Source organism: Argopecten irradians, chromosome 1, assembly GCF_041381155.1.
Source record: "Argopecten irradians isolate NY chromosome 1, Ai_NY, whole genome shotgun sequence".
Taxonomy (NCBI): Eukaryota; Metazoa; Mollusca; class Bivalvia; order Pectinida; family Pectinidae; genus Argopecten; species Argopecten irradians.
The window spans coordinates 28,698,085-28,817,944 of NC_091134.1; the positions used below are offsets into that span (position 1 = coordinate 28,698,085).

Genomic DNA, 119,860 nt, shown 5'->3' on the forward strand with positions numbered 1-119,860 from the left:
TTGAGCGATTGGTCTCAAAATACAATATGCACAAAAAGGGTCCTAGGGGAACTTACATGTACCTATGAAATTTGAGAACTATCAATTCAGTTCTTTCTGGGAAATAGTGATAACAAATTTTAACTATTAAAATCCACGATGGCTGCCTAGCGGCTGTCTTGTTGACCGATTTGGTCCCAAATCGCAATATGCACAACTAGGGTCTTAGGGGAACCTCCATATGAAATTTGACAATGATCCATTCAGTAATTTGTGCTAAATAGCGATAACAAACTTTAACTATCAAAATCCATGATGGCTGAGTGGTGGCCATCTTCTTGAGCGATCGCTCTCAAAATGAAATGCAGTACTTTCTTAGAAATAGCGATGACATGACTTGTTAACGGACAAATTGATGAACTGGTCGGCCATCTTGTTGACCGATTTGTCCAAAAATGCAATATGCATAACTAGGGACCTTAGGGAGCCTACATATGAAATTTGACAATGGTCCATTCATGACTTTCTGCGAAATAGCGATTACAAACTTAAACTTTCAAAATCCAAAATGGCTGCCTAGGGGCCATCCTGTTGAGCGATCGGTCCCAAAATAAATTATGCACAGCTAGGGCCCTAGGAGAACCTAAATATGAAATTTGGGAATTATCCCTTCAGTACTTTCTGAGAAATAGTGATAACAATTTTTACCATTCAAAATACAAGATGTCTGCCTGGCAGACATCTTGTGGACCGATCGCTCCCAAAACGCATTATGCACAACTAAGTTCCTAGGGAAGCATGACGATGAAATTTTTTGACAAATTTCTTCAGTACTTTATGAGAAATAGTGATAACAAATAACTATCAAAATCCAAGATGGTTGCCTGGCGGCCATTTTGTTGACAGATTGGTACCAAAATGCAATATGCTAAAAAGGGTCCTAGGGGAAGCCTCAAATTAAATTTGAGAAATATATACCTTCATTACTTTCTGAGAAATAGTGATAACAAACTTTACCATTCAAAATACAAGATGGCTGCCTGGCAGACATCTTGTGGACCGATCGCTCCCAAAACGCATTATGCACAACTAAGTTCCTAGGGGAGCATGAAGATGAAATTTTATGACAAATTTCTTCAGTACTTTATGAGAAATAGTGATAACAAATAACTATCAAAATCCAAGATGGTTGCCTGGCGGCCATTTTGTTGACAGATTGGTACCAAAATGCAATATGCTAAAAAGGGTCCTAGGGGAACCTACATATGAAATATGAGAAAGATCCCTTCAGTACTGAGAAATATAGATAACAACATTTAACTATCAAAATCCAAGAGGCTGTCTGGCGGCCATCTTGTTGACCAATTTGTCCAAAAATGCAATATGCATAACAAGGGCCCTAGGGGAGCCTACATTTGAAATTTAAGAATGATCCCTTCAGCAGGTTTTCAGAAATAGTGATAATAACAATTGTTAACGGATGAAAGGACGGACCACGGACGAAAAGCGATTTGAATAGCCCACCATCTGATGATGAAGGGCTAAAAAACAATATGATGTATATGTATTTTGAATCAAATATTTTAATGGTAATGAAAACAATGAGCAAACAACAATATTTTATAATAAAAGCACTGGTAAAATTATACATGATATACAATTTAATTTTATATTGTGAAATCGTATCCTCAACTGACCAGAGCAGTTAGTTCTCCTGAAATCAGTAATTATTTAAGGCTGTATTTGTACCACAAGTTATCTGCTATGCAGAAAGTAACTGTGTGTGAATACAACCTTAAAGTGACAATTCAGTTAACTTAGTTATCACACATAATCGCAAAGCAAATTACTTAACAAGAGGCATTCTTATTACACAATTATATCACATAATTCTGCATCACAAAAATAATTATATATCTTACTTTGAAGAAAAACCTTTTATGATCTGAACATTTGCCGCTGCTATATTGAATAAGCTGTGTTAGTGATATTAATATTAACTGTTATATACAAACCAAAAACTAGAAAATATTCTAGGAAACAAAAACAATCTTTTCTCCCCCTTATCACATATTAAATTTGTTTCATATTGTTATGAAAATAAACAATAAACACAAGAAAACAACCAACAGTAAAAAATTACAAATTTTATAATGCTGTAAGTTCCATCCATCATACATTGTGTAATTATTAATTTTTTTTTAATCCAATACAACAGTTAAAGAGTTCATAACTAATTTAAAATTTACGTCTATGCATAAGAGATTAGATAAATACTTATTTAATACAACATTTAAGAACTTGTCTGTTTTTTTCATGAGTCGGGGCAGACGCATTGTTCACACGACATGTAAGCAGAAAATAGCTTATTGAAATCATAATATAAGAGGGGAGAAATTAGAATAGAGTCGACAACACCCGACAATATCAGTTTGAGACTAAATAATAAGGTACCAGAAAGGCAGGCTACTGCCAGGATTCTGCTGGACGTGTGGTAAGTTGATGCGACATGGCCTCATTACGACGTGCATTATTTTAATCCAATGGTATAGCCTACTTGCATTAATTAAATGATGACATGTTTTATCTTTGATCTACTCTACAGATTTATTAAATGTACCCCTTGCTTTTCATGACCGCTATCATATTAGCATTTTGCGGTTTATCACAGAATTATCACATCATGACTGTCTGTGCATGCACACTTGAGTTTACTAAGGCCAAAAAAATATAGTGGTTACATTGACAAAAAAAAATAGGGACGGTAGGTCACAAATTTTTCTTCTTCTTCTTTTTTTAGTGTCTTTCACTCTAAAGTAATGGCCAAAACCAGGGTCTGAGATCGAAATCCCGACTTGCATTTTATAGAAAAATAAAAAAAAAATGAGGGTCCGGGGTAAAAATTTAAGGTTGATCGGGTAACCCTAAACAGACATATTATTTTTTTGGCCCAATACAAATGTACAGCCTCAATTTGGAACACAAATCAATGTCATTACCCTATATAAAGCTTGACTTTGCGTTATTTTCAGATCAGTGTTTTCCTGGTCAAAAAGCTGTACAACTGACCGTATGATTATGGTGTTCAAAATATGTATCAATAAATATCTGAGGATAACATCCATGCCACGCGTGAATTTGAATTTCATTTTCATAATGTTTTGTTACACGAAACCTACCTTTAATGTATATTTCACAACCTGAATGCCCATTTTCGATTTAGAAATCAAAACATAATAGTTTATCTATATACCGTAAATGGGAGTGCGGCTAATACACCAGTGCGGCTTATCCATGGACGAAAACCAAAATCTGACGGTACTGTAGCAATAATGATTCACGTACTGATGATAAACAAGAAGCAAACTCCAAATGTGATATAGGCACTTTTGTAGATACAAACCTACATTTATCATATGACTTCCATGTTTTCTCATTCATTAATGCCATTTCATAAATTTCATTTATTACCTACATGTAATATAACCTATCTACATTGTGATAGGTTGATTTAGATGAATGGTATGTATCTCTATGTATGGGAATTGATTGAAACAACCTGTTTTTTACTTAAAATGATTACTATGAAACAATAAGTTGAACAGCGAAAAAATTGTCCCACAATAACAATCCAATTACAGAATTTACAGAATTCAACAAGCATATCATACGCTTTATAACTACGAAAAAGAATTATTCATTATCTCTTAAAAAACAGTTGTGAAATGTAAAATCGGCTGTGACATGACAAGACATCAAACTGTAGATTCATAACGGTAAAACCAATATCAACTCTTACCTTCTCATGTCAATTAACATGATAATCGATGAAAACATCTTTCAAATCTCCTAAATCAAGCAGTAAAACTAATACTTTTGTAAAACCCATGAGGTGAAAAAAAAACCGATATCCAACAGTCCTGCATGACAACAACCATATATGATTGTTATGGAAAGTTCAATCACGCCAAACATCAATCTGTGATGTCATGAAAACGTCACAATATCAAATGTTGCTTGTGTAGTCACTTATGCTCTACAAAATACATTTCATTATTCCCTGAAATTTGCTGCTATATTTATAAATCATTTACAGGACTGGTAAAAGTTTGATTATCAAATGCATGATAAAAAATTAGATTGATATTTTAAATTTTTGCACTACTTATTACGGCACATTTTGCAACTGATCGATTGATTGATCGTCTGGCGTAAAACTCTGAACGGGAAGATACAAACTTAAGGGCAAATATTAGTGATATGCCATCCATTGTTTTCTAGTACAATATTCAACACAGACCTCACCTATCGTTGTTCAATACATGTTACCTTTTGCAGTCCATGACTTCCCTGTAACTGTCCAATGCGTTCAAACTTATTGGACAGTTACAGGTTAATAATGGACTGCTAAAGGTAACATATTGGACAACAGGTGAAGGTTTTTAGTAGGCAAGGTATTTAAATAAACGATTAATAATAAATATAGAAATTCAAAATCCATTTACTCCAATATACTGTAAATGTACATATCTTAGCAATAGTTTTATTTTAAGCCTGAACAGCTAATTGATGTACAGCACTAAATTTCTAAATTTCGTAAAAGGGTATTTCCGGTAATGATGCACTGAATTGTGCTAATTTATATCCATGCTAATATATTATTATTTACAGTTTTTACACTTAAATTTGACTGCACTAACATAAGTACATTTACAGTAAGCTATAAAAGTATTCTCTGCATACATGTAAAGAATCCAAAATGATGACAGATTCAAAACATATATCATCTTTACTCATTAATAATAACAGACACATTCCAGCACAAAATATATTTTAACTTCAATAAAGAAATAATGGACATAAGTCTGGGCATGAACAAAAGAGCAGAGCACGCTGGCTGAGCTGTAGCGGCCATGATGCCTAGCGGACGAACAACAAAAGCGTTCGCCAGGGGGAGATAACCAGGATACACCTGTCGAAAGCTAGTATTTTTAATATACATTAAAATTAAATTTATTCTAAATTATCAAATCCATTGGATCAATATAATTTTGGCAATAATTTCTCTTAATTCATCACATTATTTATGCACTAGAAGAACTTGTGATTACTTAGCAGATTGGTGTATAAATATAATTGCTATTAATCCTTTTCACATATTGCACACCATATTGCATACCTACAGTAGTGAAAATCTACTTTTGATTTGTATTATTTCTTTAACTTGATTTCTGATATAAGTAAAGTCCATATTTCCAATACATCAATCATATTTAATTCTGCCATTTTGATGTTGAAAATTTCCATAACTGCTGTGCTGGAAACCCATCCGCACCATCTGACGACTTTTACCTAATGAAAATAATTATAAATGATCATGCTCAGGATATCACACACCCCTAGCACATTCAAAAGCTTCCTCTGTCGTATCAATATATAGACTTCATGGTCGATTGCACAATTACTGTCCAATATTTACAGGAAAGGGGTCTGTGAACTCTCCAATAATAACACAAACAGGACTTGTTTTAAATAGGATATAAGCCTCAAACTGTCTATTATATGACATGCCTCAGACAGTTCAATATATCACATAGTGACATTTTTTCAGTTTATATCCTTTACATATTATATTTCTAGATGAATAAAAAGTTGGCATTCCCTTTCTTGGATTAAGTTAGGTATGAATCCTGTACAATATACCAGACCAATAGTTGTAAGGTTGTAAAGTGACACAAACTATGTACATATAATATTACTGAGCATTCATTTTGTACATCTTAGTTACAACTGGATTAAAACGTCCTTCAAATTCTCTTTTAATACTTTTGTTATGACCTATTTCATATTTTCTTCCTGCCCTACCTTGATGATGGCACAGATTTTCAACATATTCTGTATTTCATAAGGTAAATATATCCAGTCATTGTTAAGTTGAATATCTCAAGTCATTGTTTCTATCCTTTGATGAAATACAAGATTCTTAATAATCTCAATTACCATTGGAAAACAAACAGTTCGTGATCAACTATCAAATGTTTCAACTTAACATGATGTAGAGTGGTCATTCTCCTTTAAATATTTTTTAACTGAATCATGCTCCAACAGGTCAGTGATGACTCTATTGAGATTCTCTTCCTTCAGGCCATCAATCACCATATCCAGTGTACAGCGGCACTTTTTAGTCCAGTCGTAGAGCACATTATATATAACTTCTTTAACATCACGGGGATAGTTATTGCTGTGTTCTACAATCAGGCCTTCACCACCTTTATAGTCGGATTTATCTGAAATCCAATCAAAATGTGGTTTACATAATAATTTATCCAATCAAAGCATACAATGCTCCTGACATTAAATTTAAACAAAAGCATAAACTAGAAATATGACAGGATGATATGAAAGTCAACCCTTATTGCAAAATGATTCCCAATCCAACAATTTTTAGCTCACCTGCCCAAAAGGCAAATGAGCTTATGGCATAGCACAGAGTCCGTTGTCTATCTGTCTGGGCATCAACATGTTGTCTGTCCCTCCATCAAGCAGTGAACTTTTTTCCTAAAGGACTGCCAAAGAGATGATATTACTCGATATGTAGGGCTTTTACGTTTGTTCAAATAAATGACTTTGACCTTCATTCAATGTCTCAAGGGGCCTAGAGAGTTACTATTGGGCCTTTGGCATGCAGGTACATGTATGAAGGGCTACCAAGTTTGTTCAATTTTATAAATGACTTTGAACTTGATTGAAATTGACAGAAGTAAAATAACAAATAACTAAGGCTTCAAGACTGCTGACTTGCATACATACATGTATAATACATAAGGAAACTAGAACTGTCGCCAAAGTGGAGGACGACTAAAAACATCCCCCCCACCCCTTTAACTAACAATTAAATAGCGATAACAAACTTTAACTATCAAAATCCATGATGGCTGCCTGGTGGCCATCTTCTTGAGCGATCGCTCTCAAAATGAAATGCAGTACTTTCTTAGAAATAGCGATGACATGACTTGTTAACGGACAAATTGATGAACTGGTCGGCCATCTTGTTGACCGATTTGTCCAAAAATGCAATATGCATAACTAGGGACCTTAGGAAGCCTATTTATGAAATTTGACAATGGTCCATTCATGACTTTCTGCGAAATAGCGATTACAAACTTAAACTTTCAAAATCCAAGATGGCTGCCTAGGGGCCATCCTGTTGAGCGATCGGTCCCAAAATAAATTATGCACAGCTAGGGCCCTAGGAGAACCTAAATATGAAATTTGGGAATTATCCCTTCAGTACTTTCTGAGAAATAGTGATAACAAACTTTACCATTCAAAATACAAGATGGCTGCCTGGCAGACATCTTGTGGACCGATCGCTCCCAAAACGCATTATGCACAACAAAGTTCCTAGGGAAGCATGACGATGAAATTTTTTGACAAATTTCTTCAGTACTTTATGAGAAATAGTGATAACAAATAACTATCAAAATCCAAGAGGCTGTCTGGCGGCCATCTTGTTGACCAATTTGTCCAAAAATGCAATATGCTAAAAAGGGTCCTAGGGGAAGCCTCAAATTAAATTTGAGAAATATATACCTTCATTACTTTCTGAGAAATAGTGATAACAAACTTTACCATTCAAAATACAAGATGGCTGCCTGGCAGACATCTTGTGGACCGATCGCTCCCAAAAGGCATTATGCACAACTAAGTTCCTATAGGGGAGCATGAAGATGAAATTTTTCGACAAATTCCTTCAGTACTTTATGAGAAATAGCGATAACAAATAACTATCAAAATCCAAGATGGCTGCCTGGCGGCCATCTTGTTGACGGATTTGTCCCAAAATCAAATATGCATAACTAGGACCCTAGGAGAACCTACATATGAAATATGAGAAAGATCCCTTCAGTACTGAGAAATAGTGATAACAAACTTTAATTATCAAAATCCAAGAAGGCTGCCTGGCGGCCATCTTGTTGACCGATTGGTCTCAAAATGCAATATGCACAATAAGGGGAACCGACATATGAATTTGAGAATTATCCCTTCATTACTTTCTGAGAAATGGCAATAACAAACTTTAAAGATGCTCCACCGCTGACAGAGCATAAATGATATTCATCATTTGAACAATAATTGGTGTTCAATCGTGTATATATATATATGTCCAATTAACACAGAAAATGATATAAAGTAATTTATTTCCTCTGTTTGTGCATGCGCAATCAGTACTTCATTCCATATAGTGCCTTTTTTGGGATGCATTTAATTTTTTTCATACTTTTGACTTGAATTAAAATTAGAAGCTCAAACTTTTCAGTGTTGGTAATTGTGTAAGGTAAGTAACTTTTGTAACTGAAGAAAAATCCTAATCGTCTGCTCCTGTTTTAGATAGTGGAAAAATACCATTTGTCGGCGGTGGAGCATCTTTAACTATCAAAATTCAAGATGGCTGCCAGGCGGCTATCTTGTTGAGCGATTGGTCTCAAAATACAATATGCACAAAAAGGGTCCTAGGGGAACTTACATGTACCTATGAAATTTGAGAACTATCAATTCAGTTCTTTCTGGGAAATAGTGATAACAAATTTTAACTATTAAAATCCACGATGGCTGCCTAGCGGCTGTCTTGTTGACCGATTTGGTCCCAAATCGCAATATGCACAACTAGGGTCTTAGGGGAACCTCCATATGAAATTTGACAATGATCCATTCAGTAATTTGTGCTAAATAGCGATAACAAACTTTAACTATCAAAATCCATGATGGCTGAGTGGTGGCCATCTTCTTGAGCGATCGCTCTCAAAATGAAATGCAGTACTTTCTTAGAAATAGCGATGACATGACTTGTTAACGGACAAATTGATGAACTGGTCGGCCATCTTGTTGACCGATTTGTCCAAAAATGCAATATGCATAACTAGGGACCTTAGGGAGCCTACATATGAAATTTGACAATGGTCCATTCATGACTTTCTGCGAAATAGCGATTACAAACTTAAACTTTCAAAATCCAAAATGGCTGCCTAGGGGCCATCCTGTTGAGCGATCGGTCCCAAAATAAATTATGCACAGCTAGGGCCCTAGGAGAACCTAAATATGAAATTTGGGAATTATCCCTTCAGTACTTTCTGAGAAATAGTGATAACAATTTTTACCATTCAAAATACAAGATGTCTGCCTGGCAGACATCTTGTGGACCGATCGCTCCCAAAACGCATTATGCACAACTAAGTTCCTAGGGAAGCATGACGATGAAATTTTTTGACAAATTTCTTCAGTACTTTATGAGAAATAGTGATAACAAATAACTATCAAAATCCAAGATGGTTGCCTGGCGGCCATTTTGTTGACAGATTGGTACCAAAATGCAATATGCTAAAAAGGGTCCTAGGGGAAGCCTCAAATTAAATTTGAGAAATATATACCTTCATTACTTTCTGAGAAATAGTGATAACAAACTTTACCATTCAAAATACAAGATGGCTGCCTGGCAGACATCTTGTGGACCGATCGCTCCCAAAACGCATTATGCACAACTAAGTTCCTAGGGGAGCATGAAGATGAAATTTTATGACAAATTTCTTCAGTACTTTATGAGAAATAGTGATAACAAATAACTATCAAAATCCAAGATGGTTGCCTGGCGGCCATTTTGTTGACAGATTGGTACCAAAATGCAATATGCTAAAAAGGGTCCTAGGGGAACCTACATATGAAATATGAGAAAGATCCCTTCAGTACTGAGAAATATAGATAACAACATTTAACTATCAAAATCCAAGAGGCTGTCTGGCGGCCATCTTGTTGACCAATTTGTCCAAAAATGCAATATGCATAACAAGGGCCCTAGGGGAGCCTACATTTGAAATTTAAGAATGATCCCTTCAGCAGGTTTTCAGAAATAGTGATAATAACAATTGTTAACGGATGAAAGGACGGACCACGGACGAAAAGCGATTTGAATAGCCCACCATCTGATGATGAAGGGCTAAAAAACAATATGATGTATATGTATTTTGAATCAAATATTTTAATGGTAATGAAAACAATGAGCAAACAACAATATTTTATAATAAAAGCACTGGTAAAATTATACATGATATACAATTTAATTTTATATTGTGAAATCGTATCCTCAACTGACCAGAGCAGTTAGTTCTCCTGAAATCAGTAATTATTTAAGGCTGTATTTGTACCACAAGTTATCTGCTATGCAGAAAGTAACTGTGTGTGAATACAACCTTAAAGTGACAATTCAGTTAACTTAGTTATCACACATAATCGCAAAGCAAATTACTTAACAAGAGGCATTCTTATTACACAATTATATCACATAATTCTGCATCACAAAAATAATTATATATCTTACTTTGAAGAAAAACCTTTTATGATCTGAACATTTGCCGCTGCTATATTGAATAAGCTGTGTTAGTGATATTAATATTAACTGTTATATACAAACCAAAAACTAGAAAATATTCTAGGAAACAAAAACAATCTTTTCTCCCCCTTATCACATATTAAATTTGTTTCATATTGTTATGAAAATAAACAATAAACACAAGAAAACAACCAACAGTAAAAAATTACAAATTTTATAATGCTGTAAGTTCCATCCATCATACATTGTGTAATTATTAATTTTTTTTTAATCCAATACAACAGTTAAAGAGTTCATAACTAATTTAAAATTTACGTCTATGCATAAGAGATTAGATAAATACTTATTTAATACAACATTTAAGAACTTGTCTGTTTTTTTCATGAGTCGGGGCAGACGCATTGTTCACACGACATGTAAGCAGAAAATAGCTTATTGAAATCATAATATAAGAGGGGAGAAATTAGAATAGAGTCGACAACACCCGACAATATCAGTTTGAGACTAAATAATAAGGTACCAGAAAGGCAGGCTACTGCCAGGATTCTGCTGGACGTGTGGTAAGTTGATGCGACATGGCCTCATTACGACGTGCATTATTTTAATCCAATGGTATAGCCTACTTGCATTAATTAAATGATGACATGTTTTATCTTTGATCTACTCTACAGATTTATTAAATGTACCCCTTGCTTTTCATGACCGCTATCATATTAGCATTTTGCGGTTTATCACAGAATTATCACATCATGACTGTCTGTGCATGCACACTTGAGTTTACTAAGGCCAAAAAAATATAGTGGTTACATTGACAAAAAAAAATAGGGACGGTAGGTCACAAATTTTTCTTCTTCTTCTTTTTTTAGTGTCTTTCACTCTAAAGTAATGGCCAAAACCAGGGTCTGAGATCGAAATCCCGACTTGCATTTTATAGAAAAATAAAAAAAAAATGAGGGTCCGGGGTAAAAATTTAAGGTTGATCGGGTAACCCTAAACAGACATATTATTTTTTTGGCCCAATACAAATGTACAGCCTCAATTTGGAACACAAATCAATGTCATTACCCTATATAAAGCTTGACTTTGCGTTATTTTCAGATCAGTGTTTTCCTGGTCAAAAAGCTGTACAACTGACCGTATGATTATGGTGTTCAAAATATGTATCAATAAATATCTGAGGATAACATCCATGCCACGCGTGAATTTGAATTTCATTTTCATAATGTTTTGTTACACGAAACCTACCTTTAATGTATATTTCACAACCTGAATGCCCATTTTCGATTTAGAAATCAAAACATAATAGTTTATCTATATACCGTAAATGGGAGTGCGGCTAATACACCAGTGCGGCTTATCCATGGACGAAAACCAAAATCTGACGGTACTGTAGCAATAATGATTCACGTACTGATGATAAACAAGAAGCAAACTCCAAATGTGATATAGGCACTTTTGTAGATACAAACCTACATTTATCATATGACTTCCATGTTTTCTCATTCATTAATGCCATTTCATAAATTTCATTTATTACCTACATGTAATATAACCTATCTACATTGTGATAGGTTGATTTAGATGAATGGTATGTATCTCTATGTATGGGAATTGATTGAAACAACCTGTTTTTTACTTAAAATGATTACTATGAAACAATAAGTTGAACAGCGAAAAAATTGTCCCACAATAACAATCCAATTACAGAATTTACAGAATTCAACAAGCATATCATACGCTTTATAACTACGAAAAAGAATTATTCATTATCTCTTAAAAAACAGTTGTGAAATGTAAAATCGGCTGTGACATGACAAGACATCAAACTGTAGATTCATAACGGTAAAACCAATATCAACTCTTACCTTCTCATGTCAATTAACATGATAATCGATGAAAACATCTTTCAAATCTCCTAAATCAAGCAGTAAAACTAATACTTTTGTAAAACCCATGAGGTGAAAAAAAAACCGATATCCAACAGTCCTGCATGACAACAACCATATATGATTGTTATGGAAAGTTCAATCACGCCAAACATCAATCTGTGATGTCATGAAAACGTCACAATATCAAATGTTGCTTGTGTAGTCACTTATGCTCTACAAAATACATTTCATTATTCCCTGAAATTTGCTGCTATATTTATAAATCATTTACAGGACTGGTAAAAGTTTGATTATCAAATGCATGATAAAAAATTAGATTGATATTTTAAATTTTTGCACTACTTATTACGGCACATTTTGCAACTGATCGATTGATTGATCGTCTGGCGTAAAACTCTGAACGGGAAGATACAAACTTAAGGGCAAATATTAGTGATATGCCATCCATTGTTTTCTAGTACAATATTCAACACAGACCTCACCTATCGTTGTTCAATACATGTTACCTTTTGCAGTCCATGACTTCCCTGTAACTGTCCAATGCGTTCAAACTTATTGGACAGTTACAGGTTAATAATGGACTGCTAAAGGTAACATATTGGACAACAGGTGAAGGTTTTTAGTAGGCAAGGTATTTAAATAAACGATTAATAATAAATATAGAAATTCAAAATCCATTTACTCCAATATACTGTAAATGTACATATCTTAGCAATAGTTTTATTTTAAGCCTGAACAGCTAATTGATGTACAGCACTAAATTTCTAAATTTCGTAAAAGGGTATTTCCGGTAATGATGCACTGAATTGTGCTAATTTATATCCATGCTAATATATTATTATTTACAGTTTTTACACTTAAATTTGACTGCACTAACATAAGTACATTTACAGTAAGCTATAAAAGTATTCTCTGCATACATGTAAAGAATCCAAAATGATGACAGATTCAAAACATATATCATCTTTACTCATTAATAATAACAGACACATTCCAGCACAAAATATATTTTAACTTCAATAAAGAAATAATGGACATAAGTCTGGGCATGAACAAAAGAGCAGAGCACGCTGGCTGAGCTGTAGCGGCCATGATGCCTAGCGGACGAACAACAAAAGCGTTCGCCAGGGGGAGATAACCAGGATACACCTGTCGAAAGCTAGTATTTTTAATATACATTAAAATTAAATTTATTCTAAATTATCAAATCCATTGGATCAATATAATTTTGGCAATAATTTCTCTTAATTCATCACATTATTTATGCACTAGAAGAACTTGTGATTACTTAGCAGATTGGTGTATAAATATAATTGCTATTCATCCTTTTCACATATTGCACACCATATTGCATACCTACAGTAGTGAAAATCTACTTTTGATTTGTATTATTTCTTTAACTTGATTTCTGATATAAGTAAAGTCCATATTTCCAATACATCAATCATATTTAATTCTGCCATTTTGATGTTGAAAATTTCCATAACTGTTGTGCTGGAAACCCATCCGCACCATCTGACGACTTTTACCTAATGAAAATAATTATAAATGATCATGCTCAGGATATCACACACCCCTAGCACATTCAAAAGCTTCCTCTGTCGTATCAATATATAGACTTCATGGTCGATTGCACAATTACTGTCCAATATTTACAGGAAAGGGGTCTGTGAACTCTCCAATAATAACACAAACAGGACTTGTTTTAAATAGGATATAAGCCTCAAACTGTCTATTATATGACATGCCTCAGACAGTTCAATATATCACATAGTGACATTTTTTCAGTTTATATCCTTTACATATTATATTTCTAGATGAATAAAAAGTTGGCATTCCCTTTCTTGGATTAAGTTAGGTATGAATCCTGTACAATATACCAGACCAATAGTTGTAAGGTTGTAAAGTGACACAAACTATGTACATATAATATTACTGAGCATTCATTTTGTACATCTTAGTTACAACTGGATTAAAACGTCCTTCAAATTCTCTTTTAATACTTTTGTTATGACCTATTTCATATTTTCTTCCTGCCCTACCTTGATGATGGCACAGATTTTCAACATATTCTGTATTTCATAAGGTAAATATATCCAGTCATTGTTAAGTTGAATATCTCAAGTCATTGTTTCTATCCTTTGATGAAATACAAGATTCTTAATAATCTCAATTACCATTGGAAAACAAACAGTTCGTGATCAACTATCAAATGTTTCAACTTAACATGATGTAGAGTGGTCATTCTCCTTTAAATATTTTTTAACTGAATCATGCTCCAACAGGTCAGTGATGACTCTATTGAGATTCTCTTCCTTCAGGCCATCAATCACCATATCCAGTGTACAGCGGCACTTTTTAGTCCAGTCGTAGAGCACATTATATATAACTTCTTTAACATCACGGGGATAGTTATTGCTGTGTTCTACAATCAGGCCTTCACCACCTTTATAGTCGGATTTATCTGAAATCCAATCAAAATGTGGTTTACATAATAATTTATCCAATCAAAGCATACAATGCTCCTGACATTAAATTTAAACAAAAGCATAAACTAGAAATATGACAGGATGATATGAAAGTCAACCCTTATTGCAAAATGATTCCCAATCCAACAATTTTTAGCTCACCTGCCCAAAAGGCAAATGAGCTTATGGCATAGCACAGAGTCCGTTGTCTATCTGTCTGGGCATCAACATGTTGTCTGTCCCTCCATCAAGCAGTGAACTTTTTTCCTAAAGGACTGCCAAAGAGATGATATTACTCGATATGTAGGGCTTTTACGTTTGTTCAAATAAATGACTTTGACCTTCATTCAATGTCTCAAGGGGCCTAGAGAGTTACTATTGGGCCTTTGGCATGCAGGTACATGTATGAAGGGCTACCAAGTTTGTTCAATTTTATAAATGACTTTGAACTTGATTGAAATTGACAGAAGTAAAATAACAAATAACTAAGGCTTCAAGACTGCTGACTTGCATACATACATGTATAATACATAAGGAAACTAGAACTGTTGCCAAAGTGGAGGACGACTAAAAACATCCCCCCCACCCCTTTAACTAACAATTAAAGCATTGTCTACTTACTAGTACTTACTAGAAATCCTCTAGTATAATTTTATATACACGTCTCCTATGGTCTTCTTTCTGTTTTGGTTTTATCTTAAACCTTGTATGAATGAGTGAGAGAATGGCACAGTGAGTAAATGAAACATACAATTGAATTACAGAAATGAAAATGTAGTTAGCAGATACAAATACTCACCTTTACTTGTAGCTACAATATTAATCCAGCTAGCAGGTACAAATACTCACCTATAGTTGTAGATAAAATATTAATCCAGCTAGCAGGTACAAATACTCACATATAGTTGTAGCTACAGCATTAATCCAGCTAGCAGGTACATGTACAAATACTCACCTATACTTGTAGCTACACTATTAATCCAGCTAGCAGGTACAAATACTCACCTATAGTTTTAGCTACAGTATTAATCCAGCTAGCAGGTACATGTACAAATACTCACCTATACTTGTAGCTACACTATTAATCCAGCTAGCAGGTACAAATACTCACCTATACTTGTAGCTACAATACTAATCCAGCTAGCAGGTACAAATACTCACCTATACTTGTAGCTACACTATTAATCCAGCTAGCAGGTACAAATCCTCACCTATACTTGTAGCTACAGTACTTATCCAGCTAGCAGGTACAAATCCTCACCTATACTTGTAGCTACACTATTAATCCAGCTAGCAGGTACAAATACTCACCTATACTTGTAGCTACACTACTAATCCAGCTAGCAGGTACAAATACTCACCTATAATAGAACGTAAAGCCATTTTGTAGTTTGTAGTTCCTGAGAGCTCACGGGAAAGAAACCGGCACACATCACCCCATGGCACTTTTTTAGATCTGGGCTCTGAAATATTTCATCGATCAGCCATAAGACAGAAGTGTTACATGTATAACAGTGTGATTACAGGTCTTGAGATAATATCTCCTCTTTACACTATTGATATTTTGCATGCCTACATATCATTTCTTATGTAACATTAAGAAATTGTTCAAATGAATGTACAGTATTTATTCCAATACACACCCACAGAGCGTAATATTTTTCAAAGAGGGGGATGTCTATTAGAACACAAAATTTCAGACTCAAAAGTGTGTCAGAACAAGAGGCCCATGGGCCTTAACGGTCATCTGAAAATCATCTCCACAAAATATAACAAATATTTATACAAAATCTGTTCCACTTCCATTAAGGATGTTGGATGTTTCTGGCCGAATTTGTTCAAAATACAAATTCAAAATACAATGAGAACTTTATATCAAATCATGTTTTGAAGGAATTTTTTTTTATTTCCCCTATAGGGCCCCGCCCCTCAGGCCCCAGGGTGGTCACAGAGTCACCATTAATACAAAATCTGTTCCCCTTCCCATAAAGATATTTTAGACCACATCTGGTTGAAATTCTTTCAAAACATTACATTTTCAACAATGTTACAAGTTCGTTTTTTAAAACATTATATAACAAACAAATTTTTTTTAATTGGGCTGGATGTTTAAAACCACAATCACTTGATTATGAACATTGTATCATTAAGCTTAATTAGCTCAGGTTACTTGCTGACATGTGTGTAGAAAAGACACAAAGTTGATCTTGATCCTAAGATCGTGTTAATTTCTGGCAAGACATTTTCATTAGGTCATGACTGTGAGTTCTCCCATATCACTTGCTTTTTACCACAAAATGTGAAATAGAATAAAATATTTGTCATTTAAATTCCTAATACCCCGTTCACACTGGACGAAAATCACGCTACAATCAAGAAAATCAGTCAGATCATGGCAGATTGTTACAATGTTGTGGCAAGGTCTTTAAGGGCGTATTAGCAACACAGATAGGTCTTCATTGCACACAGTAGAGCATGGTTGTGTTACAACTATTTTGAACATGCTCAAAATTTATGTAGCAAGGTCGTAGTGTTTCTTAACATAACTTTGACAGAAATTGTTGAATGTGCTTCAGCTTTGAAGCATATTAATCCTTCCAGCAATTTTTGCTTCAAAGTCAACAGATATTGAAATGTAACTTTCCATTAAATATCTAAAAGGTCATCTTGACCCGTCGGGTCAGATGGCATGAAAACTATTTATCTACTTATTAGCCTTAAATCAATCAAGAGAAACCTACACGCAGCAATAAGCAGAGTCAAGGAAGGTGCCAACTAAAGCATTAACCAATTCAAACTATAATAGGGTCACATATCACTTATAAAAAACATAAATCATTTACCTTCTCCTGTAGTCCTGGTGTCCAGTCCATTACCAACTACTGGAGGATTGTTTGAATTGACTGGCTCTTCAGGCGGATCTACTAAAACAAAACTTATATTATAACAAGAGGCCTAATGGGCCTTAATGGTCATCTTGTTAATACAATACATAGTACAACTGAAATACACAGTGAGTTGTACTTTTAAAGATTTTAGCCTTTTTGATCCCTGTCACCTTGAATGAAGGTAAAGGTCATTCATTTGAACAAACTTGGATGCTCTTCATTCCAGCATGCTACAGGCTTAATATCTGGTTTCTATGCCTCTTAATTATGGATAAGATGTTGTTTAAAGAGTTCAATGTTTTTGACCACTGTGACCTTGAATGGCGACCAAGGTCATTCATTTGAACAAACTTGGTAGCCCTTCATGCCAGCATGTCACAGGCCAATTATGTGTTTTCTAGGTCTCTTATTTATTCACAAGAAGTTGTTTAAAGGTTTTAACTTTTAGACCCCTGTGACTTTGAATGAAGGTCAAGGTCATTCATTTGAACAAACTTGGTAGCCCTTCATGCCAGCATGGTACAGGTTTAATATCAGGTCTCTAGGCCTCGTAGGTATTCACAAGAAGTCTTTTAAAGATATTAGTATTTTGACCTCTGTGACCTTGAATGAAGGTCAAGGTCATTCATTTGAACAAAATTGGTAGCCTTTCATCCCAGCATGCTACAGCGAAAAATATTATGTCTTTCGACCTCTTAGTTATTGACAAGAAGTTGTTTGAAGATTTAAGCTTTTTTGACCCGTGACCTTGAATGAAAGTCAAAGGTGATTTATTTGAACAAGCTTGGTAGCCCTTCATCCCAACATGCTGTAGGTCATATATCATATATAAACTGTACTAGGGTTTTACCCTGGAACTGCACCACATACTGATGGAAAAATACTGCCAGACATCTCGAAATTTGAAAAAAATGGACGGACATTCGGACCGGCAAGGACTGTGAGTAAGCCAGACCGAACTATATTTTGCCAGACCGGACCGAACTATATTTTGCCAGACCGAACAATTATGTGAATTTTTGAAGTAAACATAGTTTACCTTTTTGCCAAGTTTGACACCTGCATAATACTTCAGAGATGCCATTTTTACCGAATCCCGGTATTCAATTATTGCCGGACGGTCGGTCCAGACCGGATTTTAAAATAGTCAAATTTTGCCGGACATGTCCGCCGAACCTGCAAATTTCGGGATGTCTGACTGCATAAACTTGTGCCTTATCCATCAATACGATCACATAAATTCGTTCCACATCGGATGGAACTTTTTTACTTGACCCCGAACTTTAACCTTCCAGTGAATAAAACGTTATGTAGTCCCACTAAAAAGTGACATCACATTCACCGGAATGAAGTCAATATTTATGACATCGAAAATCTCGTATGGTGGTGTCGTTTTTTTTTCTTCGCACATTGGTAATGGTATGTAAAGTAACTCTTTGATGGGTGATTATTGTTTTTGAGTATTTTCATATTGTTTAAATGATATTGCACTCTGAATAGAATTAATGGTAAGTACTGTTTGCTTATGCGCTTATATATTTCCCATGGTAGTAGAATGGAGTAGACTATCATTCGGTTTAGTCAATGAATCTTTTCCTTCATGCAAAACCAAGTAAATAACTGGCAATTTGCTTTCTTATGAAAGTCATAATGGTTGCAGGATAAACAAAATACATGGTTAGTATCTTACAATACAAGTTTAATTTTGGTGCTCAACAGGGAAAGCTGTGATGACTCGGCAAACCCTCGTCATCATGGCTTTCCAAAGTCTCACACCAAAATAAACCTTGTATTGTAAGATACTAACCATGTAGATCCCTTAGTTGTCTTAAACATGAATCATTTTACCTTGTCGTGTAGTCCTGGTGTCCAGTCCATTACCAACTACTGGAGGATTGTTTGAATTGACTGACTCTTCAGGCGGATCTACTAAAACAAAACTTTATATTATAACAAGAGGCCTAATGGGCCTTAACGGTCATGTGATTGTTAATACAATATATAGTACAACTGAAATACACAGTGAGTTTATGTTACAATCACTTGTCACTTCTACTATATAAACTAACCATACCAAAGAGAAGTCTATGAGAGTATAAATGACACCCAAAAAGTATCCATTATGATATCGCTAATGCTGATATGGTTACATCAAATGATCACCATCTGTTTTATATTGAGGAGAACATCATCGTTGATAAATGGTTTTCCTGGTCTAATTTTGAACAATTTTAATGCAGACCCTTAAATGAGTTGCTGTATAAGTAATTATTTCTACTTTACAGGGGCCTATAGACCTTTACTACTCGCTTGATCCATTATATGTAATTATTGCCCTACAACCACTGTTCTCCCTTAAGAAATTTTTCCTGTTGGTCCTAAGGACCGGCTGACGCTAAAAGTTACCGGTCCTGACTGAAATTTACTAGTCCTTACAAAGTTACAATTCATTCTTGTAGTTTATATAATTACTAGCAAAGTAATAGTTTACAGTGTTTTACTAACAAAATATATATGCATATCCGGATTAGTATCGTAGGCTCTCAACAAAGTCAGTGGCGTAGGATGATGAAACGTAATTGGGAAGAGAGGGGGGGTGGCAAAGGTCCCCCGGGAAAAAAATTTACGATTAAGAATGGCTGAGATGAGTTTTACAATTTGTTGAAATTGCGAGCGCAAAGGCACAAGATTTTGGTGATTGGGAGGTCCAGGGGTCTCCCCCGGGATAAAAAATTATGATTTAGAATGGCTGATACGAGTTTTACGATGTATTTTGATGAATATGCGCGCGAGATTTTGTTGTTTGGGGGGTCCAAGGATATCCCCTGAGAACAAATAGTACAATTTGGAATGGCTGAGATGTGTTTTACAATGTATTTTAATGATTTAAGCGTTCTTGATACTGTAATATTTCGATTTAAAGTTACCTGCATTTAGAAATGATAATATGGGATAATTCTGACAACATTTGACTCATTTCCTATTACAAATGACCAAATCATGCGCAAAAATGTGTTTTCCCAATATAAACTACAGTAAACTAATAACCCCCTCCCCAGGGGGAAACCTGAGACCCCAGGGTCATATAATTCACAATTTTTGTTGAGGGACTTGAGACTTTTCTATCTATGAAGAGTATTTGATTCTATCACATCTGTGAGTGGAGGAGAAGATTTTTGAAATTTTAGTCAATTGTACCCCTTTTGGCCCCTCCCACAGCCCCCTGGGGGGTGGGGGTCATATAATTCACAATTTTGATCGGCCTTATGCCTTAGACGGTTTGTGCAAAATTTCATTGAAATTCCTTCAGCGGTTTTTGAGAAGAAGTCGAAAATGTAAATTGTTTACGAACACACGACGGACGACGCACGAGGACGGACAAAAGCCGATTAGAATAGGTCACTTGAGACTTCGTCTCAGGTGACCTAAAAATAGTGACATCAATGCTTATAATTAATTTTCAGACTACTTTATAAAATAGAATACGTCCAAACGTACGTTTCATTGATTTTCCAATGGATTATTTTTTGTCTCTATTGTGACGTCAGGATAAATTCAGGTTTTTTCACGCCTTTCTCTGGTTTTTTCTTCATATAGGGATTTGATTTCGTTTTTATGTTAACCATGCTTGTATGGAGCAATTCCTCTAAGAATATATTCTATGGGGCGCATTGAACAGTGAATAACAACTCATATTTTAAAACATCAAACTATATATCCTCCTTAACCCGAGCTACTCTATTAATAGACCACTCTCTATTAAGAGACCACTTTTCAATTATCCTTGAGTGGTCGCTTAAGACAGATTCGACTGTAATTGCAAAGGGCAATAACTCCGTAAGTTACGATCTAATCAGGTCGATTTTCTCTTTCCAATTTTAGTCTAAATACAAAGTTTCATAAAGCTCAGTGCATATTATTCAAGTTATAGTATTCACAAGGTTAAATAATAATTATTAGTGCAAAGAAAAATAACTCTGTAAATTATCTTCCGATCAAGCTGATTTTCAAACTCGTCCGAGATATTTCTAATGTTAAACTACATACAAAATTTCATTGAGCTCGGTTCATTTTTAATCAAGTAATCGTGTTCACAAGGTTAAATAATAATTATTGCAAAGGGCAATAACTCCGTAAGTTACAATCGAATCAGGTCGATTTTTGAACTTGTCCAACATCTATCCAATGTTAGTCAACATACAAAGTTTCATTAATCTCCGTTCATATTCAATCAAGTTATCCTGTTCACAAGGTCCAATAATAATTATTAGTGCAAAGGGCAATATCTCAGTAAATTACCATTGAATTATGCTGATTTTCGAACTCTACAGATAAAGTTTCATTAAGCTCGGTTTATATTTACTAAATTTACCGAATTCACAAGGTCCAATAATAATTATTTGTGCACAGGGCAATAACTTCACAAATTACAGTCGAATCAAGGTGATTTTCGAACTCGTCCGAGATCTTTTCAATGTTATTCTATATACAAAGTTTCATTAAGCTTGGTCTATATTTACTAAAATTATTGTGTTCACAAGGAAATGTTAACGGACGTCACATGACGGACGACAGACAAAAGACTATCGCAATAGGTCACCATGATCTATGGTCAGGTGACCTAATAATTTACTAACCTTTAGGTACAAGTATGTAACTATCAGTTGAACCTTGATCTTTTTTGCTAGGGTCTTTATCGCTCTCCCTGAAAATACATTCATGTTCAGTGCATAGAACCCTATTGATTAATTTTCATACATAAAATTTATACAAGAGATCCGAGAGGGATCTTGGTACCCACCAAAGAATGAACTATGTCTGACAATTCAAATAGTGATCTTTCCTCTGCTTTTCAAACTTCAATTATCAAAATCCAAGATGTCTGCCTGTCAGCCATCTTAGGTCCCAAAATGCCATATGCACAATTGCAAGGGCCCTAGTGGAATCTACAAATGAAATACGAGACAGATCCTTTCAGTCCTTTTTGAGAAATAGCGGTATCAAACTTCAACTATCAAAATCCCAGATGGCAGTCGGTCTGCTATCTTGTTGACCGATCAGTCCCAAAATGCTTTATGCACAACAAGCTAGGGCCCTAGGGAAAATGAAATTTGAGACAGACCTTTTCAATACTTTCTGAGAAACAGTGGTAACAAACTTTATCTATCAAAACCCAAATTGGCAGCCCGATGGACATCTTGTTGATCGATTGGTCCGAAAATGCAATGTGCACAACCATGGCCCTAGGGGAACCTACATATGAAATTTGACAAAGTTCCATTCAGTACTTTCTAAGAAATAGTGGTAAAAAATTTCAACTACCAAAATCTAAGATGGCAGTGGGTCAGCCATCTTGTGAATAGATTGGTACCAAAATGCACAACTAGGGCCCTAGGGGAACCTACATATGAAATGTGCAAAAGCTGCTTTTAGTATTTTCTGAGAAATAGCGGTAAAAAAAATTGTTAACAGACGGACTGAAGGACAAATGGACCACAGACCGATGGATGAAAGGCAATTTTGCTGCCCACCATCTAATGATGGTAGGGCTAAAATTCTTGTTTACATCATTATGGTATTATGGTAATCATTATTTAACTTTAGATATATGGACTTTCAATTGTGTATTCAAGTATCCAGAAATACACAGATAAACCTCAACAAGAGGCCCATGGGTCTTAACGGTCACCTGAGTTAGAATATATAATGAAACAAATAATGAAACAAATTAAAGACATATATACACTATATGCTGGGCCTTGAAGTTGGTCAGTGATTTATAAATTTGACTCTTTAGACTATGAAGAGTATTTGCTTCCATTAAACCTGTGAACTTAGAGGTATTTTTTGAAATTTTAATCATTTTGACCCTGTTTGATCCTGCCCCTCTGGTCCCCCAGGGGGTCATCGAGGACAGATATGGATGTTAAAATACTATATCTTAGGCTAATAATTCTAATCAAGTTTGACTAATTTCCTACGAAAATTGGGCAAATAATGTTCACAAATATGTTTTTCCTATATAAACTAAAGTAAACTTGACCCCTCCCCAGGGGGTAACGTGAGACCCCAAGGTCATATAATTCACAATTTTTATAAAACACCTTAAGACCTTTCCATCTGTAATTATTTGATTCTACTATATCTAGAATTTTAGAAGATTTTTGAAGTTTTAGCCTATTTGACCCTTTTTTAGCCCCGTCCCTCTGCCCCCAGGGGGTCGGCCAGGACCAATGTGGATATGATATTAAAATGTTATCTCAGGCTAATAATTCTAACCAAGTTTGACTCATTTCCTACGAAAATTGAGCAAAAAATGCTCATAAATGTGTTTTTCCTATATAAACTATAGTAAATTTGACCCCCTCCCCAGGGGGAAACGTGAGAACCCAGTGTCATATAATTTACAATTTATATAAACAAACTTTAAGACCTTTTCATCTATAAAGTGTATTTGATTACACCATTTCCAGAATTTTAAAAGAATATTTTTGAAGTTTTAGCCTATTTGACCTTTTTTGGCCCCGCACCTCTGCCCCCAGGGGGTCGGCCTGGACCAATACAGATATGATATTAAAATGCTATCTCAGGCTAATAATTCTAACCAAGGTTGACTCGTTTCCAATGAAAATTGAGCAAAACATGCTCATAAATGTGTTTTCCAAATATAAACTATAGTAAACTTGACCCCCTCCCCAGGGGGAAACCTGAGAATCCAGGGTCATATAATTCACAATTTTTGTAAAGGACCTTAAGACCTTTCTATCTATGAAAAGTATTTGATTCTACCATTTCCAGAACTTCAGAAGGAAGATTTTTGAAGTTTTAGCCTATTTGACCCTTTTTGAGCCCCGCTCGAAGGCCCCTGATAATTCTGACAACATTTGACTCATTTCCTATTACAAATGACCAAATCATGCGCAAAAATGTGTTTTCCCAATATAAACTATAGTAAACTTAACCCCCTCCCCAGGGGGAAATTAGAGACCCCAGGGTCATATAATTCACAATTTTTGTAAAGGACCTTAAGACTTTTCTATCTATGAAGAGTATTTGATTCTACCACATCTGTGAGTAGAGAAGAAGATTTTTGAAATTTTACTCAATTTTACCCCTTTTGGCCCCTCCCACAGCCCCCTGGGGGGTGGAGACCACATAATTCACAATTTTGATTGGCCTTATGCCTTAGAAGGTTTGTGCAAAATTCCATTAAAATTGCTTCTGCAGTTTTGGAGAAGAAGTCGAAAATGTAAATTGTTTACGGACATACGACGGACGTCTCAGGTGACATAAAAATTAAAAGAACCATTGGCAATTCTAGAAATAACTAAGAATATTTATCCAAATGTACATACCTGTCAGTTTGCTAAATCTAATTGTATCATATCTCCTAATTGAAAAGAAGGATTTAAGAATTTCTGTCATTTTGACCTTTTTGACCCCGCCCTGAAGCCCCTGGGCCATACATGGCCAATCTAGAAGTGATGTTCCAACTGACATCTCACTATGATAATTCCAATCAGGTGTGACATATTAAATACACAAAATGAACAAAATATTTGTTTTCCTTTTTATCATAACTGAAGTAATTTTCACCCCCTCCCCAGGGGGAAATCGGAGACCCTGGGGCCATGAAATTCACGATTTTTGTCTCAGGTGACCTAAGAATTATTTACAAATTAAAATAAACTTTAAAATTGAACTTTCGTATTAGAATTTTTATTTTTTGTTTTTCATTTTGATAGTTAGTGTATTATGTTACCAAACCTTATGCTTAAAATTCCAATTTGCTTTGCTAACGTTAAACAACAAAACCAAACTAGAAGTCAGTCAGTGTCAGTGATTTTATAAATTTCACTTTTTAATCTATGGAGATTATGTGGTTCCATCAAACCTGTGAATTCAGAAGAAAAATTTTGAAATTTTAGCCATTTTGACCCATTTTGGCCCCGCCCCTCTGGTCCCTGGGGGTCAGCCAGGACCAATATGGATATGGTGTTAAAATGCTATTTCAGGCTAATAATTCTCACCCAGTTTGACTCATTTCCTATGAAAACTAAGCAAATAATGTTCATAAATGTGTTTTTCCTATATAGAATATAGTAAATTTGACCCCCTTCCCAGGGGAAAATCTGAGATCCCAGGGTCATATAATTCACAATTTTTGTAAAGGACCTTAAGACCTTTCCATCTATGAAGAGTATTTGATTCTACCAGTTCCAGAATTTCAGAAGAAGATTTTTGAACTTTTAGCTTATTTGACCCCTTTTGGCCCCACCCCTAAGGCCCCTGGGAGTCAGTCATGGAAAATTTGTTAATAGGATTCAATGGCCATTTCATAGGGATAATTCTGACAACATTTGACTCATTTCCTATTACAAATGACCAAATAATGCTCAAAAATGTGTTTTCCCTATATAAACTTCACCCCCTCCCCAAGGGGAAACCTGAGATCCCAGGGTCATATAATTCACAATTTTTGTAAAGGACCTTTAGACCTTTCTATCTATGAAGAGTATTTGATTCCATCACATCTGTGAGTGGAGAAGAAGATTTTTGAAATTATAGTAAATTTACCCCTTTCAGCCCCTCCCACAGCCCCCAGGGGGGTGGAGACCATAATTCACAATTTTGATTGGCCTTATGCCTTAGAAGGTTTGTGCAAAATTTCATTGAACTAGCTTTAGCGGTTTTTTAGAAGAAGTTGAAAATGTAAATTGTTTACGGACATACGACGCACGACGACGGACAAAAGGCGATTAGAATAGGTCACTTGAGACTTCGTCTCAGATGACCTAAAAAGTTTTTTCTGTTGGGGTTTAATAAAATATTTGACTTTTAATTGTAAAAACATGTCATAATTGCTGTGGTTTCTATATTGCTTTCTGCACATAAACTGAACTGCTATCTTACCTTTCCCCTGTTTCTCTTCTTTTCCGCACACAGTATATCACGCCAATGATTACAAGGATAACAATTATGCCAATTACAGTTGGAACAATAATCACCACCAGATGGTCATTACCAGCTGTGCCTGTGAACAGAAATTGATAAGAGTCATGCATATGATATATATATATATACAGCTAATATTACATTTAATATTATAATTGGACCCGTTTAACCCCAGCTTTCAAGACCCCAAGTAGTTAGCCCATTTACTGTTTGTACAATGTTGGGTTCCCACCATAGATGGATACTACCAATGTAATACAAAATGGCCTTATCACTCACCTGGTTTAATTAAGTAACACAAAACACTTATCTAGCTTAGAATCTGACACAAAACTGTATATGCATTCAATATAACATATTTCATTCCAAATGATTAAAAGCATAATTATCAACACTATGGTATGCAGAAAAGGCTAAAGGATGTTCATTCATATTGTACAGCATGATATCCATTCATATCATTCAGCATGATATCCATTCATATTGTACAGCATGATATCCATTCATATTGTACAGCATGATATCCATTCATATTGTACAGCATGATATCCATTCATATTGTACAGCATGATATCCATTCATATTGTACAGCATGATATCCATTCATATTTTACAGCATGATATCCATTCATATCATTCAGCATGATATCCATTCATATTTTACAGCATGATATCCATTCATATCATTCAGCATGATATCCATTCATATTGTACAGCATGATATCCATTCTATTGTACAGCATGATATCCATTCATATTTTACAGCATGATATCCATTCATATCATTCAGCATGATATCCATTCATATCATTCAGCATGATATCCATTCATATTTTACAGCATGATATCCATTCATATCATTCAGCATGATATCCTTTATATTGTACAGCATGATATCCATTCATATTGTACAGCATGATATCATTTACATATTGTACATGATGAATCATTCATATTTTACAGCATGATATCCATTCATATTTTACAGCATGATATCCATTCATATTGTTTACAGCATGAGTATCCATTCATATTGTACAGCATGATATCCATTCATATTGTACAGCATGATATCCATTCATATTGTACAGCATGATATCCATTCATATTGTACAGCATGATATCCATTCATATTGTACAGCATGATATAACACCTGTACTCTGAGGTACATGATCAGTGTGTAACACCTGTACTATGAGGTACATGATCAGTGTGTAACACCTGTACTATGAGGTACATGATCAGTGTGTAACACCTGTACTATGAGGTACATGATCAGTGTATAACACCTGTACTATGAGGTACATGATCAGTGTGTTACACCTGTACTATGAGGTACATGATCAGTGTGTAACACCTGTACTATGAGGTATACATGATCAGTGTGTAACACCTGTACTATGAGGTACATGATCAGTGTATAACACCTGTACTATGAGGTACATGATCAGTGTGTAACACCTGTACTATGAGGTACATGATCAGTGTGTTACACCTGTACTATGAGGTACATGATCAGTGTGTAACACCTGTACTATGAGGTATACATGATCAGTGTGTAACACCTGTACTATGAGGTATACATGATCAGTGTGTAACACCTGTACTATGAGGTACATGATCAGTGTGTAACACCTGTACTATGAGGTACATGATCAGTGTGTAACACCTGTACTATGAGGTACATGATCAGTGTGTAACACCTGTACTATGAGGTACATGATCAGTGTATAAACACCTGTACTATGAGGTACATGATCAGTGTATAACACCTGTACTATGAGGTACATGATCAGTGTATAACACCTGTACTATGAGGTACATGATCATTGTGTTACACCTGTACTATGAGGTACATGATCAGTGTATAACACCTGTACTATGAGGTACATGATCAGTGTGTAACACCTGTACTATGAGGTACATGATCAGTGTGTAACACCTGTACTATGAGGTACATGATCAGTGTGTAACACCTGTACTATGAGGTATACATGATCAGTGTGTAACACCTGTACTATGAGGTATACATGATCAGTGTGTTACACCTGTACTATGAGGTACATGATCAGTGTGTAACACCTGTACTATGAGGTACATGATCAGTGTGTAACACCTGTACTATGAGGTACATGATCAGTGTGTAACACCTGTACTATGAGGTATACATGATCAGTGTGTAACACCTGTACTATGAGGTATACATGATCAGTGTGTTACACCTGTACTATGAGGTACATGATCAGTGTATAACACCTGTACTATGAGGTACATGATCAGTGTGTAACACCTGTACTATGAGGTACATGATCAGTGTGTAACACCTGTACTATGAGGTACATGATCAGTGTGTAACACCTGTACTATGAGGTATACATGATCAGTGTGTAACACCTGTACTATGAGGTATACATGATCAGTGTGTTAACACCTGTACTATGAGGTATACATGATCAGTGTGTAACACCTGTACTATGAGGTATACATGATCAGTGTGTAACACCTGTACTATGAGGTACATGATCAGTGTATAACACCTGTACTATGAGGTACATGATCAGTGTATAACACCTGTACTATGAGGTACATGATCAGTGTATAACACCTGTACTATGAGGTACATGATCAGTGTGTAACACCTGTACTATGAGGTACATGATCAGTGTGTAACACCTGTACTATGAGGTACATGATCAGTGTGTAACACCTGTACTATGAGGTACATGATCAGTGTGTAACACCTGTACTATGAGGTACATGATCAGTGTGTAACACCTGTACTATGAGGTACATGATCAGTGTATAACACCTGTACTATGAGGTACATGATCAGTGTGTAACACCTGTACTATGAGGTATACATGATCGGTGTATAACACCTGTACTATGAGGTACATGATCAGTGTGTAACACCTGTACTATGAGGTACATGATCAGTGTATAACACCTGTACTATGAGGTACATGATCAGTGTATAACACCTGTACTATGAGGTACATGATCAGTGTATAACACCTGTACTATGAGGTATACATGATCAGTGTGTAACACCTGTACTATGAGGTATACATGATCAGTGTGTAACACCTGTACTATGAGGTACATGATCAGTATATAACACCTGTACTATGAGGTACATGATCAGTGTATAACACCTGTACTATGAGGTACATGATCAGTGTATAACACCTGTACTATGAGGTTCATAATCAGTGTATAACACCTGTACTATGAGGTTCATAATCAGTGTGTAACACCTGTACTATGAGGTATACATGATCAGTGTGTAACACCTGTACTATGAGGTACATGATCTGTGTATAACACCTGTACTATGAGGTACATGATCAGTGTATAACACCTGTACTATGAGGTTCATAATCAGTGTGTAACACCTGTACTATGAGGTATACATGATCAGTGTGTAACACCTGTACTATGAGGTACATGATCAGTGTGTAACACCTGTACTATGAGGTATACATGATCGGTGTATAACACCTGTACTATGAGGTATACATAATCAGTGTGTAACACCTGTACTATGATGTACATATGATCAGTGTTTATTGTAACATTCTTACCAGAAGGTTCACAGGACACATCAGTGCTTTTTGTTCCTCCCTTTGGAAAAGTTCCTGCTGAGCAATTTTTATATGGGCGACATACAGCAGTTGAAGATACAACATCGGAAAACATCCCTTCTGGACAGACCTCACACTTTGTGTTGTTATTTGGTGTACCTGTAATAGGATATAGCCAATCTGATTGAAATACAGATCCTTATAACATCTGACAACATCCCATAAGAGGTCATGTTCTGATGACCTTTATATCATGTGTACTTCAGATCAAATGCATTTTCTGCACATTGCTACATCAATTGACAACGCCATTTCGCCCCAACATAGATATTCAATAAGCTTTGTTGTGCCCTTTGGGCGAGATGACTACGTATACGAAAATAAATATGACAGCTTTTTAAAACAATTTCGTCACCTGAAATTCAACTTCAAGATTTTGCAGGCAGCAATTTGATTGGCCATTTCCAAAAGGTCACCTTGACATGACCCCTAATGGGATGTTGTCAGATCCCCTTATCCAACTTTACCCATGTCATTTTTTCTGACAAATCTTATTTTCTTGCATTTTTCATGCAGATTTCAAATCTGTAAAGTAAAATGGGTGTTCTTGAACTACTTTTTGAGATATTTGAGATTAAAATATACCATCCTTGTAAATTTGCTGGCCCAAAAAAAGAAAAAAATCATAAAATTATTTTTTTCTGTAATATTAAGTTGAATGTAGTCTGGATCCTGTTGAATTAATTGTCCTAAATTTCTAATGATAGAAGAATATACAAAACTATTGTATTTTTACAAATGCTAACTAATTTTCGTTATTTCCCAGGACCGTTTCTATATGCAATTATCATGTTTTGCCATATTTTCGGCGCAAAAAAAAATCAAAATCAATTAATAGGCCAAAAAGGAAATAAAAACCCATGTCAATTTCACAATATTTGTATATATGATATGCCCAGGGGAAATATATATTTCAAATATGATACAAAAACATGGGGTCCTCGATCAAATGTTCATAATTTTGTACGCTTGAAATTTTTATCTCGCAACCCTACCCCCATTTCATCCAGTGCTGATGTGGGACATATTTGACTATTTTTTTAAAATCATGCCACAAAAAACCTTCGACATCAGTTCATATGTTTTTGTGATATTATATCTAGTTTATGACTGTTTGTTTTTATGATTTTCTGCAAATGTGTTTTAAGGAAATCCGTACACCATTATTTTCAGAATTCCAGAATTTTGGTCTGGACGGTTCCCCTCTTATCATTTATTGCAATGAACATTACTTCTGGTGTTTGAAAATTCATTCCCATTTACGACAGGGACCGCAATAACCTCAGAGGTATCTAATTTTCACTTCATTGCTTTTATTTGATTTATTTAATGATTTTAAACATTCAATATCATATGATGACAATTTTCATCTATTGAAAAAATATCCAAGTGGAATATCATAGCGTTGAGGAAACCATTCTGGAATTCAAAACAACCCTCCACAGCTTCCGGTATAGCGTCAAATGAATTGGCGCGGTTTTCAAAAGTATGGAACTACCTTAATCTGACTGAGGATATATATGGCCTTGAGCTCTAGGATCATCAAACAATCATATACTTTTGTATTGACTTTACCAGTCAAAAACTATTTTCACATTACTTTTAATAACACCATCTGTGATTGACTAAGTCAAAACTTAAAATTGTGTTTCATGAACTAATGCTGGCCCTGTTAACCAAGACCCTTGATATTGAATCTCAAAACCATCCCTTCCATCATAATCAAATTAAATCGAAATAAAGTAAAATCAAATCAAATAAAAACAACAAGAGGCTCAGAGGGCCTGCATCACTCACCTGTTTTGTAAACCAAGCAATGTACAGGTTAAATGTTTATTTCCTCAATGATTTTAAGAATTGCCTCTAATTTCCTTCTATTAAATCCTGCCCCTCCCAGATCCTGTCCCAAAGGGAACAGACCCTTATTTGGTACAAATTCTGTTTCCCTTCCCTCCACGATGTTTGGCCCCCAAATCCATAAAAAACAAGAGGCCCATGGGTCTTTACGGTCACCTGAGTGAAACAAACACTAGTATGTTGACCTTTGAAGTCGGTCAGTGATTTTATAAAGTTGACTTTTTAATCTATGAAGAGTATTTGCTTCCATCAAACCTGTGAACTCAGAAGAAGATACTTTGAACTTTTAAGTCATTTTGACCCTGTTAAGCACTGTCCCTCTGGTCCCCTAGGGGTCAGTGAGGACCGATATGGATGTTAAAATGCTATATCTCAGGCTAATAATTTTAATCAAGTTTGACTCATTTCTTATGAAAATTGAGCAAATAATGTTCATAAATGTGCTTTTCCTATATAAACTAAAGTAAACTTTACCCCCTCCCCAGGGGGAAACGTGAGACTTCAGGGTAATATAATTCACAATTTATGCAAAGGACCTTAAAACCTTTCCATCTACATTGTATGAAGAGTATATTTGATTCTACCAATTCCAGATTTTTTATGTTTTATTCTATTTGACCCCTTTTGACCCCACATCTAAGGCCTCTAGGGGTCAGTCATGGAAAATCTGTTCACAGGATTCAATGGCCATCTCTAACTGATAATTCTGACAACATTTGACTCATTTCCTATTACAAATGACCAAATAATGCTCAAAATGTGTTTTCCTTATATATAATTATAGTAATCTTAACCCCCTCCCCAGGGGGAATCGAGAGACCCCAGGGTCATATAATTCACAATTTTTTTGTAAACAACCTTAAGACCTTTCTATCTACGAAAAAGTATTTGATTCTACCACATATGTGAGTAGAGAAGAAGATTTTTGAAATTTTAGTATATATATAATATAGTTTATATATAAAATATATAGATCACCTGAGACTGGCCTACAAAATTTCAGCTAAGTACTCCCCGATGTTTGGACCCCAAATCCATAATTTTTATGGTAATATGGTAACTATCAGAAATATGAATACGTAATTTTGACAAATGAAAATATTGCCATTTCTTACATATTTTAATAGGCACTTAAGAACATCTTCAGGAAAGAAAAAATTTAAAGTTTGTTCAAGGATGCCCTCTATGATTTTTAGCAGAAATTTTTTTTTTAGGTATACACAATCATGTACATGCACGGCCGGCCCGGTTGAGGCGGAGGAATAAGTTCACTTGCCCTTAGGCAGGTGAGCTAATAAACCAGGTTAGTGATACACACCCTCTGTGCCGCTTGTTTGATTAGTAATAGGAAGTCAAAACTGTACTTATCAAATACAAAGACTTAGAAGTCTAACAATATGCAACCTACCACCAACTTTCACTCCTTCTCCAGCTACACATGGTGAATGGAGCTCACAGTTCCCTTCATACTCTGTCATTGGATTCTGAGATTTCGGATGGTAGTAATAACCATCATTGCACAAACAGAAATTGTTTGTGGTAGAATTACATGTGATGACAAGATGAGCATTACGTATGGGACAGCCATTCTCTTTTGTGCGACAGGTCTCACATGACTGAGCCTGATTGTAATTAACTGAGAATTGTCCAGCCGGACATTCCCGACAAGATGAGGTGGTGAGATTGACCTCACAATGACTCTTTAAAAATGTGCCAGGTGAACACTTCAGGCACAGTATTCCTGGAAGGCTGGGATGCTGATATCTAGGTGGTGCTTCTATGTCAGATGGATTTACAGTGGCTGCCTCACTCCACCGGAGAAATGTTATTAACATAACATCATACACCAATATCCACAGTGGTCTCATCCTCCTGAAATGCACAAACAACATTATATTATTATGTATATAATAAGCACTTCTAGTTGTTTGAGTTAATAAAGGATCATTTTATTCTTTATCTTCAATTTCTCTTTAAAGGCCCACTTCCTTTCCAAAACGACTCCTAATTTTTAAAACAGGAATGCAAAACAAAATTGATATTTTTTACAGTTGCTAAAGTTATTAGCTTACCATGAATATGCATTTCATCACCTTCTGACCAATTTAATTAAAACAAATCAAATGTTAATCTTTTAACATAGATAATCATATATTTCCCGTTGTCATCCTAATTACAATACCGCATGATAGTTGATTATTTATCAATTATCACTACACCACACAGTAAAACAGCGAAATGAATCTGCACAGATTACCCAGGAAATCTTGCTTTTTGGTTTGTTGTAACCTCATCTTCTGCCATCAGTATGTTTTTTCGTATCTTATTATTGTTTTTAAGAAACTTTTGATATTCGTTCCGGAGAAGTAATGAGCCTTTTAATTTAAACACAAGACATACCTTAACCAAAACAGCTTTTAATTTTTGAAAATGTTATTATTGTAACTGAGTTGAATAACTTCGATACAGTGGAACTTCAAATTCCCTAACAATTAACCGATTATGGTCGGTGCAAAGGATTTTGGCCAATTTACATAGAGATTCAGTAATGAGAAGTGAACTAAATAAGTGTATCTACAATTACAATCCAGATATATATATTGTAACATGAATGTGCTAGAATGGAAGTAGTACTCGTTATTACTGATTGTTTGTATCATATGTGAATTTTATCACAAAAGAGTGAATTAACTGTTTAAAATGAATGAAACACAACAATCTTTACATTGTTACCACTTATTCTTCCTAATTTTCTTGTCTGCATTGACCTACATTCCGGTAAATGTTGGTTTAAATGTACATGTGGTTACTAATAAATAGTTGGTGCTGGTTTTAAAATGACATGGTCATTTTTAAAAAATAATATATGGCTTAAGTTTCTTCATCAAGAGAATGTACGATATCTGACAACTGAGTAAATAATTTGGTTTGATTAGTTTAACATCCTATTAACAGCCAGGGTCATTTAAGGACGTGCCAGGTTTGTTGGTGGAGGAAAGCCGGAGTACCCGGCGAAAAACCACCGGCCAGTACCTGGCAACTGCCCCACATGGGATTCAAACTCGCGGCCCAGAGGTGGAGGGCATGTGGTAATATGTCAGTATATCTTAACCACTCGGCCCCATATGCCGTGAATAAATAACCCGTATGTCGAGGTCTCAAAGTCAAATTTGAAAACGATGCTTCCTCAGACTTCATGCCATTGATCGATATATGTCAATTACTCAGGTAATTGGGCAGTTTTTAGAAGTGGTTTTAATTATAGTTTGTAGTTAGACTATTCCGATCTCCAAACCAGTCCAGTATTTGGTAATGAGAAGTTTTAATTACTATTAATATACTCACTGGGACCCAACCAGTAGTTGTGACAGAACAGTAGCCGTGATTTAGGTAAAATTTAATTGTTTGCATCTCACGAAACACATTATTTCCACATAAACAAAACAACACCATCATAAAGTATTCATCAACAGCTCCAGACATTCAGAAATCTGGATGTACAGTAGAATATGCACACAATCACGACTACTGTTCAGTCACGACTACTGGTTGGGTCTGAGAAGAGGAATTCATTATTATGTATTCAATAGACAATTGATATGTAAAATGTTTAATGTAATGGAATGCTGTCGTAATAACTGTCTATCTCACGAAACATAAAATAAAATGATAATAAAATAATAGGGATGTAACAATACATCGGACTATCAATATATTGCGATTGTATGCCTCTCAACTCGATCAATCGATGACAATTTCAAAAAGTCGATAACAATCGCTGATAGTATGCCAAGCTAGGCCATGCAAAAAATATTTGTTTCCGGTAACCCGACCAACCCTATAAAATCAGTGCCTACTCAAAAACTTTTTATTAGTTTTGTCCTCAAGCAAACAAATAACAACCTAAATTTTGTTTGGTTTTGCACAAACAGGAATTTTTGTACAAATTCTGTAAATTTAAGATACCTATAAGTATAATCACCTGAGAATCAAATCCATGGTATATATATATATATATAAGGTTGAATAAAGTCTATTTCAGTTGTTAACTGCAAGAAAGTGGGATGAAGAAAAAAAAGAATTAAAAAAAAAAAAATCCTTACCTAAGTATACCGACCCTTCATTTTTAAATGGTGTTACTGGAAACAAGAATATTTTGTTATTTGGCCCTATTGATAGTGTCAATTGATATTATACAATTATCGACCTATTTCCAGGTGGATATGGTGAGTTATCAACCCGAGCAAGTGATATATTCCGAGGTCGGAGGCCGAGGGTTATATCATTTTCGAGGGTTGATAAATCACTGTATCGACCTGAAAATTGGTCGATAACTGTTTTATTATACGAAATTTACAGGATATTAACCCGGCTCTTCAAAAAGACCTTAATTACTACAATAAACAAGATGATATTTAAATGTTCTTTTTACAAAAGTAGTAGTTTATCAATTACATGTACAGTATATGGTAAATATCCAAATGCTTCTTGCTAACGGTGTAGACTGGTAGAACTGGAATATTGTATCAACTGCAGCCCGTCTGGCATTCTTGAACGTTTTCCATAAATTAAAGTTTGTAGTTGATCACCGTTGATCGCAGTAAACTTGCTTCCTTCCGCCATATATGTTGCGGACTATAATAATGACGTCACAATAGATTATTCCAATGTCATTGAATGAGGGAAACTCCTGTTTCGCTACATTTGGGTATGACTCGATGTCAAAAGTGATTATGACGTCGCATCTCAAGGGAGTTTTCCTCGATCTATTTTTGACACAAGTTACTGGACTCGCGAGAGGTATCTGGACAGGGTCCAGTAACCTCGCGTGCTTTTCGCCGCCAATTTTCGGGTTTGATATCGCAGTTGATGAATACTTCTGAGAAACGTTTTGGCCAATCAAAATACAGCAAAAGCACCAGTCATATAATAATTTTCTATAACTTGGACTAAAATCATGTACTCACAGAGAATTGATAAAGAAACTAAGTCACAATAAATTGTTACTTTTTCCATGTTATTTAATCAAAATGCAAACGCTGACAAGGTTCTCAATCACAATCTTCATTGCGTTTCAGTTGGTACACTGACGCTAGCAGATAAACGGGAAGTGACTCAAAACCAATACTGCACTAGATGTACGTCATGGCGGCCAATTCATCCACTGGATTTTAGTATTTATCAGAATGCAATACTTTCACAATACTATTGCAATTGTAGTCTGCAATAGTAAACTGTCGTAATAGTGTTTTCTCCGATAGCAATAGTATTGCAATAGTTAAAATTTTAGGCAATAGTCACCCCCTATAAAATAATAAACATTATATGTAAAAGGAGCGGGTCGGTATGGTTTGTACATAGTGTTAAATACAGTCTCTGTCACTCAGCTGACAGAGCATGCTTCTTTGGCTCTGTCGGGAGATTGGTAGTTTTTCACACCAGCGACATGAGTTCCATCAGAATCAGACACCGCGAAATTTGTTGGTCTGACGGATATGTATGGCAAAATTTGACTCGGACCGCTTATTTCAAAATCCTGTCCTGACAGACCGTCTAGCAATTATAGAGTACTGGAAGTCAGTAGAAATGGCGTCTCTGAAGTATTAAGCAGGCAGCAAACCTGGCAAAAACGTAAACTGCATAAGATAATCATGATTTCAAACAACTGTCTGGATACTAATAGCAGGAAGTTATGTTAATACTTCAAAAATTCGCATTAATGTTTGGGCCGGCGAAATCTTGTTCCATCAAGCTAACTCAGTCCTTGCCGGTCCGAATGTCCAGCCATTTTTTTCAACTTTTGCGATGTCTGGAATCATGTGTGTATTTTCCCTGTTCTTCTACAAATATATGATATCGTGACAGACTATATAGAATATCACTTTTAATTGCAATGTAATCGACATTTACTTTTAATACTGTACTAGCCAAGTACTATTTATGAATCGATGTCATCACCACTATATAATAAGTGTTATCAGGACTTCTCCCCGACCTGTCAGATTATTTCACAACGTCCTAGCCCGAGATACTCTGGCCCTTAAACCCGATACCAAACGGTGTCGGCTTAATTATTCCAGGTTTTCGAGTACTACTGCGCTCTGGCCCTAAACCAGACATCTATCTGTCATAATGTCTAAGTCTGGTGTCAGGGCCAGAGTATCTCGGGCTAACAACGTCCATGAAATTTTGATGACAATTTTACCAGTTACTGTATGCATTGGAAGTGACATGACAATATTTTACATAATGAGGCGTCAACAATCATGTCACTATGTAGCCTAAATGAGGTATACAACAAATTAGCTATGATTAAATTTATAAAATCAAAAGTGAAAAACGAAATTTGACGTACCTGCATTAGGGCTAAAATCGGCCTTGTGACACAGAACTCGCTGAAGTACATTTACGCATCGTTGTAGATCTACCCAATATATCAACCCTCCGAAATAAGCAAATGGTGAGATTGGATAGCACGACACAAGTAAATTCTGTTTCTTGTAATTTTTAAGTTTTCCCCGCACTAGGCCTAGTCTATATCTATCGGTCTAGATCCTATTTTAGTCTCTGGATCATACAGGAAGTAAACTACATATTATAATTTAGGATTCAGATCCGGAACATGGAGTGCGGTTAAAACTGCGGCCCCAGTTGAAACGGCCCCACTAACTATAAAACGGACCCAGTCAAAACGGTCCGTTTAAAAAAAATGTTTACAAAGGGATTTTTTTTTATTTCAACTGTATTCAGCGTTGATTTTTTTTGGAAGAGTTAAAGTCTATTTTCTTGTACATAATAATGATAGAAAAATACGGCACTAGGTTATTCTACAACACTTGTTACACCAGAGATCTCATCAGTATCTCATCAGTCCAACATCATTGGAAAGCCATATTTGGCTTATATAGATATATGGTAATAATATACATAAATGGTTAAAAGTTATACGTGTGATTGCGTTAGCATATGTATATATATATGATAGTATTCCTACTTTCTAGTAAGATATATAAGTGTAGCGTGGAAGTTTATGTCACGCTTAGATTTTATTAGTTGTTCAAGTTAAAGTTTATTTGTATTGTAAAATAACAGTTTTATACTATTCAGTTGATAGTTTTAGTTTATATATGTGCATTATGTATAGTGTATATATACATACATAGAACAGTTAGGGACCAGGTGGCCACGCGCACGTGCCCATCTGGGGTCGTTACGTATAAGGGAGCTAGGGCACCGCATTCCGTTTTCCATATAAGGAGTTGTTTACGACTAGGGCTGTGTATTAGGGTCCAGTTTGATAGACAGGTTGCATAAGGTGTTCGTATTAATAGTAACAGGGAGCTAAATTTAGATAGTGGTCACTCCGGCCAGCCAATTAGAGTTAGGTTGGGAGGGGGGATGGAAGTAGGTAGAAATACGTAATCATATTAAGATTCAGCCAATGAACGTGAGAATGAATATGGAAGGAGCGAGGTTTTAGCCAATTAGATCATAGTATGAAAGTGGTATAAAAGGGGGTGCACGTGAAGAAAAGACAGATTACATGAAATTTTGGGACTTACTCCACGTATCTCAGGATCAGCTATTTTAATTCGGATTACTTTACTACACTTAGTGTGTTTGTGACTATGGAATTTCTACTTGGGATGTACTGTACGGATATTTCCTACATGTATCAGTGATGTGATATATACGGATTACTATATCATTCTTAGTGTGTGTGACTATGGGATTTATACTTGGGATGTACTGAATACTTCGCCATTATGGATATTTACTAGGAGTAAACTTAAGTGAAACAGTGTACCAGTGTGTGCGTTCCTAATGGATTTATGGTGAACTATATTACTTGGATGTTAATGTGAATAAATAGTGTGTGCGTTCCTGATGGATTTATTGTGAACTATATTACGTGGATGTTTATGTGAATAAATTATGTGAATTTTAAAGTGATGTTTTCTAGTTTTCCCTGCCGTAGTCACCTTCCATCACGGACTTACGATATACAATAGCGTCTCGTCATAGCCTAAGTGCTATCATATTTTGGAGAAACGCTACAAATGGTGGCAGCGGTGGGATGGAAGTTACCATGATTACGGTAGGGGAACTTCAACATTCCTGAACATTTTGGATTTTTTATTAGTGACAATTTGTGAATATGGATGTTCCGGAAACATCGAGGATCATTTCAGCGAGGGCTCACTTTTCCGCATGTGCGTCGAAATTTCAATTATAATTTCGACCAGAGTGAAGTGATGAGTGCTGATGTGCTTTATTATTCGCCTCGGATATTCCGTGATTCGGATGTTGAAATATCATCAATGACCTCTACTCCGAGTGTTGGACCTATAGGGACTACAGTGAGTTGTGATATATGTGCTTCGAGTTCACGGACAGCGAATCAACGCAAGTCGGAACATCAATATACGGGATTCATTCTAAGATGGATAATTGTGTTGATGTATTTGGCAAGTTCATTGGGTATAGTGTACTATAGATACCCAAACCACATTATCGCGTGCTTCATAAAAGAGTTTATAGTGTTTGGAACTCTAGTGTTCTGGTTGTGTATCACGTGTTCTGTGATAGTGAATTCGATTCAGAATCCCGTGATGGTAGACATAGTGACAAATATGTCCCAGGGATTAGTGGACGATAGTGAATTAGTGTTATCAAACAGCCAAGATGAAGCGATATTCAGTAGGAGTAACTACACAAGAAGGAATTATGTACACGAAATTCCGTCAAGTGTGTCCCTGCTGGAGCAGTAGGCCGTGCGCGCGCGTCGGCCGCGCGGGAATGGAGGACTAATACAGGCGAGGAACGGAGTTAAGACTGTACCCAGCAATATGTGCTACTAACAGGGATACAGACACAGAGTTTTGTGAAATTATTTCTTCCGCGGGAAAACTGCAAACAGGAAGAAGAGTACGACTTACTCGAAACCAGAGTAATGTGTGATGTAATAATGTGTGATTTAGCTACGGAAGTGCATAATATGGTGGACTGGAAAGTTGACACCGGAGACGTACTTTTATATCCGAAGATCTCTATAGCGGTGCTATGAGGATCGTCCTGTATTGGAGCCTGACCTTTCCATGTGTGAGACAGCCGATGTAAACACGTTGTTTGTGATAGTGATTTTATCAAAATTTATCATTCGGGAACTATCGTTATTAAAACAGTCTATCAAGCCAATGGATCACGTGCTGTTTAAGGAAGCACTATGGAGAGAATACCTCGACAAGTGTGAAGTATTGGACGAGGGATTATAGCCATGCAAGAAACCACAATGATTGATAGAGGGAATCGGGGAGTCCATAAAGTTTATATTGTATTTTAATTGGGACAGTTGCCGGACAGTGTTGTCGACTTAAAAACGACGTTGTGAGGAAACCCCATTTTGTGTATATTATTCGTACAGACGTCAAGTAGGTGTGTGATATTAAAGTTGTGTTGTGTTTATCTGTGGATCTACAAATGGATTATCATCAAGTGCCTTTCAGTGAAGACGATTAATTGAAGATCGCCTTCGTTATTCCACTAGGTGGATTGTACCAATGTTATAGTGATGGTGTTTGGTTTGGTCAACGCCTGGATCACTTTCTCCAGAATTATTGAGAAAACGCTGAGTGGATTACAGTGGAACATTGCAGTGTTTTATCTGGACTGTGTTATTGTGTACGGGAAGAATTTCAGTCAGAAGATGGACAACTTGTATTGATGGCAGTCATGCATGAAGATACCTGACGGTGCCGATATGAAGTTGAAGGCCTATAAGGTGTCACTTGTTCTGCAGACAAGTGACGTTCCTGTGACATGTGGTGTCCAGGATGGCGTCCGGACTGATTCTTCAAGAACAGGGCAACGTTGAAGATGTAATCACCAGAGACCGATCCAGAACCATATGTCAGGAAGTTGGTTAAAACTTCGCATTAATAGCGAAGTGTCTACATGGCCATATCAAGCAATGTAAAGTTTGGTGGTAGACAACAGAAACTTTTGGTGACGTGAAGAAATGGTTAACTTCAACTTTTAGAAATCCAGACGTCCACACGGGGGATTTATGCTGAACACTGAAGCAAGAAACTACATGCTGTAGGAGCTGTGATGTCCCAAGTGTGACCTGGAACCTGTTACAACCAGTACCCAGGAGACACATGAACATGGGCTTATTCCAAAGATAATGTTGTGGTGGTGATCCATCCAGAGCGCTAGCCTTAGTAACCCATTTTTGTTGTGAAAAGAAAATGGACGAACCGGAAGATGTACCTGTCGTTGTGTGTGTACTTGTACGTATACCATGCCTGTCGCAGTACCGGAACAAGGCTGGGCTACGATGAACAAGTTTTGAAATTACCTGTTTTGCTGATGATGATCTATTGTGTGGTGGCCGTTCCAGATGACTATGAAGAACTGTGAAATGGACATTTCTGAAATATTATGTGACTTTCGCGCAAAGTTTCGTGTGATACCTATACGTAACGCATATAAGTGATGAACTTTACAATCCGGTGAATTATTATGTGACACATTCCTTTACGTGGATTTATATATGTGACACTAGGATATCAGTGATGAACAATTCTGTGAATTATTATGTGACACATTCCTTTACGTGGATTTATATATGTGACACTAAGATATCAGTGATGAACTTTACCAATCCGGTGGATTATTATGTGACACATTCCTTTACGTGGATTTATATATGTGACACTATAAGATATCAGTGATGAACTTTACCAATCCGGTGGATTATTATGTGACACATTCCTTTACGTGGATTTATATATGTGACACTAAGATATCAGTGATGAACAATTCTGTGAATTATTATGTGACACATTCCTTTACGTGGATTTATATATGTGACACTAGGATATCAGTGATGAACAATTCTGTGAATTATTATGTGACACATTCCTTTACGTGGATTTATATATGTGACACTAGGATATCAGTGATGAACAATTCTGTGAATTATTATGTGACACATTCCTTTACGTGTATGGATACCTATATGTGACACTTAATTTTAAAGCGATGCTAATACGTGGTTTTACAGTTTTATAATGAGCACAAAGTTCATTTCGTTAACATTACAATGGATTATTATATCTCCAATATGACATTTTCTTGTTAGATTTATTATGTTGATTATATGTTGTTGAAATAATTATGTGAATGAGAGTTGATTGTATGACATGTTTCTTTCATCATAAATATTAATAGTTCAGTGACTGTGAACGTGGATATATTGGAGCGTGTTTGATTTCGTGGTAAACGTGTTAAATTGTCGCGAAGCTGTTATTTTCTCAAAAAATGTTCCATTTCTAGATAATTACGCGTATTAACGTCTATTAAGTATAACGGAATGTACATCGGATTTTGCGCGCGGAAGTGGCTTCTAATATTTATGTACACCGGATATAGCGCGCGATATATATACTTTGTGTAGTTGGGGTGGTTTCCTCTTCGCGTAAATTTCCATGTTTGCAGTACCTGATTTTATCATTTTATACCATTGTTTAAATGTAATTCAGTTATAGATGTAGTATACCTTAACTTTTGTCGGAGACAAAACTTGAAAAGTTGGGGGTAGTGTAGCGTGGAAATTTATGTCACGCTTAGATTTTATTAGTTGTTCAAGTTAAAGTTTATTTGTATTGTAAAATAACAGTTTTATACTATTTAGTTGATAGTTTTAGTTTATATATATGCAGTATGTATAGTGTATATATACATACATAGGACAGTTAGGGGCCAGGTGGCCACGCGCACGTGCCCATCTGGGGTCGTTACGTATAAGGGAGCTAGGGCACCGCATTCCGTTTTCCATATAAGGAGTTGTTTACGACTAGGGCTGTGTATTAGGGTCCAGTTTGATAGACAGGTTGCATAAGGTGTTCGTATTAATAGTAACAGGGAGCTAAATTTAGATAGTGGTCACTCCGGCCAGCCAATTAGAGTTAGGTTGGGAGGGGGGATGGAAGTAGGTAGAAATACGTAATCATATTAAGATTCAGCCAATGAACGTGAGAATGAATATGGAAGGAGCGAGGTTTTAGCCAATTAGATCATAGTATGAAAGTGGTATAAAAGGGGGTGCACGTGAAGAAAAGACAGAGTACATGAAATTTTGGGACTTACTCCACGTATCTCAGGATCAGCTATTTTAATTCGGATTACTTTACTACACTTAGTGTGTTTGTGACTATGGAATTTCTACTTGGGATGTACTGTACGGATATTTCCTACATGTATCAGTGATGTGATATATACGGATTACTCTATCATTCTTAGTGTTTGTGACTATGGGATTTATACTTGGGATGTACTGAATACTTCGCCATTATGGATATTTACTAGGAGTAAACTTAAGTGAAACAGTGTACCAGTGTGTGCGTTCCTAATGGATTTATGGTGAACTATATTACATGGATGTTAATGTGAATAAATAGTGTGTGCGTTCCTGATGGATTTATTGTGAACTATATTACGTGGATGTTTATGTGAATAAATTATGTGAATTTTAAAGTGATGTTTTCTAGTTTTCCCTGCCGTAGTCACCTTCCATCACGGACTTACGATATACAATAGCGTCTCGTCATAGCCTAAGTGCTATCATATTTTGGAGAAACGCTACATATATATATAACTGTTTTATAGTTGTGTTTTTTTTATGTATATGGAAACCATCACATGGACATTGTTCTTTTATATATATATATATATATATATATATATATATATATATATATAATATATATATATCAGTAGTTGCACTAGGTTGATGGTTGAAATTTCAGGACGTGGTTCTTCCAGTGGTTGTTCAGTCTGTGCTTAAAGATGTTAATGTTTTCTGCGTTGACCACCTCTCTGGGAAGGGAATTCCAGAACTCAATTATTCTGTTACTAAAAACATACTTTGATGTGTTAAGACGGAAAGGTTTCTTTTAACAGCTTTTTGTCGTGTCCCCTTGTTCTGGCGTTTCTCGTTGGGGTGAACATATTTTCACTGTTGACAATGTCTATTTTATTGAGGACTTTATAGGTTTCCACCATATCCGCCCTTAATCGTCTGTATTCCAGTGTTGGAAATCCCAAGGTTCTGATCCTTTCAGGATATGGAAGGTTTTTGAGTTTAGTTAGCCTTTTGGTTCCACTTCTCTGGACATTTTCTAGTGCTTTGATGTCTTTCTTTAGCCATGGAGACCATATCACAGAACAATATTCTAAATGAGGTCTGACAAGAGTTTTGTAGAGTGTGGTTAAAGTTTGGTTTTCAAAATACACAAAGGTTCTGAAGATAGTTCCCAATATGCTGTTGGCTTTTGCTATATAGATTTGTTGACGTGGTTGGTGAACTTTAGTTTGTTGTCAACTAAAACTTCAAGATCCTTTTCAGTAGCCGTTTTCTCCAAGGGTATCCTTATATTACCATTTTTATACAGTATTGGTTGATTATGGGAAGGTTTCCTATTTCCATATGTTTGCATTTATCTTTATTCAATTTCATGAGCCATACTTTGTCTGTCCAGTCTGTGATCTTGTCAATGTTCAGTTGGAGCAAAGAGTTTAACCACACAGTTCACAATTTCAGGTATATCGTTGACATAATCAGGAAAAGAATAGGTCCGAGGACACTCCCTTGTGGTACTTCGCTCTTGACTTTCCTGCTTGTAGAACTTTCCCCGTTAATGATTACTGTTTGGTTGGATTGGAAAGGAATTTGCGTATCCATATGAGGATTTTCCCTCTGATCCCATGTGCCTCTAGTTTGTGCAGAAGTAGCCTTTGTGACACTTTATCGAAGGCTTTGCTGAAGTCTAACTATATTACATCCACATTACTACCATTATCCAATGTTTGTGTCCAATTTTCCATAACCTCCAGGAGTTGAGTAGTGCATGATTTACCAGACATGAATCCGTGTTGATCAGGCGAGAAAAGATTATTTGCTGTCATATATATGTTCGACAATTTTGTCACGGATGATGTTGTGCAGGATTTTACATGGCACTGATGATAAGCTAATTGGTCGATAGTTGTTAGGGTTTTTTGGTTGATCCCTTTTTGTGGATTGGACAAACATTAGCAGATGTCCATTGAGATGGTACTATTCCTTCGTCCATTGATTTCTTAAAGATGATAGTTAGCGTGTTTAACTAGGGTGTTTTTTGTTTCCACTATCAGTTTCCGATAGATTCCGCCTGGTCCTGGTGCTTTGTTTGATTTCTGTTTCGAAACTGCCTTTAACACCAACTCTTCTGTAATTTCGATGTTTTTTTAAAGGGAATGTAAAATTTCGGCTGGGAAATGGAGGCAATTCTATAGATCTAATATATTTAAATCTATGGTTATTACTCTAATGATTTTATGAGTTCAATAAAATTGTTTGATTTCTTTGATAGTTTTTCTTGTTGTATTTTGTTCTTTCATCTGTATTTTTTTTCAAATTTGAAACTGTGTGTTGTAACACTAAATTATATACCTCTTTAAAACGTTTCTTTGGCAGGATTAAGATATTGAGATAATCAGAAAATTATGTTGAATTATGTATACTTCCGGATAGGACACGAGTCAATGAATTGTCATGCTTTGATAAATTGTGTTTCTTTGATAAACACAATGTAGGTCATATACACTATTGTTGATCCAAAGATCTAATTTGACAATTTCCACAGTGATCATGTCAGCATGCCGAACCGACTATCACTTCATCATAGATGCTTTAACATGCTTCGTTAAATTGTATTACTTTAATATTTAATGTTTTACTTTTATTTCTGATATACATGTATTATTATTATTATTACATCAAGGAATGATCAAATTGAAGGCAAATTGCTGTGGAATTGGTCACATTTCTAGCGTACATTTAGCCATATATAAATATTGTAAATGAAATGCTATAATTAATAGCATTATACTTGTATATATATGTGTTTATAACGGAGACTATAGGAACGGACATGAGACAAAAATCGTTCCAACAGAATAATATTTCATTCGGAAGCTACAATTTTGTTTAAATGTCTATTTTCCAACCACCGTAAATAAAAACTTAATCTGAACCTCGAACAAGTTCTGATTGACAGGTGCCACCGCAAGATTGATTTGAGCAACAAAAATAGTGAGACAATTAAAACATCTACCTTATCCAGAACGTCTCAAATAATTAGGAATCCCATCTTTACAATATAGGAGATTAAGAGCAGACATGATCCAAACATTCCGGATACTGAAGGGATTCGAAAAACTAGAAAAAGGGGATTTCTTTGAAATTGAAACTAACAGAAGAACTAGAGGACACAAACTCAAAATTAGGAAACCCGAAACAAGATTATCTTAAGAGTAAACTCCTTTAACATCAGAGTGATTAATGATTGGAATAACCTATCGGAGGATGTGGTGGACAGTGTAACCATTAATGAATTTAAAAATAGACTAAGTAAACACTGGAAGAACCTGGATATAAAATTTCAACCGACCTGTATATAAAGACAACCCTCCCTGCCAGCAGATATATTACTGTTAAACTCTGTGAGACTGTGAGACTTTTTTTTTTTAAAGACAGTATTCAATTTTTAATTAAGAATGTGAGACATTATAAATATGGTATAAAACAAGGACCAAGGAACTGTAAATAGACATGCGGGGATTTGTGTAAATAGAAAAGAGGATCCCGCCAAACCACAACCAAACATATAAGGATTAAGAAAAAGTAACATTAAGGAAAAGGCGCAACTAAGCATCAATGATTACGAACTATTCAAGGTGGTCAAGAGACGGAATCGTCTAACAGACCGAAGCAAGGTAGACCAGGTAGATAGGTAAACATATTACATGAACTTGGACACCATGTCCACCTGTAGTGGACACCCTGTTCACACGTAGTGCACTCCATTTCAACCTGTAGTCTAAATCTTGTGCACTCCGTGTCTACCTGTAGTCTAAACGTAGTGCACTCCGTGTGCACAAGAGTGTAACCTTTAGTCTACTACCAACTGTAGGTTTATATTTCGTTCAAGAACGATAACTCGTTCTCTTCATTTACTTCTGAGGAGGAGGAGTACTCCAGTTTGGAATTACCTTTAAATTTGTAAGCATGTTCTGCTATATATAACAAAACGTCAGAAGATTCTCGAGTATTCTTTATTTGACAATACGAAAATCAGCACAAAAAACTTCAGACTTAAATATAGTGCTGCATACATATTGGGAAACAAATCATGGACATGATGCTACGATAAAATCAAACAAATAAACGCTTTATTACAATTGTATTATGGTGTTACTTAGTAACATGTTTGCTCGCCTGTGAACACATAACAATACATCAATACATGTATATAGATATAATTCACATCAAAATGGTGCTGCCAACATTCTTTCCCATATTGCTGTATGATGAACAGCTAAGCCAAATTGCTCTACGATAAACAATCTTTCATAAAACGTATGAAAAGAATAAATCGATGATAATTCAAGAACTTTTCAAGGATTATCATTAAATGATTTAGCAATGACTTTAAATCAAGCATTGATTTTTTTCAAGAATTAGTTCAAATGTGTAGTTTAATCAAAATAATTTTGAATTTTCATCGAAATACAAAACAGACTTTCAGAAACAAAAGGTGATTCACATGTGAAAGTCGCAAGCAAGTTTTTCTCGCTGGTTAAGTATACTCTTACATCCAATTGACTCCAGAAAAAGTGCATCATATGAATGTTCAATCGTAAAGTGTAGAAATTCATCCCTTGAGACGCATTGTATTGATTCACATGTGAAAATTGTAGGTTTTACTTGCCTGTTAAGCTAAGTTATACATCATAATAATCTCGGGAAATATGTTAAAAAGAAATAACATGAACTGGAAATAAACTAACAAGTTTAAGTATCAGAAGCATAATGGCGGACTCCTTTAAAAAAAAAGAATTTTAGATTTCTGCCGATTGTTTGCGAGAATAAATAAATCAAACCATCAACCATATATCCAAATGAAAGTTATTTCTTTTATGAAACACGTGTGTTGACCTTTTGATGCCAAATTCAATCCCAAGCTGTAACTTTCCATTTACTACCATTGTGTGAAGTTTGAACAAATTCCGTTGATGTGTTCTAAAGTTATCAACGTAAAATTTGTGGAACAATCTATTTTTAGTGACAGTGACCTTTGTAGTTGACCTTTTAACCCCAAATTCGATCCCATGCTATCGTATTTCCTATACTAACGTTGTTGTATGAAGTTTTAACAAAGTCCGTTGATGCGTTATCAAGTTATCATCCGGAAAGCAAAATTTTGAAACAACCTATTTTTAGTAACAGTGACATTTGCAGTTGACTGTATCTACGGATTAACCATCCTCGATAATCCAGGGGTGCCGATCACTTACAATCTCCACACCCTTGGACTATTAGCCTCACCAATTATACCATTTTTAATCCCCATCCCATATGAATGCTACAAATGGAATGTGAAAGCTATCCAATGCTTACATTCAGATAAGAAGTTACTAATATGGAAATAGCCAATTTGACCCTTTTTATATGAAAACAGCCAAATTGACCGCTTTGGCCCTGCCCCTCAGGCTCCCGGGGGATTAGCATAACAATTTGTGCAATTTTCAGTTAGTACCCCAGAAGGATACTACTTGTCAAATTTTGTTAAATTCTGACCAGCAGGTATGAAGTCGTTTGTTGACAGACTGACGGATGCGTACACATTTTAACTAAGAGAACTGTAATAATACAAAAAAATTACGAAAGTTTTGTAGGTTTTGTAATAATGGTTTTGTGATAATATATCTCATCGACATTTGAGCTATGAACATGTGTAGAAATAGATTTAAACAAGAGGCCCATATCGCTTACCTGGTTTGTAGTGCCAAGTGATATTCATGGTTTCTTTTCTGAAGGAATTTAAAGATTTTCCTCCAATTTTCCTATTGGGCTTCACTCTTTCTGCTCCAGGGGTCAGAGCTAAAATTGATACAAAATCTATGCCCATTCCCCCAAGAATGTTTCTGGCAAAATTTGGTTACTATTCATGCAGAAGTCTATGGCTAGCAACAATTTAAAGGAAATGTTGACGGACGACGCCCCATGACATAAGCTTACCGGCCCTTGGGGCCAGTGAGCTAACAATTATAAAATTGTAAACAGCATTATACCTTGGTACATATCAGGATATAACAAATAATTTATATTACGTTAGATCACAAAACGGTTAATATGGAGGGGATTTCAACAACCATTATTTATTGGAATAAATCTCATTAAAACTCATTAATATTAATAAATAGAAAACAAATTAAACAAGACATATTCTATAATTATATATACATAGATATATACATAGTAGGACTCAATATAACCTTAAAATATTACACATCAGTCTATTTATTTAAATTTAGATCAAGAGACTTGCACTTTTTGAGTTTAATTATAAAGAGTGCACCTCATAGTGATTAAAACATGCAGATTAGCCACATTCCGGGATCAAAAAGTATATGACTTTACAAAATACTCTCTGGTAATTCTTCTGGGAAAAGTAATTTAAAAGAAGAGGCCAAGAGGGCCTGTATCACTTACCTGATTTGTAATGCCAAGTAATGTTCTGAATACAGGATCAATGTTTCTTTTCTTCTAATATTTAAAGATTTATCTCTAAATTTCCTATCTGCCCCACGCTTTCTGCTCCAGAAGAGCCAAAATAAATACAAATTCTGCATCCCTTTCCTAGAGGATGTTTCTTTCCAAATTAGGTTACAATCCATGCAAAAATCTATGACTAATGGCGATTTGAAAGATTTACCTCTATTTCCAATATTGGGCTTGCCCTTTCTGCACTAGCCATTTCTTTAAGAATTATATGGAAATTTTGATTGAAGTAATGTTGAAAACCAAACATTGCTCTTTGTCATCTCATTTTATCCTGTTAAAGGATGTGTCCACAATTTTACCCTGCATTAATATACTCTCAGAACATTTTCTATCTGTGTAAATTAGTTTCAAAATTAAAATCCGGGAAAAGTTTTTGGCTGACTTGAATACTGATTTAAGTAAAAAAAATATGGTAACACATTCAAAAATATTGGTTGTCATAGTAACAAAACTTAGGCCTCTGATTGGCTGAAATTTACTTAATGTCAGAATTATGTGAAAATTGGTATATAGGGGTTACGAGATATGCTGAATAACATGAAGACATTTACAAAGTGCTTGGTTTCCATGGTAACAAAATGGGAAACTCTGATTGTTTGAAATTTAGCACTTTAGATATAAGTGTTATGAGGTCTGCTAAATGAGATAATTATAGTTTTGAAATATTTTTTTGCCAAGGTAATGAAATCAAGCTCCCTAATTCGGTCAAAAATAAGAATGTAGTCTCAAGGGCCTTAATAGTCACCTGGCTACCTTGGCAATAATCATATAGGAAATTAATTAGAGATAGTGTCGTGGTAGCCATCTTCGATTTGGGATCAACTAGAGATGTAACTACACTTTGTCAGGACCATGTCAGGATCATTTCATGCAAGTTTCAGCCAAGTAACACAGGTAGAACTTGAGAAGAAGTTCTATATAATTCCACATTGCTGTTTTCATGTTTTCAAGTACACAAATAAACTAGGATAACATAACTTAGCAGTGATTTAACTTGTATAGCACTGTTAATAAGCACACAAACCTTGACCTAGAATGAAGGTCAAGATAATCAATTTGAACATATTTTGTAGCCCTTCATCCCAGCATGTCACATGCCCACTCAGGTTCCTATGCCTCTTGGTTATTAAGAAGACATTTAAAGAGTTCAGCCTATTTGACCTCTGTGACCTAGAATGAAGGTCAATGTCATTCATTTGAACAAACTTGGTAGCCCTTCATCTCCGCCATGTGATCTTAATGGAAGGTCAAGGTCATTCATTTGAACAAACTTAGTAGCTCTTCATCCCAGCATGCTACAGGCTCAACATCAGGTTTCTAGGCCGCTTGGTTATTAAATCGTTAACAGATTTTAGCCTACTTGACCCCTGTTATCTTGAATGAAGGTCAAGGTCATTCATTTAAACAAACTTTGTAGCCCTTCATTCCAGCAGGCTATAAGTCAGAAAAGCCCAAATATCAAATCTCTAGGCCTCTTTGTTATTCACAAGAAGCTGATTAAAGGCTTTAGCTTTTTTGATTCCTGTGACCTTAAATGAATGTCAATGTCATCTGTTTGAGCAACCTTGGTAGCCCTTCATCCTAACATGTCACAGGCCTAATATCAGGTCTCTATACGATGACGGACAATGTATGATGACAACAGGTCATCCTAACCTGATCACCTAAAATCTTTGTAAAATAATCAACAAACACACAAAATAACAAGAATTATCCATTTGGATTTTCAATCTTTGAATCATATCTATCCTTGGTCCCTTTTAGCCCTCCCACAGCCCGCGGAATTGTTGAAACCAATGTACACAATTTCATTGAATTTGCTTTAGTAAAAAAAAAATGAAAACTTTTTTATCTAAAATGTTTATGAGTACACTAAGGACAACTATGGACATCAGGCTATTAGAATAGGTCACTTGAGACTGCAGTGACCTAGCTATAAGGTATCCTGTACATCCCTCTCAGAACTGGAATTTTTGGTCTTTCAGAAACAGATACCATTTCTATCCATATAAAACCCTAGTCCACTTTGGTTGAAGATCATGGAGGAAACACTTGCATAGCTCCTGATCATAATAGGGCCTTCCAAGATGGTGACCTTTTCTGCAGGTCTCTTTGCCTTGTACGCATCACTAATTCCTTTGATTAGGGACTCGTAGAACTCGTCAACATTATATGTGACTGTCTCGTTCTCTTTAGGATTGTAGAGGAGAGGGTGATGACAAAATGTGACAAAGGGGATGCAGGTACTCCAGGGATTCCAGCGTTGGGCAAATGTAGGCTCCTCCCCTTTGTTCCAGCGGATCTGAATTCCTCCATGTTTCCTTTCTCTGGAATTATGAATGGTTAATAACTTTACATTTCACACTTTCATATTATAGTCATGTATTTCATAACATATATACAGGTTTACATTTATGCAACATACATTGGTACAGTTGATACGAACATGGATAATACGAAGTAAATTTTTGGTCTGAATGACAACAAGAAAAGTGGGTCCGAATCGCTCACCTGCTATTTGGTAATCATGCTGTATACTTAATACAAAAGAAAATCAATAAGAATTTCTATCATGTCCCAGCATGTCACAGGCCAAATATCAAGTCTTCGGGCCACTTGGTTATTAAGAAGTCATTTAAAGATTTTCACCTTTTTGAACCCTGTGAACTTGAATGAAGGTCAAGGTCAATGCTTTGAACAAACTTGGTAGTCCTTCATCACAGCATGCTATAAGCCAGATCATTTGTTCAATTTTGAATCCCCATGCTAATGTTTCTGGCCAAATTTGGTTACAATCCATGAAGAACTCTATGACAAGTAGCGATATAAATGGTTAACCTCTATTTCCCCTATTAAACCCTGCCCCTCCTGTCCCAGGGGTCGGAGCCATTTATACAAACTCTGCTCCCCTTCCCCATGGATGTTTCTGGCAAAATTTGGTTACAATCCTAGTAGAACTCTATGACTGGTAGCGATTTTTAGGAAATGTTGATGGATGACGGAGGGATGACAGATGGTGCACCATGACCTAAGCTAACTGGTCATTCCGGCCAGGTGAGCTAACCAGAATTGTTAATGGACAGATGAACAAATCATGGACGAAAAGAAATCTGATGATGGTGGGCTACAAATAGGAACAAACACCTTCAGACTTACGGCATGAGACTTTTCTCCGGATACTTGAAATCACCAATGCAGACAGTATCGATAACCCACAGAAGGATACGCTTGAATTCCTCCACTTTGTTTAATATGAAGTGATATTTGAAGATCATTACAGAATTTTCAAACAGTAGCACAATCTTCTCTCTCTCATTGTCCCAATGGTCAATTCTGAAAATAAAATGAATTTGTCTTATTGTGTATGAAATAAGATAAAACAATAGGCATACCAATACAACAACAAGAATTCCACATAAGTGGGTGTGTCGCCTGCACAGCATCACAAAAAGTAGTTATTTACAGTTGAAAATATTGATAATAATTTAGGTGATGTAATCAAGTTTCATAACTCTTGCAAATATTTTTGGATTTTGAAAAGTACAGTATCGATATCTCATTAATATAAAGCAACATACCAAATTTGGTTGAAATCGGACAATAAATATTTAAGTTATCGAGCAGAAAACATGGATTTTTCTGTTTTGATGATTTTAAAGTCCCATAACTCTTGAAAATATTGACGGATTTTGACCATTATTGAACTCATCCAAGATCTCATTAATATAAAACAATTATGAAATTTGGTTGAAATAGGTCGATAAATATTTAAGTTATCGAGCAGAAACCATGGATTTTTCTGTTTTGACGATTTTAAAGTCCTGTAACTCTTGCAAATATTGACGGATTTTGATCATTATCCAAGTCATCCGAGATCTCATTGATATAAAGCTATATACCAACTTTTGGTTGAAATCGGACAATAAATACTTCAGTTATCGCACGGAAACCGTTTCCCGGACACCGATGGCGACGCCGACATAGTGATACCTAAGTGTCGCCCTTGCGCTGCAAGCGACACAAAAACCCCTTATTCCCCACCCCACACCCTCTTAAATGTCATCCATCGTCTTTCTTGTACAATATATAACAAAAACCACAAACCTCACCTGTCACTGTCCAATATGTTAAGTACATAGCAGTCCATTATTTCCATTAACCTGTCACTGTCCAATATGTTAAGTACATAGCAGTCCATTATTTCCATTAACCTGTCACTGTCCAATATGTTAAGTACATAGCAGTCCATTATTTCCATTAACCTGTCACTGTCCAATATGTTAAGTACATAGCAGTCCATTATTTCCATTAACCTGTCACTGTCCAATATGTTAAGTACATAGCAGTCCATTATTTCCATTAACCTGTAGCTGTCCAATATGTTAAGTACATAGCAGTCCATTATTTCCATTAACCTGTCACTGTCCAATATGTTAACTACATAGCAGTCCATTATTTCCATTAACCTGTAGCTGTCCAATATGTTAAGTACATAGCAGTCCATTATTTCCATTAACCTGTAGCTGTCCAATATGTTAACTACATAGCAGTCCATTATTTCCATTAACCTGTAGCTGTCCAATAAGATCAAAAGTTTGACAGCAAGAATAATGAAGTGTCAAAGGTAACATATTGGACAACACCAGGTGAAAGTTTTAGTATAGTCAAATGATAGACAAATAAACAATGAAAACTGAATACAGATATTCAAAATCTATGTTTTTCTGAAATATATTGCTACAAAAGGATATTAAAAAGTAAATTCCAATGACCGTATTCTCTGCATACAGGTAAAAATCCAAAAAGATGATAGATTCAAAACACATATCCAAGCACTTTACTATTTCATTGGTAAAGGTTTGAAACACTTGTTAGAAATATCAGGGCCATAAATTTTTTTATTTAGGAATGAAAAAAGCATGATCTTTCAACTACCCCATGATCACTTTACCTTATTCATGACCATAATCATGTTCAAGGCTATGAAAATATATATGTATTCCTGGTCATTAAAATACTGAATAAAAATCATGGTCAAAAAGCTATTGGGAAATTTCACGACCATGAAATTAAGATCACAAAATTTGAAGGGCATGAAAAATGATTTTCATGATTTTTTTCTGATCATGATTACTTTACCTTTTTCATGGTCATTTTCATGAGGTTTAAATTCAAAGCTGAATTTAGACATAAAGAGGATATTATTTGGTTTTGCAGATGAAGATATAAAAGAAAACTTTATTCCAATCAACTTTATTATAATTTACTCAAAATACTATATATATATATATTTCATGTCAAGAAAGAAGACAAACTTAAACATAACCGAATTGGAAACATACCTTTTAAAAATGCACAAAATACATAAAACAATTGCCCTAAAACAAAATAACATACAGGAATTTACTTTAACATGGCAGGACATCCAACAAATATTTAATGTTTTAAACAGAATTGATAAATCTATCTTCTACCAATATACACATACTGTAGATATGAATAGATACATTAGATGATTTTTATGTAGACTACATTTATATGCTGATCTGTATTTCTAGTACAGTTGTTAAATTTCGATTTGTTTATCTATCCGCTGATCATAAATAGACTATGAAAGATTGAGTGAAAGTGATTATGATGAGTTATCTAGTACATGTATGTAAGTCGTGTGGTGAATGAGAGCCCTCCTGTGTAGGCATTTTTGTTTTATATTTTTGAAGGCTTACCTCAAGGCCCCAACCTTGGGAACCAGTGATAGAGGTCGAAGCATGCTGACCAAACAAAACCATTACAGAATAAGGGGACAAAACAAAAGATTACTAAAACCTCATACGAGTCTTAACATTCGGAAAGCTTTATTTGCAATCAACGCCTGGAACTCCTTACCTTCCGAAATTGTGAATGCAGAGTCAGTGAACAAATTCATGACCCTGAAGTTTTACCCTAGAACAAATTCATGACCCTGAAGTTTTACCCTAGCTAGTAGCTGCTATTAAAGACATTAGTATAAGCATGCTAGAGAACAAGGGACATAGAGTGCATTCAATATATATAAGGTATAGAACTGGATGTGCTTAAGATATCATTAGCTCAAGTTTTTTTAATTTTTATTTTAGTTTTGCGCAATTATAATTATGTAGAGACAAATTGGGTATACAGTGGACCCTCAATAATCTGGACACCTTCGTTCCCAGCCTAAACTGTCCAGATTAAGAATTTTCTGGAGTGCCGAATTTCATGTTCTTAGTTAATTTTAAAATTGTCATGTAAGAGTTACTCCTCTTGACCTCGTAATCGATAACAGGTTTTTATGTAACATACCGGGTATGTGTACTAAAATAAATACTTCGTTTGTTCTGTTTTAAAGGATTTTTTCTATATCATTACATTAAGAATGTGAAATAAACGTTTTTCTTTTTAAAAGATGAAACCAAAAGCCATCAATGATTGCGTACGATGTATGCCAGTATAGCTACATATCCAACTCTTAATCTGTCGTACGGCAAACTTATGTTTTATGTTTCAAAATGCCTAACCGAGGATCTATATCTACTCCTTGGTCAAACAAAACTATGATAATAAATAGTTATGAATACTTTATAGACTAATGGAGATGTTATTTTGAATATTGTGTGTTTTCATTGACCATTTCCACAAATCTTTTCTTTCTGACTAGTTAACAGATGTTTTGTAACAACCAGGTGCACGTTCACATCTAAATTCCTATACACAATGTCACACACATACGTGTCTATATGACATGTGCCATATTCTTTAACATCATATATACCATAGATAATGAATTTGTATTGGTCGACATAAATTTAAAATACTAATTAATTTTGTGAGTAGTATCTCACTTTGTATTGGTCGACATAAATTTAAAATACTAATTAATTTTGTGAGTAGTATCTCACTTTATTGTACACCTGTAGCTATGACCTGACTGCTGTCGCTATGACAACAGACACGGTGTCAAGTATAGTGTGTATTTTACACATGACTGAGGTTGGCATAGCATTAACAATGCACGTGGCGACAGAAAATCATCAGGATTATTGCGGGAAATAACTAAGGAAAACTACATTCCGTTCCCATAATGGAGTTTTGGATTTGGAATCCTTTCCAGACTAGTGAGTATAAATAACATTATGGAAATTCGTTCCTTGACATTTCAATCCAAATTGTGAGTTTTCTGGACTGTCATGCATATCAGCGTCCGAATTATCGCGGGTCCACTGTATTCGGTATATAAAAATGAATAAATCCTACTCTGTTAACAGCCAGGCTCCAACTCGTTTTCCATCAAGTTCTGCCTTTGCTTTCTGTTCACACACTGACACAGCTTTTTCAAAGTTGGATTCCTGAAAGTAGACAATATGAAGAAAACATTGATATGAATAAATAATAGATAAATTGATGTAAAAGTTATATATATACCCTCACTATTATTATAATAATGAGTTGTTTCCTTTATATAATTTTTAAATTTGAATTACCCAAAAAAGTCCCATTATAGATATCAGGGTGGAGGATCACTTGACTCAAGTTAATATGTTTCACGGAAAGATGATGACGTATCCTTCCATTTCGGGCATATTTTCCAGGCAGCTTATATATTACAACTCAATCCTTGTAGTCATTGCCTAATTCCATTTCTGTGTAATCCTTTATCCAAAATCATATCAGTTTTAGAGAACAATATGCCAAAAGATTATGAGATTGGCATTTTGAGCTTGAACACGCTCTAATTTTGGACAGAGGACAAGAGACCAAAGGGCCTTGAACACGCTCTAATTTTGGACAGAAGACAAAAGAACAAAGGGCCTTAACGGTCATTTGACTTCCTTTCGAATTTGTATAGAAAATTAATTAGATATAGTATCATGGTAGCCATCTTTGATTTGGGATCAGCCAGAGATATAACAACACTTTGTCAAGACATGATATCAAAATCATTTCATCCGGATTTCAGCCAAAATGGCACTGGTAGAACTTGAGAAGAAGTTCAAAATGTATCTTTCACTTTTTTTTGTTTTCAAGATGGCGGCTGTGCCTGCAATCTTGGATTTCAGATTGACCAAAAAAAAATAACTCTTGGTCATGACCAGGTCAGGATCATTTCAGGCAAATGATAGATACATTTCACAGATAGAACTTGAGAAGTTCAAAATGTGTTTTCTAGATGGCGGCTGTGGCGGCCATCTTGGATTTCGGATCAAAGCCAAAAATACCAAAACTTTTTCGTGACTATGTCAGGACCACTTCAAGCAAGTTTCAGCCAAATCGCAGTTGTAGAGTTTGAGAAGAAGTTCAAAATGTGTGTTCAAAATGGCAGCTGTGGCGGCAATCTTGGATTTTGGATCTACCGAACAATAACAACACTTTGTTGGGACCATGTCAGGATCATTTCAGGTAATTTTCAGCCAAATCGCACCAGTAGAACTTCCTAAAAGAAAATTTAACTAAATTGACAATCTTAACTGGGATCCCGGTTTAGGAAACACGGATCCCAGTTGGATTAACAGGGATCCCGCATGACCGGGATCCTGGCCGGGATTTCACATGACTGCGATCCCGGCTGGTCACAGAAGAGTTACTCCTCTTTTTCGGAACTCTTTTGTGTTTGGACAGTTCAAAATTAAGATGGAGGCTACAGGTTGGGTAGTCTAAGTATAATTTATTTGTGGATTTTAGGATATCAGCATTTGGGTAAGTTTTATTATGTTGCAAAAGTCATTTTATAAGCCCAAAAGAAAAGAAATACATAGATTGCATTCACAGTATTGTTTTTGTTTTTTTAATAGAAATGATCAGTAACCTTGAAGCATGATCTTTCTGAGTGCTGAATGTGCTAAGTCATTTATTGATAAATACCTCGGGTAAGTTACAACTAGGCCATGGTGGCCATTATTAGTATTTATAAGTTTAAACTGAATTTAAACAATATTTTGTCTGTGTATAGCATTATAAGTTTACACAATTATGAAAAGAACAAAGCTTTAGTGCAATTCAAAATTCAATAATATTCTTATTAACTGTTAAGTTGTTGTAACACATCTCAAGGGTTATTTCATAAAATGTTTTAACTCTTTGTTCGAAAAAGAACTGCATACAAATTTGATTTTTTTTGTTCATTGAAAAAGCAAAATTAGTTATGACCAATATTGCAAAAGATAGAAATCACTTGGATCTCACCAGGATTTTGTCCCAACCGGGATCGTGGGAAAATATCCTGGCAGGATCTCACCCGGCATTCCCAGTCAAATTTTCTCTTGGGTTGATAAGAAGTTCAAAATATGTTTTCGAGATGGCAGCTGTGGTACGGTGGCCATCTTGGGTTTCAGATCGACCGGAAAAATGACAACACTTGGCCATGACCTGTTAGGATCATTTCAGGCAAATTTCAGCCAAATTGCACTAGTAGAACTTGAGTAGAAGATCAAAATATGTTTTCAAGGTGGCCACTGCGGCAGCCATCTTGGAATTCGAATTGACCTGAAAATAACAATACTTGATTGTCATTTTTCATGCAAGTTTCAGCTAAATCGCACTGGTAGAACTTGAGAAGTTTAAAATGTGAAAAGTAAACGCACGGCGAACAACAACGGACGAAACATGATGACTATATGTATATAGATGACCTAAAAAAGGCGATGAAAATTTAATTTGTTACAACTACCTGCTTTGTAATTTGTTTTAACCTTTCAAAAGCCCCATGTTGTACCCTAGAAATTTGTAAATTTTATATTTAAACTATGGATTTTATAGTTAAGTCCTACTTGCAACTAATTATTTTTAATGATACAGCAAAAAAATTACATTAAACAATTTTTTTTTACAAGTCACTTAACCTCTGAAAAGAAACAAGAGATCCTAGAGGGATCTACGTCTGATAATGGAAAGAGTGATCTTTTCTCTGCTTTTCAAACTTTAACTACATGTACATATCACTACATATGAATTTTGAGAAAGATCCTTTCAGAACTTTCTGAGATATATAACAAACTTCAATTATTAAAATCAAAGATGGCTACCTGTTGGCCATCTTGTTCACCGATCTATCCAAAAATGCAATATGTACAACAAAGGTCCTACGGAACCTGCAAATGAATTTGAGAACGACTCCTTCAGTACTTTATGAGAAATAGCACTAACAAACTTTAATTGTCAAAAGGGATCCCAGAGGGATATTCGCATCCACCAGAGAATGATCTATGTCTGAGAATGGAAAAATTGATCTTTTCTCTGCTTTTCAAACTTTTTCAAACATACTACATATTAAATTTTAGACAGATCGCTTCAGTACTTTATGAGAAATAGCAGTTACAAACTTCAACTATCAAAATCCAAGATGGTTACTTGGCGGCCATCTTGTTGATCGATCGGTCCTAAATCGCAATATGCCAAACAAGATGGCTGCCTGACGGCCATCTTGTTGATCCATTGGTCCCAAAACGCAATATGCACAAATAGGGCCCTAGACGAACCTATATATGAAATTTGAGAATGATACTTTCTGTACTTTCTGAGATATAGCGATAACAAACTTCCAGCTATCAAAATCCAAAATGGCTGCCTGGTGGCCATCTTGTTGACCAATCGGTCTCAAAATGCAAAATGTACAACTAGGGCCCTAGGGAAACCTACATATGAATTTGAGATAATCCTTTCCGTACTTTCTGAGAAATAGTGATAACAAACTTTTAACTATCAAAATCCAAGATGGCTGCCTGGTGGCCATCTTGTTGACCAATCGGTTCCAAAACCCAATATGCATAACTAGGTCCCTAGGGGAATCTATATGTGAAATTTGAGACAGATCCCTTCAGTACTTTGTGGAAAATAGCGATAACAAATTTTAACTATCAAAATCCAAGATGGCTGCCTGGTGGCCATCTTGTTGATTGATTTGTCCCAAAATTTGTTATGCACAACTATATAAGGGCCCTAGGGGAACCTACATATGAAATTTGAGACAGATCCCTTCAGTACTTTCTGAGGAATAGCGATAACAAGAATTGTTAATGGACAGACGGACAGACGACGGACCACGGATGAAAGGCGATTTGATTACAGATGGTGGGCTAAAAAAATGCCCAACTTGGATAATTTATATATTGTAGAAAAAAACAACAGGTAAATGTCAAGCTCTGATGTTTTTAAATGAAATCAATGAAGAATCAAGGATATGTTTTAGCTAACTTATTTCAATTTTTAAAAACATTTATTTTTTACCAACATTTAACCTGCAATGACCCAGTATTAGATATGTGCACATTTGTAAACAAAAACACTTCCATATATATGTTCAGTGTTAATGTGGTTACATGTATTTACTGAGTTTTGTTTACATTTTTGCCTGTGCAAGCTACATGCTACTGTGACTCTCAGACACATTTGCAGTACACACAAGCAATGTGAGACAGAACACATATCTGGAAAAAAAAACTTAATACCTCAATTAACTAAGCCAATCTCGAACAAATCCTAAATGCCATATCAAAGGTTGACTTTTTTTCGATAACAAAGAACACAAAACCTTGCAATACCCTCATGTCGTCGGCAGATTTTAATGGCGAGACATAATGTAACATACTAACATAACAATTGGCGTATAGTATACTCAGTATATAATACGTTTCTCAAGCATAAATTATGCAAACAATCACATGCAATAATTTCCAACATTCAGGAGAAAATGTTAAGCTCATTGTCAAAATGTGACAGGTGTGTTGTTGACATTTCCAAGGGTGTAACACAGGTTATGATTGTGTGCTGAAAATGTAGAGACGGTATTTTCGTGTTTTGCAACATATCAACCTAATAAATATACGAATACTATCATTGTCTCCAGTTAAGCAATAGAATATTGTTATTTGTTATAATTTCTTCATGCAAATTACCCTAAATGGCCTCATATGAACTATTCTTATGGAAACAACATATCTACCTCGTGAAGCTATTTTCGACAGATACTTGGCTCAAGTTTAGGTCTGTTATTTTAGTATATGGTGTTATCAAAAAATTCCAAAAGTAAATGCGCATAGATTGAAGATATTATAGGATAATTCTTGACATTTTAGACCATAACTTATAGTGGTGTCTTAGAATTTCGTACATTTCTGGAATTTGATTTTAATCACGTTAAAATTTAAATTTGAGTGTAGCTGGATTGAACTTGGTCGATCATTGGTGACCAGGTACAGAGACCGTACAGAAGTATTCAGAAGTAAATGGCCGCCATAACGTCATGTGAACATCTTCCTTGGAAAAATTAAACTCTTTATAAAAAATATATGTGTTGTGATATTGACCTAATATTTGGTGATCTGACCCTTGGACTTTCGTACTTCCTTCAGACAATGGGGAATCGATTGGTATAAACCTTGAATGTATTCTACATCAATGCCTTGCCAGATGGTTTGTATTGTGTCAAAAAGTTCTGTTTGATTAGTGATGTTGTTGACCACTGTTTTTAGTCGTATTTTAAGTTTTAACCACACATTTTCGATGATATTTAAATCAGGACTTTGTGGGGGCCATTCTAAAACAGGAATACCATGGTTTGTAAAATATTCAGACACAACACGAGCCTTGTGAACTGGAGCATTGTCCTGTTGAACAAGAGGCCCAGAGGGCCTGTATCGCTCACCTGGTTTGTAATGCCTAGGAATGTTCTGAATACAGGTTCATTGTTTCTTTTCTGAAGGAATTTGAATATTTACCTCTAATTCCCCTATTGGGCCCCACTCTTTCTGCTCCAAGGGGTCAAAGCCAAAATTTATACAAATTCTGTTAACCCCAAGGATGTTTCTGGGCCAAATTTGGTTACAATCCATGCAGAACTCTAGGACAAGTAGCGATTAATAGTATTTACCTCTATTTCCCCTATTTGGCCCCGCCCTCCTGCCCCCAGGGGGTCAGAGCCAAAATTTATACAAGTTCTGTTCCCCTTCCCCCTAGGATGTTTCTGGCCAAATTTGGTTACAATTCATGCAGAACTCTAGGACAAGTAGCGATTTATAGGATTTACCTCTATTTCCCCTATTGGGCCCCGCCCCTCCTGCCCCCGTAGGGTCAGAGCCAAAATTTATACAAGTTCTGTTCCCTTTCCGCCAAGGATGTTTCTGGCCAAATTTGGTTACAATCCATGCAGAACTCTAGGACAAGTAGCGATTTATAGGATTTACCTCTATTTCCCCTATTGGGCCCCGCCCCTCCTGCCCCCGGGGGGTCAGAGCCAAAATTTATACAAGTTCTGTTCCCCTTCCCCCAAGGATGTTTGTGGCCAAATTTGGTTACAATCCATGCAGAACTCTAGGACAAGTAGCGATTTATAGGATTTACCTCTATTTCCCCTATTGGGCCCCGCCCCTCCTGCCCCCAGGGGGTCAGAGCCAAAATTTATACAAGTTCTGTTCCCTTTCCCCCAAGGATGTTTCTGGCCAAATTTGGTTACAATCCATGCAGAACTATAGGACAAGTAGCGATTAATAGGATTTACCTCTATTTCCCCTATTGGGCCCCACCCCTCCTGCCCCCGTGGGGTCAGAGCCAAAATTTATACAAGTTCTGTTCCCCTTCCCCCAAGGATGTTTCTGGCCAAATTTGGTTACAATCCATGCAGAACTCTAGGACAAGTAGCGATTTATAGGATTTACCTCTATTTCCCCTATTGGGCCCCGCCCCTCCTGCCCCCGGGGGGTCAGAGCCAAAATTTATACAAGTTCTGTTCCCCTTCCGCCAAGGATGTTTCTGGCCAAATTTGATTACAATCCATGCAGAACTCTAGGACAAGTAGCGTTTTATAGGATTTACCTTTATTTTCCCTATTGGGCTCCGCCCCTCCTGCCCCCGGGGGGTCAGAGCCAAAATTTATACAAGTTCTGTTCCCCTTCCCCCAAGGATGTTTGTGGCCAAATTTGGTTACAATCCATGCAGAACTCTATGACTAGTAGCGATTTAAAGGAAATGTTGACGGACGGACGACGGACGACGGACGGACGGACGGACGGACGGACGACGGACGACGGACGCCGCGCCATGACATAAGCTCACCGGCCCTTCGGGCCAGGTGAGCTAAAAATGTAGTTTTGGTTTGCAAAGTGTCTTGCTAAAACTGGCCACAAATTCTCTTCCAAAATTTCAATATATTTTAGTGAATTGATGGTTCCATTTACACTGCAAACAGTACCAACTCCATGATGGGTCATACACCCCCAAATCATCACGGAAAGTTTCCGGTGTGACCGCAGACAGAAGTGGCCGGTATGCCTTTTTTTTTTGCCTCCATATAAAAATTCTGTTGTCATTACTGATCACGATTTGACTTTCATCAGAAAAAATAACATCTTTCCAATAGTTTTCTACAGTCAGATTTCTTCTATCAAAGCAAAATGTCACTCATTTCCTCAAATTGACTTCACGCACAACCATGGTTTTCTTCACCACCCTTCTACGGTATCCCCGATTTTTTAAATTTCGGTCAATCGTTTTATAACATGTACATCATTTACAGTGTTCCTGTAGTCATTTAATTCGGTTGTTACTACATCCAGCATTTTTCTCTTTTTTCCGCGCACAACTTGTAAGAGCCTTCTCTGGTCGCGATCTGTCAAATATGGCGTCCTTCCACATCGATGTGTATTTTCAATGTTTCCTCGTCTCATATATCGTTTCCAAATATCAGAATTTGTAGATTTTGGTATGCCTAACCTATCTGTAACAATTGTTTGTTTTATCCCACCTTCTATCATCGCTACGACCGCTTTTCTTAAGCCTGATGTCACTTCTTTACCACAACGACCCATGTTATTTCCATGAATTCCTGCGATTCCGTCAGCAGACGACGTAATTTATTTTTACCGCCACAACATTACGCATGACGTCATCTTTCCGATGACGTATACGATGACACAAACCAAGCCTCCAAACTGGATTTATTCAGATTTTTACGCGCCGCACGAAATTTAGCGGTTTATTTCCCGACGCGTTTGTCCGAATACTTCTGTCCTGTCTCTGTAGCTCAGTCGGTAGAGCACTCAGCTAGTGTTCGGAAGGTCCCGTGTTAGAAACCCGGTCTGGCGGCTTCATTTTCTCCTCTCCTATTACAGAAGTATATTTTCAGTTTTTGACAATATTATACCATTGTGTTCTTTACTTTAATTGATTTAAAGAAATATGGTGTGCTGAAAGTTGGAATTCTTAAGTTAAAAATCTCATTTCAGGTATTCGGCATATACCAGGTACTGTATACCCATAGTCAAGTCCAATAGCCTTTAAAAAGAAGCCCCTAACATTGAATAGAACATCTTCATATGCAAGCTAAATGTTCAATGTTACTATGCAATTAATTTATGGTAAACAAACTCGGCTAGTATTTGAACAAGCTTAGCAAGTGTAAATATAAATTATAATTATATTTAAACTGTAACTAGGCCTAATTCTCAGATCCCTGTGATAGGACTAGATGTTGAAATCAAACAACAATGATAATCAGGTGCATTCGATCAGATCATTACTCACAGTCACATGACTATCGACCCTCGCCATGACTATAATGTAAATAAACTGAACTAGGCTAACAGTGTGGGGAATTTTATCTACATGTATTAGTTCTGATAATATGTATATCTATATATTTTTTACCTTGTAACTAAAGTAGTGCTGGGCAATTTTTTCATCCTTCACAACCCCGGGTCTCATCGACGTCCGACTTGTTGTTGATTTGACACTCTGTCGTCCGTATACGCTACCGGGACGCTGCTGACGGTTGAACTGACCGGGCACTCCAGCAAATTTTACCTCTGGTTCAACCCCGTCTACCCCCGGACCTCCACCTCCGATCTGTAATGTCGCACCCACAAACTGTCCTTCGACATTTGTCCTATCGTCCTCCAAATGCGAGTCCTGCGTCACTTTGGTTTGGGTGTCGGCCATTTTTGAATTTAGACTCGTTATAATTAGATGGAGTTATCTCCCGCTAGCCTAATTGCCAGATTGAGTGAAGATTTCATAAACAAGAGGCCCATGGGCCTTACTAATAACGGTCATCTCATGGCACAAAACAACAAATTTAAGTCACAGTAAAAAGTAGTGGTTAACAATTATTATAAACTCAATACAAGGAACTCTTTAGTTGAATTTATAAGTTTCTGTAATAGATACAGTAAACGTCATTTGTTGAACAAACTTGAAAGCCCTTAATTCATCCATATATGGTTTTAATCCATTCAAAGATGCAATAATCTACTCAAGAGTTCGGGAGGAGTAGGCTTTTAAAGCCAAATTTTATCAAAGTTCCCCCTTCTGAGCCCCGCTCCTCTGTCCCAAGGGGTCGGACCTAACTCGTTGATATGAAATATAATAGTCCTTCCCCTATGATGTTTTACACAAAATATGGATGAAATCTTAACTTAAGGGTTGAGGAGGACTACCTTTCCGAAACGGCTTTTAATTTTTAAAATAGGAATGTAAAACGAGATCAATAATTTTGTAGAGTCGCAGAAGTTATTAACTATACGTTTACTAGCACACTTATCATCACCTTCAGAACTGTTTAATTAGCATAAATAAAATGATAATTTTTATTACGCGGGTCGTTTTATGTTTCCCGCCGTCGTCCTAAATGCCGCGCGGTAGTTGACGATCACTGCGCCAGACGGCAAAACAGCGAAATGAATCTCCACTGTTATCGTACATTAGACAGGAAATCTTGCATATGTTTGGTGTTGTAACCTCATCTTAAGCCATCGATATATATTTTCTTTTGTTATCAATGTTTTTAAGAAACCTTTAAATTTTGCTCCGGAAAGGTAGTGGGCCTTTAACTTAAGGGTTGAGGAGGAGTAGGATTTTAAAGCTAAAACAAGTACTCATTGTAATGGACACCATTACATAATCCCCCAAACGGCTCTCTCCCTCCCCTACCTGCAACAATTAAATCAGTTGCACAGTGTAAGAATATATTGAAAGAAATTTTGAGGTACTTTTATATTCAATGAATTGTTGACGAAAATTTGAAAACAGGAAGTTTGCCCAGCAACAATCTTTCAATTTTTTTATCATATTGATCAGCATCCCTTAATACCCCTATATACTAATTTTCATTGAGATTAGAGACCTAAATATAAAAACAGGATGTTGGCCCAGCGGCCATCTTGGAATACCAAAATCTTAACGAAAATATTTGCATGTTGTTCGCCATCCCTTAAAACCCCTATAGACCAATTTTCATTGATATCGGAGACCGAAACCTTAAAACAAGAAGTGGGCCAGCGGCCATCTTGGAAATTTTTATATAAAATATGATTGTCCTTTGCCAATGATGTTTCACACCAAATATAGATGAAATCAATCCAAGGATGAAGGAGGAGTAGGATTTTTAAGCTAAAATTAAGAAAATTTGCCCTTTTGGGGCCCCACCCCTCAGCCCCTAGGGGTCGGACCAGGTTCATTTATATAAAATATCATTGTCGTTTCCCAACAATGTTTCACAACAAATTTGGTTGCCATCCATCCAAGGATGAAGGAGGAGTAGGATTTTAAAGCTTAAATTAAGAAAATTTGCCCTTTTGGGGCCCTGCCCCCCAGGTCGGCCCCCCAGGGGTCGGACCTAACTCTTTTTTTTTATAAAATATGATTGTCCTCTCCCAATGATGTTTCACACCAAATATGGAAGTTAAGGAACAGTAGCGTTTTAAATGTAAAAGTTTACGTACGACGCGCGGCACGTGCGACGTACAACGCACGGCGACGGATGAAGCACGATAACTGTAAGTCATCCTTACCCTTCGGGTCAGATGACCTAAAACTTGGAAAAACTGTAACTGAAACTCAAAAGCTTGCTTGAAATGCAAAACTACAAGCAGATGAGACATGGGTAAAAAAAATTCTGACTGTGAAATAATTACTCAGAGATTAATTAGTGATGACCATCTCGTGCGGAACTCTTTGTTCTTGCAAGGACGTATATGACTTATAAATCATTGGTTCTAGATTTTAACAAATTTCCCAAACCAAATCCAAAGAAAAGAAATCATTCGTGGTATATCTGGCCTTGATATTATTTTCGTTGAATACCAGTGTACTCCTAAAAAGTTATCACAAAACCACAGGCAAATTGCTCTCTATAAAAAAAGCAAAATTGGGTAACATTAGAACACTGGGACCTGGCACACCTTTTTTTAAACTAACAGTATATATATATATTATAGTATCAAGGGTAATACTATAATATATGTATGTATACTATTGGTTAAAAATTTTCGTGCCAGGACCCTGTGCATTAGAACTGAGCTTAATGATACATATGAAAATATAGATCTCTAGTGACACCAATTTAACCACTGAAAATGTGGCAAGTTTTTACTTGTAAGAAATCCCCGCATCAATGTGTCAAAGATCATATACCACTTAAAACAGCTTAATCTAAAGAAACCTACAAGACATGTGCGTCCCTCTTTGAAATATGCCCCTATAAAAAACAGACATTAATAAATTAGACATGGTACAGCGAAGGGCAGCCCGCTTGGTAAATAACAGATATCACAACACCTCAAGTGTCAGCAACATGCTACAAGATCTGCATTGGCCAAACTTATCTGATAGACGTAGGGATGCTCGTCCAATCATGGTGTATAAAATCACCAATGGACTTATTGCTATAAACAAAGATCAATATTTAAAACCACAACCTTGCCCAACAAGACACTCTCATCAACTTTCTCCTATCAAACTAATCATTGTAGAACCGATTGTCGAAAAAATTCATTCTTTCCACGAACCACTCAGACTGGAGCAAACTCTCTTCTGACACGACCACAACCACCACCTTAGAACAATTAAAAAACCAAATTAAACATTAAAATAAAACACCCCCTATGCATAGCACACAATTCAACATCAACATAATTTTGAACACGATGAAGGAGGTTAATAACCTGGTAGATGTAGATGGAATTGAAGTCTTCAAAAAACATGCTGAAATATGTTCTTCAGACAACGAAACAGTGTTAATTACGTCACTACGATCGAAGACAGTCTTGACGCAACAACGCGATCTGTTGAACATAACAAACAGACACTAGTCACATTACAAAAACATATTAATGATGTTCATATTCATACTTCAACACAACCGTCTTCGTCAATGAAGTCAGCCAAGACAACACCGAAAATGCTTTTATAGCAACATTCGCGCTCCGGAAGTTGTGTTCACGATGAACAACCCGTCGACAAACCTTCTTCGACAACAATGTTGGACCAACGCTAGAGGACTCTCCTCCATCTCCTTCAGACATGGTTGGCTTCATGCCCAAAAGGAAAAAAAAAGAGTCAAACGCTATTACATCCATGCGATAGACAAGAAGATAGCATCTGAGAATGCTCTACGCGACTTCTTATACGAACATGTAATCAAATGCACGTACTTACGGTACTGCACTCGATCGTGGAAAAATGTCGGAACGTCGACTGGGGAATCCAAAGTGGCAGAAGCAGAAGCACTACGTGCAGTAAACCGATGTACCACGATTACCCCCGTGATACTACTGATACAATTTCCGTTCATCGTCAATTGAGACTACTGATACAATTTCCGTTCATCGTCAATTAAGAAATAAAAAGTTTTCTTACCGTTTTAATTGGGGAAATGTGCATAAAGTACGTATGCGAAGCACAATAAACATCCAGACTAGATGAAATATCATTGGTATTCATCAAGAAACAAGGAATATTCTATTTATTACAAAAATGTACATTTTTTCTCGCTCTCATCTACAAAAACCATGACTTCTAGTTTCGCCAAAGGTTATTCCGTCATTGCATTTAAAAGTTATTTACCTTTTCGATTATTAACTATAAACTAATGACGTAGCATTCAAAGTGACATTTTCAATGCTAATGCTGCATTCATATGGGTGAAAAGCGAGTGAAAACATAACAATTGATATTTTCACTGGAGTGAAGTATATCGTTTTTATATTCACCTTATATTTTACTGCGAAGAATGCACTAAAATGGTCTAATACCTTTTAAATTTAAAGAAAGGGAAAGCGGATCTGGCTGTCATGTGGTTAAACCTGGAAAATGCGTATGGTTCACGCTGTAGAGATACCATGTGCCGGAGAAGATAAGCCATCTTCTTAAGGATAACTTTGATAGACTTCAGATGAAGTTTACAGTGCTGGATTACGCAACCACCTGACAGTGTCTAGTAGCTGAAATAATTACCGAATGCACTGTGTCAGTGCTTTTATTCTCTACGCCTATGAACCTGATGGTTAAATCTGTAGAAAAGATGAGTAGAGGGCCATGGATGAAAGCAGGTATTTGACAACCCCAGTAAGAGCTTTCATGGACGACATGCTTGTAAGCACAAAGACGATAGTCGAAGCTAGGTGGAGCATGGTATCGAAGAAAGGGAAGGTTACCAACATACATTTGAAATAGAAGACACTATTCCAACCGTGTCCACGAAGCCAATGAAATGCCTTTGTAAATAAATACTAGAACGGCTCATTGAGTGACACCAAGAACGTGAGTGAAACGAAACAGCTGAAGAAGTGGATGGACACAATAGAAAGAAGCGGTCTACCTGGGAAATACAAGCACTGGGTTTATCAACACGGCGTGCTACCTCGAATCATTTGGCCTCTACTAGTGTACGAAATGAAAATGACGGCAGTCGGCTGGCAGTTCAGAAAAAAGTTACAACTTCCCCTGATATCACTAACAGAGGAGTACAAGGTCACCCAAAGTTAGACAGCTACTAATGTTAACTAATGTTAAGGGACAGCAGAGATGCTAAGGTGAGAGGAGCGAAGGTGGACATTACATCTGAGAGAAAATGGTTAGCAAAGAGGACAGTGAATGGAGTAGAGTCATGTTTGAGGCATGGTGACATCGTGTGAAGTGGGGCAGTGGGCAGGCAAGCACTCGGTGTAACAACTAGAGCAAGATGGGGAACAGCTACGGATGAGAAGAGACAGCTTGTACAGAAGTCCGTCAGACGGAGGAACACACAAGAACGTAGCTGCAATTTTTTAGCTCAAAAGACCTTTAGACAGAAAACGGTGTCGTCTTTAGAGCTACAATTGGTGCCTACTACTGCTAATGGAGCAAAGTAATGATTATGCAAACCATTATTAAAATGTTTCTTTGCATTTTATCATACTTGTTTGATATCGCTTACCTACTAGGGAATAAAACTGAACTACATGAAATATCAAATTCTCATCGAGGCATTATTTTTTACATGATATATATGAAGGTCTTTCTGAAGGGAATATTTACGGCAAGTCCACAAATTGTGAATTTGACGTCTTGTAAGCGGAACGGTAGATATTAAGAATGGTAGTTATGTTTGTTTTGGACAAAACAAAATATGTAAATGCATGTATACGCATAAAATAATTGGAAACCTACAAAAAAGTATAGAAAACTGTGCCCGAGTGATTTTCGGAGGCAGTGCTCCACTACGACGCATAGGGACCAATTCGTACCCGGCCGAAAGGTATAGTAGGCCGGGTACGTATATTCGTTCTAACAAGAACGGTCCGGGCAACAAGCTTGACGCATCAGGGCAGTTGGTTAAATTTGGAAGGTACTCGTCAAAAGAAGTTAACATGGATTGATATCTGGTCTTTAGACGCGCAGAAACTGCAGTTCAAGCTGAAGTCCGTATATGATGTTTTGCCCTCGCCAACAAGCTTCGTAGCATGGGATATAAGAGGAACCCAATTGCAAGCCCTGGGGAAAACCAGCAAACGTAGAGCATATCCTGTCTTCATGCTCAGTTACGTTGGCGGATGGACGATATGCATGGCGTCACAACAAGGTTATATCTGTCCTTGCAAATGCATTAGAGAAGAACAGGAAAAAGCCAGAGAAGGGCAAAAGGGTATGGAATTTGTCACATTTGTCCGAACAGGAGAGCAGATTACGAAAGACGGTGTGTAAGGAAGTGCGCTACTTTGCGAGCAAATCTAGAACGCCGAATGCAGTTTCCACCAGAGATAACAACGACATATCAAAGGACCAGGTATTGTACTGGAGCGGCTAAGCATGAAAATCGTTCAAAGTCTGAAGAAAGCATGAAACTTTGCATATTGCTTCTTTAGGACATAAGGTTTCAGGAAAAAAATGGACCCCAAAAAATCACGGCCTCCATTGGCCGCCATATTGGTTTTCAAAATGGCCGCCAGAAACCACCTTCTGCGACCTATATCTCGCGTTCAATAACAGCTAGACCCATACTTTAAACTTTTACACCCATATTATTGATACCTAGGAACATTCTGGTAGTGTTAAATGTCAAGCAGAAGGACGCCATTTTGTATTTCAAGATGGCCGCCTACTTTGCGAGCTATATCTGTATACATCTAAATTATCAATCTGACTTTAAGCAAATTACCACCTGCAAATACAATGAGAGTGATTATAGTTTGGGTAGGGTTTGTAACATGAATAGTTTTATTCTTTTAATTTCAAAATGACCGCCATTTTGAAATCCAAGATGGCCGTTTAAATCAAAGGTGTTTCCGAATTTCACTCTGTAAGTGATCAAGCAAAAAATCAAGTTAACATTCTTAAGCGTATACACCCAAATTATTGATATTTATTTTTAGTGTTACTTAGGATCATTCTGGTAGTGTTTAACTTCATGTAGAAAGACCACCATTTTGCATTCCAAGATGGCCGCCATATAAAATAATAATATAATGATTGGCTAAGCTGATTTAAGCAAATAAAATAGCGTTTGATAAAAAATAATTCAATTTTCATTTAATATTCAAAATGGCTGCCAATCTGAAATTCAAGATGTCCAGTAGCATTAGATTAAAGGTACATAAACTAACCGAAACGGCTGATAACTTTGAAACATTACTTTAAAACTTGAGTCTCAAATGATATTAACTTCTGTAAATATTATACTTAGCACTATTCTCTGAACCAATCTGAATAGATTAATCAAATGCAAACGTTAATTTCCATAAAGCGGGTCGTTTATGATCCCCGACGTCGTCCTTATAAACACACCGTGGTTGACTTTCACTTCGGCTATTAGTAAACTTGGAATCATTTTATCCTTTCGGACAGGTATCAGACTATTAACTCTTTCAATGTACAGCAGCTTGAAAAAAAAACATTAATGTTTCATATCCATTTTCATGCCTAAAAGATAATTATAGTTCTAGAATCAAATTTTACACGACAGCAATATTGGTCATTCTGAAAAGAACACTCATTTAAGAACTCAGTGTTAATGCTTTAACTCTGAAAAGAGGCTTTGGCAGAGACTTTTAACACAAAATGTAAGTTCATATTTAATTAGAGAAAAATCACATATTGCTCTGTGAAATCGTCTTTACCGTGTCCCTGAAGGAGATATTCACTACATCAGCAAAATAACATATTGGTATACCTTACACTGTCTACAAATGCAAGATTTGCCAAAATCTTATAAAAAAATACTGTGGAGACTCATTAATGTCATTTGTCATTTCCCAAAGATACAAACTGTAAACAAAAATCAATTGAGGATCATCTCCTGTTAGATATGGAGTGTAAGATATTATTTGCCAAAAGAATGGAAATATTCATGACGGCTAGCGAATATATTTTCACTTAAGCAAGAAGGTATTCAAGGCTTCAAATGGTTTACTATGACTGAAACTATTTAATGTATATGGATGATATCACACCTTTTTTTCTGACCACAGCAAGGACATTATCAGAAAGATATCTAAACGAAATCACTTAAGCAGTCATCCTAGAGAATCTTTGTGTGATGGAGATTCTTAATATCAGACCTGCAGACAGAAGTTCTAAATGCAAGGATATCATTTGGGATTCGTCCTCCAAAGGAGGCTTCATGGATAAGATGCCGCACTTATATTGCATAACCATGGCCGGCCGTCAACCGCATCTCAGGAAATTTGATGTAGATTCAAGGGAACATTCCCTCTATTGTTAATAATCAGATAAAATGTCTCGGAAATTGGTTCGATGTAATCCTGAACGACTAAAACAACACCAAGAGACTCCACATAAGAAAGGACTTCGAGTTAGTTCATAGCAAGGTTATGCCGCGAAAGCGTGGATGTTTACCTCGCCTGTCATGAAACCCTGTGGTACGTCTATCAAAAAAGTCCTTGCGAAGATAGTAATACGTTCCTCTATGACAAAGCTTTACAAAATTTAGCTGAACCTTTGCAGAACTCCCAATCTCGGGTGATGAAGATGGCGATGGTAAGATAGATGATGGTGTTGAATAAAGAACAGAGATAAAGCGCTATGTTAGCGGTGCAATATATGCAAAATAAATCCACCTAAAACACATATATATAGCCACCGTCAGTAAACCATGCATACGGCACCAAGGACTAGGCGAAAATAAATTGCAGCGATGAAGAACAGAAGAACTGTAAGCCTTCAAACCACAAAAAGTGCAAACAATGGAGATGATAGTATAAACAATATTTGGTCCATATAGACAGCAAAGTAACTTAGTCAGATATTGGTCATCCGGAACCTTGCCTATGACAAAAAGTGGGACCGATAGTGCAAGCTGTTGATTGTGCCACCAGACACTCTTGTGCGTTCTAATACCCCAGCTCATTACAAACAAGCTGTTGTCCTGAGAAAGTGCTAAGTAAATTGGCAGACATCTTGAAAAAGAGAGGAAAAAAGCACTGGCCACTAATAGAAAATAGATTTATCAATTTTGTTAAAGGCAAATAGGGATGACAGACGTCAGTATGACCTGAAGAAGGAATGCATACATACACAAGAGAAATAAGGTGAATTTGTTCTGAGACACCATAAGATGAAATGCGTCTAGATGTTCTGAAGTGTTTATAGATGACTTGTCATTTCCATAGGAGATTCACTGTGAGGAGGGATTTGAAAGGAATGAGTTGGGTGTTATCTGCAAATGGGCAGTGATTTGGTCAATCGCTGTTGATTTGCGACATTGAAAATGTTCTAGTTGAGGAGTCGAAAAAGCCCCTGAAAAATGATCCTCCGATTACGCACGTAGAGTTATAATCCAGGAATTTATTCCAATATAATTCAAGGCATATCATATCAACATTTTATGAGTGTTAGCTTGATTTTTTGCTCGATCACTTACAGAGTAAAATATGGAAACAAATTTAAATGGCCATCTTGGATTTCAAAATGGCGGTCATGTTGAAATTAAATTAAGAATCAAATGATTTATGTACCAAACATTACAAAAGTAGAAGTACTCTCTCTATATTTGCTTAAAGTCAGCTTAGCTAATTAGATGCATTGTATATATAAAGATATAGCTGGCAAAGTTGGCGGCCATCTTGAAATTCAAAATGGTGGTCCTTCTACGTGAAGTTTAACACTACCAGAATGTTCCTATGTATCAATAATATGGAAGTAGACGTTTAAAGTTTGGGTCTGGTATAGAACGCGAGTTATGGGTCGTTAAGGTGATTTTTGGCAGCCATTTTTGAAAACCAATATGGCGGCCGACAGTTGCCGTGTTTTTTTGGGGTCCATTTTTTTCCTGAAACCTTATGTCCCAAGGAAGCCATATGCGAAGTTTCATGCTTTCTTCAAACTTTGAACGATTTCGCCGAAAAATCGACCTTAGCCGCTCCACCATTGTCATATGGTCTACTCAACAGGTTATCTTGGTGGAGTGGGAAAACACGTATGAAAGAAAGGGAGCCAAATACCAGGATCTAGTAGCAGACTGTCAGCAAAGAGAATGGAAGATGGAAGGTATGATGCATTCCAGTGGAGATGCGAATCATTGGTGCCACCTGAGCAAGATTGTCGGATAGCTGAGTGTTACCGGCTGGGACTTGATCATCCCACTCGGCGTACTTCTGCACACAGGGACCTGGCACGATTTTAGTGGACAGCGCTGAAATAATCGCGGAAGGAGGATCCACCTGATGACGGAATGATGTACTTATTATTATCGTCGATACACTCTGAATCAGGTGTTTACGTATTTGGAAACGGATATTTATAAATTCTTCCTTTACCTGTTATTCAGTAGTTATAGCCAGTCAAATGAGTGGACAGTACTGTTTTAGAGAAGTCTTTTATATGCAAATAGGCAATTTGACCATTTTTGGCCCCGCCCCATTACACAAGGACCTGGCACAAAAAATTTTTTAACCGACAGTACACATATATACAATGTATATTATAGTATCATATTATAATATATATATGTATACTGTCGGTTAAAAAAAAATTTGTGCCAGGTCCCTGTGGCCCCTTAGGCCCATGGTGGGTCAGCCCCATCATTTGTACAATTATGAATTCCTATCATATAGGATGCTACCATTGCGTTATGAGTGCTATCACATGCTTAGTTTTAGAGAAGAAGTCATTTATATGAAAATAGACAATTTGACCCCTTTTGGCTCCGCCCTTTAGGCCTCTGGGGGTAAGCCCGACTATTTGTACAATTTTTAATCCCCACCCTATAAGGATGCTACCATTAAATTATGAGTGCTATCCCATGCTTAGTTTAGAGAAGTCGTTTATATGAAAATAGTCAAATTGAACACATTGGCCCTGACCCCTCAGTCCCTCATTGAGTCAGCCCCATCATTTGTACAATTTGAATCCCTACCAGGTGCTCAGTTTCCCAAGTTGTTTATATTAAAATTGCCAATTTAAACCCTTTTGGCCCTGCCCCTAAGGCCCCAGGAGGATCAGCCTGACCATTTGTACAATTTTCAGTCAGTAACCCATAAGGATGCTACCTGTCAAATTTTGTTAAATTCCGTCCAATGGTTATGGAAAAGAAGTCGTTGTTTACGAATGGACAGACTAATGACGGATGGACAGACTGATGACAGACGACTGATGCTGCGGTATCGCATAAGCTCACCTTGGTCCTTCGAACCTGGTGAGCTAACAAGAGATCCCAGAGGGATCTTGGCGCCCACCAAAGATTGATCTATGTCTGACAAATGAAAGAGGGATCTTTTCTCTGCTTTTCAAACTTACACTTCTTTTTTCTGCTTTTCAAACTTTAAACTATCAAAATCCAAGATGGTGGTCGCAAAATGCAATAGGCAGAACTAGGGTCCTAGAGGAACCTACATATGATATTTGAGAACAATCCCTTCAATACTTTCTGAGAAATAGCGGTAACAAACTTTAACTATCAAAATCCAAGATGGCTACCGGTCGGCCATTTTGTTGACCGATCAGTCCCAAAATGCAATATGCACAACTGGGGTCCTAGGGGAACCTACATATGAAATTTGAGAAAGATCCCTTCAGTGCTTTCTGAGAAATAGCGGTAACAAACTTTAACTATCAAAATCCAAGATGGCTACCTGGCGGCCATCTTGTTGACTGATCAGTCCCAAAATGCAATATGCACAACTGGGGTCCTAGGGGAACCTACATATGAAATTTGAGAAAGATCCCTTCAGTACTTTCTGAGAATTAGCAGTAACAAACTTTAACTATCAAAATCCAAGATGGCGGCTGGTCGGCCATCTTGTTGACCGATCAGTCCCAAAATGCAATATGCACAACTAGGGTCCTATGGGAACCTACATATGAAATTTGAGAAAGATCCCTTCAATACTTTATGAGAAATAGCGGTAACAAACTTTAACTATCAAAATCCAAGATGGCTGCCTGGCGGCCATCTTGTTGACAGATCAGTCCCAAAATACAATATGCACAACTAGGGTCCTAGGGGAACCTACATATGAAATTTGAGAAAGATCCCTTCAGTGCTTTCTGAGAAATAGCGGTAACAAACTTTAACTATCAAAATCCAAGATGGCTACCTGGCGGCCATCTTGTTGACCGATCAGTCCCAAAATGCAATATGCACAACTAGGGTCCTAGGGGAACCTACATATGAAATTTGAGAAAGATCCCTTCAGTACTTTCTGAGAATTAGCCGTAACAAACTTTAACTATCAAAATCCAAGATGGCGGCTGGTCGGCCATCTTGTTGACCGATCAGTCCCAAAATGCAATATGCACAACGAGGGTCCTAGGGGAACCTACATATGAAATTTGAGAAAGATCCCTTCAGTACTTTCTGAGAAATAGCGGTAACAAACTTTAACTATCAAAATCCAAGATGGCTACCTGGCGGCCATCTTGTTGACCGATCAGTCCCAAAATACAATATGCACATCTAGGGTCCTAGGGGAACCTACATATGAAATTTGAGAAAGATCCCTTCAGTACTTTTAGAGAAATAGCGGTAACAAGAATTGTTAACGGACGGACGGACGGACGGAAGGACGGACGGACGGACGGAAGGACGGACGGACGACGGACCACGGACGAAAGGCGATTTGAATAGCCCACCATCTGAACCTGGTGAGCTTAAAAATTCAAGAGAAGTAAGGTCTGAAAGTGTTCATCTTTTATTCTCTACTCACAAATTAACATGAATTTTCATGATTAAACAGTTTTGATGTCTACCTTCCACTATTTGTATTACAAACACGTTTACAAGATCCTCAAACAGATGACAACTAACAATATCATGATTCCATCTTGATAGTTTAGTTTGATCAACTGGGGGATGAGATATATTTATATATATAACTGTATGCTTCATCAGCAATTGTGATTTATCACAATTGATACACGATATTCAACTGTTTAAAACAAACAAGAGATCCCAGAAGGATATTGGTGGCCACCAAAACAATCTGACTGTGTTGATCAAAGGAAAAACAAATCTTTTCTCAGCTATTTCTTTCCTTCCTTCTTCCTTTAATACATTTGATACACACAGGAAAAATACATATGAATTCAACATAGCAGCAAAAAGCTTCCATTATCAAATTTCAAACCATGTTCTTTTCTAATCAGTGCCAGACTTTGATAGGCATAACTATGGAACAGTTGAGCCTACATTTTAAATTAATTTAAAAGTTAGAGAAAAATCCCATAATTACTCTCTGAAAAATAGCAATAACAAAACTTCAAAATCCAAGATAGCTGCCTGACAACCATCTTGTTTTCCAATCAATTTTAAAATGCAATTTTGAGTAAAATTTGAAAAAAAAGTCCCTTTTATCCATTCTGATAAATAGCGATAGCAAGTGAACAAAAGGTGATTTGGATATTGTCATCAGATGGCAGCCTATAAAAAATCATTATCTGTAAACAATGAAATTGAGATTTTGAGAGTTTATACTTCTTTAATCTTTACACCTACTTCATATTTAAAACTCATCCAATGCTCTATTTAATCATTTTAAGTTTAATTACAATTAAGTTTTGAATCATGTTCCAATTTTAGACCTTCACACACTTTACACACTTAGAACAACACACATCGAAATTTGATCCCATCAGTCTATGATTTTCTGAAGTTCTTGAACTCAGAATCAAAATCCTTGTCACTTAAGTTCAGCAGTAAGTTTCCGGCATTCAAATATACTCGGTTTTGTGATGCAGAAACCTATTAAGGGAAAGAAAAAATTGTTGATTCATTGTCACCATTTGTTTGAATTCAAAAAATTGCAACAGACACATTTTAAGCTACAAATGATCAATTTAACACCTAGATAAGTCAGCAAAAGTTGACAAAAGGGAAAATAAGGAAAATCTTGATTTGAAATATGTCATATACATTATATAGGGAGAATAATAAGAAAGTTAACAATGTATCAGGACCATGTAAAACTGTTTACTAAGCATTACCAAAAATAGGAAGTGTCAAAAAATGGGCTATTGAGAATGTCATTGTGTATCCAATATGATATTATAAAATTAAAAAAAAAACAACACCTGAATATAGACTCAGTGTTTATTTTCTCAAATCTTAAAGATTTAGTGCTTTCCCTTTTGGGATGCCAGTGATATGTTGGACGTTGCTGTATAGGATAAGCTCACCTTGGTCCTTTGAAATCTAAACATTCAGTGTTGTTAAAAGACTTACCGTTTTAGCAATACTCTGTGCTGCACGGATCTTCCTTAACTTCAGATAACCCGGATTTGTTGACATGGCATCTCCAATGTACACAGATGTTAAGGATGTGTAAACTATTTTATTTTGTGGAAAGCTGACAATGTGTTTAATATGAAAACACCTGGTTGTTTAGTAAATATCATAACAAGAGGCCCAATGCCTTAACAGTCTATTAATACAATTCAATACAAGAGGCCCATGGGTCTACGCCCACCTGAGTTCAACACCACAATATAAACTACAATATATAGATTGAGTATTGCTTCAGCAATACATGTCCCCTGTTGAGGAAAAGAAGTGTGTTTCCATGCATAACTAAAAAGATCTGTTCAATTTACAAAAGGATGTTTGAAATCTATTAAAAACTTCATGACTAATAGCATAGTGGCATGTTATAAGCTCACCGACCATCAGACAATTATGATTTATTTTGGTGGTTGATTAAAGGATATAAGTTTTGCCGCCTCAGCTTCTCCGGTGGCCTGGACAATCTTCTGCTGTTTTTCCTGCTTGGCTTTCTCTACAATAAACTGGGCCCTCTGTGCTTCTTGTTGTGCTACCTAATATAAGTTATAACTAATTATAGAACAAATGTATACAACGACAAGGGATCATATGATTATTACTTTCTATAGTTTTAAAGGAGGGGTCTCAAGTCTCCACTTCAATAACCACTATTAACTCTGTTATCACACTACATTGTATGTACCTACAACAGCGTGCACACATTGTGCAGACAACATGTGATACAGATCACACATTTTGTACGATTCATAAACAACATATTTTGGAATGTCGGATTAATTAATATTATGATATCATTAGCACTAAGAAGAGATCCAAGAGGAAACTTGGCACGAACTCAAAAGATAGATTCCGCACATGTAGATCCCCCTGTTAATTTCCCTTATGTCATATTTTCATATTTGATAATTCAAAGAAACCGCAAAGAAATACACCAACTGTAGGTGTATCTGCCATTTTGTTTTTTGATCAACCTATGTATGAAATTTGAGAAATGACAAATAGTGGTTAGCAAATAAGTCAAAATTTCTTGATTGACAATTCAAAAAAGAAAACTCTATTAACTTGTGTGTTAAGTCCGAGAAAAAGATGTAAAATAGAGTTTCAGATTAAAAGTCTTTCAGCTCTGTTTTTTTCCCCCACTATTCTATATACTGTGCTTTTAAAATGTTTCTATCAAAATGCAAGATGGCTGCCTCCATCTTGTAGCTCCATCTTGTTTTCTTCCATAGCTATATAGGGCCCAAGGAGATTTTTTTAAATAGTTTAATGTACTATTAACAGCAAGGGTCATGTAAGGACTTGCCAGGTTTGTTGGTGGAGGAAAGCCAGAGAACCTGTAGAAAAACCCCAGTGGTCAGTACCTGGCAACTGCCCCACATTGGATTCGAAATTGCAACCCAGAGGTGGAGGGCTTGTGGTAATATGTTGAGACATCTTAACCACTCTGCCACAGCGTCCCAAGGAGAATATATGTGTATGAATTGGAAATGGATCCTTTAAGTCCTTTCTGAGAACTAGCGGTAACAAACTTCAACTATCAAAATCTTGTACACATATCAGTCCTAAAATGCAATATGCATAACTAGGGCCCAAGGGTCATATAAAATTTGAGATGGATCCCTTTTTTATTGCAAATTGATATACGGCATCATCGCTGATAAAGTGACATAAAGTTTCAAGCCATATACAATTTTTCTTTTTGGGTATTGCGGAAAATCCCCTTCAGTAGGACTAGGGACAAACTATGAATCGGTTATCTTATAATAATAACAAGAAGGAGAAACACCCCCACTCTACTTTCTTTGAGGGACTTAAATATGACTGATAACTTTGATACCTGTTTTGCCTCAACAGCAGCTGTGTATTCTTTGCCGAAGCTGAGTTCTGTGATGGACACATCATCTAGGATCAGATGAAAGTCTCTGGCACGGTCGAGCAGTTCTTGTCGTATAAGCATACTGACCTGCTGTCGCTGTGTAATAAGCTGTGACGCATTAAATTTGGCCACAACAGACTTCAATACCTGTCAAACATTTCAAGAGATCAACTGCTGTATTGTGACAATATGGCTAAGGTTAATTTCCATCATTTAATTACTCATGTGACAATATGGCTAAGGTTAATTTCCATCATTTAACTACTGTATTGTGACAATATACAGTGACAATATGACTGAATAAGTCAATCTCCATAATTGAGTAGGTGGGGTTAATTTTGCAACTTTATTCAATAAATGATAAGCAACTATCAAAATCTAAGATGGTGGGTTAAGAATGTAAAATGGATGAATAAAAATCACCATAAAACGATGTAAAAAAGCAATTAGAATAGGTCTTCATCTCAAGTGATCTAACAACTGATTTACCTCATTACATATAGATGGCAGTACACGTTCATCATAGTCTTGGCCAAGTTGACGATAAATCTGTGGTAAAAAGTTTTGATCTGGGCGGGACAACACTCTCAAGGAAATGTTCACCATTTGTAAATCTGTCAATAAGCAAACCATACATTATTAAAAGGTAAGAATAAGTTGATGGGAACTAAACAGTCAACTGATGATGGGTATAAAACAACAGTACAGTCAAGGAAAATAATCTTTGAGTAAAATACAAAACATCAGTATTTCTAACGATTGTGAATTTGCATATGTGCTTCAAATTTGAAACTAGTATTATTAGAATTACATCACATGAAAGTTGTCCTAACTGATGATTCCAAAGCACCCCACAAAAAGTTCCACTGGAATTCCAATGGAATCTCTATTTCCCTGAAACCATAATACCAGCGGACAAAACATCCAGTGCCAGTGGAATACAGATTACTTCAAAGGTGACATGCCATTCCAGTGGGAAAAAACCAATTGCAATGGAATTCCTTCACCAATACATACAAAATGTCAAAGCATATAGCGCATTAGGGCAAAGAGCCTTGCAACAAAACACTAAAAGTTTAGGTAGGTGGGTTACATGGTTTTTGAGTTATGTTTCTTTAAATTTGCAATATTCATAATGGCAAAGTGAAGCCATGTCATGAAAATGTGAAAGACTTTTGGCAAGTCACTGTGCCCTCATTTTTACAGAGCACTTGATTGATAAATTTATACTAACCTTTACTACCAGTTGGAGAAGAGAGCTTACGTGGCCGAGCTCTAATATCGTAGATAATGGGATACTGGAACCATGGTATTCTATAAATGCAAACATTTTCTATCACTAATCTGCAAAATTCTTATTAATATTTATGTTTTACAAGATATGTTGCATGGTATATATATACAAAACCAGCAGAAAGTAAAAGCAATAGTTGAGGGATTGACATTATCTTAAAATGCTTCGATTTATAGATTCATATGACATGAAAATATTTGTTTTGTCTACGATGTTGTAAAATAGCAAAATAAACATATCACAAAATCAACCTCCACTTATAACGTTCATGCAGCCAATATTATTGATTATAATATGTATATACATGTACATACATATTGCATACCTTTGGTTTTCTCATTATTAAGTTCTCAACTGAAATCATTCCACTATCTATACATTTTACAGATTTAAGTGTTTATTTATAAATTAATATAACCATACTTGTGTCATGGACCGAATGTAAACAACTAGAGATTGATGGTTGCTTGTCTTTAGTTTTGAAATTAGAGATTATGAGTGACAATCTGTATAATTTGTGTTGACTTGAATGGGTGAAATATTTGCATTTTTCATGTACGTACCTAGAGTTCTAGGGGAACCTATACATATGAAATTTGAGAAAGATCCCTTCTACATTTTCTGAGAAATACCAGTAACAAGAGACGGACAGACAAACCACAGACAAAAGCCATTGATGTAAATAGCCCACCATCTGATGGTGGGATAAATATAGACAGTCAGTTTTGTTAGAAAATTTTATAAATATTCCATTGTCATAATGCAACAATGTATTGCAGTGACATAGACCATATACAAAATGTAGCTGATTATTTTCACAGGGTTAATTGATATTTTCGCTGTCTATAAGGACGTTAGTATAATTGCGAAAATTTGATCCTATGGAAAATTGGAAAATGGTTGAATGAAATATACCTAGTCCCTTATAGCTAAATCGTGAAATTTTAAAACTGCTTAAATTTTACTTTCTCTTTATTCAGTCTAAATCATGAAAATATTGACCCACTTAAATAACTGGTTATATGGTATTAATTTAAATGACACAATGCCTGCATGTGTTTAAAACTCGATTAGTATATTGTATATATTTAACTATATTGTATACATTTACCTAAAGTGTAGGCCTTCTGGATAGACAGCCTGCTGTACTCCACTGATCCGACTGAATATGATGGATCTGTGACCACCATCAACTACAAAACATCAACATGTCAAGATTATGAACAGTCAGTCACAAAAGCCAAAGAAATCTACACACAAAATTTTAAAATAAATCTCTACTCTGAATATCTGATGTACTTTTTGAGAAAGAGTGAAACAATTAAGTGTCAAATTCTAAGGTGATCAAAATTATCTGTCAGTCATTTGCATTTGGATCCTTCAGAAATGCTGAAAAGCAAAAATTGTGACTGGAGTCATTGAAAATTTTCTCTTCATATAATTTTGTACATTGGACATATTGAAAATGAGCAAGTAGACAAAAAATTTCATATCGCTGAGCTAATTATAAGCTTCATTTGCCCATACCTCACCTGTTTGTTTAAACATTTATCCACTTATTTAAGGAATATATTTTGTTGAGGTTATGAGGGTATAATGATAATGGAGTACATGTAAATTATGTAACCCCTTATCTTTTATAAGATAAAATGTTGTACTATGTTATACATTGTTGCAATTCCACGGTAGCATTTGATGTCACAATGACTTCGCAGTGTTTACATGTTCCGCATTGTATTTGCACCGGTTCACACGATGTGTTTACACATTTTTTCAATGATTTACATGGATATATAACATTTTGTCCGCCGATTACTTCAACAATACTATGTGTTATATAAAAATGATAAAAAATCACATCAGAATATAACTTTCTGTATTTTTACTGTCGCTTTCATTATAATTGCTGTTGCTATGGTATAGACATAGGAAGAGCGCCGCTCTACTTTTTATTTCTATTTCATGTAGAAGACATAATTTTTATTTTAGAAATAAAAGGACGCACTTTAAACTATAGATGATGTAATAATTGTCTAGCATAAACTCAAAGAAATGAACTCAAAGATTCAGATTTCTCTGTGTCCATTCAAGGCCTGGAGTGCCACATATGCAATTCCTATGATTTCGCTCCATTTGTTGACGTTATGTGACGTCATGATTCCTTGTGCTCATCTTCTTCGCCTTTGTGGTTATTTTGACTGCATTCTATAGCTTTTAATTTTCAAAGTGTTATTATTTAAGAAAATAATAAAAAATGTTTAAAGCAAGGATTTATAAGTGAGAAGGATTCGTGTCTGTCTCTTTACATTACTAAACACCACGCGAGACGCCTATGAACCGGGAATAAAAACCGTTTTTCTCAACAAATACTTGTCTTATCGAGTCAAACGAAACACCATTGTAGAGTTTATTAAATTTCACGACGTTTATAACTTGCTTTAAAGACGGAATATTTAGGGGATATGTCTTAAATTTTCGTTAAAAAAAATTGACAGCCCATGAAATGACAGCACCGCTTCAGAAAGTAAGACGGTAACCCTCGCACCCGCAAGCTACATCAAAGGCTGCGCCGGCGGATATCAAAGGAAAATCAGTCGTCGCCCAACGTCACGGTCAGTGCACAAACACAAAAGCGCCTGCCTCAGATTTCCCCAAAACCCAGTGTGACTTATCCTTCTCATATACGTCCTTGGTTTAAAGTGAATAGTCGGGCAAGGATGGCTAAAGTCGGTAAAATGGTGTGAATGTATCCAGTATAATTTCTTATGAAATAGAAATAGAATATCTCTCGTCAAAATCTGTCTGCGTACGAAGAAATTAATTTTAAGTAGAGGAATCCTAAAACGTCCTCCCGGCTGACTATGTCGTTGGTTACATTTCCACGCAGCCTCGCTTTCAATGCTTCAACTTTTATTTATTTCAATGGTCAGAACTGGGAAATGTAAGCAGAACTTGACCGTCGTATTAATATGCGAGAACTTTTGGAAGGCCAATGAACGCATTTAGACTGGTTTTCTTTGCCCGACTATTCACTTTAATTACTCCTGTTATGCATTTGCATTAGTTAAATACATAATTTACTGGGAGAGCAGTACAGGAGCAACACACAACCTCCCCATATCATCATATGTATGAAAAATGGCGGCTGCAAACTGAAGCTGTCAGTGTGTAGGATTGAATTTTGAAGATTATGTTTTTTCTTATATTTTCGTGTATCTGTTACCTTAGAAGTGCTTCGCACTTCGTGCCCTGCGCCCTTATAATACACAGCAGACCCCTCCCTTCTATATTTAACAAGTCCCTGTGGATCTGATGAAATCCAGTACACTTTGTTACACATTTAACATTTCACGAGATAAAAGCAAACTTTTAGGGCGTATGGTTTGTATAAATATAATTTCAATACTTTTGTTGTTGTTTTATTGATATCCGACAGGATCTAATTACTCTGACAAAAATTGGTCCTTGAAGGATTTATGTAATTGATGTATTTAACAGATCGCGATCGTCGTACTCCTGTGGTACGAAACTAGCTCAGATTAACGAGCAAGCAATACACTACCTGTGTAAAATGAATGTGTAAGACCGTAAATTGCACCGCCGGCTATTGCCAATAGTCCTACTCCAGCTTTTAGACCTTTGCCGCCAGGCATCATCTTTTGTGCATTTTTCATGAAATCCATGATGCAAGTTATGTATGACCTCTCGACAACACGTGTTGGAAAATCTCGTCCTTCGCGTGTTTTCAGTGATCGCGGAAACGTCGTAGAAAATAGTAGAAACTTACGAGGTATTCCGAATGGTCAAATGCTCTCAGACGCTTTATCCGGTTGGACTGGTTGGACAGTTTGCAAAAGCAATTATTTTAAGTATAAGACCTACATATTTCGATACGGATCTAAGAGGTATTTGTCATGGCTAGACTGAAAACAATACAAAATTACTAGATCTGTAGAGCGACTGGGTCCAACCGGTCATACCGTGTAAACGAAAGTTAACTAAATAAGCGTTTGCATGACGCGATTTTGGTGATGAGGGTGTAGGCTAAATGGGGTGCCCGACCCGAGCCCGAGTCGGAGCTTTGGCAATTTTCGTTTTAAAATATGACCAGAAACACATATGAGAGAGATTGGCAACTCCGCCATATTTACGATCGGTATATGTAAATGTACCTCTGTATATTCTTAAATAGTTCGATACAGGAGGATCATTTTGATATGTTACAAAAGTTCAGTAATTTTTCAGATGGTTTGTGTACGATTTTCGAAAGAAAAAATAATATTTCACTTATATACTAATAAAATAAAATACACTGGTTTTAAATGTCTGACTTTCTAAAAACCAGATAAAATTGGTCATTTTCATGCTTTCAAAAATCATATTAATCGGGACAATTGATATAAAACCATGGTATTATGTTTAAACTTTGTATTGTAATGCAGGAATTACATGTTTAAAAGAATACACTTAATTAAAAGTAGTTATGCAAGGGAAAATGCCTATAAATCGGAGGCCCCGCTGCATGTCAACAAAGACAGAATGAGTTTCCAATCTCTATCTACAGTATATATATGTTTCTGGTATTAAAGTGTACACGGAACGGAAAATTATATTTAGTTTTGTCATTGTGTCTGATCTCCTGACAAGAATGTTGAAAACCGCATCAAAATTGGCCGCTTCAGTACCGAGATACAGCCCTCCGAAGTGCTCGATTTTTACCTCTATATCGACTGCTGATTTGTGGAATAATCGGATGTGACGTCACGAGGACAACGGCAGTGAGGTGCTTGGTAGTGGGGTTATAGCACAAAGGGGGCATATATGTATTCCTGAAATGGGGTTACGAGAATTTTACAAATATATATACAGCATACAGTTATGTTGACGATTTAATTATATATATAATAGGAAATATTACAACTGAAATTAGGCTAAATACATAAAACATATGTAGATTAGCGGAAACATGTGTACGTTATTTGTGTTTCTGGTACATTTAACTAGAGATCTTATCTCTGTTTTAACAACTTTCTAAATTATCAAACCTCGGAAATATTCCATTTTCTTAATGTGATCTAAAAAGAGACGAATTAGAAAAATGATGGTTATATAATTATTCATTGGAATATGTTTCTGTATAAATAAAAATTCTCTCTAGGCTTATGGATTTCAACAGAAATATATATGTATATATGTTTCTGATATCAAGAACCAACATAACGAAAAGAAAATGTTTTAAATGTATTTCATAGTTCAATACACGTAGATATCATAGACATAAATTAGGGAAACTGAAGGCTCTGTCTTCGACAACAAATGAACAGTTAATTTGAGCCTTTGATGAACATAAAAAACCATTGAATAGTGGTACAAGAATATTGATAATGCCATTTAAATGTGGCTTTGAAGTTGGGCGTCGCTCTGTGTAATCTTCAAATCCACTGGCATGTGATTGGACAGGCTGTTCTCCAGGAGAACTGCCTTCAGTTTTACTACTTTGTTTTTTGGACATATTTCATTGTCTGTACAAGAACAATAGGATAATATTTTAAGTCATTACAACTTATGAAACCTACTCCAAGTATTGTCATAGGAATTTATAATCAACATTTAGGGAAGGGAGGAATAATCTATAATCTAATAATCAAGGGCAGTAGCATACACTGTAAATCTGACATTCCTAAAAGAAATGGTTAGCATTCCATCGATGTTGCCAGAGTTTGCACAGCTAGATAGAGTCCGGTGCCAAATTTACACGGAAAATGTCATCTTTGAGAGAACTTCACTGATGTCTTAATTTTAATAGGATAATGTGTAATGTTAAACTTTCTTTCCTCATAAGCAAAAGTATATATTAGATGTATAGTTATATGTATAGTTCTGATTAAAGTAACAAGGTAGATTAGTAGAAATAGGGTTGGAACAAGGACGTATATGAGACTTATAAATCCTTGGGTTTGAAAGAACTACAGTAGTTTAAATGAAGAAAAAGGTGGGGATTTAACATTGTCATCTATAATGTAAGCTTTTACCAGTGGAGGAAGCGAATTCACAAAACTGGACCTTAGCCAAGCATATCAACACCTTGGTTGTATTATCCTGATCATAAATCCATTGTACGTTTTTTATGTGATAGTGTCATGTAGTATATACGTGCATGCTACAACGTAGCAGAAACAGTTAGGATATTTTGAATCTGTTATTCTATTGTTTGTTATACTTTTATTATTGTCATGAACTGCGATTCTACCCTATGGAAATGATATATACATGTATATAATATAGGTAGATCCACGCCAAATTTAATTAATAATTACGATTGCTTCTGGCACTTAACTGTACCTTTAATGTCATGTACCATTAACAGAGATTTAGATAGAAATTCACTATCTAAATCTTTAATATAACTTATAAAGATAAAATATATCGTAAAAATTGTTGTTTAAATACTATGGTGCCATCAGGTAGGAAAATGAACTAAGCAGAGCTCGGGCTCGGGTCCGGCTAACTCATTTAACCCCCGCCGACTTTCGTAACAAAATGGCTTTACGACAAGTAATACGGCGTACCGTGTATGTCCTTCGTCACTGTTTACAGCCATCATCGCATTTTGAAGCAGCACTTCTAACTCAACATGTCGGGTTCAATGAGTTCCCACTGCTCAAGTAAGCCATTTGTGAATATATCGCATTTTATTTTGTGACACCATTTCCGCCAAAGTAGGCCTAACTTATATTCGTTACAGTAACTAACACTTGTTAACATGCAGTTAGGCATGCCAAGTGATTTTTTCCACTTTACCCAGAGTGCCAAAACAGGCATATTTCTATTGCATGGCTTCATACGAGTAAAATAATGTCTTTGTTAATTTTTTAAATACCCTTGAAGTATTTTAATTGTTTCTTTTAAAACGGTATATTGTGTGAGAAATCGGCCTATGTGAATCACTCAAACAGCTGTGAAATGTCACAGCATGTAAAATAGCGTTATGTTAGAGAAAAAGAATGATTCTGCATTAATAAAAACATTCATCATGAAGACTATGGTTTATTGTCAAAGAAAAACACAATTTCTGATATTTTTCCTGTGAATTTATGTGCAAAATGTCCAAAATGTTCATTTCAAATGCATGTAAATGATTTCATAATTGAAGGTTTTCTTTTAACTTATAAGATAGAAAATTGGAATTGGGGGTATGGAATTGTGGGGAGGGCCAAATGAACAAGGGTCTGTGGGTCGGGAGGATTTTGAAAAAAAAAAAAATTTTCGTGTCTTTCACTCTAAAATGATAGCCGGAACTGGAGTCTGAGATCGAAATCCTGACTTTTAATTTTTTTTTCCTAGAAAAATGTGGAAAAAAATAGGGTTGGGGGTAAAAAATTAGGGTCGGTCGGGTAACCCTAAATTATAGTCAAAACTCTTTTTGCGAGACATTGGGACCAACTTTTTCCTGAGGCTGGAGACAGAGAAACATACAGTTTCTAGGGTTGGAGTTAATACTATACAAGATTATCATAACGTTCAATTATATATGGCTTAATGAGTTACTCTAAGTAAATTGGAAAAAGGTCCCTATGTGAATTTAGGAAAAATCATCGGAATACCAACATAAATGATCTTTTGTCTTCAATGGCAAATGCCGGAATAAATTATGACAACCTTTATAATTACACATCATTTAGGATTATCAAATTTAATTGTTTTATAAAAAGTAAATATTCAAAATTATGTCAATTAAATCTTAATGTAAACCAGCTGCATATTTATGTATAAATTGGTTATTTTTAGCCCACCATCATCAGATGGTGGGCTATTCAAATCGCCTTTCATCCATGGTCCGTCCATCCATCTGTCCCTAATTATAAACAATTCTTGTTACTACTATTTCTCAGAAAGTACAAAAGTGATCTGTCTCAAATTTCATAAGTAGGTTCCCCTAAAGCACGAGTTTTGTATTATGTATTTAAGAACCGATCAGTTAACAAGATGGCCGATAGGCTGCCATCTTGGATTTTGATAGTTAATTTTAGTTACCGCTGTTTCTCAGAAAGTACGGAAGGGATCTGTCTCAAATTTCATATGTAGATTCCCCTGGAGCCCTAGTTGTGCATATTGCATTTTTGTACCAATTGGTTAACAAGATGGCCGACCAGACGCCATCTTGGATTTTGGTAGTTGAAGTTTCTTACTGCCATTTCTTGGAATTTACTGAAGGGATCTTTCTGAAAATTCATGTGTAAGTTCACCTAGGGCCCTAGTTTTGCATATTGCATTTTAAGATCGATCAGTCAACAAGATGGCCGACTGGTTTCCATCTTGGATTTTGGTTGTTGAAGTATACCCTAGATGTCTGGTATCAGAGGAGCATAATGGAGGCCCAACCGGAGATATCTGGTATCAGCGGAGCATAATGGAGACCCAACCCTAGATATATGGTATCAGTGTAGCATAAAGGAGGCCAAACCCTAGATATCTGGTATCAGTGGAGCATAATGGAGGCCAAACCCTAGATATCTGGTATCAGTGGAGCATAATGGAGGTCAAACCCTAGATATCTGGTATCAGCGGAGCATAATGGAGGTCAAACCCTAGATATCTGGTATCAGTGGAGCATAATGGAGGCCCAACCCTAGATATCTGGTATCAGTGGAGCATAATGGAGGCCCAACCCTAGATATCTGGTATCAGCGGAGCATAATGGAGGTCAAACCCTAGATATCCGGTATTAGCGGAGCATAATGGAGGTCCAACCCTAGATATCTGGTATCAGGGGAGCATAATGGAGGCCCAACCCTAGATATTTGCTATCAGCGGAGCATAATGGAGGCCCAACCGTAGATATCTGGTATCATAGGAGCATAATGGAGGCCCAACCCTAGATATCTGCTATCAGCGGAGCATAATGGAGGCCCAACCCTAGATATCTGGTATTAGTGGAGCATAATGGAGGCCCAACCCTAGATATCTGGTATCAGCAGATCATAATGGAGGCCCAACCTTTGATATCTGGTATCAGTGGAGCATAATGGAGGCCCAACCCTAGATATCTGGTATCAGCAGATCATAATGGAGGCCCAACCCTAGATATCTGGTATCAGCGGAGCATAATGGAGGCCCAACCCTAGATATCTGGTATCAGCGGAGCATAATGGAGGCCCAACCCTAGATCTGGTATCAGCAGAGCATAATGGAGGCCATACCCTAGATATCTGGTATCAGCCGAGCATAATGTAGGCCCATATAACATTTGTTTGGTTATTTGATTGCTTATTTCATAAAGTTTTTTTGTTGTTTTTTTTTTTAGATGTGGCTCTCCTAGGAATTTTCACACAACTGTTACAAGGCCAGATCTAATGGAATTTTTTGATGATAAAGCAAACTGGGGAGAAGAGAGTGTAAAAACTGGTATGTGATATATAAGTCTAATACACGTGTGACAATGTCACAATAAAGTGATAAATAAACAAAAAGCATTTCTGTTTTAAATTGATGATCAGAGACAATCATAATTATTCAATGAGATTTATTTTTTGAAAATTGTCTTCCTGTATTTCCATAAATGATTTTTTCTGAAAAGTAGCATAGACTAATTATAATGCTCATATTGCATTGGTAGCATACATATGAGATGAATTTTTCAAAATTGTACAAATGGTTTGACTGAAGGAGTGTTTGTGATAATTACTAAATAAACCAGGTGAATGATACAGATACTGTAGACCTTTTGTTTCTTTTAATGTAGGACGACCGTGGAAAATGGATGAATTGAGAATAAAAAGTAACACCGATCTACATAAATTATGGTAGGTATAACGGTATTACATGTAATGAGGATAAAGCATTGGTGAGGTATGAATTAAATTTAGAAAATAAAATTTATTAAGTCACCTTACCATAGATCATAGTCACCTACTGCAATAAAAATATTTATGGTCCCCATGGTATCCAAGGCTTTAACGAAAAAAAAAAGCAGAAAAAAATGTGTCTTTCATTTGACTAATACAGATTTATCTATGGTGGGTGTCAAGATCTGTCTTTGATCTCTTGTTATTTCTTTGATCTCTTGTTTTTTATTTGATCACTTGTTATTTCTTTGATGTTGTTATATCTGATCTCTCGTTATTTCTTTGATCTCTTGTTATCTCTTTGATATCTTGATATTTCTTTGATATCTTGTTATTTCTTTGATCTCTTGTAATTTTTTTGATCTCTTTGCTATTTCATTGATCTTGTTATTTTTGCTAGGTATGTGTTGTTGAAGGAGAGGAACATGTTGCTGACAATGAGACATGCATACCGACATGAGGGAACAGCATTTCCTAATCCAGAACGAATTGACAAGGTAAACTGACTTTCACTTATATTTCCATATTGTTTTGGGGGTTTAGCAGTAGGCTTTATATGTAATTTTTAAGTCATCTGAGACAAAATACTAATGTTTAGCTTGTCTGTGTGAAGGGCAATTGAGCTAGCTTATGCTGTGGAGTGGCTTCTATTGTGGCCCAGAGTCCTGATATTGGGCCGTTGACATGCTGCGATAAAGGCCTATTAAGTTTGTTCAAATGAATTATCTTGACCTTCATTCAAGGTCACAGCTATGGTTCAAACAGTCTAAAATCTTTAAACAACTTTCTGTCAATAACTGGGCCTTTGCCAGCTGCTTTGGCATGCTAGGATGAAGGACTACCAAGTTTGTTTACATAAATGATAGTCATTTTCATTCAAAGTTACAAGGGTCAAATAGACTAAAATATTTAAACAAATTACAGATTATTGTCAATTACCAAAAGGCCTGTGATATTAAGACTATGGCATTTTGGTATTCGGGCCAAGTGGGCTACCAGGTTGGTGTAAATGAATCACCTTGACCTTCATTCAAGGTCAAAGTTGCAGGGGTAAAATAAGCTTAATTTTTTAAATGATTTAAGAGACCTGGAAACCTGATATTGTGCATATTGCATGCTGAGTGCTTGGCACCTCGAGCTACCAAGTTTGTTCAAATGAAAGACTTCTTGTCAATAACCAAGAGGCCTATTTGTCATTGTAATTATCTTGGCGGTGACCACCCTTGGCATGAGGGATGGGCCCAGTAGTGTAAATTATAGGTAAATCTTTAAATTCCTAGAATAGATAAACAAATAATAACACTAACCGTGGTTAGATGAAGAAGTAACCTTCAATACAAATGTCAATTTCAGCCTTTTCATTACATGAGCTATCGCCATTTTATATTCCATTTTTGATTGAAATCTCACACTTTGAAAGAATCTGCAGTTGTAGTTTTATTTATGGCGCTTGTATTAGCACATTTATATACAACGAGCGACACACTACTACATGTTGTAGCAGTCAAATTTAAAAGCCCTGTGATGCCTTCTCTTTATGAAATCTAGTTGGTGTCATACCTTGATCTTAACATCTAACAGAATCAACATTATTTTTTTCTTAACAAAATGCTTTATGTAATAGGTGGAAGAAAGTATGGAAAATTTGATGGAGGTCATAAAAGAGAGAGACAATGCTTATAGCTTACTGGAAACGGGGGAGCCAGCAGAAAGAGAATGGGTGGAGGCTCGAGATATGTTTGGGCGGCCATACATAAAGCCACAAAGGGAACATGCAGTACCAAAAGAACAACGGCACTCCTTACGAAAACGGGACCCTATGTTAATGAAATATCAACGTTTGCTTCATGAAAAATACTTGAAAGAGAGACGCCGTTCATTGAAACGTGAACAAAGATATATTAAAAGAGTTAAGGAACAATTTCCTGATGCTTCTGATGAAGATATTCAATATGGACTGGAGAAAGAATTCAGGAGGCAAAAACAAGGTTTCTATGATGTTGAATAAAGTTTTGGTACCATATAAATTGTTCCATTACTGTATTTAAACGGGCATGCATAACATGGTTGTTTATTAGAGTCAATAATTGACTTTTAATATCAGGAAGTCCATTTGACCATAATGCCACCTGGCGAAGAATATGGGATCTAGCAAAGATTTATAAGTGAGAAGGATTTGTCACTGTCTCTTTTCACTGCTTAACATCATGCGAGGTGCCAATGAACCGAGAGTAAAAAATGTTTTTTTCAGCAAATACTTATCTTATCGAGTCAAAAGAAACATCAATGTAAACCTAAATCAATCTCATAATGCCTATAGTCTTTGGTTTAAAGATGGTAGATTTAGAAGAAATGTCTAAAACCTCTTAATTAAAAATAAATATGACAGCTTATGAAGTGACGGCCTGCTTCAGAAAGTAAGATGGTAAGCCTCGCACCTGCAAGTATCATCAAAGGTTGCACAAGCAGATATCAAAGGAAAATCAGTCGATGCCCAACGTCACGGTCAATGCGCAAACACAAAAGTGCTTACGACATATTCATCAAAAACCTCAAGTGACAAAGCCCTCTCACTTGTAAATCCTTGGATCTAGTAGATATGGCTGAATCTGATAGACTGAGACTTCAAACTAATTCTGGTAATTTCCTACTGTGTAATAAATAACTAAATATAGAATTGGGACAGTTGACCTAGATGTGTATAATGGGCAGCGGGTGACCATTTATAAATTAAACATAATAATGAGCAGTATTGAAAATATATATTAGGTCATCTGACCTGAAAGGTCAAGAATAATCTAAAATAATTATTTTGCTTTGTCTATTGTCGTCCACATGCACCACGCGGTGTGTGCAAATGACTTCATGTCAAGGTCACATTGGTCAAAAAGACTAAACAAATTAAAGATTTTCAGTGTTTTAGACTGATTTAAAAAAAAATGGGACATTTTGGGTTTTTTTATACAATTTTGTTATGACATTCTCTTTTGGAAGTGTGGATTTTCAAAAACTTTTGAACATTTTGGATAGTACTGGCAAAATTGCCTAAATTTGGTCCCAATATGGATTTCTTGTGAATAACTAAAAGGCTTATCTTATCTTATATGTATGCTTGTAGCACACTGGGATGAAGGGCTACAAAGTTTGTTCAAATGAAAAACTTTGACAGTCATTCAAAGTCACATGTGTCTATTAGGCTTAAAATTTTAAAAACAACTTCTTGTCAATAACTAGGAAGCCTAAATGCATGATATAGGCCTGTAGCATCCTGCGATGAAGGGTTATATAGCTACCAAGTTTGTTCAAATGAATTACCTTGACTGTCATTCACGGTCGCAGCAGTCATATAGGCTTAAATCTTTAAATGACTTCTTGCAATAATTAGGAGACCTGGAGACCTGATATTGGGCCTGTAGCATGCTGTGATAAAGGGCTATCGATCAAAAGAATCTTGACCGTCATTCAAGGTCACTAGGATATTAAATAGGCTAAATTCGTAAGCAGCTTCATGTGAATAACTAAAGCCTAGAGACGTGACATTGGACCTGTAGCATGTTGGGATGAAGGGCTACCAAGTTTGTTCAAATAAATGACCTTTACTCTCATTCAAGATCACAGGGATCAAACAGGCTAAAATCTTGAAATGATTAAAAGTAATCAAGAAATTTAGAGTACTGATTTTGGGCCAGTAGCATACTTGGATGAAGGGCTACCAACTTGCCCTTGACCTACTGCTAAGTTCAAAGTCATCAAATGTATCAGAAACATATAGCTGCAAGTCTGGAGTTCCTTGTATTGTCATAATTGTTAATTATTACTGTATCGGTATAGTAGTACTAAATATGTGTAATAGTCAGAATTACTGTTAAGGCACATGGGCCTCTTGTTATTAGTATATGTCAGGAAAACTAATAAATAATGTTAAAAGTTGTTGGATTTGGGAGATTTTCCACAAAATTCCAATCTCAAAACGATGTTTTCGTATTGGCCCACATATTTGGATTGCATCTCCCCGCTTTGTTTACAGAAAGAAATACATGAAGATGCTCCAACTAATCAAATTAAATTGTTCCATTTTCAGGAAAAAAACTTGTCATTGTAAGAAAACACCATCAGATATGGTCATTTTTTTTGTGTACTGTTAAAAAATCCTTTGCAACAAAAGAATTTCTCTTTGGATATTGTATGCATTAATATGGCCTACTACCTTTCCATAATCAGCCATAATATGCTAAAACACAACATCTCCTATTGAACTACCCTATTTTCTAATATTCAGATCTTCCTTTGATACTGGTATCTTCCCAAAACAGTGGAAATTAGCCTTAGTTATGCAATCCTTTAAAAAAGGAGGCAAGCATAATTCTACTTATTATAGACCTATATCTCTTTAAGTACAAAAGGATAATTTTTTGAAAGATTGGTAGTCAAATATCTAAACAATTACTTACTTGATTCACTAATATTTAAATATCAGTCAGATTTTCAACCCGGACATTCATCATCTCACAAACTTATTGAAAATCCAATATACCATTCCCTATGTGGAAATATTGAAAAAATGCACGCGGCATGTTTATTTTTCCGTGATATTTCGAAAGCATTCGATCGTTAGACTAGCAAATTATGGTATCGGCGAAAAATTACTAAATTGGTTAAAATCATTATATCAGTAAATGGAAATAGCAACTTTATTTGTAGGAAATAGTAAATCTTCCGTCAAAACTACAAAATTCTGGTGCCCCCACCCCCAAGGCTCAGTATTCAGTCCGTTCCTTTTTATATTAATGATATTTCTGACAACCTTGAAAGCACTTCCTTGCTATGTTCTGGGTCGATCATCAATTTTGGAGATAGAAACTAAAATTAACGACGACCTTATGAAAAATTCAAAATTGGGCAGAAAATTGGTTGGTTACTTTTAACTCCCAAAAGACGGAAGCTTTACTTATTTCAAATACGGAACATTATCACTTAATCGATATTAAATTCAATAATGTAAGTGTAGATTTTGTAGATAACCATAAGCATTTAGGAGTAACTAAAGAGGTTAATCGTAATTGGAATATCCACATTGACAATATACATGTATGTAAACAGATATCAAACTTTGAATAACAAAATCCAAGATGGCTGCCTGGCGGCCATCTTATTAACCGATCGGTCCCAAAATGCAATATGCACAACTAGGTCCCTAGAGGAACCTACATATGAAATTTGAGACAGATCCCTTCAGTACTATCTGAGAAATAGCCATAACAAACTTTCACTATCGAAATCCAATCTTGTTCACCGATTGGTCCAAAAATGCAATATGCACAACTAGGTCCCTAGAGGAACCTACGTATGAAATTTGAGACAGATCCCTTCAGTACTATCTGAGAAATAGCCATAACAAACTTTCACTATCGAAATCCAAGATGGCGGCCTGGCGGCCATCTAATTGACCGATCTGTCCACAAATGCAATATGCACAACAAGGGCCCTAGGGGAACCTACATATTAAATTTGAGAAAGATCCCTTCAGCACTTTTTGAGAAATGGGGATATCAAACCTTAACTATCAAAATCCAAGATGGCCGCCTGGCGGCCATCTTGTTTTTCCTATCAGCCTCAAAATCTGTATGGCACAAATAGGGACCAAGGGTAACCTCCATGTGAAGTTTGAACAAAATTCCTTCCGTAGTTCTCAAGAAATATCGTTAACAAACTTCAACTGCCAAAATCAAACATGGCTGCCTGGCGGCCATCTTGTTTTTCCGATCAGCCGCAAAATCTGTATGGCACAACTAGGGACCAAGGGTACCCTCCATGTGAAGTTTGAACAAAATTCCTTCTGTAGTTCTCAAGAAATATTGATTACAAACTTCAACTGCCAAAATCCAAGATGGCTGCCTGGCGGCCATCTTGTTGACCGATCTTTCCCAAAATGCAATATGCACACCAAGGTCCCTAGGGGAACCTACATATGAAATTTGAGACAGATCCCCTAGTACTATCTGAGAAATAGCGATAACAAACTTTAACTATCAAAATCCAAGATGACGGCCTGGTGGCCATCTTGTTCACCGATTGGTCCAAAAATGCAATATGCACAACTAGGGCCCTAGGGGATCCCTTCAGCACTTTTTGAGAAATAGGGATATCAAACCTTAACTATCACAAGAGATCCCAGAGGGATCTTGGCGCCCACCAAAGAATGATCTATATCTGACAAAGGAAAGATGGATCTTTTCTCTACTTTTTAAACTTTTTCAAGCATACTACATTTAAAATTTGAGACAGATCGCTTCAGTACCTTTTGAGAAATAGCGGTAACAAACTTCAACTATCAAAATCCAAGATGACTCCTTGGTGGCCATCTTGTTGATCAATCGGTCCCAAATCACAATATGCACAACTAGGGCCCTATGGGAACCTACATGTGAAATTTGAGAAAGTTCATTCAGTACTTTCTGAGAAATAGCGATAACAAACTTTGAATATAAATATCCAAGATGGCTGCCTGGCAGCAATTTTGTTGACCGATCAGTCCCAAATCACAATATGCACAACTGGGGCCCTAGGGGAACCTACATATGAATTTTGAGACAGATCCCTTCAGTACTTTCTGAGAAATAGTGATAACAAACTTTGAATAACAAAATCCAAGATGGCTGCCTGGCGGCCATCTTATTAACCGATCGGTCCCAAAATGCAATATGCACAACTAGGTCCCTAGAGGAACCTACATATGAAATTTGAGACAGATCCCTTCAGTACTATCTGAGAAATAGCCATAACAAACTTTCACTATCGAAATCCAAGATGGCGGCCTGGCGGCCATCTTGTTCACTGATTGGTCCAAAAATGCAATATGCACAACTAGGTCCCTAGAGGAACCTACGTATGAAATTTGAGACAGATCCCTTCAATACTATCTGAGAAATAGCCATAACAAACTTTCACTATCGAAATCCAAGATGGCGGCCTGGCGGCCATCTTGTTCACTGATTGGTCCAAAAATGCAATATGCACAACTAGGTCCCTAGAGGAACCTACGTATGAAATTTGAGACAGATCCCTTCAATACTATCTGAGAAATAGCCATAACAAACTTTCACTATCGAAATCCAAGATGGCGGCCTGACGGCCATCTAATTGACCGATCTGTCCACAAATGCAATATGCACAACAAGGGCCCTAGGGGAACCTACATATTAAATTTGAGAAAGATCCCTTCAGCACTTTTTGAGAAATGGGGATATCAAACCTTAACTATCAAAATCCAAGATGGCCGCCTGGCGGCCATCTTGTTTTTCCTATCAGCCTCAAAATCTGTATGGCACAAATAGGGACCAAGGGTAACCTCCATGTGAAGTTTGAACAAAATTCCTTCCGTAGTTCTCAAGAAATATCGTTAACAAACTTCAACTGCCAAAATCAAACATGGCTGCCTGGCGGCCATCTTGTTTTTCCGATCAGCCGCAAAATCTGTATGGCACAAATATGGACCAAGGGGACCCTCCATGTGAAGTTTGAACAAAATCCCTGCAGCAGTTTTTAAGAAATAGTGATAACAAGCATTGTTTACGGACGGACGACGGACCACGGACCACGGACGCAGGGCGATTTGAGGAGATTTCAGAAATGATGGCGATGACGTCACACAAAGATACATCCGGGCGCTCAAAGGTACATCTCCGTAGATCTGTACACATCAACATGGTGGGAACACAGCCGCTTCGATGTTTGTTTACATTTTATTGTAATAAATAGTACGGTAATCCGAGAATTGTTGCTTTTATCTTAATTCAAAAGGTGTAAATAAAAATATGTAACAATAATATTTAGATATAAACATATGGTATTCATATATTTTACGACGTTTATACTCTATTTTCGACCGACACGAGAAAAAACACATTCGCCATTATGTATAAACATTGACAGAATATTGCAAATATCAACTTGAAATTACAAATTAAATTCCAAGTTCCGCAAATATCGTACTGAAATTTTAATAAGCGATTACTATTTTCTTAGTCTTACTTGGTAAAACACCTTACGATGTGTGATTAAGACCAAATTAAAGTTTGCTTTCGTAGATTACCCCAAGCGCACGGCAGCCATTACGTACAGTGCTAGCGAGATCTCGAATTTCGTCCTTTTTCAGAGTCAAAGAATTACGTATTCTGGATAATTCTTTTGTCAGAAACTTTGGAAGTTGGTTTATGGCATACAAATGAGTAAGTTTATAGTTACTTTTTATCATATTTTTAAACTAAAATTTTAGTATTTTAGGATTTTCGAAGCCGTGCGCAATGTGTCCTGGTCGGCATTTACATTATTACGATCTGTGTTAACGAATCTAAATGTAGTCTATCTAACTTGTATTCGAATTATTTAAAAATAATATCACTTCAATTTGAGACTTCACTTAGCACACGAGAGAGGTTGGGTCAAGGAAAGAAACCGATGATCTAATATTCCTTTTATCGAAATATGTAATGATCTCTTATGCTTAGACTGAATAGCCCTTTAATAGTTGTTGTGAAACAGTTTTATCATGTATAACGATAAAACGAGAAACATTACACAGAATAAAATCAATAATGCTTTAAAAATTTTTTTTTATTCATGAACTTTTATCACAAACAAGGTTGACTAGCAACACTAAATCTACACAAATATTTTTAGCAATAAAACAAATTGTAAATATCAAAAAAAATAAGATTCATGTAATATATTAAAAAATCCGTAATTTTAGCAAGAATGAAAGAGAATAAGTGGTGATGGTACGTATCTGTGAATTGTTTTTATTAGTTCGTATGAAATTCCTTATGAGGAAATAAGGTGGGGCTAAAAAAATGTGCAAGTCTTACATTCGGCCATTGTTTGAATACTGTTGTGAGGTTTGGGATGGGTTCTCTCTTAGCGACGCAGAAAAATTAGTAAAAAACAACTTCAGTTTGAGTCTGCTAGAATATTCACTATTTTAGGAAATCGGTCTAGAACCACTTACATTCCCGTCGTTCTCTTAGAAAACTACAACTATAATTAAGAAATTATCATTTGACAATTAGACGGGTTTTTCACCAACAAGTAATCTCGATCAATGTACGGGGATTTCGAGATCGACGTTAAAGTGTACTGTACTCACGTCGTTTTGGGATCTCTACACCCCGGTCAGAGCCTGGAGACCTTTCCAGAGCAAAAACATAAATAACACCAGAAAATACATACCAGAAAATATATTTACCTATGTCCTACGATAAGGTTACAACACCCAACATGTTCAAGATTTCCTTCGTAATATACGATTAACTGCGTAGAGTCATTTCGCTGTTTTGCCGTCTGGCGGAGTGATAGCCATGATCAACCATAGATTAATATCGCGCAGTATTTAGGACTTCGGCGGGGAACATAAGACGACCCGCGTTATGAAAATTGAAATTAGTATATACGGTAAGCTAATAACTTTTGCGACTCTACCAAATTATCGATCTCGTTTTACATTCCCTACGATCTACACGAATACATAAACACAGCACCCTTAGACTTTGGGGAAACGAATATTTCCACGCGTGGTTTACCGTACGCAGTTAATTTGCTTTTATAACTTCTAATAAACGTCCTTATTTATAAATTAAACTGTATGATAATATATATTGATACATTTTACTTTATATGTATCTATTCAAATAAACATTACAGTACGAATGATTTCCAGTAATTAACGGCAATTTTATGTTGCAATAAATATTATGTTTCTGATCGCAATAAATATTTTCTATCTGTCAAGTCCATATAGACTGCAGAATAAATACATATGTTCTCATATCTCTGTTGATTATCGTCTAGTCTGTCTGTGGTCTTGATGTAGTGGACATTTTACCTGGACACGATGTCCACCTGTAGTGGACACCGTGTTTCACTACGTAGTGCACTCCGTGTCTACCTGTAGTCTAAACCTCGTGCACTCCGTGTCTACCTGTAGTCTAAACCTTGTGCACTCCGTGTCCACTCGTAGTTCACACCGTGTGCACAAATGTGTAACCTTTAGTCTACTACCAACTGTATGTGACCGTCAAATAAGATGTTTCTGCTTTTGTAGGCATTTTTTTCAATGGGTAGATACGCCTGTCAATAGCAGATGTTTCTTTGGAAAGTCCCACAATTTTGAAGTAGTGAGTTGAGTTTACGACAAAAATAATGAGCTAACAAACGAAAACGGCCCAAGTTATTAGAGTTACTTCCCTTCGAATACCGACAACGCCATCAAACTAACTTGATCGATTTTAAAAGATGTGCATATTGGACAATTTAACGGCTTTTCACCAACAAGGAATTCCGGCCAAGGTAATTCATATCAACAACCTTAGTAGCCCTTTATCTCAACATGCTAGGCATTTATGTCAGCATGCTACAACCTATTACAGGCCTCTGGATCTTCTAGAACTTGAGAAGAAGTTTTTGTTAAAGGCCCACTACCTTTCTGGAGCAAAATTTAAAGGTTTCTAAAAAACGTTAATAGCATAAGAAAAATATATATCGATGGCCTGAGATGGAGTTACAACACCCAAACATATGCAAGATTCCCTGCGTAATATATGATAACAGTGGAGAGTCATTTAATTCGCTGTTTTGCTGTCTGGCGCAGTGATAGTCAACTACCGCGCGGTATTTAGGACGACGACGGCGGGAAACATAAAACGACCCGCGTTATGAAAATAAACATTTTATTTAATTGAATTAAATTGTTCAGAAGGTGATGATAAATGTAGTATTAACGGTAAGTTGATAACTTTTGCGGTTCTATAAAATAATCGATCTCGTTTTACATTCCCATTTCAAAAATTAAAGGCCGTTTCGGAAAGGTAGTGGGCCTTTAATGATTTTTTTCGAAAAACTGCACTTTTGAACTTTGACCCTTACATTTTATTTCTAACCGAAAGTTGGCGTTTTACAAAAAAGTGTATCATAGATTATTTGCTCCAATTTTGATTCTACATTACATATCCAAAACAGACAGAAATTCGTCATGTCGTTAACAATATATTGAAAACCGGAATTCATGTCATAAAAATGCTGCTGTCACACCTTCATCTCTTGTCCTACAATATGGTGACACGTGTGGTTATGACACCGGAACTAGGTACCCCCTGAAGCGAGAGTGAGAAAATCAGGATTTAAACAGAACTAAGATTGTCGCTTTTATCTGCATTTTGAGATGTCTTTTCTCTTTCCATCTATCAAAAGGCGGGTTCAATTAAGTTCTTGCTCACGGCTAACTAAAATACATACACGTTTGTGTTTGGGCATCCATGCATCAATCGCTTGAGTGTGTATCTCGATTTGATTATCTTCACATATGTATTCACTTTAATAGCAATAGTTGTCGCCCCCTACCGTTCCCCAGGACGGTGGGCAAACATGTCTTTTTTTAATATGTCTTAGCAAGACAATTAATTCCTTATTATTTTGAGTTACTCAACAATTTGTCTATGGTGTGAATCCGGCATGTTCAGATTGAGCAGAGATGGTATGACGACATTCACAATTATCATTTCTAAATGCAGGTAGCTTGAATTTGAAAAATTACCGTGTTAAGAACGCTTTAAATCATCAAAATACATAGTAAAACTCATCTCAGCCATTCTAAATCGTAATATATTTTCCCGGGGGCGACCTCCGGACCCCCCAAACGGCAAATTATTAAGTCGAAAATTTGCAAGTGGAAGTTTGTAGTTATGGATAATTTCGTTCCAATGATGTTTAATTGCCAAAAACTGTATGTATATAGAAGATATTTTCCGGTTTCAAAGGGTTATTTGTATTGAATCCAGTATTCAATGAAAGGGTTCCCTCCATCCATGGGATGCATACAAAAAATGTCCATATCGGCTTACTAGCCATTGGTCATCCACCCATGGGTTTTGGGACCAGTCATGGATACTGGATTCTGTATTTAAAGTAAGATTGTTAACGAGCTCGAGAGTAAGCCAGTTTAAAGATGCTCCACCGCCGACAAATAATATTTTTTCCCTACTAAAAACAGGAGCAGACGATTTAGTATTTTTCTTAAGTTACAAAAATAACTTACTTTACACTATAACCACCATTGAAAAGTTTGAGCTTCTAATTCTACGTCAAGTTAAAAATATGAAAAATTAATTAATTGCATCCCGAAAAAATTCCGACGCACTATATCCTATATGGAATGAAGTACTGATTGCGCATGCACCAAAGGCAAAATGAATATATATATATATTGTTTTTGTGTTAATTAGACATACATACACACGACTGAACACCAATTATTGTTCAAATAATGAATATCATTCATGCTCTGTCGGCGGTGGAACATCTTTAACTGTATTGATTTTTATTTACAACTAAAAGGTTATACATATAGGTTAAGCTACATTCAACTGTAAAGGACATAACAAAGAGATGATGATTGAATTAATCTATCTCAACAAAGTTATTGTTTATAACTAATCTTAGTTCTCACCTAAACAACACTGTATAGTAATTAGTATAATTAATACATAATGCATACAAGTATAAGATATTCAAAATATCAAATAAAATACCCATTAGATCTATATGGATGAATAGCAACCAGTGATCAAAGGCATTCAATATTACAAGTTTAAAATGGAGAATTATCAAAAGCTGTTTTTACCAGCTTAAACGTTATTTGTAAACGGAATGATTTGGATCTCTTGTTTTGAACAATACCCTGTTAGTGCCAGTTGCAGTTGATGGTCACTGTTACGCTAGAAATTTATTGTGGACATGATAATACTTTCACCGAAACGGGGGCTATTAAGTTCAATAACTCTCGCAAATATTACCGGATTTTTTTCGAAACTCGTCAACTACAGACCGGCTCTATGTATGTTGATCATCATCAACTTTAGATCCGCTTGTAGTATTTCTGATCATCATCAACATTTTAGATCGGTAGGTATATATATCTGATCATCATCAACTATAGATCGGCGGTATATATTTCTGATCATCATCAACTATAGATCGGCGGTATATATTTCTGATCATCATCAACTATAGATCGGCGGTATATATTTCTGATCATCATCAACTATAGATCGGCGGTATATATTTCTGATCATCATCAACTATAGATCGGCGGTATATATTTCTGATCATTCATCAACTATAGATCGGCGGTATATATTTCTGATCATCATCAACTATAGATCGGCGGTATGTATTTCTGATCATCATCAACTATAGATCGGCGGTATATATTTCTGATCATTATCAACTATAGATCGGCGGTATATATTTCTGATCATTATCAACTATAGATCGGCGGTATTATATATGTATTCTGATCAACATCAACTATAGATCGGCGGTATATATTTCTGATCATTATCAACTATAGATCGGCGGTATATATTTCTGATCATTATCAACTATAGATCGGCGGTATATATTTCTGATCATCATCAACTATAGATCGACGGTATATATTTCTGATCATTATCAACTATAGATCGGCGGTATATATTTCTGATCATCATCAACTATAGATCGGCGGTATATATTTCTGATCATTATCAACTATAGATCGGCGGTATATATTTCTGATCATCATCAACTATAGATCGGCGGTATATATTTCTGATCATCATCAACTATAGATCGGCGGTATGTATTTCTGATCATCATCAACTATAGATCGGCGGTATATATTTCTGATCATTATCAACTATAGATCGGCGGTATGTATTTCTGATCAATCATCAACTTTAGATCGGCGGTATATATATATCATCATCAACTATAGATCGGCGGTATATTTCTGATCATCATCAACTATAGATCGGCGGTATATATATGTTTCTGATCATCATCAACTATAGATCGGCGGTATATATTTCTGATCAATCATCAACTATAGATCGGCGGTATATATTTCTGATCATCATATCAACCTATAGATCGGCGGTATATATTTCTGATCATCACTGTCAACTTCTGATCGGCATCATCATCAACTATAGATCGGCGTATATATTTCTGACCATCATCTGATCGGCGGTATATTTTCTGATCATCAAACTATAGATCGGCGGTATGTATTTCTGATCATCATCAACTATAGATCGGCGGTATATATTTCTGATCATCACATCAACATTTATAGATCGGCGGTATATATTTCTGATCATCATCAACTATAGATCGGCGGTAGATCGGCGGTATATATCTGATCAATCATTAAACTATAGATCGGGGCGGTATATATTTCTGATCATCATCAACTATAGATCGGCGGCATATGATCATCATAAACTACTAGATCGGCGGTATATATTTCTGATCATCATCAACTATAGATCGGCGGTATATATTTCTGATCATCATCAAACTATAGATCGGCGGTATATATTTCTGATCATCATCAACTATAGATCGGCGGTATATATTTCTGATCATCATTAACTATAGATCGGCGGTATATATTTCTGATCATCATAAACTATAGATCGGCGGTATATATTTCTGATCATCATCAACTATAGATCGGCGGTATATATATTCTGATCATCATCAACTATAGATCGGCGGTATGTATTTCTGATCATCATCAACTATAGATCGGCGGTATATATTTCTGATCATCATCAACTATAGATCGGCGGTATATATTTCTGATCATCATCAACTATAGATCGGCGGTATAGTATTTCTGATCAACATCAACTATAGATCGGCGGTATATATTTCTGATCATCATCAACTATAGATCGGCGGTATATATTTCTGATCATCATCAACTATAGATCGGCGGTATATATTTCTGACCATCATCAACTATAGATCGGCGGTATATATTTCTGACCATCATCAACTATTGATCGGCGGTATATATTTCTGATCATCATCAACTATAGATCGGCGGATCATCATAACTATGATCGGCGGTATATATTATCTGATCATCATAAACTATAGATCGGCGGTATATATTTCTGATCATCATCAACTATAGATCGGCGGTATATATTTCTGATCATCATCAACTATAGATCGGCGGTATATATTTCTGATCATCATCAACTATAGATCGGCGGTATATATCTGATCATCATCAACTATAGATCGGCGGTATATATTTCTGATCATCATCATCAACTATAGATCGGCGGTATATATTTCTGATCATCATCAACTATAGATCGGCGGTATATATTCTGATCATCATCAACTATAGATCGGCGGTATATATTTCTGATCATCATCAACTATAGATCGGCGGTATATATTTCTGATCATCATCATCAACTATAGATCGGCGGTATATATTTCTGATCATCATCAACTATAGATCGGCGGTATATATTTCTGATCATCATCAACTATAGATCGGCGGTATATATTTCTGATCATCATCAACTATAGATCGGCGGTATATATTATCTGATCATCATCAACTATAGATCGGCGGTATATATTTCTGATCATCATCAACTATAGATCGGCGGTATATATTTCTGATCATCATCAACTATAGATCGGCGGTATATATTTCTGATCATCATCAACTATAGATCGGCGGTATATATTTCTGATCATCATCAACTATAGATCGGCGGTATATATTTCTGATCATCATCAACTATAGATCGGCGGTATATATTTCTGATCATCATCAACTATAGATCGTCGGCGGTATATATTTCTGATCATCATCAACTATAGATCGGCGGTATATATTTCTGATCATCATCAACTATAGATCGGCGGTATATATTTCTGATCATCATCAACTATAGATCGGCGGTATATATTTCTGATCATCATCAACTATAGATCGGCGGTATATATTTCTGATCATCTATCAACTATAGATCGGCGGTATATATATTTCTGATCAATCATCAACTATAGATCGGCGGTATATATTTCTGATCATCATCAACTATAGATCGGCGGTATATATTTCTGATCATCATCAACTATAGATCGCGGTATATCTGATCTCATCAACTAGATCGCGTATATATTTCTGACCATCATCAACTATAGATCGGCGGTATATATATTTCTGATCATCATCAACTATAGATCGGCGGTATATATTTCTGATCATCATCAACTATAGATCGGCGGTATATATTTCTGATCATCATTAACTATAGATCGGCGGTATATATTTCTGATCATCATCAACTATAGATCGGCGGTATATATTTCTGATCATCATCAACTATAGATCGGCGGTATATATTTCTGATCATCATCAACTATAGATCGGCGGTATATATTTCTGATCATCATCAACTATAGATCGGCGGTATATATTTCTGATCATCATCAACTATAGATCGGCGGTATATATTTCTGATCATCATCAACTATAGATCGGCGGTATATATTTCTGATCATCATCAACTATAGATCGACGGTATATATTTCTGATCATCATCAACTATAGATCGGCGGTATATATTTCTGATCATCATCAATCATTAAACTATAGATCGGCGGTATATATTTCTGACCATCATCAACTATAGATCGGCGGTTTATATTTCTGACCATCATCAACTATAGATCGGCGGTATAATTTCTGACCATCATCAACTATAGATCGCGGTATATATTTCTGATCATCATAAACACAGATCGGCGGTATATATTTCTGATCATCATCAACTAAGATCGGCGGTATATATTTCTGATCATCATTAAACAGAGTTCGGCGGTATATATTTCTGATCATCATCATCATCTTTAGATCGACGGTATGTATGTCTGACCTTCATCAACTATCATCAACTTCAGATCGACGGTATATATTTCTGATCATCATCAACTATAGATCGACGGTATGAATGAATGAATGAATATCTTTATTTCCTCCAACTTGTGAAGATTGATAATTTGCACAAGTCAACTCAAAACACACAAAAAAACGAAATTAGAGATAAAAAAAAAAAGGAGGAAAAAAGTGATATGATACAGTGAGGAATTGCCGCTATTATATATTTCTGATCATCATCAACTATAGATCGGCGGTATATATTTCTGATCATCATCAACTATAGATCGGCGGTATATATTTCTGATCATCATTAATTACAGATCGGCGGTATATATTTCTGATCATCATCAACTATAGATCGGCGGTATATATTTCTGATCATCATTAACTACAGATCGGCGGTATATATTTCTGATCATCATCAACTATAGATCGGCGGTATATATTTCTGATCATCATCAACTATAGATCGGCGGTATATATTTCTGATCATCATCAACTATAGATCGACGGTATATATTTCTGATCATCATCAACTATAGATCGACGGTATATATTTCTGATCATCATCAACTACAGATCGGCGGTATATATTTCTGATCATGATCAACTACAGATCGGCGGTATATATTTCTGATCATCATCAACTATAGATCGACGGTATATATTTCTGATCATCATCAACTATAGATCGACGGTATATATTTCTGATCATCAATAACTATAGATCGGCGGTATATATTTCTGATCATCAATAACTATAGATCGGCGGTATTATATTTCTGATCATGATCAACTACAGATCGGCGGTATATATATCTGATCATCATCAACTATAGATCGACGGTATATATTTCTTATCATCAATAACTTTAGATCGACGGTATATATTTCTGATCATCAATAACTATAGATCGGCGGTATATATTTCTGATCATCATCAACTATAGATCGGCGGTATATATTTCTGATCATCATCAACTATAGATCGGCGGTATATATTTCTGATCATCATCAACTATAGATCGGCGGTATATATTTCTGATCATCATCAACTATAGATCGGCGGTATATATTTCTGATCATCATCAACTATGATCATCATCAACTATAGATCGGCGGTATATATTTCTGATCATCATCAACTATAGATCGGCGGTATATATTTCTGATCATCATTAACTATAGATCGGCGGTATATATATCTGATCATCATCAACTATAGATCGGCGGTATATATTTCTGATCATCATCAACTATAGATCGGCGGTATATATATCTGATCATCATCAACTATAGATCTACGGTATATATATCTGATCGTCATCAACTTTAGATCCACGGTATAGATATCTGAACGTCATCAATTTTAGATCCACGGTATAGATATCTGAAAGTCATCAATTTTAGATCCACGGTTCATTTCACCGCGCCGCCGTTAATTACGATTCCATTGATCATTAATGTGGTATTAGTTATTGGTAATTAATTGATTTATTCTTAATCAATTTTAAGGCTTGCTATTTAGTTATTCCGAATATATTTGAAATAGTAAAATTAGATATAGCAAGGCAAACGTCTGCAAGGTGTAGCCGAGTGGGTTGCCCTACACTTTATACACACATTTTCAAGAAATATTCGTACACTATATATGGTGTCCGGCCTTTAAGTGTTATTTATACTGTAAGTAGTCAAATTTACTAAACTGTTCCGTAAAGCATGCGTATGTTTTATATCTCTGATGATATTTATAATCTCTTGAAAATGATACGTTTCATTCAACAAATATTATGGTGTTTCATTACAACAGACATATTTTGTCATGCTGTGCTACAATGGCCGAAAGCGGACCTACATATCGTGGCGTTTTGTGTTGCAGCACTTAATATAGCATGCCAAGTTCGTTTGTACATTTATGTAGTTATTATGTCGGCTGACCAGAATTAGATATTATCGGAACACATTTACTTAACTAAATATTAAATTGTGTCATGTTGTTTATACTTGATTTTGTCGGGTTTCAATTGGTCGCCGTACTAATTATATCGAAGACCTCAGGCAAAAGGGGGGGGGCTGCATCCGTAGATCAACATCACATCGCGACGTGATCTCTCAAATTCCACGCATATTTGCATATTTAAGGATTGCTTACTTCTTTGACACATATTTCCAGCTAGCCAGGAATGCGCGTGTCACAGAATGTCTTTCTTATCGTTAATTTGGGTCTTGTTACTGTATAAGATTGGTCACATGACATGAAATGTTAGTATCCTAAAAATGTCCCCTTCCCATACGTTGAATCGACTTTGCATTTTGTTAAGGTAAATTAAGTTTGGCGTCAGTTTAAAGTTATTGTGAAAATAAATAAGATACGACGTACTTCTTCACAAAACCCTCATTTCTACGAGGTATTCCTGATTATGTCTTTTATTCGTTTAAAACAGATAGTAATCCTGTTCTGGAAAGTTGTATTTGAGTTGTAATTCGAATGAGGTAGTGTAACAAGCTGACCAGGCTATAGTGGCTGCTGAATCCGATAGTCTAGCGTATATAGTTACATGGAATTTTATAAACAGTTTATATACACCACACGACGGTCATCTCCGACATCAAACTAGGCTATAGCTGACTTGCGCAGATAAATCATACAGTCGCACACAGCCTCGGGCTGATACGAACCGAAACACCTGTATTCCTACAAGTGGTTTAATTACTCATCTTAATTAACTTTAGAACACAGAATTCAAATTCTAGCATGTTTTCAGTCAAAATTTTCATAATTCATTTCAAGAAATACACAAACTGTGTTTATTTTGTAGAAATAAGGTAAACGTTTCACATCGGTAGAAGGTAATTTGATCACAGCTGAGTTAAAGGGTTGGGGTTTGTAAATATCTACCTTAGCCTCTGAGCTGTCAGTACACATCGACAGAGGACGCCCAAGAGACAACATCAAATGACAACTGACACAGACTAACAAATCCCCAGGGTCGGGGATGGTGCTCCCTCCCCAGGGGTGGAATCAGTCACACCGGCATACAGAGGAAGACTGATGGCACAGATATGACAGTAAATATGAACCAGGTGAGTGGTATATTTACCTATGTTGTTCAGATTTAAAGAATAAATAAATGTTAAACAGGTGTACTTTAAGACTACTTAGCGGGAAATCGAGCAGCTTCCCGACACTCATGTCTGAAAAAAGTGTAAAATTGTGATGTCTTTGTTTTGTGTGGTATATTTAAGCAGAGGTTTATATGTTAGTTTGATTGAAGTGATCATTTTATAAATACATGGATTAAATTCTATTTTTCATATTCAACATCCTACAAAATTATACAAAAAAACTCATTTAAAACCGTGTTTTAGTTTATTAATTCGTGACTTTGACTTTCCATATTGTCATAGCCATACATATACGTTTTATGTTATATACTCGTTATTTGGAATCAAATGTATTTATGAAATGTATGTAAAAATCAGTCTGGACCCGTACAACACCCGAAACTGTATACGATACTGTATCCAATTTATGTTATGACTAATAACCTATACTAGAACTGAGCGTCAAAGAGATGTGAGGTGACATTTTTGACAAATTTGCTCCGTGAATCATTCTGATGACCAACAAACAAATAACAGGATACGAGTCCACGTCAGGTAGTTATCACGTACCCAAATGTTGATTCACAAAATTTATATCCTAATTTAGGAGATTTAACTCCACGTCCACTTGTCATTTGTATACCTGTATCGATGTTGTTAGTAATGAGGATGTTATGCGTTTGAGAAAACTCCCTTCGTAATCTTTAAATATATACCATACCTTCGTTGAATGGCGCTTTGTAATAACAGACCACCCTCATCGATTTTTGCTTCATTCTAGTATCTGTTAAAATACAACTTAGTTAATACAAAAAGAGAGCGGAGTAGTTAGTGTATGTATCAGATATTGTCGTGGCAGACTGCATATTAAGAACCACGTAAATGGTTGTTTAACTCGGTTCGTTATGTCAATTTCATAATAGTGAATGTAAAGTATACTATTCTGAATCTGAATGTACAGTATCTCATTCTGTTTCTGGAGAGCGTCCTATTCGTCTTTCATCTCCGAGGGATTTTTCTGTTGAATGAAAGAAGCTCAGCTTACAAAATTTGTAAGCTGCATCCAACCGAAACGGAGCCTACAAAACACACAACACATGCACATATGACGTAAAATGTGGGCTCAAGTTAAGGGATGAATATGGCAAGCTTCACACCTACCATTGCCAATCATTCGATTCCGCTTTTACATACATACATATCTATATGCACAATGCATTTAACATACAAGATCACACGCACATACATCACAGCTTCACATTCACGCACATTATTTCTTTCAAAATAGATTTGTACAATTAAAACTTTGAGGATGAATTTGTTTCTTATCATTCTTGTATGGTGTCCAATTAATGGTAGAAAACAATTAATCATCACAGGTCTCGGAAAATCAGAAACTTGATATATCACTCGACTTTAGCTCTACAATATACAATACCATGTCTGCTCGTATGTCGTAAGTGATAAAATAATCTCCGAGATGTTGACCTCTGAACCTGGCAGTTCTCAGCTAGCATTGGTTGGCCCCATTTTGACCCATACCTAGATACATTTACCTCTATTAAATAAATGTCTGGCATGCGAGATGAAGTAATTTATTTCATGTCGTCAAGGAATGTGTATTCACATTCTGTAAAGCACACCAATTTATACACGGGGACCTAATGTCTTATGGTAGTCAGTAGTCACCGTGGCTTCTTATAGGAATGCAGCATATTTACGTTTTTATATTGCATGTTACTCAGAAAGTTTATTCAATCTATTAATGCTATCTGATGCTGTTTTATTTTATTATGAATTGACCATTATCTTTGTAAAATAAAACCTAATTCCTTCAATTTTTTTGTCGCATTTCTATAACTTTTCATCTTAATGTGATCCGGGAATAGCGAAAAACATCAGGGACAGAATTCAAACAGTCAAGGAAATGGCAATCAATGTACACAAACCGATAGATGTATCTCTAGCAAGTCACCTACTACCGACAAAGCCGATGTCGCCGGTGAATTATTTTGGTATCAACTGAAGCGTAACGTATACGCAAATTACTATGAATAAACGAAACCAGGTACCACAAAATCGACGATGTCGCGGATGGGTACCTCAAATTAAAATGTGGGTAACTGAATGTTTAAATTCGTATGTGTGGTGCGTATTTGACATTTCTTTTTCATATCATTTGATGAAAACATTTCTAAATTACCTAGGAAGTAGAAGAATCAAATATGCCTGTATATTTTTACGAAAACGTTCATGGTCTTATTGACGAATATTCTAGTTAAGATCCGAAATCTTATCGAAATCTTGTCAAAGTTTTGATGAAAATGAGAAATGTTTCAACAAATTCCAACTCTTGTAGATAATGAGTCCGACTCCCTGGTCATACCTGACACTGAGAGATCTAATTTGTTAAACCACTATTTCTGTAGTATTACACGTTTAGATGACAGTGAAGAAGAACTACCAAATTTAGAAAAAAATGCTAAAATATGCCGTTATACAATAAAACCTGAAAGGAAATATTCATTTAACTATAGACCAATATCTTTAATCGGAAGCAGGGAAATTATTTGAGAGTTATATTAACTTTTGGTTAGAAAATTCTCCGTATGATCAGCATTAGTCAGGTTTCATACCTGGGTATTCCACAGCAATTCAACTAAATATATTTGAATGATATCATAAGATTTTTTTGCATGCCCCTTAGATAAAACACACCTATTTGATATTCTATGGTATTTCCTAAGTTTTTGATCGTGCATGGCATCGAGGTCATATTGTAGAATCAAAGACGTATGGCTTCTCGGGAACCTCTTTGAAATGGCTTGAACATTATCCTGAACAACTCTTTTCAAATTTTAATTCATTTCAAAAAGTGATGTGTTACTCCGTAATTACAAATCTTTTATTTTACCTATTTCAGAATACGAGATTTGAGATGGTTGTTTGGTATCTGATTATATGAAATTAGAAATAGCTCAACTTGAGGAAGCTCCCATTATTACTGGTTTACGGAAACAACAGGCATTGAGAAAATTTGCAAAAGTAGGAAACAGTCTAATTTTCACAATCTGGAATGATTAAGCACCAAACTGTGTATCTCTATTCACTTCTTCCACCAAAAGGCGGCAATATTACCAACTATGCTTTAAGAACTAACTACAATTATAGAACTCTCTTTACAGACTTTCATTAACCAAATCCTATCTTATACCTTCTTCTCTCCATATGTGGTACAGTGGAATGACATCATTACATTTGTTAGCTAGCAACTTTAAAAAGATATACACCACAACTTGGCTTCATGGTCTGATATAAGTACTCATTTTACTGTACTCTAGATGTATAAGTACAATGATTTTTGGAAGTACTGCCAAAAATCATTTTCAACTGTTATTTATGCTTGTAAAATTAAAACCAATGCATACTAAAGAATTGAAATTCTCAAAATGTTGGTAATTTTTGGTGCTGAATCAAATATTAAAAGCTCTTCTTGATTCGTGATTGATTGTATACATATAACTTTTGTTTAACTTATTTCGTAGCTGTGATAATGGCGGTTAGAATTTCTAATAGCCACACATTGTGCACGGACTAGAAGGTAATATAAAGCTCATCCGCCCGACGGCATCAACCTGACAGTACATACCAGAGATAAACAGGGAACGTCTGTTCAGTCGTGCAGATCGCAATGGCTTGTCAACTTGCTATACATATGACCATTGTTATAAAACAAAATATATTCTTATTTATCATATATATTGGAACCGTTATTAACATCATTTGAATATTCGTTATCACTCGGCAGTATGTGGTATGGAATGTGGGTATGAATGTAAATATAGATATACGTTTTTTGTATAAAGAAAACTAACTACAACGACGAATTTGTCGTTTTTGTTCTTTTTGTCATATTTAAACACGGTATGTTGAGTACACAAAGCCCTGTACATATATATACTCGCTCGTATCATCTTATCCGCCATGTTTATTTGGCCGAGAATCACGTTCACTCGGGACTATCTCTTTTCGAGAGGGTTGTAACTCTCATAAAAACAACACTGCAGACTCTCGCTTATAGACCTGGTTCTCTTTTATTGCACTTGAGGTCAAATTTTTATCTTTCTATGAGCTCACGGAAAATTATCCCTGGAGGGTCGCAACTTGTCTGCCAACACAAATCAGAGCGGTATTTAGCTAGTATTTTCCCTGTGCTCATACGTACAACACTAGTAGGGAATTTTAGTATGTCTTGGATTTTGTATAATTAATTACGTCTTTTGACTTCTTTAATGGATGAACCCACAAAACATTGACAGCGTTTGACATGCATGAGGTAAGTTAACATTCTATTTGTTGTATAGTAAAACGTTTCGTCCATATCTTAATGAACTTTGCATTTCTAAATATTTCAGCTGTTCGTATCTATAGAACTGTATGTAAGTCTTCTTCACAGCAATAAGAATTAATGTATAATTCATGGCGAAAACTATGCTCTGAATATTTCACATATTGTACACAAGGAATTATTAATTCATTTTAGGATTTTCCGTAAATGTACATTGTACTTAAATATAATAATAATATGATGGAAATGTCTTTTGGTCGACATGCAATATTGTAACAAGATATCCGCAACGCCTCCTGAAAAAAATCCCAAAACATATAACCACCGGTAGTCAGTATCATCTTCTGTATAAGTAAAAAATGCTACAATACAAACAGTCTTCTACATATAATATGCTAATGTGAAAATTTAAAATACTTGTACTAAATAATTACATCTCCGATACTGAGATATCATATCAGAGTTATTTCCCTTCGTTTCATTCCGTCGGTGCAAGGTCGAAACTTGGTAAGCTTTACACATTGGCGAGAAAAAAAAGAAAAATGATTAAGATACCGGTTATACCTGTAATAATGAATAGAAAATAAATAACGTGTTCAATTGATGGTTTTACATTTTTTCGATTTATTACATTATCTTTCAATGGCTCATGGCTGAATATATTGAATATTACCAATAAAATTAAATAAGAATTAAAACATATTTAACCTCATCTGCTATCACATTGTATTTTTTACATACTTTTCATGAAACAAAATTTTTGAGACCATCATCATTATATGCTGACCCTAATTATTTTTCGTTATCAGCTTTAGCAAGTTGCTTTAACAATGCTTTATTTATTCGTTGTAATTTAATTGATAAAGTACATATTTCATTCATGCAATTATAGTAAATGTAGTTGATGTGTGTTGGTGATAATATACAGTGACAAAATACAAACCGGAGGTCATGTATTTTGGATTAATAATTTATCAAATGTAATCTCAATGAAACTTTGTACCACATTATCGTGGCATGTTATACCAAGGTAATTCGTTAATATTTATCTACGTCCTTGGTTATACATATGGAGCATTCTATGGCAAAATTTGGTTATGGCATCTATAGTCAAGTTGGTCAATTCAGTGATATCTTGATATAGCTAATGATGGCCATGGTCATTTGGATATAAAGGGAGGAGAGGAGATTATGTTTTAATCGCAAGAATACCTTTCTAGTGGTAGTGTGTAAAAGTAATAATTTTAAGATGCTCCACCGCTGACAAACGGAATTTTTTCACAATCAAAAACCGCAACGGACGATTTAGTATTTTTATTCAGTTACAAAAGGTACTTTACACCATTACCACCATTGAAAAGTTTGAGCTTCTAATTTTACTTCAAGTTAAATATATATATAAAAAAAATTTAAATGCATTCCGAAAAAAATCCATGGCACTATCCTATATGGAATGAAGTACTGATTGCACATGCACCAAAGGCAAACTGAATTATTTCATATTATTTTTTTTGTGTTAATTAGACACGCACACACACACACATATATATATATATATATATACACACACAATTAAACACCAATTATTGTTAAAATGATGAATATTATTTATGCTTTGTCGGCGGTGGCGCACCTTTAAGTCACTCAAACAGGTTACAAGTTTAATACAGCTGTGCAAATAGTTGAAAGTGTTTTTTGTTTATTGTAGGATATCAGTATAAAAAAAATGCATTTGTTTTCTTAAACTCTTGATTAATGTCTCGAACATGAAATATAATTATCTATCTAAAGTAAAGCCTTCGGTACTGTAAGAACTTTGATTTATGTTTGTCGACGTAGGTGGAGTTAAAGCTTTGAATGGGACACCATAAAA

General features: G+C 35.9%; 4 protein-coding genes and 1 long non-coding RNA gene across 13 annotated transcripts; 1 reads left to right on the forward strand and 4 right to left on the reverse strand.

Moving 5' to 3' along the window:
- Nucleotides 1–1,544: 1,544 nt before the first annotated feature.
- Nucleotides 1,545–6,870, reverse strand: LOC138323109 (uncharacterized). Its single transcript, XR_011208527.1, has 2 exons — nucleotides 6,433–6,870; nucleotides 1,545–6,266 (listed from the first exon to the last, which is right to left on the reverse strand). It is a non-coding gene; the product is annotated as an uncharacterized lncRNA (long non-coding RNA).
- Nucleotides 6,871–9,994: 3,124 nt separating this feature from the next.
- LOC138323114 (tumor necrosis factor receptor superfamily member 5-like) lies at nucleotides 9,995–38,633 on the reverse strand. Of its 9 annotated transcripts, none has more exons than XM_069267514.1 (9): nucleotides 38,421–38,633; nucleotides 33,474–33,937; nucleotides 30,149–30,307; nucleotides 26,532–26,642; nucleotides 22,246–22,314; nucleotides 19,457–19,537; nucleotides 17,564–17,644; nucleotides 16,082–16,183; nucleotides 9,995–14,716 (listed from the first exon to the last, which is right to left on the reverse strand). In XM_069267514.1, exons 2-9 carry the CDS (start codon nucleotides 33,931–33,933, stop codon nucleotides 14,475–14,477), a joined length of 1,305 nt encoding a protein of 434 aa, XP_069123615.1. In that variant the 5' UTR covers nucleotides 33,934–33,937; nucleotides 38,421–38,633; the 3' UTR covers nucleotides 9,995–14,474. The 9 variants fall into 9 exon arrangements, with proteins under 9 accessions (XP_069123615.1, XP_069123606.1, XP_069123598.1 ...); XM_069267505.1 differs by having other exon boundaries at nucleotides 17,564–17,641; nucleotides 19,457–19,534; nucleotides 22,246–22,313; nucleotides 26,522–26,642; XM_069267497.1 differs by having other exon boundaries at nucleotides 19,457–19,534; nucleotides 22,246–22,313; nucleotides 26,522–26,642.
- Nucleotides 38,634–48,212: 9,579 nt separating this feature from the next.
- On the reverse strand, nucleotides 48,213–66,708 carry LOC138323153 (tumor protein p63-regulated gene 1-like protein). Its single transcript, XM_069267562.1, has 4 exons — nucleotides 66,390–66,708; nucleotides 58,011–58,102; nucleotides 53,895–54,071; nucleotides 48,213–53,065 (listed from the first exon to the last, which is right to left on the reverse strand). Exons 1-4 carry the CDS (start codon nucleotides 66,678–66,680, stop codon nucleotides 52,720–52,722), a joined length of 906 nt encoding a protein of 301 aa, XP_069123663.1. The 5' UTR covers nucleotides 66,681–66,708; the 3' UTR covers nucleotides 48,213–52,719.
- A 12,420-nt stretch (nucleotides 66,709–79,128) lies between these two features.
- LOC138323162 (prohibitin-2-like) lies at nucleotides 79,129–87,837 on the reverse strand. Its single transcript, XM_069267574.1, has 8 exons — nucleotides 87,463–87,837; nucleotides 85,012–85,093; nucleotides 83,841–83,920; nucleotides 83,096–83,220; nucleotides 82,568–82,753; nucleotides 81,154–81,263; nucleotides 80,674–80,749; nucleotides 79,129–80,193 (listed from the first exon to the last, which is right to left on the reverse strand). The coding sequence occupies exons 1-8, from the start codon at nucleotides 87,581–87,583 to the stop codon at nucleotides 80,089–80,091; spliced, it is 885 nt and encodes a 294-aa protein (XP_069123675.1). The 5' UTR covers nucleotides 87,584–87,837; the 3' UTR covers nucleotides 79,129–80,088.
- Nucleotides 87,838–90,405: 2,568 nt separating this feature from the next.
- On the forward strand, nucleotides 90,406–95,772 carry LOC138323173 (large ribosomal subunit protein uL29m-like). The gene is made up of 5 exons (XM_069267585.1): nucleotides 90,406–90,565; nucleotides 93,205–93,305; nucleotides 93,643–93,703; nucleotides 94,146–94,242; nucleotides 95,370–95,772. Exons 1-5 carry the CDS (start codon nucleotides 90,441–90,443, stop codon nucleotides 95,751–95,753), a joined length of 768 nt encoding a protein of 255 aa, XP_069123686.1. The 5' UTR covers nucleotides 90,406–90,440; the 3' UTR covers nucleotides 95,754–95,772.
- The last annotated feature ends 24,088 nt before the right edge of the window (nucleotides 95,773–119,860 follow it).

What these genes read in the sequence shown, in the direction of transcription:
- LOC138323114 (XM_069267477.1), bottom strand. Translation starts at nt 33,933, where the DNA reads ATGAGACCACTGTGGATATTGGTGTATGATGTTATGTTAATAACATTT. An exon ending in CACCAGGACTACAGGAGAAG is followed by an intron (nt 16,184 to 17,563) that starts GTAAATGATTTA and finishes GAAATATTTCAG; the next exon opens with AGCCCAGATCTAAAAAAGTG. An exon ending in GGCTTTACGTTCTATTATAG is followed by an intron (nt 14,717 to 16,081) that starts GTGAGTATTTGT and finishes ATTGGATTTCAG; the next exon opens with ATAAATCCGACTATAAAGGT.
- LOC138323153 (XM_069267562.1), bottom strand. Translation starts at nt 66,680, where the DNA reads ATGGCCGACACCCAAACCAAAGTGACGCAGGACTCGCATTTGGAGGAC. An exon ending in AGCACTACTTTAGTTACAAG is followed by an intron (nt 58,103 to 66,389) that starts GTAAAAAATATA and finishes GTCTACTTTCAG; the next exon opens with GAATCCAACTTTGAAAAAGC. An exon ending in CCGGAGAAAAGTCTCATGCC is followed by an intron (nt 53,066 to 53,894) that starts GTAAGTCTGAAG and finishes TCATAATTCCAG; the next exon opens with AGAAAGGAAACATGGAGGAA.
- LOC138323162 (XM_069267574.1), bottom strand. Translation starts at nt 87,583, where the DNA reads ATGGATTTCATGAAAAATGCACAAAAGATGATGCCTGGCGGCAAAGGT. An exon ending in TACACATTCATTTTACACAG is followed by an intron (nt 85,094 to 87,462) that starts GTAGTGTATTGC and finishes GATGTTTTGTAG; the next exon opens with TTGATGGTGGTCACAGATCC. An exon ending in TTCTCCAACTGGTAGTAAAG is followed by an intron (nt 83,221 to 83,840) that starts GTTAGTATAAAT and finishes GCTTATTGACAG; the next exon opens with ATTTACAAATGGTGAACATT.
- LOC138323173 (XM_069267585.1), top strand. Translation starts at nt 90,441, where the DNA reads ATGGCTTTACGACAAGTAATACGGCGTACCGTGTATGTCCTTCGTCAC. An exon ending in AATGAGTTCCCACTGCTCAA is followed by an intron (nt 90,566 to 93,204) that starts GTAAGCCATTTG and finishes TTTTTTTTTTAG; the next exon opens with ATGTGGCTCTCCTAGGAATT. An exon ending in ACCGATCTACATAAATTATG is followed by an intron (nt 93,704 to 94,145) that starts GTAGGTATAACG and finishes TATTTTTGCTAG; the next exon opens with GTATGTGTTGTTGAAGGAGA.